Source organism: Diadema antillarum, unplaced genomic scaffold, assembly GCF_040938485.1.
Source record: "Diadema antillarum isolate AM-2024a unplaced genomic scaffold, OU_Dant_1.0 seq00001236_RagTag, whole genome shotgun sequence".
NCBI lineage: Eukaryota > Metazoa > Echinodermata > Echinoidea > Diadematoida > Diadematidae > Diadema > Diadema antillarum.
Window position 1 is genome coordinate 135,538 of NW_027272023.1, and position 126,090 is coordinate 261,627.

The 126,090-nt window shown below is 39.8% G+C and overlaps 3 protein-coding genes across 3 annotated transcripts; 2 read left to right on the top strand and 1 right to left on the bottom strand.

The window, feature by feature from the left end:
- The first annotated feature begins 7,656 nt into the window (after positions 1-7,656).
- On the top strand, positions 7,657-25,505 carry LOC139745149 (tRNA (guanine-N(7)-)-methyltransferase non-catalytic subunit WDR4-like). The gene is made up of 11 exons (XM_071655565.1): positions 7,657-7,753; positions 12,270-12,394; positions 13,963-14,100; positions 15,267-15,401; positions 16,632-16,788; positions 18,216-18,328; positions 19,139-19,196; positions 20,935-21,101; positions 22,066-22,264; positions 23,356-23,416; positions 25,138-25,505. Exons 2-11 carry the CDS (start codon positions 12,321-12,323, stop codon positions 25,503-25,505), a joined length of 1,470 nt encoding a protein of 489 aa, XP_071511666.1. The 5' UTR covers positions 7,657-7,753; positions 12,270-12,320.
- A 7,403-nt stretch (positions 25,506-32,908) lies between these two features.
- LOC139745143 (SAP30-binding protein-like) lies at positions 32,909-39,804 on the bottom strand. Its single transcript, XM_071655560.1, has 6 exons — positions 39,590-39,804; positions 37,796-37,930; positions 36,618-36,697; positions 35,631-35,743; positions 33,925-34,098; positions 32,909-33,238 (listed from the first exon to the last, which is right to left on the bottom strand). The coding sequence occupies exons 1-6, from the start codon at positions 39,632-39,634 to the stop codon at positions 33,033-33,035; spliced, it is 753 nt and encodes a 250-aa protein (XP_071511661.1). The 5' UTR covers positions 39,635-39,804; the 3' UTR covers positions 32,909-33,032.
- Positions 39,805-56,744: 16,940 nt separating this feature from the next.
- Positions 56,745-119,359, top strand: LOC139745150 (uncharacterized). Its single transcript, XM_071655566.1, has 45 exons — positions 56,745-56,809; positions 57,592-57,670; positions 59,492-59,724; positions 60,730-60,846; positions 61,447-61,530; positions 62,234-62,347; positions 63,158-63,292; positions 64,130-64,310; positions 65,303-65,356; positions 66,441-66,516; positions 68,528-68,576; positions 69,497-69,597; positions 70,789-70,855; positions 71,548-71,596; positions 72,627-72,875; positions 74,088-74,383; positions 76,089-76,276; positions 76,815-76,861; positions 77,405-77,523; positions 79,338-79,524; positions 81,087-81,300; positions 83,057-83,182; positions 84,150-84,280; positions 85,375-85,445; positions 90,109-90,295; positions 91,402-91,616; positions 92,606-92,730; positions 93,460-93,636; positions 94,499-94,636; positions 95,633-95,840; positions 96,215-96,456; positions 98,358-98,420; positions 99,332-99,446; positions 102,022-102,183; positions 102,709-102,912; positions 103,680-103,769; positions 104,998-105,164; positions 105,837-106,018; positions 107,302-107,664; positions 108,697-110,450; positions 111,237-111,397; positions 112,037-112,165; positions 115,714-115,945; positions 116,595-116,666; positions 118,280-119,359. Exons 1-45 carry the CDS (start codon positions 56,768-56,770, stop codon positions 119,357-119,359), a joined length of 9,075 nt encoding a protein of 3,024 aa, XP_071511667.1. The 5' UTR covers positions 56,745-56,767.
- Positions 119,360-126,090: the final 6,731 nt, after the last annotated feature.

Genomic DNA, 126,090 nt, shown 5'->3' on the forward strand with positions numbered 1-126,090 from the left:
ATCAATATTATGGTATTTTGAGGTCTTTGACCTCTAAAGGTCATCAGAGGTCAAAGGTAGAAACCTGTCAATGTCCTGTGGAATCAGAAGATTTGTATATAGTACAAATGTATATTTAGTGCAGCGTAACCAAGATCTAAGCCTATCATTCACAAATGCCACCAAACATTAATATTCTGATATTTAAAGTTCATTGACCTGTGGAGGTCATCAGAGGTCAAATCAGACTCACCTCCCGATCTTAAAATGGATCTCATGGTATGTACTAACACTGCATGGTGAAAGTTTCATAATTTAGTCAAATTTTGCACAATTCTCATGATTTTGAGGGCTTAACCGCTCTAATGTATACAATAAAGTTCAAAGTTTCATTTTTACATAAATACTGAAGATATCAATGTGTGGGTTGTAGATATTGTTTTCTTTTTTCTTTGTTTTGTTTTGTTTTTGTTTTTTTGCTGTAATTCCACTGGTATTCAAATTTAAGATGATAATTCATGATCAATGTAAAAACTAAACCAACAGAAGCCAACAAAAACCAACATAACTAGTAAAAGAAAAACAATAAAAAATAACAGAAATTAAAGTCACAGTGGTCTGAGATCTATTGGTTCCAATTAGGGTTCCAATAGAACTGAGTATATGAATATAAGAACGACCCAAGTCCATGGAAGACCATTTCGAGCAAACTTAAAAAAACTTCATATCTTTTTTGTTTGTCCAATAATATTCTATTAAACTGTGATGGGAAGGCAACATTGTATAAACAAATTAGAGCATATTATATTATTATGACAAAACATTTACATTGATTGTGGAGAGGCCATTTGTGTGATGGACTTGGGTCGTTCTTTGAATCATGGACGTGGGTCGTTCTTTGATTCATATACATGATATTTTGCCATAGAGATGAGAGAAGGACGAGAGAGGGCGCTATAAAGTGAACGTAAGAATGACCCAAGTCCTTCATTCTTACATTCATAAAGAAATTAACTCATTTATTTCAGGCACTTCCGGGGGTAATTGGGACTTATCATTTATACACAAGATGAGTCTATGCATAAGCTACAATTTTCCATGTCAAACTGAATTTGGCCAAAAATTGGACTTGGGTCGTTCTTCTATTCAGGTCTTCAATTGATAGGACCTTATGTCTGTTTCTGTTTGACATGTTGGAATCTGCTTGAGGTAATTAAACGTTTGTTCTTTAATGGAACTCTATTTGCTTCTGTCATTGTCTGTTTTTTTTTTTTTTTTCTTCTGTTGGTCCCAGCACTATAACCAATAGAAACCAATACAGGGGCGGATCCAGGAATTTCGTGGGGGGGGGGGGGGATGTACAAAATTAAAGGGGGCACGCCCCCCCCCCCCATTATATTTTTCTTTTAATTTCTGTTGTTAAAACAAAAACAAATAAAGGACACGCCTTGACGATGCGCTCCCCCTGAATCCTCTACTGTAAAATATTCCAAAAAGAAACCAATAGACACCATTAGAAATCAGCAGAAATGCTTTGTTGGTTTTCTTTTGGTTCTATGGTATTTCCGACCTGGGTAGTTAGATCAGAGTAGTGAAAATATAATAGAAGCAATGTTGACAGCGGTGGTCTAATCAGGGAGGTAGTAATTTTGATTCTTCATTGTCCATAATAATTACACATAATATAGAGGCGGCGGAACGTTTTCAAAAGTGTGGGGGCCCACTTCCGGGTTTCATGAGCTAACAAGCCCCCCCCCCCCCCCCCCCCCCCCCCCCCCCCACACACACACACGCACACACACCAAAAAAGAAAGGAAAAAAAAAGGAGGTCTTCAGACCTCAGCTCGTCTCTCCCCCTTTCACTTCCGGGTTTCTTCAGCTCACAAGCAAAAAAAAAAAAAAGAAAAAAAGTCAGCTCATCTCTCCCCTTCCCCTTCCATTTTCGTTTTTTTTTTTTTCAGCTAATAAACACACAAAAAATCTTCACTGGAAAAACATCACCTTACCGCGCTCCGCTCACACTTCAACATCTCTATCTATTTCTATTTAGTGCCACTTACGTACTTCCGGGTTAAAACATGTGTGGGGACCAAAGTGGTGACACCTTATGTTTTCCTTTGAATGATGCACAAAAAGTGTGGGGGCCCGAGCCCCCACAGCCCCCACGGTTCCCCCGGCCATGTACTGTATTGTGACGTGACGAAATACACCTGTTAATCGTAAGTGTTTATTATTATTACTAGTATTATTATTAACATTATCATCTTCTTCTTTTTTTACTCATTACCAGATATTATTTGTAACTCTCCATTGGAAATTCTATAGAAATTGTCCAATTTGGGTTAATGGGCTACAAATTGTTTCCCTGTAGACAAACTCTGCCACACTTGCAATTTATCTACGTGAAGATGGGGTGTGGCAATTCAAGGTTTAAATTCAAGGTATTTATTTTAAAGTAAATCTATCCTCACAGAGTACGAGGATAAAACCTTTTCAGTGATACCTCACTTCATTGTTGCTTTATCAAAGTTATGGTTTTAATTATCAAACAATTCCAATCATTTCCCTGGGTTCTGAACAGAGGGCTTATATAATATAAACATATTCGCAAATATCAAATTAAAAAGAATGGAACTCCATTTCGTCCGATTTCGGTGAAACATCTGCAAAATCAATTCATCTGATTTGACTTCATTTGTATAAGAGCCATCTGTAGAACACGCATTATTTATTTTCATACAGCGAATGTAGGCCTGTTTATTACTGTATTAAAGTCGTTTCTTTCGCGTACAGAAACTTTCGCGGTTTCCATTGGTGCGGACTTTTTCGCGTGTGTTTCATTCGCGGTACCCTTACTGCCAATGAGTCAAATGTGCACAAAATTTCACACACAAACCTATGGAGGGGAAATGTCATGTGGCACGCAGGGGGTTAAACGGATTTTGTAATAATTTGTAATACTATCTAGCTTCTATGACGAAAAAGCACGTAGTGACTTTGAAAAATTCGAGGCTTGCAGGCAAAAAGCGCTATAGACTTATAAATTGGATTATGTCAATCGAGAGAATTTTATTGCGTACCGGTACTTTTCATGAAAATGGAAGTGTAACAGTTGAATAGTTTGTTTGCAAAAACCGATAAGTCCATATTTGCCAAATGAAGATATTTGAATTGAATTGAATAACTGAAACTGCACCGGTCTTACACTCGAGACACAGTAAACAGTTCCAGCATATTTATTTTCATATTTCACATGAGATACATTTCATCGAAATACATTAAAAAGAATACAAACCAAGCAAGATACAAAATATGTTATAAATCGGGTCATGGACAGAAAGTGTGTCAGCGTATATAATGTACATAAGACAATTCTCTATAACTTGTGAAATTATGATGGAACCGCAAAAGCAAAGCTTGTAAACGCAGGTTCCAAGAAAATATACCAGTGTAAATTTTGATATGCATTTAATGGAGATAGGACACAAAGTAATAATGACGAAACTATATAAAAACTAAATTATCAAGGTACAAAGGAAAAAGAAAATAAAAGAGATGAAAAAGAAAAGGACAAAAAAAACAAGAACCTAAGGAATAACAACAGGGTAAAAAAGTTAATATAACATATAGATACACAAGTATATACACACATATATCTAGAATCAAATTCATAACGAGTTCAATAATTATGTTACTACTGGTACGGATGCAGTGTGGGAGCATAAACCAGAAGTAAACAATTATAAACTGCAGGTTGATTCATCATACATTAAATGAGGATACTGCAGATAACATATCAAAGAAAAATTCTATTCAGGCAGGTTATATTCATTAGTATTTTTTAACTTTGATTTCAATTTTTGTTTGAATATAAACATACTAGAGCAATTGATTAAGTCGGTGGGAAGATCATTCCAGAATTTTGGTTCGGTAAAAACAATTGTTTTTTGAGCAAGGAGTGTACGAGTACGTGGAAGGTGAAATGAATCTCTTTGTCTTGTTGGGTAAGCATGGACGGCATAGTTTTTCTGAAACATGTGGGTAAATACGTCAGGCAAGCCGTTGGCTGATGACTGAAACATAAATGTGCCTAAGTTATATAAAAACAAATCAGCAACCTTAACCCTATAGAGCCCAAGCTATTTTGACCCCTTCCAGGCCCAAGGGGGAGGGGGGGGGGGGGGGGCACATTGTGCCCCCCCCCCCCCATTTAACTTCTTTATCATATGATGTATGACCGTCATATTTGGCACATGGATAGAACAAGTCATACTCTACATGACCCAACATTTGAAATTTGTCAAGGTCAAGGTCTCAAGGTCACCCACTGAGGGCGCTATTTACCAAAATATAACAAAATACACAGGAAATATGCTAAAATCATGGTTTTTCTTTGTATTTCTTTATCCCCAGCATATATGTTTTTATTTCATATCAATCATTTTAATATTTACCACAAAGGAAAAGCAAGTCAACCTTCACTATTTGTTAGGGTCAAAATTTCTCAAGGTCAACATATGGAGGCGCTATTCATTACAGTATAAAGAAATCTATGAAATCTATGATGTATTGCTTTGCATGGATACATTATATTTTTATCACATTTCATGTTTCCAAAATACTGAAATTTTGAGTTTCCAGATTGATAATATGATAAACAAATGATATTACAGGTAAAGCTTGTGTGAAGATAACACAAAATAAAAAATAAAAATGCTGTATTTTCAATTATTTCTATTATATCTATTGTTTGATGCCTATGTCATATAGAAATAAAGGAAATAATAAGAAAACCATTTCAGAGTAATTCACAACCATAATTACTTCATTATTTGGTCCTTCAGCAAATTACAGCCAAGAAAACTCCCATTTCATCAATTATTATATTGTTAACTGAAATTGGAACAGAAGAATCATGCAAAATCTGACGAACATGGTTGTCAGTTTACGGTTGCCATGGCAACCAGCAATATGGGACATAGGTAAATTTTACACCAAAATGTTTGCAATAAGATTTTAGGAAAAGTCACCAAATTTGGTTGAAATCGGGTAAAGGGTGTAGGAGTGGCAAACGAAAATATGGGCTTTATAGGGTTAAGGAGTCTGTTCTCTAAGAAAAAATGATTCGTGTCACACTGACAATAAAAATCGGCTAAATTAACTGAACGAATAGCCCGTTTTTGTAGTTTGAACATTTTATCAATGTGTAATTTGGCACAAGTTGCCCCAGGAAAGTATACCGTAACTGAGATAGGGTAAAACAAGCGTTGAATATAAATTTTTAAAAATATACTTGGGAAAAAATGTTTTAACTTATTTAAGATCACAGTATTTCTCGAAAGCATCTTTGACAAATGAGTATATGAATATAAGAACGACCCAAGTCCAATTTTTGACCAAATTCAGTTTGACATGGGAAATTGTAGCTTATGCATGGACTCATCTTGTATGCAAATGATAAATCCTAAGTACCCCCGGAAGTGCCTGAAATGAATGAGTTAAATCTTATATTAATGTAAGAATGAAGGACTTGGGTCATTCTTACATTCATATAATAGCGCCCTCTCTCATCCTTCTCCCATCTCTATAGCAGAATATCATGTATATGAATCAAAGAACGACCCAAGTCCATATGAATCAAAGAACGACCCAAGTCCACCACACAAAATGGCCTCTCCACAATTAATGTAAATGTTAATTGCCATAATAATATATGTTCTAATTTGTATATACAATGTTGCCTTCCCACCACAGTTAAATAGAATATTATTGGACAAATAAAAAAGATATGAAGTTTTTTTTTTAATTTACTCGAAATGATCTTCCATGGACTTGGGTCATTCTTATATTCATATACTCAAATGATATTTCCATGTTAATTCATGGTCAATATAAAGACCTAAAAATTTAGACGATTCAACTTGAGTCAAGCAATCATTATTCATTTTTATATCGCCAGGCAAATGCGTAACAGAGTTACTAAAATTAAATAACATATAAACAGTTTTGTTTACATTAAGAGATAACTTATTTGCTTGAATTCACATTTGAACCCATATTAATTCTCTGTTCACTACTTCTAAAAGAGATGTTGGATCTCGATGTGAAAAGAAAATATTAGAATCATCGGCAAAAAGAAGAAAAGACAAAACATTAGATGAATTTCTAAAGTTATTTATATAAAGAATAAACAAAAGTGGGCCTAAAAGGGATCCTTGAGGAACCCCGCAAGATAGTGTTTTAGACTGGAACTAAAGCCGTTGGTATTTACAAACTGTTTCCTGTTAGTTAAATAGCTCCTGAACCAGTCCAATTAAGGCCTCTCCACGTATCCCATAAAGTGAGAGTTTATATAACAAAATACCATGATCGATAGTGTCAAAGGCCCATTGGACAGGTCCAGGAATATACCAACAGTATGTGATGAGTCGTCTATAGCGTGGGCTACTTTATCTACAAAAGCAAGCACAGCGTGTAGTGTTTTTTCCTAAATCCAAATTGAGACTCACAAAAAAATATTACATTCATTTAAGAACTTACACGAGAATATATCAAATGTTCAAGAATCTTAGAAATCGCCGATTATTTGCGATTAAAGGTCAAGAAAAATAAAGAGAATAATAAGATTTGTTTTGCTTCTTTTGACCATAACTTAAAGAATATACCTGTATAGTAGTGACCAATATGTCGTTTAAAAGGTATTATTTTGTACTTTATGACAGAGATCTTACTTCAAAATCTTAAAAAATGGACTTATCGGTTTTTTGCAAACAAACCCTTCAGTTGTTGAAGGGATGAATATAGGCGGAGATGGATTGGCATTTTATAGAACGCAACACATTGTAAGAGAAATTAAAAGTTTATTGGATAAAAAATCGCTTTTGAAATGGCTGAGATATCAAAAAACAAATTAAAACAAATCGATCCTAACAAAAGGTTGTGGGTCCCATCTTTTATTCAATATCGTTGTGACATCTCAGCCATTGGAAAACCAATTTTCATCAAATTAACGTTGAATTCATTTTGGAATTACAATCTCCCGGAGAAAGATCTGTGAAATTTTCACGAAATGTTTCTCAAAGCTCACCAAAAAAGTTCGAAACCTGCGTGAAGCCAGGTCTCAACACCATACCTTAATTCCACTCGTAAATATGTCGTGTAGGCCTAATATTAATAGCCTTCTTATAGCGATGACGGGGCACAGGAGATTCCCGGTACAGATTTGATCAAAATGGTGAAAGTTCCCAATATTTAAGCGGATTGTCCTCACAAAAAATACGTAGGACCTATACTGTCCAAATTTGTCTGCATCTCATATCGAATCGCATCGATTTGGGTGTAATTCAATTTGGTTCCATAGGTCCGTTAAAAAGTCTTATGAGAAATTTCATGAAATGCATTTGTAGCTGTCATAGCTCCATTCTCTGAAGCCTGAGCGACTTTGGCCATTCTCTGATTTACCAGGCATGTAGCGACTTCTCTATGTGATATGACTTCATCTGAGCTCCTTGCTTTCTTGCTGGTTAAATTATACTCAGTAATCCGAAGTGGTACTATCTGGCGCTTCCAGACCGAGTGGCGTCTGCTGGTACTTCGAATAGGCACAGTGCAGAACACACTGATAATGTGAAACAAGGCGCCCTCTTACGACAAAAGAAGTCTAGCATACTAGTAGCTGGACTGTCTGCGTCTCCATCCACGTTTTACGAACAGTCCACTTTCTCAGGCTATTCTCCAGTAATTGGTCCTTGTATACTTTCTTTGAAAATTGCAGGTAAACGTGTGCATACGTTACTATTTTTTTTTTATTATTATAGATCTCATGAAGTGAAAATTTCGGTTGTGGCCGGTGAGAGAATGAACAGTAGTGAATCCGAATGAATGGTCCCAGGCGTTATTATTCGTGTGGCCCTGTAACCTCTCGCGATCCAGCGCCTACCGCTAGAGACGGTCTAATGCTACTGACACTGACTGTATTAAAACAAGTATACAAGTAACTACACGCAGCGCTGGCGACAGCGCTGCACCTCTTTTCCTTCGCGGACGTTGTTATCGTTCACTGTTTCCTTCATGAATATCTTTATTAATTGTGGAAAACTAAAATATAAGGAATTATCGTAATCTATGACCATCATTCAATAACCGGTATGCGATTTTTTGTTTAATTACGTCTAAAACTTACCGAAATCTATGGCTGAAATCAGGTCTGTAAACGTCCTTACTGCTTCACTCCTCATCTGCGTGTTATATGAATGGCATTCACTCTCGTATACTACAACGTAGGTAGTCGGGGCGGAAGTGATGAGATAGTCGGATGACCCCGACTAAAAAAGTTCAAATCATTGCCGGTGCAGCACGCGCGGATCTACTACAAGCTTTACGTAACACATGAAACGCACGGGCGCACGGGCGTACGTAAAAAGCAACTACTTCTGAATGCGCATGCGTAGTAGTTTGTTGCTTTTGTGAAGCTCTCGAAGGAAAAGATGCCACCGCACGATCTACTCCGAAAAATTCAACAATAAGGTCTGGATACCAACAAAACGCCGAATTCAACTCAACCATCAGGAAAATACGCTGTAGGTAAGTGTTGCAAATTATATTACTCTTAAAATCATACAAAATAAAAGGTATTTTATGTGATTTTGCCGTCAATAGTGACGGTCGTTTACAACGTTGAAACACTAACAGATGTCAGACCCTGTGCGCAGCACAGTGTCTGGTCAGGCTAGTATACAAGTAGCCCGACCAGACGCTGTGCATATGTGGAAGCACAGCTGTCGCTGTTTATACAGCGATGGGCTGTGTATAGTTAGAATACAAGATGCTAACCCTGGCCGTATTAGGCAATTGTGCACTGGTAAATTTATATAGGATGGCCCGCCCGCCTAATCACACAATGGCAATGCTAAAATACGCAATAGAATCTAAGTTTTACTGTGACAATAATACTAGACCTATGTAAATACTAGAAAAGCACTCTGCAAGAGTCTGAGAGCGCAGACCTCTGCCAAGCATGCAGCTTATTTCCACCACTGGTCTTGTTCTTCCATAGAGATATCAGTGATTTCCACTGGTATATGTACTTAGACATCTAGACTCTAGAGTAACTGCGTCGGTAAGCGGCCGTGCAGCCGTTAGCGGCAGGTACATCATACACGGTAATATACCGCTAAACACAGCATTGCACTTTTACATGCACACTACACATATACTAACACACTAGCAATCAACAAAAACCAACCAATAAAATGGGCACGATCTCTGACGAAAGTGAAATTTTCTCACCTGAATGACAACATATCGCATCCAAAATAAAATTTTCGGTACTTCTAAACATAACAATTAAGAAATGCAGGGCTGCCAACTCTCACGCATTGAGCGTGAGACTCGCGCAATTCAACCAATTTTGACTGTCTCACTCTGATAAACGAAATCTCACGCTAAACCCCCTAAATGGACTGTACATGACTACAAAAATAAATATATCTCTAAATTCTCTGATATTCCAAATATCGATATGCCCAAGCCCAAAATGTCGAGATTTTCCAGCGCGGGTGTAAAGCTTAACCAATAATAATCGTTTTCGGTTCGCGCGCAAAGACGAGCTATTGGATTACGATTGGCTTCTACCTATACCACGTGAGCGTAGCGTGTACTTTTGGCAAATTACAGTACATATTGTATGGCTATGACGTGTGCTTTACATCGCTTTACATACACTGACTGTGTACGTAGTACGTACGTACGTACGTACGGCCGCACAGCAGGCCGCCAGGTGCTAGCCAGCGAGGTCGCTCCGCTCCCTCGTAGTGTCTCACGCCAAACTCTCACTCAAGGTTGGCAGCCCTGAAATAATGGTCCAAGAAACTTGATTTTTTGTCGTTTTCCCGATGCTCATGGATTTTGAAAACATATCCTCACATAAAATAGAACTTTCGCGAGCCGATGTGGGCCGCCATTTTGTTCGGAAAGTGGATGTTACCATCGAAAAAATTCAGAAAAACACGAGAAACATCAACAACACCGCCAGAATTGCGATCTTGTTTGCGGCCAATGCATGTGGGCCCGCTATTTTCACGTGCTTTCGCAATGGGAATTGGGGCTTACGCAATGTTCGCGAGACATGTGAAGGCGATCGGCTAAAGATCACGGAGCACGCGCGTATTGCATCTAAAGGGATTGTACATCGTGCCGCAAGCAGAAATACTACGTCGCATATCGCCCTTTATCGGCGAAAATTGTGCTGGGTTTTGCCCTGGTAAATCATGAAAACTGCGTTGGTCAATGGTAAATTTCTTTTATGAAAACAATTGCATTAATAAATAATCTTGTCTATGATACATGAAATGGTTGAAAATAATTTGCCTGATTTGTTTACAAGTTGGAAAAACCCTTAACAATACTTAAACTGCCGCAAACGGGATATTTTACTCTATAGCGTTGTGTGCTGAAAGCGGCCCGATTTCCTAAAATAGAAGCCTTTGTTACGTCATAGACCCTCAGCTGCACAGCGCGCCACGCTCCAGCAGAAATTAGAGCACGCACTTTAGTGCACGGAGGCAAGCCTCAAATAGCGCAGCCTGAACTCCCAAGTTCATGGACCCTACCAGCATATTATTATTATTATTATTATTATTTATTCGGCTTTCATTCACAAATTTCATAAAACATATTTCGAAATCAGAACATACACTGGAGTGGTAAGGGTGCACCAGGTTGGGCAGCCCGGGTCTGGAAAGAGCCAACTAAATGACTTGGGCCCTCAGGCCATCCTCCCCAACCCACCTGGTGCACCTAAAACAGTCAGTTTGGGGGAATTAACATGTATGAAGGATTTTTGCTATTTTGGCAGGTAGGGTCGGTATAATCGTGATATAGTCCCCACCGCTGCATGTCCATACTAAATACAACCCTACCTAACCCTATACCCTAACCCTAGTCCGTGGGTGCAGGCGCACTGCGTTGGGGCCTGTGGTGGGGACTATATCACGATTATACCGACCCTACCTGCCAAAATAGCAAAAATCCTTCATACATGTAAATTCCCCCAAATTCTCGGATCACTACCAAAAGAAAATCGTTTGTTACCTTGGTACTTGTGTCATTCTCAACCTTTCCTGCAAGTTTCATCCCAATCCGTTGACTACTTTTTGAGTTATTTTGCACACGAACAAACTAACTAACAAACTAACTAACTAACGAACGAACGAACGAACAAACAAACCAACGGTAATGAAAACATAACCTCCTTCCTTGGCAGAGGTAAAAAGTAACAATTAGAGCTACAGTAACTTTACAGCACATGTACATCAAGTACATTGAACTACTACATGATATACGGCGCAATTCGCCACTCGCCTGCATGCCACAGTAGATCTACATTTACACTGTAGAAACTATCGTAACTGACGAGAAACCGTATGTTACCATTTGTTGGTATAATTGTAGATCTACTAGCCATAGACTATAAATTAATATTAATTCAAAGTCTACTTAGTAAGTTGAATTAGAAGTATTAAATTTTAACGTGAGAACTCGAGTCGAGTTCACATAGATTTTAATCAAAGCTTGCATTTGCAAGATTATCTGCATTTTTAACTTTGCTGAAGCTGGGAATGTACACACAGTGACCAGCATTTAGGTTGCTGCATTTCTGATCGTGTGTTAAAAGATTTATGGCCTTGGAATGTTTTCCAAAAGCACTCCTGAAGCTGTGTTGCAATCTCTGAATAATATGACAAACTTGACTTTGGGTTTACACCTTGGCGTACAAACCCCTCTGTGAGTTCTAAAGAACCACACTCATAGAGTCATTGTACTAGAATTCTAGTCATATATCTTACTAGACATTCTATCCCAGTAATATTCTTAAAATCTTATTATTAGCATGTTTTTAAATTGATCCCTGTGCAGTTACTACTATTATGGTCTGTCCAGGTTGATACTATTTTGATCATATCACAGGCATGTTGTTGTTTTATGACAATCATATTAATGTTTTGCTTTTGGATTTGACCTCTATCAGGTTTTGAGAGAAGATATGTGAGGTGACAAGCTGAATTCTGAAGAAACATTCCACTCTGATTTTCATCAAAATAACTCTGTGTTATTATGCAGTCTGTTCAGCTTCTAGATGTCTGTGACTTTATCAAGGCAATACTAATCTGTCAAATGATAATGATATTATATCTATATAATTATTCACCAACTCTTTATTGTCCTCGGGATTTAAATCTGAGGCAAGTAAAATTATCTTGAGACTATTTTCATTTTGTCTTGCTCTGTAGACGGCATGCTGATCTGGGCACTGTGACTGCACTTAATGTTGACTGACGGACATGGCAAAGATTTTGTGCAGCAGAGATTACGTCGTCACCATCAGTGGATCAGAAGTTCGGGTCTCTGCTTTGAGGTGACCGTTACCTCTTTCTGTGCTTGGGACTTTGTATGCAGTGTGTAGAGTTTTCTGTGCCAGTCAGCACTCTTAGGGACATGAAGTTAATCGAGGCATTACTAACATCTAAATTCCTCCAACTTTAAAGGACAAGTTCACCTTCATATACATGTGGATTGAGTGAATGCAACAATAATTAGTAGAACACATGAGTGAAAGTTTTGGGAAAATCTGACAATCCGTACCGAAGTTACGAAAATTACTTGAAAGTATCTACACAGTCACTGCTGGATAAGAAGACTACTACAGTGTATGATGTCATATGCATACAACGTTATAAGGAAAAAGAAAAAAGGGAATTTCACAAAACTTTACATTGTAAATAAAGTGCACATTTCTTTGACTTGTTACTGACGTATCATGTGGGTCCCCCTGCCTTCTGAAAGAGAGAAGTTGAGTGTTCTTTTGTTATGCCAGAAAAGTGAAAATATATTGAATTTTCTTTATTCTTTCTTTATATCGTTGTACACATGTGACATCGCAAGCTATAGTAGTCTTCTCATCCAGCCGTGACTGAGCAGAAACTTCAAAAATTCATAACTTTTGAACGGGTTGTCCGATTTTCCTCAAACTCCAACTGATGTCTTCTACTAATATTGCTGCATTCACTCAACCTATATGTCTGTGAAGGTGAACTTGTCGTTTGATAATACTTCCTGAGACTTTTTGGCAAGAAGCTCATACATTATCAAGCAAGTCCCATTTGTTGAGCTTGGCGTTGAGTTTCAATTCTCGGTATCACCAATACCTACTATGTAGGTGTTGTGTGCAGAGCAGTGATTTAAATGTATGATGGGATAGCTCAGGGGATGGACTTGCCCTGTTCTGTAATATGAGATTGAATATGTCAAACACTGTGTAGTGAATGTCGCAGAATACAGTAGTTCTGCTCCCATAGTTTCCACTGAAGAAAAACTCCTTCTTCAACTGAAAATAGTATACCAAAGCCCCCCCTGATGAGGGTGATATTTTGACCTTGTGTGATGCATCTGATACACCAGCATCTCAGTGATTGCTTGCCATAATCTAGATCAGTTTTGCTCAAATAAGACACACTTATGAGAGGCTTCATGAAATGGATTTGACATGCTGTCATACCTATATACTATGAGCAACTTTGGCCATTCAGAGATTTATGTAAATACTTTCAAATGATGACTTCATGAAATAGACCACAGGTCTTTCTGTTGTAAAGAACCTTAGGTGTGGAGATATTGTACCATGGAGTGGGGAGGTTGGTTCGGCTCGGATACATTTGAGAACCCCTGTAACAAATTCTATACAGCTTTATCACTGATCTAGACTGGTGAGGCCATTACCAATGAACGTACACTTCAGTGAACATATTTGTCGATCGGCGCTATTATTGGTTTTTTAATGTACTCTGACGGGCAGAATGAATCAACCCACCTATATGAATTCCCATGCCATCAGGTCTTTCAAATTGACCGCCCTGAATGACTGCATGGACATTCACTCATTCTTTTGTCGTTGTTTTATTTGGTATTTTCTCTTTGGGCCTGCAGAGATCCCGCTACAGTGCACAAGTTTGAACTGCGGGCGAGTACCGTCGAGCCGGAGGGCCAGAATGCGAAGAAAAAGTCGAAGAATGCATCGAAGCAGGAACAGCAGAGGAGATCTGAAGACACAACTCTTGTTGAGATGTAAGTGAAAGCAAGTAGATTTATGAATGGAGTATACTGAGTAGATTATACCGTATTTCCCCAAAAAACTTACAACAGGCCCCTCTGCAATGATGACTGTAAAAATTGTGCATCAATCCAAACACAATTTCAGGGTACGAAACTATAATTCATTGCCCACATATTACAGAAAAGCCCATTCGATTTGCTGCATTAAATGAGGAATTTTGTAGAGCATGTCAGGAATCTCTTCCCTCCAAGTTCTAGCTATTGTGTTCATGCACAGTAGCATCCAAGTGCCAAACTTGGAAGAATCAAACTCACGACATGCTTTTACAACAATCCACATTTCTCTGTGACCGATTAACCAAATTGAATGGAATTTTCTGCAAAATAGAGCTAAGATGTTATATTTTAAGACCCTGAAGTAGCATTTAGACAATTTAGTTGTATTGGGTGTTATCAATGTGAAAATCTGATTGTAATTTTTTTTGGGACGTCTGTAGTGCCCAGATTTATTCTTGGCTTACGTATGAAAGAATGAATAAAAAGTGTGAATGTAAAGGTGGATAAATTCCATTTTCTTTTTTTTCTGAAAGTAATGTTAGTGCCATCAATTAGAAAAAAAGATCTTTCAGTGGTACTGCACCCTTTACTTGACAAATATTTGTGAAGATATTTTTAGAATGATCATACTTATTTTAATGATCTTCTTTATTTTCATATGAGCAGCTTCAATCTCAAACATATGTTGTATCCCAAATGATTAGAATGATTATTATCTAGTTTTGAATTTAACCCATTGAGAATGACATGCATTTGCTGTAACACACATTTCTCATAGACACCTCCCCCAAGTATACTCGGGACTAGTTTTTAACCCTAATCAGGCCGGGCTCTTTTTGGCTTTGCTAAAACCGGAGGGGGGCGGATTCTGCAAATTTTGTCTCAAAAGTTGCATGAGACTTGAAAAAAGAAAGTCAAGAACCTCGTGACGAGGTCTTCTTGCGTTACAGAATTATACTGTGAAACGTCAAAGGGGGGGGGGGGGATGGATCCCCCCTCCCCCGCCCTTTTGCGGTTAATGGTTGAAATTCTTCCTGTACGAATGAAAATTAAACTACACAGAGGTTTCCATAAAATCCATGCAAAGTCATCCAGGGTAATTATTCATTCCACTTTCACAGGGACCCTCATGTCTCGACAGGACGGGTTCTGACCGCGGCATTCTCCAAGAGTGGCTGCCACTTCGCTGCCTGCACGGACCAGAAGGAGCTGTCGCTGTGGGACGTAGAGAACTCTTGGACCAAAATGTGGACAAAGTGAGCATGGCCCAATTTACATCTGAAAATTTATTTGTACTCTGAGCAGAATTGCACGTTGTTACAATGTACATCAATCCTTTCTCTAGGGAACTTTCCATTAGCCATATTCTTGGTCTAGTTTGCATTTATGGAGGTGTTTTCTGTTTAGTTAGCATGGCCCAATTCACACTCATTTTTTTTTTTTTTTTTTTTTTAAGTGCAATCTGAGCAGGTTTGCACCAAGTTACATGAGTCTTTTTTCAAAGGGACGTTCCACACAAATTTTCTTGGTTTAATTTTCATTTATGAAGGTGCTTATTCAAGTGCAGTCTGAGCAGGCTTGCACTGAGGTGCATGAGTCCTTTTTCTAATAAGCTTTCCACATAAATATTCATGGCCTGGGTGACAGCAAATGAATCAACCCCCCTATGTGTGAATCCCCAACCTACCAGGTCTTTCATGATGGCAGCTGTGGATGCCATCATTGCTGGTCATTCATTCTTTTTGTTGTTGTTTTATTTTTTATTCCCTCTTTGGGCCTGGAGAGATCCACCTACAGTGCATATCAATTTTTTTTTTACTCATGGATTAATGATTAATCACCTTCTCATAGCATTTCATGTCCTAAAAGTTTTAAAATACATCAGATGTACTATGTACATATCTTGCACAGTGAGGAAGAAAAGATGCTGTATTGAATAGGAAATAGACAATTCAGGAACTTGTCTTATAGTGCTTAGAACAATCTCATTTTCCAAGTATTCATTACACCTGGTCTGATTTTATGTGAATTGTCTGGGGCTACATAAGTATTATTATTATTATTTTTTTTAGTAGCGTCCCAGTTTTTTTCTTTCGTCTTTTCTTGTTTTTAAAACAACAACACAACACCTGGAAAAACATAGTACTGGGTGATCATTCTAAATGCATAACTTGTTATCAATAACTTTAATAATAATCACTGACTTTTGTTTATTTTTATCCATTCCTGTAGATGAGATAATGAATGTTAAGCAATGTAATTCCCTAACCTGTTGATGACGGATTAACCATGTAATTCCTTAACCCGTTGAAGACGGACTAATCTTGCTACAACAAACATTTCCCAAAGACCTCTGCCCGAGTATACTCGGGACTCGTCCTCAATGGGTTAACGCATTGATCAGTCATTCCTTGAAACCCACAGGTATGACTTATTCTCTGTATTTGTGTTTTATTGTTTTGCCTGTTTCCCCTTTTGTGTTTTAGAGTTGTTGCCAAACGGTGCATGGCATTGACCTTTGACATGCATGAGGCTGCCCTCTTTGTTGCAGACAAGGCAGGCGATGTTTATCGGTTTGACATCAGGGATAAAGCTGGAGATGGAGTTCTGATATTGGGTCATGTCTCCATGCTCCTAGACGTGGTAAGTCCCATGTTTTTGACAAACTTTCTCTTTAGAGAGTGTGTTTTAGACAAAGATACCAAGGTTTGTACTTCTATTACATTTATGGAGCATTTACACCATGTTCCCAGCGGCCATGGCAGCCCCATTTGCACGAAACGTAGTGCACAATAGGTAGACAGGAATTCTCCTGTTTTTCCCCCTTTGTAGTCTAGTTTTCATCTCTCCAGTCCTCGCTCCGATGAACATGTAGCTATCAGACGCCATTCTCTTGGCAGCTGGTCAGGATAGACTACGCGGTATTTTCCATCGCGTCCCACTACAGACCGCCTCCTAGTTTCGTTATGGCCTGTTACGTGCAGTCTCGTTTTGTTGTGTTCACCCTGTTTTATTATGACCTACAGGGTTTCTCATTCGCAATGAGACTACCGTTGCAAAGTTTTTGACAGTTTAAAAGATATGACACGGCATCCACGGCAATCACGGCCTGTCACGTCTGCCCATCCTGTCCCTCTGGGTTGTCTCACGTTCATCCCATTTTGTCCACAGTGGCCTGAAACATGACTGCTGTGGTCGCTGAGAACATGGTGTAAATGCAGCATAAAGGAGACAAAAACCCAAATATAGATTTGGATTGAGTGAAAGCAGCAATGATTATGAAACACACTTGTAAAAGTTTGAGAAAAATCAGACACTAGATTTGTAAATTTTGAATTGTTAAAGGCATTGTATACCATTTGCAGATAAAACAGAAACACAACTTTAGTGCTTCAAAATAGTTTCAAAATTTGAGTTAGTGATAGAAACAACCAATGTTAAAATATTAATCAGTATAATCAATGTTTAAAGTATTTGCAAAATGTGACCAATAGTTATAATGAACTTGTTTCTAGAATAAACCATCTACAGTTATGGTTTATTGACCAAACTAGTGATATGTCCTTATTTTTTAGGCTTCGTTGCAAAATTTTTATATGGTAGGATGTTTTGTGATACGACTGATTTACACACATATGCATCAAATGTGATAACTCAAAACATTTTCGAAATCACTACTCCCTGTGGTAAATAAGACCGTAAAATTTTGGGTGCCATCATCACTGGATGAGATAGAAGACTACTACCCTTTATGACATCGTTATGGACAATAATGTATGAAAACATGAGGAAAATTCAACAATTTTTTTTTTTTTTTTTCATGAAAAGTACCAATGCCATCTGCTTGTTGTGTGCAATCTTGAGAAACTAGAAAATTGTATTCCTTGGGTATGTTTTGGTCTGATTTCAACAGTATGTTCGCTATTCTGTTTGTTTGTTTGTTTGTTAGTACTCCTGTGTATTGGCGTACTCAATGCAACTTGAATTGAAGTTTTACTTAAGAAAGGAATACATCCCCTTGCCCCTCCCATCATTGGAACGAGGTTTCATATCATCTCTTTCCCCTAAAGGTTGTGTCACCAGATAATCAATTCATCATCACCGCCGAGCGTGACGAGAAGATTCGGGTGAGCTGTCTTCCCAACGCCTATAGCATCCACACATTCTGTCTTGGGCACACAGAGTAAGTCTAATACCAATCTATAACAACTCTCTGTAGAGGTCTAACACACAAATTTCCGCGATAAATGTCACGCGCAAACCATATCAGCACACGCCGCTCACACTCCTACATTTTATTGGCAGTGGGGGATGGGGGAACTACAAAATGGAATTGCAGCAAAAATTGTTTGCTGACTTTTATCATCACTTTCACTACCTGTCTGAAGAATGTGATAGAGATGTTTGACTTGAAATCAGTTTCCCTGTCCTACTCATACAACTAGCCCAGTGGTGATATAAGTTGATGGACTGTGTGAATGTGAATTGACAACCAATTTGCAGACACATGTACGCAGCAGTGAGAAGAGGGCATATGTGAGGTCAAAGGTCACTGTACTTTGATTGAAAATATAGTTTTCCACCGATAACTCCAGCTAATAATGTTCAATTGTAATTGAATGTACAGTAATATGAAGATCAGAAATAAATTGTAATGATCCCCGAGTTGCCTATTGCGGCAGGGGTGAAAGGTCAAAGGTGAAAGTCGAAGGCCACCAAAACTGATTGGGCCACGGGGCTTAGGAAGACTTTTGTTAATTTTTTTTAAAGGCATACACCAATGGAATATCAACAGCATTGGTATGATGCCTGTGAAGAGAAAACCAAGGAATGATTATTGTTTATGGGATTTTGTAAGTGTACTAATTTCTTTTTGTGACTCCAATCTGTTTTTACCATTTCTGATATGTTTACATTAAATCTGTGTTGCTTCAAAAATCCTTCAATTTAAGAATAATTTAGAAATATATATTATGTATTTGGTACTTTGCAGGTTTGTCAACAGGCTAGTCATACTGCCCTCCTTTGATCTCTTGGTATCAGCAGCAGGGGTGAGTGTCGACTTGGTTTGAATCGCTTGTTTATTAAAAGATGATTTTCATAATTTCACATCATGTAGTACATAAATCGACAGGTCCATGATAGATTTGTGGAATTTACTGTAGTTGTCCTTGAGCAGAGAAACTAATACTCTGAAAAATCTTAAACAAATTACACTAAACAATGTTGATGGCATAAGAGCCTCATATATTTCAGAAATGTAGCAGTGTAATTCCAATACAATACCGCTTGCTTGACATGTTCACCTGTGTAGAATCTATGCATGCCTCCTTCTTTTGTTCTGCTTCCTTGAGCCCCAATTCATGCATTCTTATGGTGAGGCTGCCATGTCATCATCCTTGTTCATTGCAATTTGCTATAAATTTTGGAAACATTCTTATTCCTCGTCCCAATGACTATAAATTCTGAAACTCTGTACTTGGTATTAAACTAATGTATAGTTGTTCACATGTAAAAACCTTAAAGTCATCCGAAGGTCTCCTTTAATGTGTCTTGGGTAGGAGAAATATTCTCCCTTTTTTTTTTCCCATAGTAATTAAATCTTCATGTTTGTTCCAGTCCTCGCGCCAGTAAATTTTTTTGCTATCAAATGATGTTTTCAAGGCGTCTGGTCAAGCTAGACTACACATATTTCTCGTCGGCTCCTACTACGGACCGCCTTCAAGTTTTGTTGCAGCCTATTACGAGCCATCAAGTTTTGCTGCGTTCGCCCGTTTAATTATGGTTTACTACAATGTAGGTTTATTGGCAGCACTATGACTGCCGTGGCAAAATTTTTGACAGATTAAAAATCTGACACGGCATTCGTGGTAATCATAGCTCGTCACGTTTCCCCATCTCGTCCCCCCGTGTTGTCTCATGTCCATCCCGTTTTGTCCGTGGTGGCCTGAAAAGGAGCAGCCGTGGCCGCCGGGAACATGATTTTAACGTAGCATAAACCAAACCAAACCAACCCAAAGTTTAATTTGCTTGTGGGGCTACAACTCTATTTTCGCAGAGTTAGCAGTTCCAGCTGTTTTGTTTTGAAACTGCATTTCCATGCTTGCAAAGTCAAATAGTGGATACCTAATGCCAAATATATTAAAAAACAGAAACAATTTGGCATTAACACTCTCTGTGTATCACCTGTTATTATATTGTTATTGTGAGGAATCTTACTTCCTGTTTAATGTCCCTTCCTTTCTGACACATTCTGCAAGATGATATTTTAAACATGACCCGACTAGAATTGGTGTTAAGCTTTTTATCTCAATACAAGATATTTACTTCTAGAATTTTTAGCTGTCAACGCCACAGCCTTCATCAGCAGAATGATTTGTCTTCTCCTTGATCACATTAATAAGCGGGTCTTATGGGGTGTTGCAAGAAAGTTGCAATCAATTGCAAATAATTGCTAATTTTGAAACAACCATTCTGATTGGCTCAGGGTCTGCCCTTTGAAGAAGACATGCATGCAACAATGATTTTGATTGGCCAGTGACAATCAGTTGCAAGTTGAAATTGATTGCAACTTTCTTGCAACACCCCATTAGACTTTCAGAAGTTTGAAGCACCCCCCGTCTTTCTTTAACACTTATTTCAGTTGAATTTCCAATACGGGAGAGCTTCTACTGTAATAATGACCTGCATAGATAACTGAGAAAAAAACCCAGAAAGGTCATTTGTACCAGTGTGCACATGAGCTAACTTCACACCGGCTTATTATAAATCACCATTCCATACTGACAGGACTCTAGTCTCAGGCTGTGGGACTACAGAGCAGCGACAGAACTGTGCAGAACTTCCTTCAACTGGGCGAAAGCCGGCGATTCTGATGCGGGAGAAAAGACGGATGCGACAGTCGCCTGCCTGAGTTGCTGCTGCAGGCACAGTCTCGTTGCCATGGCAATACTACAGTGAGCTTCACTCCTATTGCTTTCTTTTTAGAAGTCGTAATGATAAAAATGTATTGGTGACATACAGTATGCATTCAGCCATCACAATATACAATCACCCTCCCCTAATTCAACCTCATACAAGCCCCGAAATTGCCTATAAAGTCAACCCCCCCCCCCCAAAAAAAAAAAGAAAAAAGAAAAAAAAGAAAACACTCTACTTTAGATGGAAATAAATATGTGACAATTTTGTTTCGTAAGTCAAACGGTTTTTTCCTGTCCCTTTGCATTTTACTTTTGTAGGCAAGGTTGACTTGCATACTTTACAGCAAAATTACAGGAAAAAAAGAAGAAGAAGGAAGAGTATACCATACCAAAGTTAACATGCATACAAAATGTATGTTAAACAATTTGAACGCAATATTATGTGAGTGGTAGACAAAGTTTTTTTTTCTTCTTAGAGCCCTTATGAGTAATACGCCATTGGATTACCCCCCCCTTCCCCCCCTTCAGTGCACAGCAAGAGTCTATTAAAGAATACAGTCTTATATATTGCACTTGTGTTGTGTTAAGTGGTTGAGTGAAGGTACCAGGGATTTATCCTGTCAAGGCTTTTACAGGGGGACCTCGATTAAACAAGCTGGATGGGACCAGTGAAATTCCTTGTTTTATCAGGTATCTTGCTACAAAATATGTCGGGGATAAAAACAAATTAATATCATAGAAGAGGGACCTGAAAAAATTACCTCCTTCTGTCAGGTACATGCGACTCTTGTCAAAACGAAGTTCTCAGAATCTGCAGTTTTCTGTCATTTCAAATTTTATTTTCATTCATTTTTTTTTAGCACAACAAATAAAATATGTAAAAATATATAGTAATTTTGGGACTTGATTTTGTCCTTTGTTGTAAATCATAAAGTCCATGTTCATTATAACGAGAGAGGGTTGTATATCCGACCTCATCATTACATGAATACTGCTACAGGCAGCCGTTTGTTCCAGTCTATCGTGTTGGCCAGCAAGACGGTATATGGACGATGGAGGAGATTGTAAGACTGGAGTGTACCCATCCGCCATGGTCCTTGACCTTTGACCCCGACGGCAGGTTATGGATCCTCCTCCCGGACCCGGCCAAACCCATCGTTGTCTACCGGGTGGAGACGTGCGAGGACGGAAAGTTGAAGGTAGTGGAAAGCGGAACAGCACGAACAACAAAATATTAAAAAAAAGAACAAACAAACAAACATGTTGAGAAGGCATGTTTGTGTAGTTCTTGTACAAAGTTTGATATACAGTTAGCTATCCACACAATAGACCGTTTCTGTCATGTAAAATACAGAAAAAAAATATGTTTACAAGGGGTGTCTGTGTAAATCTTGTACAAAATTTGAGGTGCAATGTAGGTATCCACACAATAGACTTATTTTTTTAATGTATTGAAATTCATGGATATTTCTTTTCCCTGCAGCCCAGTAACAAACACTTTTTTCACCTGCCCCCTCAAATTAAGTTCCTTAGGTAGAAATTCTTTTAGTTTTCATCAGTTTTTGACATTTGGGCAGGCCGTGTAGTTGTTAAGGCAATGTTTTGTGAACAAAACGTGCATAGAAGTTGAGTATTTTACAGAAATGGTATGTAAGTGCGACGTGTACTGTTCTTCTACAAGACTGTTAAGTCGACTCTGCACTGCAAAAGGAGTGACTTGCACTTGTTCATGCTACAAGATGTTTGTGCGCTCGTGAGTTGTTACAAGTGTTCACGTACTTTAATAGTACAGTATCAAGTGTTCGCGCACTCAGCAAGCGCTTGCACAACACTGTATAGATGAGACAAAATACTATGTGTTATTGAGCCATTACTAACCAGGGTAGCCTATTGGGAATTACAGCTGTATTACATTGGCCTATGCATTTCATTCAAAATACTGACATGTTGCACAGTGAAAATTGAGCAGACAGGAATATGCGTTTTTAATGTGATGCTAAAACGTCTTATATAGATAATAATTGTTAAAATTACAGGGGAACATGTTTTGTGCCAGGAACTGAAAACCTTGAAAATAACCTTGTTTTATTAGATGTTTCACCATACCAGGGTACAAAAAGGAATGTGAAGAGTTTGGATTGACCTGCAAAGTCACATTGTTGCTAAGGGATTTTTTGTTGTTGTTGTTGTTATGCTCTATCCGTCCTCTCTGTAACAAGATTCCACTGTGTGTGTGTTCCTTGTGTAGTGTGATTCTTATTTGTTTTCCATCTCATCTCTAACTATTCAGTTCCTGGAAGCATCATCAGAGGATAAGCTAGCTTTTTCAGGAGATTGGGACTTCCTGAAATGTAAGTAAAATGCCTTTATTTTGAAAGTGACTCCCTTTCCTGCAATTCGTTGCTGTTAGATATCCAATTCAATTCAATTAGGGTTATTCACAATAAAACAAGAACATGCAGCTCAATAGCTGAAATTGTTCATTTTACAATAAAATACATATACGACATTGTAAAAGAAATACATTTGTTGTAATTAGCTAGTAATATGATTACGAATATGACGAAAACACTGTATAAACAAATAAAACCATAACATTTCGACCCTGCCTTAAATCCTTGACCTTTGATCCCAGACCCAAAAATTCTCAAGAAAGTCATCCACAAACAGTACACGTTATATGTTTTTTTCACTTAACCTTTGACCTTTTAACCCTTGATAATGCATGTATTGAAAATAGCAATCAGTAATTACTTTACAAATACTGGAAAATATGGCACACTTATAAAAACAAATGATTATACATACAAACCATTGGGTAACAAGGATTTGCAACGGGGAGGGGGAGGAGCTACTAGAGTTTAAGGTGTGCAAGTGACAAGATGACCGGCTGTATCAGTCTACCTAGATTGTATTAAAGTAGACCAGGGGTCCGTTTCATAAAGTCATCACATAAAAGTCTTCATATGCAAATCTCAGAATGGCCAGAGTTGCTCATTATGTAGTTATGAGAGACTTTCAAGGAGAAGTATAGATCCATTTTATTTAGTCTCTCATAAGTGTGTCTTATGAGCGAAAAGTCTCTTACAAGACTTAGTGTATGAAACAAACTCCAGCCTAGTTAGGGTTATTAAGAATACCCTATAAAGGACAAGTCAATGGGGGTAAGAACCCTAGGGAAAATCCATGAAAAAGACAAAACAAAAGTAGATAAGGTGATTGATTTTTGTCTAAGTATATGAGATTATTTTATCACGCAATTCTCGGTCGAGAATGTATGTGACCCTGCACCTCAAAACAAACAAAAAGTTGCCAGACATGAATTTTTAGTTAAGACCACATTCTGAAAGAGCAGACTTTAAGCTTTAAAATGATGTATAATTCAAATCAAATGGACCCTCCTAACCTATCTAAATATTGGAAAGAAAGCACAAACTCAGGAAAAGTGTGAACTGAGAAAAGAGGCTCTAAAGTACAGTGTCTATTCAAGCGCTTAATCTTTACCAAACTGTGCAGGCTGTGCGATGAATGGGACAAAAATCAGGAAGTAAACCACCAGAGTAACAGCAATGAAGGGATTATAAGATTAAACTGAAATTAAGCATGCCCCATTAACACATTGTGTCTATAATTAATGCCAACTTTCAAAGCAGTAGCACTATCCTTTCAAAAGTTATTAGAGTTGAAAGTGAAGAGTGTGGACAAGGTTTTTCAGAAATGAAAAAGGGATTCTGAAGACACACCTAATCACACTATTCTACCAAAAATGTTCGAGATAAACTGCTAAAAAAACACTTTTTCCTGCCCGTTTTATGATACCAAATTTTAGCATAATGTAAAAGAAGACCTGCTCTTTCAGAAAATATGAAAAAGTCAAGATCAGCTATGTTGACCCATTTCACTTATTTTCAGTCCTCACGCAAAATCAGCGTGTGCAACTTTATGTTCGTTTTCAGGTGCACGGTCACATATATGAGATCCTGTTTTACGCATGTGCAGTCAATTCGTAGCATTTCAACAACAAGTATTATTGTGTCATTTCTTTACTTCCTCCTTTACAATCCCATGACAGGCTCCTGTAATGTCCCAAGTGAGTTCGCTGGTCTCCACAAGGTACCTTTCGACAACATGCCGGACTACTTGCGGCGGAAGCAGCAAAGGATCCAGGACTTTGCCGCCAAGAAGGGCCACAAGCGGCATCGACTCCAAAAGAAACGGGCGCAGAAGGGGGGACAGGATACCGGAAGCCCCATCGAGGGGGCCAGCGATGGCCAAGAAGAGAGATCCGTGGTAATAGGTGATGGAGATGACAGTGAGGATGGAGAAGAAGATGATGAAGATGTGGAAGGAGAAAGCGTTGCCGTCGGTGACGGAGAAGCGAATGATGGTGAAGTGGAGGAGGAGCGTAATGATGCCAAAAAAAGTAAACTGGATTTATGATAGTCAGGAAGCAAAGACTGATACAGCAAAGACAAAATGGACTGTAGACCTCCAAGATGAGGCTATTTCAACTGGAGCCAAGGTAAATGTTAATGGAAGGGTTGCCATGGCAACTACAATTAGGTGGAAGTCGAAGAGGAATAACTGTAACTCAAAGAAATGTTGGACATTATGGCTGCTGAAAATTATTGCCAGGATGTGAACTAGAGTGATTTTTAGGGTGGGTGCAACTGAGGTTTAGCTGGACAGTTTTAAATTTAAAGCTACAGTTGCTATTATGGTAGAGATCTGTTCGGTTTAGTCGTTGTCTGTTATGGTATAATGTTTATATCAGCCAGAAGTGTGAGGCATCAGTATGGCCATTACAATAGATGATCTGTGCATCAACATAGCCTTACACCTGACTCATTGCTTAACCCAGTGATTCATCTTTTCTACCTTCATAATTTGGAAGCCCACCAGTCATAGCCGACATACTGTATACGCCATATATTTAGCGAGTCCAAATTTTCGCGATATCGGGACTTCCCAACGATTTCGCGAGTGGCTAAATTTGCGATCATGGAGTCCCTGTACTGAATGGAGAAATGTATGTGTGTGCAACACATTCATATTGGGATCAGAATCATTATTTTCGCTTGTCTTAAATTTTGCGAATAACATCTGACTCGCAAAATATTTGGCGTATACAATAAGTTTCAATGTTTTAAAACCGGATAGGTCTATAGCCACAGACACAGTGGTTTTATTCTATGTGGCTTCAGCTCAACTTGTCTCTGTTCCCTGCTTCAGGGCTCGCAAGTCTCACGCAATCAGCGCGAGACTCACACAATTCACCAAATTTTAACTTTCACTCTGATGAAAGAATTCTCATGCTGACCCCAGTAAACATGCGTAAAACAAAAAAATGTCTGCAAAATCCCTAATAATCCACACTTTTAGTGTGCCCAAGCCCAAACTTTCGAGATTTTCTTACAGGCACACTCTGTGTGCAAAAGGTCCTTCGGGAAAGAACATGATATTCACTATTTCGGATAGCGTATCGTTTAAACAATTTTGGATAGGTATTGACAGACGAAGAAAGAAGGAAAATGTGCATAATCGTGAAGGAGAATAAAGAAAAGTACAAATAAAGAGAATGAATTTTATGACACGTCCGAGTATAGAGGCATTGTTCCTTTTGACATGTGTGTGTGTGTATGTGTGTATTGTTTAATTACACCTGTATGTCTGTTTGTGCATCCGTATTTGAATGGGTTCTCTTTAGAAGTTTGTGTGATGTACATTGTAGACCATGGTAGAGGTGAAGTGGAAAATCCAGCACAAAAAGCCCTAGGAAAAGAACCCAGGAAAATATGTTTAATAATCCTTGTGTGTGTCTAAGTGACAACATTTGCTCCTGCAACAATTATTGTTCTGGTCGTATTTTCTAAAGGACTTTTAGAGGGCTAGGGTTAGGGTTGTGATAGGGTGTAGGTGTAGTTTGATGTGAGGATAGGGTATAAGTGAAGGGTTTGTTTGCAAAAACCGATAAGTCCATTTTTAAAGATTTTGAAGTACGATCTCTGTCATAAAGTACAAAATAATACCTTTTAAATGACATATTGGTCACTACATATAAAGGTATATGTGACCCGCTACAACAAAATGGTCCTAAAGTCGCGCACGGTCGAAGCCGTGAAAATCGAGTTTGAAGTTAGAGCATCAAAATTGGTCAAAACTTACGATTTTCTGAATTTGACATATTATTAGAGTCTGACATGTCTTCTATCATCTGTCGAAATTTTGAAGCAAAATGATGAAAGGAAAGACCAAAAAATAGCGTTTTTCTGGGCCATGTTTTTTTTTGGCGTTTCAACGAAGCAAAAACTGGTTCGAACATTTGGATTGAGCGCCACACATAGGCTCCGCCCCTAACAACGACCAGAGTGATCTCATTGGTCAGTTTGCTGCTTGCCGCTAACCAAAGCGTGAAGCCCGCACACTGCCCAGTCGACTGGTGCGTGCGGGCGGGTTGCGCTATGCCTAGCCGCTTCACCTGACATCCTGGTCACTGATTGGTCGGTGAGGAGACCGCCGACGCTGTGATTGAATGAGCATTTCGGGGGTTGCTAGGGCTTAACTTCTATTGTCCGGAGGTGAATACTGATTTGCGTGTCTCTTGATTGTGATTGCGTCGCAAGGAGAACTTTTAGGGCGCTTTTCTCGAAACAGTGATTTCCCAGACGTCTTGACATGCTCTCTTTTAAACATCGATATCTCCGCAGCCGATTATTTTTATGAGACGTGTTATATATCAATTTAAAGCAGAAAGATTAGGAAATTGTATCATGCAATTTTCAAATAATCGACCTCGCCCGACTTTAGGATCACTTTGTTGTAGCGGGTCACATATTTTTGAAGTTATGGTCAAAAGAAGCAAAAAGTTTCTTATTATTCTCTTTATTTTTCTTGACCTTTAATCGCAAATATCTCCATTTGGCCAATATGGACTTATCGGTTTTTGCAAACAAACTCTTCAAGTGTTGTACTTTGGGGTAAGTTTTATGTTTGGCTTTATAGCGTGCAGACATTTCATGGCAGCAAATTATGGCAGGAGCAAATGTCATGGAAATGTTTGTTGTTGTCTTTTTATTATGTTTTTTGCCCCGTGTATATATTGTATGATAGACTGACCAATAAAACTGAGAGAATGTTGCAGATGTTTTAGAAGTTTTGGACCCATTCCCTCAGTTATCAAAGATGATGATATAGTAGTGGTTGAGGTTATGATTTATGATTTTAGTGCTCCTCAGCAGGTCAGTGATGGAGCTGGGTAGCCCAACCGTTCTTGCAATATTAATACAGTACCGTAATGTTGTATAAGGCTTGTTGAATATCATGATAACTTTTAAAAAGATGTTTATGTATGTGTGTATGTGTGTGTGTGTGTGTGTTTCTTATTACAGCTGTACGGTCAACCTCGAACATGTCAAGAATGGGCACTTGGGCAGGGGTTGACTGTAAAGACAAAGGAATGTGACACTACAGTGCATTGTTTCATATGAAAACATTTATTTACAATTTGACTTTTCCTTGGATGAAGAGGATAGTGACAAAGGAAAAGTTCTGAGAGGAATAAATAATGCTCACTTTTATTTCATAGTTACTTTACTGTAAAAGTGGAAATTTTCGCGATGTTGAAATTTTTGCGCATTTTGCGCAACCAGAAACTAGCGTGAAAATAAAAGCATGCGAATGCATTGCTTGCCATATGTTCCTGTTCATGATGTCCTGATTCCGCGGAATTAAAAACACGCGAAACTCTTCTTACCCGGCCAAGCGCGAAAATATCCACTTTTTCAGTACATCCTCGTCAGCATGTTTACATGTACGTGGCCTTGTACAGAAAAGTTCTTTCAATCAGACAGAAAATAATACAATAATGACAAATCATAACTAGAGAAGCACTCTCAGAGCGCAGACCTCCGCCAAGCATGCAATACTGATCTTGTTCTTCCGTAGAGATATCAGTGATTTCCACCCGTACGTACTGCATTGTTCAATGTGTGTGAAAGTTTCCAGATTTTCCAATATAGAAGCCTTTGTTACGTCATAAACCCTCAGCTGCACGGCGCGCCTCACCCCAGCAGAAACTAGAGCACGCACTTTAGTGCGCGCAGGCAAACCTCAAATACGCGCAGCCTGAACTCCCAAGTTCATTGACCCTACCTGCTAAAATACCAAAAATTCTTCATAAATTGCCCCAAAATTCTCAGATCACTACAAAAAGTTAATCGTTTGGTACTTGTGTCATTCTCAACCTTTGCTGCAAGTTTCATCCAAATCCGTTAACTACTTTTTGAGCTATTTTGCGCACGGACAAACTAACAAACCAACGGTAACGAAAACATAACCTCCTCCCTTGGCGGAGGTAATAGCATTGACATGGCCAGCTACACGTAAAATGATTACAAGGAAACCCATAATAGCCTGGAATTTTTTTTCTGGGACTTTCCTGTATCAGAAATTTTAGCAGTAAAGTGGTCACCAACAATTATGTTCACTCGTGTTCTTTGAAACAATTTGGAGTTTTAAATTTCCTAAATTCATGTCTCTCCTTTTTTTTTTCTTTTCAATGCTTATACAAAATGTAGGTGTACCTGGGTAGATTCATAAGATACATGTAATTTGAAGGGTAACAAAGTCGAAAGACTTGGCTAGCTAGAAAGAGGTCTCTGTATTCACACCATTATCATCATGTAAGGGGGGGGGGGGGTAGGCTTCTTTAGGGGAATCTCGGTATAGCAAGGACTGGAAAAAACATTGACAATGTATAAGTGTACCTTGTGCTATCCGGTTCCTCATTTGATAAAACAAAAGACACGTACAGAGAGGGGACCTGTACAGCAAAATCACTTTGTTATATACACATACAGGTCTGCCAACATTCCCACATTAAAATCAGGGAGATTCCACACAGCAATCAGGGAGATATCTGTGTGTTACATGGATTTCAATGGGCGAAGATAATTCCCAAATCAGGGAGATTTTAATATCCTCTTATTCTGACATAAACAGATTTGGACATTTTCAGGGAGACTCCTGCAGAATCAGGGAGACTTGGCAGCTCTGCACATATTGTACGTGTATTAGGGTTTTGTCACAGTGCACTCCCGTTAAAATGAACATGGTTATAACGAAATTCTTGTCATAACAAAAAAAATTCAGGTCCCAAAATTATCATCTATATATCACTATGTCAGGGATAATATTGAGGTTTGTTGAAAGAATTGGAAATCAAAATTTTCAGGCAATTTTGATATATGGAAAAAGCAAAATGTGTACAGACTTGAAAAAAGAAGAAAAAAAAAAAAATCAGATTTAAATCTACAGAATATCATGCCTGATACAATATGCTTATACACTGTACTGTTCGGTTATAACAACGTTTTGATACAATGAAATAAATCTGCCGGTCCTGAGGACTTTGTTATCTGAGGAATTTGTTATAACGGAAGTACACTGTATGCAACCACTCTCAACCAACAAAAAGGAACTTTGGCAACTGGGACTAGAAGGTATACAATGTAGGGGATAGTAAAGGTAACCACAAAAATTGATCAAGCTACAGTGTAGATTTGAACATGTACAGGAAAGAAAAAAAAAATGACTTGCAGATATTACCCTACATAGATGATTTCTAATTCTCATCACCACATGCATGCTATAAGCAAGATCTTGCTGTGCATGAGATCTTACAGTATTAGATAGAGAGCTCATTGTACAGAGGTAGAATCCCACTGAAACAACCCCCCCCCCCCAAAAAAAAAAAAAAAAAAAAAAAAACTCTTTATGTGCCATGGTGGAAACCCCCTGCGTGCCACGTTACTCTGAGACACGAAGGTAGTCATGCTTTGAGAAAGAATTCTGCTTTTCCAATTCGTATAACTTCTACAAATTTCTGTTAAGATGGACATAATAGTAAGCAAAGTTAAAGAGGAATGCCAAACTTTGCTTCAATATAATTTGTATGACAAATCTATTTTCAATTTGTCTTCTGAATGACCAGTTGCTACATTACTGGAAAGGCATGACTTTTGCACATAAAACCGTGACAGAAAGTTACAATGTACACGCAAATCTAGTTGGGAACACTGCATGATAGTCAATCACCACATAGAATGCTAGCTGTATGTAAAATGAACAAAAGCGCGAGAAACGCTTTCATTTTACCGCGGGATTAGCGATTTATCAATCGGTTTTGGTGGCTTTGTGTGTTGAGCAGAATATGCGAAGTTGGCATGCTGTCGACCGAGTCGGACGTGCAAACGTGGCACATAAAGAGTTAAATAACCCCAATATCACAAACTATTGCAACAACAAGGTTATGCTCCTCCACTAAAATGCAAAGTACCTTTGTCCATGTACTTCATTGTTTGTCAAATGCAGACACAAACAATTTCTGTACAACAGCAATTTCACTGCTAACAAGTGTATCATAACAACACATCGCTGTATTAAGTAAAGCTTGGTGTTCACTGAAGGCATACAGCTATGCCCAAATGACTGAATAAAATATATTTACAAACATGTCATAAGTATGTTCTAAGGGGAGCTTAATAAAGACTAACATTTTGTCCCACTGGAAGTTGAGAATAAACTTTTCTTTACACACTCACCATACAAGGTTTGGACGAGGATCTCACACTGTACGGAAAGAGTTTTGGCCATATACATGTACCCACACTAACAATAACACACAGGGTCGCTTACACTCGTACACTGGTTGAAATGCTCATTATACACAGGATCTTGTGTTACAAGCTGATTCTCACAATGTCACTTTCCCTAAGACGATTTTAAAAGACGCCCTGTTAAGACCGCACTGTTGCATCAAATCCTCTTATTAGGATCACGGTAAAGATAAGAAGCATGATTCACGTACATTACTAATAAGCCAGTTTAGAGATAGCTCATGTGCACATGGGTACAAATGACCTTTCATGTTTCTCAGTTGGTTAGTCACTTCACTCGATTCAAAGCGACCTTTTTCTCAAGCTTGGTAAACATAGCAATTTATGGAACTCGTATTCAAACAAAGAATGAACCTGCGTAGATCAAGTGACCATGATGGTTTGTCAGTCATCACTTGAGAAGAATCCATTTCATTGCGCTGTTTTGAACAAATTAACAAAACTATTTCTGTTAACATTGTCAAATACCATGCAGGTTTGCTGTCAGGTGGATATAAATGTTATTCATTATCATTATCATTACTGGCAGGCTCCATTGATAAGGATTACATGAGTAATCATCGCATCAAAGATGCTTATCTCAGTGAATTTAAAAACCAGCATGTCTCTCAGTACAAATGACCTTTTTCGGCTCATGCTCAAACTGGACCCCGAACCGACTAATTATCAAAGTGCAATCCACATAACTCTTTTCACATTGGTCCATCAGTCAAGGGTCATTATAGCTGGTGGGTGTGCCGTGTTGTGCAATACCTTCTGTGTCAAATCCCCGCTCTCAGCTCTGGTCTTACACTTTACACTGTCCTCGTCCATGTATCACAATAATTTCAGAATCTCGCCCGAATTGATTTGCACTCATGGCTTGATTTAGGTATCAGTCTACAGTTGATGCTTCTTCCTGCTTTTTCAAGCCATTCCTACATTTGCACCACACAGTCTTTGTCTGTTAAAGATGTCAAAGTCCTTTACAGCCTGTGGCTGTGTTGTATTTTGCAACACCTTCAGATTTGAAACTGCACTACCAGCTTCGGCAATGCACCAATACATGCACCAACTCTCACCAACATAATTCATCAACCATGGGAATCCTTCCAGAACTGAATTCACAAACTCGAGAATCTTCAAAGGCAGGTGAGGAGAGGTAGATTACGATGCTTGCTGCCACTCTCCCACTGCTCTTTCCAGCCACTGCTACCACACGCTACCACACCAGTCTTTGTCTGGGAGAAGAGTTCAAGTTGGTGCACACAGCATTCTGTAGCTGATACACACATCCGAGTGCCGCTCTTTATCATTTCTCCATCTTTGGCTTCTTGATGGTCCCTATCGACGAGATGACCGTGGTCTTTGACCCTGTCGCCGACGTCGTCGTGGAGACCACGGACTGGGCGGTGATGGTGGTGGTGACGACGGAAATGAGCGGTCGCTGCATGAGCGGGACGGGAGGTGGAAGGGTCTGGATCGGGTTGTCCCATTTACTCTTCCGCTTTTTCTCCTCTGTAAAATTGGGAACGAGAATGGGGGGGGGGGGGGAAGAGGGAAAAAATTAAAACTTTGCAATTTTGGAATTCTTTGTTGTTCTTTAACCAAGTTGTACTGTACATTGCAGGGGAATCTTGTCATAAGAGGACCTAAATCCTACGACAAGTACCCCATTACTATTACTATGGCAGGTTTTTCACTATCCACTTACATGTAGTTATGGCAAACTTAACTTTGTGTGTGTGCTCTACTTGCTCAAGTAACATCTTTTACAGGGCAAACTTGAACTTTTGAAATTTGATGTGAGTCTACACTCCTTGATTTGGCTGCTCCTTGTTTGCTGGTATTCTAGCATGCTAGCCAAGAGGGGTAAGCCTAGAGCCTCGTGTCTCTCTGCACAGTCACAGAGCAATCATTCAGGGCGCATAGCGAGTAACCACTCTAGTATGTGTAATGTAGGTTCCATGATATTAGCGCAAGCAACAGCTGCTCCCATTGAATATCTGTATGCTAAGCCAAAAATGGATTCTAACCACAAACACAACCCTAACCCTAATCCTAATCCTCGCATCAAACTAAACCTTAAACCCTATCACATCCTAACCCTAACCATAAACTTAAGTCTGTGGAGATAATAAGACCTGACCAACTGTCGGAGGAGTGAATGTTGAGTTACTGAAGTACAAGCTCTTTGTTCTTACCATGGACTGGTCCCTGGCTTGCTGCAGAGGTTGAGGGCGCTGTTCCTGTTGTGCTGGTCACAAGAGCTGCCTGGAGCTGGGGCTTCTTCACCATGCCAGTGACAAACTCCACCTTGGTCCGCTCCTTTTTCTCTTTCTCCTTCCTCTTCTGGATCTCTTCCTTCTGAGCCTTCGCTGCAGATTGACAGGGAGCGAGAGTACGAGAGAATACAAGAACATAAGAATCAGAGACTGAGCATTCGCTGCACAGATCTACAGGGAGTAAGAGAACAAGAGGAGACTGCACCTCCACTGCACAGATTGACAAGGAGTGAGAGAACGAGAGAATAGGAGAACATAAGAATCAGAGACTGAGCATTCGCTGATTGACAAGGAGCGAGAGAACGAGAGAATAGGAGAACATAACAAGAGCAGACTGAGCATTTGCTGCACAGGGAGCGAGAGGACAAGATAATGAAAGAATCATTGGGTGAATGACAGAACATGAGGAGCAGATGACCAAAGAACGAGAGATTAGGAGAAAGAAAGAATATGAGGAGACTGTGCCTTCAATGCAGATTGACCATGAGCGAGAGAGCAGAGAATAGGAGAACGTAAGAATACAAGGAGACTGAGCCTTTGCTGCAGATTGATGGGGAGCGAGAGAACGAGAGAATAGTGATAATGATAATAATGATAACAAATTCTTATATATAGCGCATTTCAGACTTGAAAAGAATTTCAATGCACTTTACAAACAAACAAACAAATTATACCATAATACAAAATATAGCAACAAAAATTACAATTTAGCAAACACAATATATTACTCTACAATTACTATTTCTTAAATGTACATAAAAGGTCAGAGTTGCCAGTACTACTGAGAAATGACTTCAAATTTACAGTCATAGACTACTTTGTATAGATAAGTTTTAAGTTTTTGTGTTTTAGTAAAACATAATAAGATGGGACTGAGCCTTTTGCACAGATTGATGGGGAGCGAGAGAATAACAAAATTGAGGAGACTACACTTTCACTGCACAGAGTGATGGGGAGCGAGAGAACGAGAGAATAAGAGGAGACTGCACTTTCACTGCACAGATTGACTGGAGCAAAAGAACAAGAGAATAGGAGAAAGAAAGAATAAGAGGAGACTGTGCCTTTGCTGCAGAATGACTAGGAGTGAGAGAACGAGATACAATGAAAGAACCACTGAGTGAATGACAGAACACAAGGAGCAGAGGACCGAAGAATGGGAGAACAGGTGAATGTAAGAGTTAGAGAGAATGAAATGAGTGAATGAATGACAAAAGAGAATGAAATGAGTGAATGAATGACAAAAAAGAATGAAATGAGTGAATGAATGACAAAAGAGAATGAAATGAGTGAATGAATGACAAATAAAAAGAAAGAAATCATGTGATTCACTCTAAAAGATTGCTGTGACCCGATTTGTCAATTGTCAACAATCAATCATGAAAAATTACGTAACAAGTACGACCAGAGAAGTTCTGAGATTGTGGACTTCTGGCAAACCTCTTTAGCTAATATTTCACATTTTACCAAACTGAAATCTTGTTAGTACATCATTATTCCACACATTCCTTCTGCATGCATGTGGTAAGTACTGCATTTTTGAGCAAAAACCAACAGGTCTGCAGGCATACAAAAACTGTTTTGGCCTCAATTTTCTGAAGATCCCCCGCCCCATCTCTGATACTCACCAAGAGCCTCATAGTATGAGCTCTCCTCCCAGCAATAAGGGTCGTACATGTCCTTTGGGTAGTTGCTGCCAAGTTCGTCGATACCGAGGAAGTCGATCAACTTCTCATAAATGCTGAGTGAAGGAGATACAAGGTTGGGTGTTTGAGTAAAATCACAATGAAATACGTGCCATACCTTTCACTGTTGTTGTTGTTCTAATTGCTATCATTTGTGCACTTTACATAAATCTTGAGTACACTTGCACTTACGGTAAAATACGGAAAACATATAAACTTTGACCTTTCAAGAACAATACACGAATATCAAAGAACATTATATTTATCTATTTTGACATGAAAACATCTATTCAACGTAACTGCAATGAAATAAAGATATTAACTCCTGAAGTTACAGCGTCTTTCGCACATTCAGCAGCCTTTTGAAAACTTGACTCAAAATTGGGAGAAAATAAGAATGTCGCTATGGCAACTGGCACTCATCCTCTGCCTTGTTTGATTCTCCCAATGGGTCTACACACTACATCTTGGCAATGTGAGATGACAGCTTCATAAGGTTGGCAACAAATTACAATCTGGCAAGATATAATCACTAATTTTCATGAATACACTTTTAGCTATCGTCAAAAATAAGATTTTTTATTTATTTTTTTTTTTTAAGCATTTTCACTAACCTTTGATCCTATGGCCCAAATTCTCCATTATGCTATTGTGCAGTATCAAATGCATGTAATATCTTATATATACACAAAGTTCAAATATTAGTCCTGTATACACTGATTTAGAATAATTACAGATGAACCGGTGAAAAGACGGACAGACAACTCAAACAAATACTGCCTGTGGTAACACTTAGTGGCAGAGGCTTTAAAGAAACAAACAAAATTGAACATATATTTGATGTAAATTTACTGCTGAGGTATCTTTCATTTCCATTTTCTATATTTTGAGCAAGGCTTTGGTTGTTGTGCTTGTTATTTTCTCCATTACCTTGGATTTCTGAAATCTTTTCTCCTCTGAATAAGCTGGTTCACATCCTGCTGCTTCCTGTAGTAGCCGTTGATCTTCTCCTGCGGGAAGAAAAAGATGATAGAAGCAGAATGCAAGCCATAGACTGGAATCATGATTGGAACAAGCATTTTGGATTTCTTAAGGACCTCATTCACCATTTGAAGAAACATCATATTTCACTGACATCATCATCTGGCAGTGCATCTCTCATCTTCATCATGGCTGATGACACTAACATTTGCACTACAATCATCATTATCATCATCATCATCGTCATCATCATTGTCATTATCATCATCGTCATCATCGTCATTATCATCATCATCATCATCATCGTCAACATCGTCATCATCATCATCATCATCGTCATCATCATCATCATCATTGTCATCACTGTCATCATCATTGCCATCATTATCATCATCATGACCATCATCATTGTCATTATCATCATCATTGTCATTATCATCATCATCATCATCGTCAACATCATCATAATTGCCATCATTGTCATCACTGTCATCATCATCATCAACATCATTATCATCATTGTCATCACTGTCATCATCATCATCATCACTGTCATCACTGTCATCATCATCATCATCATCATCATCATCATCATTGTCATTACTATCATCATCATCATCATCATCCACATCAGCATCATTATCATCATCATTGTCATCACTGTCATCATCATCATCATCATCAACATCAACATCACTGTCATCATCATCATCATCATCGTTGTCGTCATCATTTTTCTCAAGAGACCTACAAGATTACCCCATCACTGCTGCTACCAAAAATCCTCACAGCTGCTTTCACCATTATCCCTGCCACCAGAAACCATACTGCTACCACCATCAACAGTGACATTATCATCTATCATTACTTTATCCTAATTATTGTCATCATCTCTGCTACCACTGCGAAAACACAATGCTTATCACAGCAGGTACTGTACAACCACCATACCATCACCAACATCACAGCAACCACCACCATCTTCAACATCACTGCTGTTGCCATCATACTACATAATAGTACTTCCATCATCATCACAACTATCACCACCATCACCACCATCAACATCATTCTGATCCATCCTCCTCCATTATCACCATGCTCCAACCTGACTCCCCCAAACATACCTGGAGCTGCCTGGGACACCTGCCGGGTGGTTCGGGGGGCAGAGAGACCTCCTCGGCGCTGAGCCGCCGGATCTTCTGCGAGAGAGCCGACTCTGGTAACGACATGGATGCTGTGAGATAGTCCTTGTCCACAAGCTGCAAGATAGAATGCATGTGAAATTGAGAATATTGTTTTTCATGAAATATTCCATTCTATAGTAAAAATCAAGTATATGTAATGACTACAAATCAATGTACCCATAAAACAAGTTTCTAATTAATTGTTTAACCCTAACTAGGCTGGGGGGGGGGCTCCGAGGCCCCCCCTCGATGTTCAGCGCGATGTATTGCTAACGCGAAAAGCTATCGCCGCAACGTTTCACGACTTTTTTCTTTCAAGTCTCCTGCATCTTTTGACACCAAATTTGCGATGCCCGGGCGCGCGGTTCCGAAGTTGCGCATAAATATGTACGTGCATGTCAGACCAAAAATTGCTCAACAACGTGAATCCGTGTACACTTTCAATGAAAACTGTGCTTACAGGCAAATTTCATAAAAGCATGATTATCTTGGGGTTTTATTGATTAAAATCAATTAATAATATATTTTCTTGCTTGGAACAATGTCGCGGACAAGTTTCATTGAAAAAACAATGAAATTCATACAGTTGAAAAAACAAAGAAATACATAAGAAATAAAAAACAATAAAATACATGAGAATTTTTTTCTGATGGCAGAATTTTTTTGTCTTAAATTTGATCAGGACACTAAAAAGAATATCTACACAAAAAATGTGCCCATTTTGAGCTTTATCAAGTGATTTATGCCAAATTGTCTGATTTCATGCATCATTATGCATAAATTAGCATAATTTAGCATATATGATAAATTTTTTTTAAATTTAACTTCGTAGTACTTTTTAAGATTACATCATAGGCAATGTGTGTGCCAATTTTCGTCGCGATCGCGCAGTCGACAGCCGAGATCTGGGGGGGGGGGGTGTAATTTTGTATGAGAGGACTATTTTACACAGCTGACGTCACCAATTTCAATCGATTCCCATGTTAAACAAATGATTGACTCAGAGTTTCTGTTCCATCGAACGGCTCTGATGTCATCATTTTAAACAAACTTTTGCCAAGAGCTCTCAATAGTTCAACAACAGTTCAACAATTCTGTCACTCATTTACCAGTAAACAACTTTAACTGATTGGTTTCATGTACATACAATACTTACTACCAAGCACTGTAAGTCAGTCTAGTAGTATGGTACTACTACACCGACTGACTGTGCTACTGTACGAGCTGAAATTTTCGCGGTGGTTTTATTTTCGCGAATTTTGCGAATCGCCTTTGAACCGCGAAAATAACAACGCGTGAATAACTAAGTTCAGTTAGACCCTCGCAACCGTGAAGTTAACAACACACGAAAATGTCCCCAAAGTAGCAATTCGCGAAAATATCTGTTCGCGAAAATTTCAGCTCGTACAGTACTTATTTGCCTTTCACAGAAGAACAAGAAGAAAGAAAAAAAAAAACGGCTGCCATTTCTGTATTACATTCAAGAATCAGAGTGGACCACATCTGTTGACGTTCGAGGTGTTGTATAAAACAAATAGTGCATGGTCTTTACTTGTGCAATGGAACAAGATTTCGCATTTGGTGAAAGAAGAGGCGCACTATTCAACTCGGCTTCCAAATGCTAAATACAGCGCCTCTAAAATCACCTCATGCAAAATCATGTACCATAACACTCGAGACCATTCACTATTTGTACAATGATACTCTTTAGACTGTCAAAGATGACTTGCTTACTGTGACTCTCTTCAGCTGAGAAGATTCCTTGTCGGGTTCTGGCATGAGCTTTGACCTTGACCATGACTGCGACGCTGCCTGACCCTTGACCCCATCTTCTTCTTCCTCCTCCTTCCTTCCTTCTTCCTCTTCACCAGTGTAATAGGACACAAGGCCTACAGTTTGTACGCACAAACAAGAGAAGAACAAACTGTTACAACTGTGCTATAGCGTTGTACAACTGTCAGATAAAATATAATAAACAAGACGTTTCATGCTGCAAATATTTCTGGTTTTACAGTACACTGTAATTCAAAGCTCTTTGGTATCTAAAAACATTTTTTTTAGTGGTTTTCTCTATTTAGAAATTTGTACAAATGCAACACAAAAATATTGCATTTCTTTGCAGAATTACAGTGCATGGGTATATATAAGGCCCTACAAATGCCCAGAAAAGAGTGAAGTTGGACCTACAGGCAAAAAAACAAAAAAACAAAAAAACAAAAAAAAAACTGGTCGCATGAAAGCTTACTGCCAATCACTTGATTAGGATCCATCTCAAAGTTTATGAACAAAAATATGGGGCCTTTTGACAAATTGCCCATCAGTCAGACAAGTCAGTGTTCTTTTTGTGAGTGTGTTTTTCATTTTTCTATATCTTATTTACTTTTTTGAATATATTTTATATTTTATAATTTTACATATTTATTTGGGGGTAAAAACCGAAAGTCAGAAAAAAAATCTGCTTCTTACCAAAGTATGGGGAAGAAGATGTGGACATAATATCTAAACACACACAGTACATGTACAGCATGTACTTGTAAATCCCACAATGTCACTCTTGAGTAAAATTTTATTATGCGTACACGTACACCTATGTAATTCTTTCCACATCTATTCTACATGTGCTCATTCTTTTTTTAACACACAGCACATATGTGTGTGATTTATGCATTCTTTTTTTCATTTTATTTCATTTTTTTTTCACTTTTCTACTATGTCGGTCACAAAGGAGCACATGCCCTACCCAATCAGGAATCAGGGGGTATGATATTACCCTTTGGTTACAAGTTGAAGGAGTTTGTGGTTTTCATTAGAAAATCTAATTCTGTGGAATTCTCAAATGTCTTGATTATTATTGACCTCTAGTAATGTCACAATCTGCTATAGTCTTTTCATTCCAACATATGGCACAAAAACATTAATATATGTGACCGGGTGCATCACAAAAGCAACAAAAAGTCGCACCCCTTGATTTTATGTGAGGGTTCAAGAAAGGTGAAATGGGTCAACCGAGTCCTGTTCATATTTTCTGAAAGAGCTTTCCTATTCTTTGGTTTCGGATCATAACATGAATAGGAAAGTGCGTTTTCAGCAGTTTTTCTACTTTACCCTTTCCTGGGGGAAAGTAGAATACAGATCAGGTATGTCTTAGAGGCCACTTTTCATTTCTTGAAATCCTTTGCACACTCTTCGATTTCAAGTCTAATAACTTTTGAAAAGATAACGCCACTGCTTTGAAAGTCGGCATTAATCATGGACTTAATGTGGTAACAAAACATGCTCAATTTCATCTGATAATCCCTTCATTGTTCTTGCTCCAGTGGTTCACATCCTGTGTTTCGTCCCTTTCATCGCACAGCTAGCACAGCTTGGTAAAGATTAAGCGCTTGAATCGACTGTATACAGTGTACTTCAGAGCCTCTTTTCTCAGTTCACACTTTTCCAGAGTGTGTGCTTTCTTTCCCGTATTTAGATACTAGTAGTCCAGGCTAGGCTCCATAGAAAGTGCACCTAACCTTGTTTTTTGATATATACAATGTTTTTTGATGGTTTCTTGTCAATTCGAGGGTGCTGATTCCAAATCCGATTGATGCCACTCGCGTAACCTTGAGCATTTTCGGCAAAACGCAAAAATCCAAAATGGCCGCCAGATATGCTAATTTGGCCATGATAATCCCAGTTATGTCAATTTTATGACAAATTATTCCATCAAAGTTTTTTAAATTTTTGTTCCTTGAGTAATTCTACTTGCACATGCAAGAAATTTTTCATTTGAAGAGATATATTTAGTATTTTAAGCTTATTTTCAGTTCAAAATGGCCGCCACTCCTGTACTCATGTACTATATGAATGGCCACAAATATGCATAGAAATAGAAGACGAATTTTCAGTCACATACCTACGCTTTTATCAAGTTTTGCATGTGCAATGCAAATCTGATGAGTGCCACTAGCAAAGCAAGCAAACAAACAAGCAAACAAACAGAAAGTTTATTGTTTTTAGGCTTATTATATTCTTCTTAATACAAAACTTCAAAATGGATGCCACTCATATACCCCTGCACAATATGAACGGCAGAGCGTGTGAAATAAACACATTTTCTTTTTTTTCTGTCATTCAGGTACACTGTTTACCAATTTGTGTGCTGATTAAAAATCAGAAGGTTGTTACTAACAAAGGCTGTCTTATTTTTTGATGCAAACATCCAAATTTGCTACCTCAATCTGAATTTTTCCGTAGGTATTTGGAAAAATCCACCAAAACTTGAATTGACGCCAACATCAAGATCGTTTATCAGGAATTATTAGATATGAACATTTGATACTTACTTGCCTTGAGATGTTCAACATCAAAATATTCATTCAAATTTACTGAATTAAAAGGCTGAATCCTAGATGACACAAATGAAATTTCCAATTAATAGCTGTCCTGTTCTACATTATCTAAAAGCGATATTATACAAACTTTTCAGTCCCCTCATCCGAGAAAGAACATGAGGCAGGGGAAAGTGCAAAAAGGGACCACCTCACTTCCTGTTGTCAAATCTCTGAAATGAAAACAATGCCCCAAAGTTTTTAATGTTAACCCAGATGAATTATATATGGTAGATGAATTTTACCACCGTTTTTTTTTCGGAGTGAATGTGTTTGAGTATAGGCCTATGATTTCGAGGGAGACTCTGAGATCTGTACAGTGCTGCCTCATTCTGAAAGCAGTGTTATAACAACTTCACACTGCTTGTCTTTAATCTTCAGCATTTGCAGATTCAGGATTGCTCTCGGTAACCAGACCAGCTGTGTTAGGACTCTGAATGATGGCCTCCTTAATGGTGGCTATAAACTAACTCCACTAGAGGTCTTTTTAACATAATATTTGGTGACATTACATTCACTTCACGTAGGAAGTTTGCAGATGATCTTGCCTTTACGTCTCATAGAAAGTCCTTGGATGACAATAAAATGAGCCGAGTACTGACCCATCTCAAGACAATAGTGGAGTACTTCATCTTCTGGATACTTTGCCCCAACCTTTATTAGATTATCATCAGACCCATGCCTTCCATCTTAGTAACCATCTTGCCAACGCTATGTTTAAGGTAGCCCTCTGTGGCAAGCCTTCCAAGCATTGGCTAAGGAAGTCCACCATCCTTCACTGGCACTCGATCACTCTCCCTCGCACTGGAAGGAAAGGATGGCAAGTGTCACCAGTGCCGTCAACGCATACCCTGACCTTCCAAACACGATAGCATTGGGGGGGGGGGGGGGCATTTCATGAAGCGTTTTGTCTGACAAATTTGCTCTCAGCCAATCAGATGCAAGGATTTAATAGCTTATAACAGTTTCTCAAAAAGAAAAGATCTGCCAAAACACTTCATGAAATGCCCCCTTGAACAACCTGCCATCAATGCGCCTGAAATCCCACAAGCCTAGATTTCCCTACTGTAACTTTAAAGCTTTGACCCCAAAACAGGTTGGGACATATGCTGGTCTGATGTCATCTCTGATACCACCCAAGTTACCTACAACACTGTCTCTGGCCTGGCAACAAAGCCACAGGGCTTCAACGGGTGGTGATCAAGCAAGTCTTCATGTCTTCATCCTGTTTCTGTGGCAAATAATCGCCCTCTGACCCCTGAGGAAATGCTGAACATCACCAGATGTGGTTGCAATTAAAACAATTGCAGGACTGATATGCATCTTTAGCCTGAGAATTCTGCAAATTTGGGGCTGATGTCGCCTGCTGCTAAACATAAAATTAAAGGGTTCTTTAAAGACAATAAAAATGACAGTTTTGGTTTTAAGACAAGACTGAATGAGATCATGATGTCAAAGTGTATATTATCAACACCTTGGAACTGTGAGAGAACTGAAAGAGGCACCTCACATTGCTTCTTGGTTGATGTTTAATGAACAGTTTGTACGGTATTGCATTAGCAGGGGCGTATCCAGGGAGGACCGCAACCGGCGCACGCCCCCCCCCCCTTTATTTTTTGTTGAAACACAAGAAATAAAAAGAAAAAATGGGGGAGGGTGCGTGCGCCCTCCCCCTTTAATTTTGTAAACGCGCCCCCTCTTTACGGAATTCCTGGATCCGTCCCTGCATTAGGACAGTTTCATTTATGCCTTCAACAGTTTTTGTTGTTGTTTTAATTCAAGAAGAAAATCAGGTTTGCTCGATACTATCAAGGCGGCACTTCTAAATTAAATCATATCAAAGTAATGGAGGTTATGATCCATTTCGAACTCGCCTCAGGACTCCTCCCTCCTCCCCCCCCCCCCCCCCCCCCCCTCAACTCCTTGCTGGAAAAAAAAAATCTACAATGTAAAGGGTTTTTAGTTGTGTCATTAATGTCCGATGTGTTTTTGTCTGCAACCATGTGTCTCTGCATTTACTGTATAGGATTTTTCTGTACTTTGTTAGTATGGTTTTAGGGGCTATTCCACGGTTACTCACGTTACACTTGGAGAAACCTTCACTCATTCCTGGAGCTGTAACTCCCTTATTATAGATATGAACCAAACAACTTTTTATCACAAGAAAGTATACAGTCTGACTATCCTTTGTATAAAAACAAAACTTGATAAATTTTGATATGCTCCTGGCAAAACTTTAAAATGTGTCGGTTACTCACGTTACACGATTTGGACATGCATAAAATGAAAAGTCGACAAAAGTGAAAAGTGTCCTCATACCAAGCCTTTATGAAAGTTAATTATATCCATTTCAAAGAAGTACAGTAGGGAGACAAACTTTGTATATAGTATGAAAAATAATGAATGCATGGTTTTTTTCTTGGGGTGCAGATAAGGTGGTTACTCACGTTACGGTTACTCACGTTACATTTTGTCCATGTATGGTCCTCAATATAAACGTCACAAAAAAATTAATAATGTGTGTAGCATTCAAGTTTCTTTTTCGAAATAATGTGTGTGGGATATCAGAGACCAGTTTATGTTTAAAGATAACATTCTGAGTACGTTTCCTTTTCTCTTTTACTAAATTGGACAGTATGCTATTTATGTATTTACTATACTGTATGAGATCTGGCATGGGCTTTGCAAATGAAAAAACTCGAAAACAAATGCATTCAATTTAGTTTCTTGCCTCAGCATCAATTAAAAAAGAACAGCAGTAAGTATACAAAAATAGACAAACATACACTGTAATTAGATACTCTTCAGATTGGCTATACAATAGACCCTAGACATAGATTCAAAATCCAAATCAAATGTTCACATTGAGCTCTCCTTTCTTGATACTGTCCATGTCATTTAACCTGCATTTTGACTATACTATCCAGCTGATATGTGTGTGTATTGAAAGTTAAAGTGTCAACAATTATTGTCAATATTGTTAGCTGGTGCATCTACAGTAGTTGTTTTCATTAAACATCTTCTATTTCATGTAAAAGATTACACGGGTTGGGCCATTTCCAATACATCCCAACTTGCTCCATTACAGATACAGTGTACAATATACTTGATATGTAGTTATTCTCTTGGCCAACAGCAATTATATACTCTCCAGGATACATTCTTCTGTCTTACTCCACTGTATACCAGTCTCTAATAGATAGATGGGTTCTCTTGTGCCTCCTCTGACTCTGGTTAAACTTGACCTGCTGCATCCGCAGAAATCAGGAATTTTGAGATCTCCTCAGCTTTTGAAAAAATAGATACGATTTATGCTTGTGATTCCTGGAATGGGCTGTGTGGCTTCATATATGATACCAATATGAAGAAAATTTCTAGCCTTCATCTCAGCTTTTGACAGGACTGCCACTGTTACACCCTACATGCCCTTAACTGAAGCAACAAATGTAGTAGCATCACACATATTAGCTTTTCTGATCCTTACTTTACCCCACATTTGATGTTTCACAAATATACCTATCCTGTCCACTAGTCACTGGCCATGGGATGTGTCTAAAAAGTTCCACTAAATCTGGAGTTTATCTATGCAGTGTGTACAGTGATGCTGCAATGTTTCTGTTTTTTAATTATGATGCTGGGCCATCTGACCAGAGAAATCCTTTTTCACATGATCTGGTAAGCCATCCAGCACAGTTTCCTTTTCTGTGGGCAAGATTGTCTGATATGTTGACGTGGGAGTGCTGAGACCCAGAATGCCACACTGCCACTGTAAAAAAGACTAACCTGCCTTTGATTCCAGTAGGTACTCTGGATCTTATCTTGAGCAACACAGGTGTAATTTTTGCTGAAATGAACCTAAATGAGGGCTTCTTTAGGAAAATTATTGTTGGTTGTCTGGTTGCATGTCTGGTCCTCATATGCCTGGTGAGCTGGTGACGCTTGTTATGTTGGAGGAACTGAGGCACCAAACTACAATATGTTGTAGTCGACTTGGTCATGTGTGGTGCTCTCCTCAACAGCTTTCATTCATCGTTGTCTTCTGTGCAGTTTTCCAAATGTACTGCTGGGTACCAGCACTGTCAGAGTTCATGATTCTTATGAATCTCCACCATCCTTGCACAAATTGCACTCATTCATCCAGCATGCTCACTTACGTGTAGGTTAACTATGTACACATGAATCTCTAGATCTCTGGGAGCTCATGCAGAATGGGACATGGTGATGATACTTTGTGAAGAGCACTAATTTCCATGATGAAGTTCTCATGATATTTACGTATCTTAAAAACGAACACTGTGGGGAAGCTTGTTTGAAAGTTGGACATGATTGAGACAAAGTTCAGTAAATTTTACTTATACTTTCCCACTTTGACATCTGGGAACACCTTGTAGAAAAGAGCATGCGTTTCCAAAATTGACAATGCCATGTACCAAGCTCATATTTATTTATTTATTTGTTTATTTTTGATGAGGAAAGAGTCATATCAGAGAGGGGTACTCTCATTTCACTTTTAATTAACCAAAAATAACTTCAAAGCTTACCACGTGACTTAAAATTTGCCATCCCACAGTAAATGTTACCTAAATTCATAATTTTTGCTGGTTACTCACGTTACAAAATGGTTACTCACGTTACAAGGTTACTCACGTTACAGTTTTTCTTCATCATTTTTATAAAGATTAGTATTTTGTTGTGATTTTGATAGTCATCACCTTGTCAAAGTTTGTTTGAAGGAAGAGAATTTCAAATCCCACCAATCTAATGTGAAGAATTTTTCTCTCAGAAAACAAAGTCAGTTTTTCTGGTTACTCACGTTACATCGCCTCAGTGGGTTACAATATTTATTTTTGAACGAGTTCTACAAATTTACTTGAAAAGCTGTTGTGTATTTTAGGTAATTTGAGTCTTCTAAAATTCAGAAATGAATAAACTGGTATGATGTTGCAACAATGAAATGGTAATATGTCATATTCCATTTTTCACTATTTTTCTTGTATTTTGGTACAGAATGGAAGTCACAACTTTCAACCATTTTTTCACAAAGTAAACATATGAAAATTAACTTTTTATTTTTGGTTCCTAAAAATATCATGTATGAAGGACTAAAAATGAAAATAACACAGAAAAATATTGAATTTGAATTTTTGAGCTCATGTCCACCAACCTGTGGAATAGCCCTTAGGGGAATGCATAATACAAGCTTTGCTTTATAGCTTCCCCTCCATTTTCAACATTATTTGATAAATACCATGTATCTAGGCTCCTTGATATATTGTGTTTAATAGTATTACATTTTTATATTCAACCGGCATGTAAAATATGGTGGTATATTGATTCCTTGCGAGACGTTTAGTGAACTCAGTATATTGTTGAGACTTTTTTGAGACAAAATGAAATATATAAGAAATTGTGTTCAACATCGTAAGGTTTATGAATATTTAATGCTCATATATGGAGAGGCCCCCTATATATTGTAAGTGACACCCAACATATTGCACGTGCAACACTTTATAATAGCGTAGGTACGGGAAATACAGTAAATTTGTTCTATATTTCCATGCGTATGTTTTGCCATTCATACAGTACATAAGCATAAGAATGGCGGCCATTTTGAATAAAAAAAAATGAGCTTTAAATGCTTAATGAACCTATATGAAATGAAAATTCGCTTGCAAATGCAGATGGAGGAACTCTAGGAACAGAAATGTACAAAGTTTGGTGGAATCATTGGTCATATAATGCACATTACTGTGTTTATCACGGCCGAATTAGCATATCTGGCGGCCATTTTGGATTTTTGCATTTTGCCGAAAATGCTCAAGGTTACGCGAGTGGCATCAATCGGATTTGGAATCAGCACCCTCGAATTGACAAGAAACCATTAAAAAACATTGTATATATCAAAAAACAAGGTTGGGTGCCTTCTAGCCTGGACTATAGGGAAGTACATTTGAATTGAGTTATAAATGCATAATTTCAAAGTCTGCTCCTTCAAAATCCATGTCGGGGGGGGGGGGGGGGGACCTTTTGTTGGTTTTGTGATGCAGGGTAACCAATAACTCTTTCAAGAGATGTGTTCTACTAATATTGTTTTTTTCACACAGTCCACATGCAGGTCTATATCTAGCTTTCATTCCCCTTTGAGTTTCTGAGAAAATGGTCTCAAAGCAGGATGGCTGGGATTCTCTGTACTAAAGATCTACGGTTGGACACTGTAATCTGAGCTTAAACTTGAAGGGAGAATAATCAATCAATCTTTTCACATAATTTCTTGGTCAAATTCCTTCTAAGAAACACAAAATTTTTAGACAAGGTCATATTTTGTACTACTTCTTCAGTTTTTTTTTTCCAATACAAAATAAAGAAAAAAGCAGGCCTCAAAAAAAGAAGAGGGAATCTAAACATGTATATCTTAATAAAAGGGATAGTATAGTATTGGTGGAGACGAGGATTGGGCCTTTCTTTTTGTGAGATACCAGGAAACCACTTATGAAATAGTACAGAGTATCGCCATTCCAAGAGGAATTCAAGTTTATTGGAAGAAAACTGCTTTTGGAATGGCTGAGACATCCAAAAACAAATTAAAACAAAGCGATCGCAATAACAGGTACAGTACAAATTTTAGGTCCCACCTTTTATTAGGATGGCACTTTTTTGGATAACTCAGCCATTTCAAAACAAATTTTCACCAAATAAACATGGAATCCCTTTTGGAATTACTTGCTCTTTCAAATTTCATAAGAAGTTTTTCATTATCTCCCCCAAAATGTTAGAAACCTGACATTTGTAGGTCTGAACCGAAACTATGCGATGCCTTTAAAGGGATCGTATAGTTTTGGTTGAGACCTAATTTCAGGTTTCTAACATTTTTTGGTGAGATAATCAGAAACCTCTTATGAAATATGAAAAAGCATGCAATTCTATGACAAATTCAACGTTTATTTGATGAAAATTGGTTTTGAAATGGCTGAGATATCAAGAGCGATTCTACTAAAGTGTGGGACCCACACTTTATCACGATCGCTTTGTTTTACTTTGTTTTTGGATGTTTCAGTCATTCCAAACCCGATTTTTGTCAAATAAACTTTGAATTCCTCTGAAAATGGTATGCTCTGTACTATTAAGTGTTTTCTTGGTATCTCGCAAAAAGTTAAAAGCCCAATTCTCATCTCCACCAATACTGTGTACTATCCCTTTAAAACTTCGCCTTACTTGCTCCATGCTTCAGCTGTGTCTTGGTCTCCTTGGCAGAGATGCCATCACCATCCGGTTTCTCTCCTTCTTCAATCTCCGCTATCTCTCCATCCTCCTCCTCCTCCTCCTCATCCTTCACCTTCTCCTCGTCGGAGTCGGAGGCATAGCTGACGAGGTGGGCCAGGCTCCTTGCCCCCACACTCTCATTGGATTGTAGCGACATATTTGGTAGTTGGCCTTTTTTGCACTGCAAATGCACCTAAACAATATCAAGAGTGAACACAAAAGCTTGTCTCAACTTTACTTCTCAAGTTTTGCTTAAAAAATAATAGACTACAGATCTAACTGATAACAGTTAGGCGCTAATGGCTTAGACAGGATCTTGCTTTACACACAAAATTATTTACAGTACAGCTGTATGATCTTCTAACGTTACTTCTACTTCGGTAAACTACTCGACAGGATCGATCACCGTGATGCCACGGCATTGTGTAATTGTGATCACTCTACGTCGAGGTGACCAGCTGCAGCTGATGATGGTCACCTACCAACATATTTATTTTTTACTTTTTTTTTCGCTAGAACCCCTTCCCTAACGTTACTGCTTGGCCCCTCTTGTCAGTACTGCACCAACCGCCGCTGCTGGGCTATAAACGTGCAGTCCCTCATGCATACAGTTGCAGCACTTTAAAATCTCATTTTGGACAAACGAGATTTAAGGGTATCAATATTGGTCGCAGATTTTATTTCAGCCGGCAGTGTGTTCCAAATTGGGATTGTCCTTGGATGAAGTGAATGATGATAGCAATCTTTGTTGGTCTGAATAGTATTGTAATTCAAGGGTTGATTTGACCTGGTTGCTGGTCCACTTCTGGCATTCCTTTTGAAATGATTTTTGTTTGACGGGATTAAACAATGAGTTTCTTTATAAATCAGTGAAAGCCTGGCAATTGTGACCCGCGACAACGGTTTCAGGCAAAAGTCGCAAGAGCAAATTCCCTCCTAGGCGGGGTACAAAGATTTTGACCATTATTTTTGTCGATTTAGGTTTTTTGCAGAAATCAAATCTTTGATATATGTTTTCTACATCTACACTAAATTTCATAGCATAAGACTAATTTTTTTACTACCGAAAATGGAATTTTAAGCACCCTATGTTGGATCGCACTCGTCAGTTTCGAGCTTCTTTCGAACGCCGCGCCAATATCCCCAGTGTTGCTACGGCGCATGGTCTTGCATGCGATTGGCTGGTGCGTCGCATACATTTACATAATTCGGCTTTCGGAGACACCAGTTGCAGCGTGTGGGGAATGCTTTGTCCACGCGTGCACGATTACATGATGCATTGTTCTTGCTATAGTGGTTTATACGCTTGCTCTGTAGTGCATGCTCTTCGTTTGTCTTTCTGTCCAAACTATTCTACCGCAATGTTCGACAACGGAAGTGAAACAAAAATCGTGTAGCATGACATAATCGTGTGAAAAGAAAACTAAATATTCTCAAATTTGTCTACTTGTACATGTAGTAAAGATTATGACAGCAGACTGACTCAATGGAAGGCAGATAAGAGGAAAGGAGCGGTCACATGTGACCAATTATATTCAAATACCACACGTCAAAATCGCACCAAACTAACGAGTTGTGTTTGTTTTTTGTTTTTTATTTAAGCATGACCCTTGCCAGCACTAGCAGTTCTGCTTTCAAAAGGGTCGCCAATGATAAAGACAAACCAACCACAATGAAAACGCGATTTGTAAATGTGTGGATTCGCCACCGCTCCTGTTACAGTCATGGCGTGTGGATGCCATTGCGTAATACGTGCACCATACACGTCATGTACATGTACACCATACGTGCAATTATCGTATTCGCCATCTTGAAAGACGTACTGGTAAACAAACCCGAGTGAAACGCATTGTTTTTCCGCTCCATACGCTGAGCTCCGAGGAAGGTGCCCGGGAAATTTGACTCTCTCAGTGAGCCAATCAGAAGGCGATGTGGTTGCTAGAGGTGGGGCTTAACATCGATTGGCACCATCGTACAGATGGGTGATTCTCCCCTCGCATCGCCGCTCAGACATTGTCTTTGAGAAAGAGGTGAATTTTCAAAGCCTGTTTTCTTGCAATTTTGTCAGGCTAACAACTTAAAATGTGCATTTTATTTCTCTTTCTATGCCCACTTATGGTGCCGAAGAATACAAGTATTTTATATCAATGCAAAGCTAAGGAAATGGGCAATGTGATTCAGTGAAAAAATTAATTTTCAAAATTCCCGACTTTTGCGTAAAACCGTTGTCGCCGGTCGCAATTGTGTGTCGTCTTTGAAGAGAGTCCCACTTTAGATCTTGGAGCATGTCTGTGACACTGCTGGTTTTCCTGAAGTCGTTGGTGACAAACCTAGCAGATCTTCTTTGAACTTTCTCTAAGTTGGTGATGGGGTGACTTAGTGAGGATCCCAAATAGCACAACAATACTCTAATTTAGGGCGTACAAGGGTTTTATACAATAAGCTATTTCTTTGGTAGATTTGGTGCAGCTCCAGAGGTTACGGTGCAGGAGACCTACACGATCTTGTTTGCGCCAGTGATTGTCTGATTGATGTGTCTTGACCAGGTCCAGGTAAGATTATATGTCAGTTCAATGCCTGGATGATGTTTCACTTCCTGTAGGACAGAGCCATTCACGACATACTTGTGGTGGTGAGGGCTTCTCTTGTGGGTTATTCTCGTAATATGACATTTTGAACTATTCGAACTTCATCTGCCATTGTAACTGCCAATCACACAGTGCTGTGATGTCTTGTTGAAGAATATCACGCACAGTCCTTTGCTGGAGAGAGAATACATGTCTCAAACCAAGTCATCCGCAAATAACGTCACCTAGGCCTACCGTTAAGTCGCCATTAGCGTTGATTCGCCACCTGTTCATGCACCTGTCACTGTTACCCTCTTCCCCTCGTGTACTCTACTTGTGTATGTATATTGATTTTGTATGGAGTGAAAAGTAAAGCATAGGCCTATATCCTTCCGCGAAAGTAAAACGTCTAAGTAGGGGCGGGAAGAATTTGTGTGTACAATCTGTACACATATCGTACCATATTACGCGCACACACTAACTGCACGAACGGTGGTCACGCGACACCAAGCAATGGCATCGTCTACTTTCATGTAGAGGGGAGAAGAGCTTATGACGGTAAGTTGCTAAAACTGTATATCAGATTAAACCTTGGAACTTAGAGCATTGGCCTGAACCATTTGTTAATGGGTGTGTTTGGAAAGAAAAAAGCAAGTGAGAGTGACAGCTCAACGATGCGATGGAACCGTGACTGCTCGATGGCGACTCAACGAGTGTATTAGCGAATAGCGTATTGCGTGTGATGTGTACGTGTATCGTATGGGAGCGCTAGCTGGATTGGGCTGATTGAGAGTACTTACTCAAAATACTATTGTTACAATCCTGAGTGACTGACCGGTCATTTAAACACTCACAAAGTCTAACTAGGCCTACCATAACTCGTCACGTTCTAACGTTTACCATACGTGGACATACGTCCACGGCGCACACACACACACACGACACTCAAGTGAAGAGAAACTCAGTTCAGACGTTCGAAGGAAACTCTACGTATTTAAACAATTATGGACGTGGATATGAAGTTAGCATTCGTAAGACAATGTTAAAATACTAAAACATACTCACAAATCAATGCAGATGAACGGTTTGATTACCCGGTTTGACAACTTTTGACTTAACGTTTATAGAGATCCGTATGCTGTTTTCAATGCATACAGAAAAACGCCGAGTACATTTCCCAACGTACAAAGTGTTGTACGTATTAGTGCACACTAAACGATGCGTACGCGCGTGTTAACGTTATGGAGAGCGCTGCGCTACGCTACCCGCGCTCCGTCTTCCTTGCATGCACTACACAAACACACGTGCGCGCGCACGCACGCACGCACACACACACGGTATCATCGTACAATCTGTACACGCATCTTTCGCCCAATGGTCTGCTACCAAAGATCGTGCACCTTTGTTGAGTGTACGATTTTTGCTGCTACTAATACCCGCTAGCAGGCCGGCGCCCGGCCGGAGCCCGCCGGGCCGCGCCCGAGCCGAGAAGCTGTGACTGCCAGCAGCAAGCAGCAGCAGCCAGGTCCATCCTAGGCCCATCCGCTCAAGATCACTGACTATCGGGCTCGGAGTGTTACTGCCGTGCCGTACGATACGTATCGGACATCGGAGCTCTTTTCTTCGACTGCAAGGAATGACTATAGTGATTTACAACGTTGTATTTTGGTATGTAATGTTAGAGCTGTACCGGTATGTAAATTAGAAACACAACAAGGCTGCGTGGCTTTAGTCCCTTTTCCCGGTTGCCATCATCTTGTCAACAAAGTAGATTTTCTCCACTGTAGCTATTGAGAAAAAGTGACTTACTAAATCCGGTCAGTCCCATGCATTATCGTTGGCGTGTTTATGCATGTGTGCATGAGTGCGTGTGCGCGCGCGTGCGTGGTGCACGATGTATTGTTCATGCAATTGTTTTCATTATTCAGTTGTTTTCATGACATTAGGTTCTAATTTTTTTGTTGTATTTTGGGTTTCTTCAGTTCATCTGTTTTAACGTTACGGTTTCCTTCAATGTTGTGACATACAACCGGGTGTATTATTATGAAGTTAGTTATGTTAGATGCTAACTCAGTCCGGGAAACCTGCTCATGAGGACCGCTCCCGCGTACGAGGACTGCCCCGCCTCATGAGGACCGCCCCCACGCCTCATGAGGACCGCCCCCGGGCCATGCCTCATGAGGCCCGGGGGGAACGCCTCATGAGGCCCCCCATTCACTTCTATTCATCTCACATCTGACGTAGAAATTTTCGCAACTTTGCACGGTGATTTTTTGTTACACACACATGTCCACTATCCATGATGAAAAGAAGAAAAAATCCGATCTGTTTTTTTTTCTTCAAAAATCGAGTTTTAATCAACCGATGCAGAGCGCCCAGTAAAACGTGTGTGTTTTAATGCAATCTTTGGAGACCCTCCCTCATCAGCTTTTTTACCAGGTGCCTAGATTCCTGTTTTATGGCATAAAATTCGATCTTTACTTTTTATGTGTAGCTCTACATGTAGTCTATTAGCAAGTGTAGACTGTAAAAACTTTTACCGTCTGTTTTGTCACGTTAATCCTCAAGATGATGAATTTTAATGTGTGTACAGTGTGTAGATGTTCGTGCAGTGCACAAAAGTCAATCGTTGATCTGAAAGTAGTAATCCCATATGATCACAACAATTTTTTCTATGGTATCTTAAAAAGATGTTTTTTTCCTCTTTTCATCAGCTTGTCCCAAATGAATCTATTATGCCTACAGAGTTGCAGAGACTCCAACTCTCCCGCTTTCGACGGGAGATCTCCCGCCGAAAGCCCTTTTTGCAGAATCTCCCGTTCTCCCGCTTGAGATTTAATTTCTCCCGCTTGAAATGATTTCTTACTTATTTTCATTGTACTGTATGTTGAAAAATAAGCCTTAAATAGCGCGAGAGAGCATCTAGAACACTAGACCGCAAGGGACTTAGCGCTCGTGATGTGCGCTTCGCGCACATCAAGTTGGAGTCTCCCGTTTGCTAGGGGTTTCAAGTGGGAGAATCTCCAGATCAGAAGGTGCTTGGGGTTGGAGTCTCTGGAGTTGTTGAGGCTTGTTGTGTTATGTGAAGTGTATCCCTTTATTTTTCTATCCTTATGTCTTTTCTTCTTTAATTTTCGAGTAGGGCCTGCATGTTTTCTCTTTCCTTTCTATTAGTCTTTCTTTCTTTCCCAACTCTTCTTTATAAATATTTTTTTATTTGTGCTTTGTTACCTTCCGCCTGCCTCTCCCAGCCTTCATCTGCATTTTCATTCTTTTCTCTTCAATATAGCATTTCTTTAATTCTCACATCCTTACATTAATTATCTTTTTTTTTCTTACCTTTTCATGCATTTTAAATCTTTTTCCAAGTCTATTAATCTGTTCTTTCATTAATTTTCAATCCATCTCTCTTCCTTTCATTTTCAATCTATCTCTATTTTTTTTTTCCTACCTCCTTTCCTTTCAATGTTCTCTTCCTCAATTTAATGCTACTTTTTATCATAACATCTGATTACATGGTTATTCTCCTGTACGGTATGTCTTTGTTTTCATGTACTCTGTACTGTATATCTTTGTTTTCATGTATTCTCTTTCTGCCTTTTCCCATCCTTTCTTGTTCATTCTGTTTCACCTGGCTGTCTACCGGTACTCCTCTTAGCTCTCTTCTCTCTCTTTTCACCCCCTCTCTTTTTCTTTGATTTGTAGTCCACGGAAGGCTATAATTAATTATTTTGAGATTGACATAAGTATACATGTATAATCACATTTTTCACATTTATTCTCATTTCATTCCTCCAAACACACACAGACAGACAGGCACACACACACAGACAGGCAGATACACTTAATAACACACGCACAACACAGAACAACACCAGACCTCCTCCTCAGTCAACCACTTGGTATTATCAAAATATAAACCAATACCACAAAACTTGATACAAGCTCAGGGTGAGAGAAAAGACAGAGAGTTGTAAACATGTCTCTGTAAAGATACCATAGAGAAACTTGCTGTGATCGCTGTGGGATTGCTACATTCAGGTGGAACGATCATCTGTAATGCGCACTGCCATGAAAACATGACCCCTTGGAAAATTCACTATTTTGAGACTTTAAAGTGACCACAAATGCAGAGAGAGAAATGAAAAACGTTTTCACTTATCGCTTTGAGCCATAAAGATTGAATTTTATTTCATAATGAACCAGAATTTTGGCATCCAATGCAAAACGGCACTAACGCCATTCTGTCTAATTACCGACATGTAATTATGATAGTCTAGGATCCTCTATGTGTATACATGTGTTGAAACATCATTTAAAAATTTAAACTGAAAAATCAATTCATTTACTTTGGACCAATGTACAATGTGTGTATGTTTTCATGTGTATAATGTGGTAATGTTGCCAGCCCAAAATATGATATCAAACTACCTTGGATTGAATTTTATACTGTAAAACATGATATATTCGGGGCATGAAATTTTCGCGAATTGCTACTGGCATTCAATGCATGTAGTGTAGACAAAAGCTTTCGCGTGCATTTTAATTTCAGGAATTTTGGCGCTGGCGAAATTCGCGAAATTAAAATGCACGCGAAAATTTCTCGTTTTGCAGTAGTTAATTTCAGAATTCAGGCCAGTCAAAGGCTTATTGTAACATATTGTACTTGTCCTTTCAGGTGATTCTCAGTTTGCAGGTCAACTGATGCCCGGACCATGCCGATCATAAGAACACTGAAGGAAAGTGGTCTCAGCTATGTAAGTGTTTTTGATGAGCTTTCCAAGTGCAACATACAACGTAGGGAACGTTTAGATATAGGCTGTCTAATTCCTTGTGGGTAAACACTATGTTTGATTCTCTGTTTCTATTTCCAGTTACTGCAAGAGATGCTTGTGTACAAATGCAGTCGAGTTTTTTGTTTGTTTGTATGTTTGTTTTTCTGAAGGAATAACTTGCTTTGTAAGAACAGGATTGATGCCCCTACAACATATGGTGTAGATTGTTGTCAAAAAGTTTAGAGTGAAGTAATTTCTTTGCAGACCATCTAGCTGATGTTTGCCACACAGAAATTGTAAGCTACGACGTTTGTGACTACAAATAAGGGCTTGTCACAACATGCACTGTACAATAGCGATAGAATTGAGAGTGGTAACATAGAGCGTTGTCTCATGTACAAGCTTACAAACACTCTGTATTTTTTTGTGGGACAGCTTTTAAAGATTTAAATATCAAAATTAGAGAAATCTCATCCAATGTTGTTAACCATTGTTTAATATCTTACATGCACATGCAGCTTGATGAGTAGTATTACTTTTTTTTTGGGGGGGGGGGGATGGGGTCACATCTTAAATGCTGTCACTTTTTCTTTTGCTGTAATTGATTGGAATAGGATTTCACGTCGGAAATTTTATATCAATGAATTTATATATTAGAAACTGTCATTGCTCAATTCAGATAACGTCACGATGGCATTTTGAAGTAAACCTCTTGCTCTTACCAAAGAGTACATACCAGCTGATATTTGTCTTCACCGTTGCAGGAGGCTGCCAAGCGGAAACTCCTCATGGCTACAGCACACTTACAGGAGGGGGAGGGTCTGCCACCACATCAGCTTCAAAGTGAGTGCATTGTGTTATGATGATGTGGTACCTACTTAGATGTTCAATATTTGTTTTATAACTTTTGTGTTTCCCTTTCATTCTTCAGGTATTCACATTGTCTACAGTATTTAAAGGGGACGGCTAGTAACTGATCAGTTGGAATCAGTGGGAATGCTGGAGGATGATTGTTCCAATCTTTGTGGGATTCATTTAAGAGTACATTATATATCTATTGTTGTGTGAAAATTATTTGCTTCAGAATGATCTCATATTCAAGTAATGTACAGTTTAATGTTTCCAGGTTAGCGTGCCTGGTCAGTGACGGGGCATTAATCTGCACATTACTTGAATACGAGACTGTTCTGAAGCAAATAATTTTCACACAACAGTAGATATATAATGTACTCTTAAATGAATCCCACAAGGATTGGAACAATCATCCCCCAGCATTCCCACTGATTCCCATTGATCGGTTACTAGCCATCCCCTTTAACATAGACTTGTCACGTAGTGCTCAAGTCAAGGACTTTCTTCCATGCAGAATCATTCCTCATTATTGAGTTGTTTTTAAGAAATCCCAGCATTGCTCTCTTTCTTTACTTAAGAGATTACCCACCTAGTCAAAGGATATGAGGCTTAGGATTAAGGTACCTTATTCGTATATGTTACATCTTTACAAGTTATGCAGGAATAACTATTGTACCAAGTAGTGAAAAGCAAGCAAGATTTGTGCCATGGGAAATCATTTACACGGAAATGACATAAAATGTATAATGGTCATACCTGTCTAGGGGCCACCCAAGGGAGACCAAAAAAGTGACCGCTATTGACATGTGGCCACTATAGAGAGGATCTTTAAAGGGGAAGGCTAGTAACTGATCAGTGGGAATCAGTGGAAATGCTGGGAGATGATTGTTCCAATCCTTATGGGATTCATTCAAGAGTTCATTGTATATCTATTGTTGTGGGAAAATGATTTGCTTCAGAATGGTCTCATATTCAAGTAATGTGCAGTTTAATGCTTCCAGGTTAGCGTCCCTGGTCAGTGACGGAGCATTAATCTGCACATTACTTGAATATGAGACCGTTCTGAAGCAAATCATTTTCACACAACAATAGATATACAATGAACTCTTGAATGAATCCCATAAGGATTGGAACAATCATCTCCCAGCATTTCCACTGATTCCCACTGATCAGTTACTAGCCTTCCCCTTTAACACGCTTTTTCTCTCGGAGGGAATTGTTTATAGTCAGTGGGTTGTATAAGGGCAAGTGAGCACTGTAGACAGGTGATCGCTAGGGGTGCGTTCGAGCGCTCTCCTAAAGCGAACTGTACCGTACCGTACTCTCGCCAGAGGAGCGCTCGAACGCTCCTACAGTGTACCGTACCGTACTGTACAGAGCCAAAAGTGGACCACTTCCCGATGTGCTCCAAAAGCGTACCAAAAGTTCCCTGAAAAGCATGCGCATATTATGGGCATACGTCACAATGCAAAGACATCGTTCTCTTTGTTCAGGACAGCTGTACATTGTAAGTCGTTCAAGCGCCAGGTGGATGACATTCTTGCTACAAAAATGTGTGACCTTTTCTAAAAATAACTCGTGAGGTACGCTTTCTCGACAGAGCGCTCGAACGCTTCATATCTGGCACAGTTCGGTACGGTACGCTTTGGCTCAGTTCGCTTTGGTTCGCTATAGAGCGCTCGAACGCACCCAAAGACAGGTTTGACTGTACTATGACAGACTATATGTTTTGACTGAGATTATCCAATATGTCAATTGTTGTCACAATGACTTGTATTTGTGGGTGTGTATGTTTCGATGCAGCAACTGAAGACTATGCTGTTCCCAAGAGACGACGACCAGTCATAGAGTCTTCCTCTTCCTCTTCATCATCGTCCAATGACGATAACGGCGATGATGATGGCGATGAAGATGATGATGATGAGGATGATGACGACGATGCTGAGGATGATGGGGACAATGATGATGACGACGCAGCTACCAGGGAGAAAATGGCGAAAATTCACAAAAGCCGGGAGAGGAAACTATTGAAGAGTTTTGAAAAGGTTAGATTTTTTCTCTTATGGGGAAATACAGGAAAACTTTTATTGCCAAATGAGCTAACTCCATTCTTGTTAAGTTGAGATATTTGTGATTAAAGCTGCCTAAAAAAGAAAGAAAATAATAAGAAAATACATGATATTTCTATCATAACTTTAAGAATATTCCTCGTTATGTCACAAGTGAGGTATACTGGAAAGGTGTAATTTTGCTCTATCTGATGATGGACTTTGCCGTGAAATGTTTTAAAAAAGGCGCTAAGACCATTTTGTGATAAAACTCTTCATATGTCTTCATCTTGTTACATCATCCTACCTCGACAGCTGCTCCTCCTCTTTCTCCTCCTTCACTGTGTCTTGATTGTAAGATGTCTCTCACAATTGGCAAAATGATTACTGTAAAAGCTGTTATTTTCGCGTACAGATATTTCGCGAATGAGGAGGGTACAGACAGTTTTGCGAGATATTGTTTTCTCGATTTGACACTGAGGCCATTGCAAATGAACTCACGCCTGTCCGTTCGCAATATCTTCGCGTATTGTTGAATTCACAGCTCAACGGTGATTCACAAAATTCGTGAAAACCAATCCCTCACGAAAATAGCAGTTTTTTTTATAGTTAGTATGCCTGAATATCAATGCACTACCTGTAGAGTTGTGTGATTCGTGTTAGAGGTTAACAAATCTGACTACCAGCTTGGACGACTCAATTATAAAGAGAAATATCACAGCGAATCTGACGTTTCACTTCTGGCTGTTTATTCTGGCATTTTCTGGTGTTCACAATACCTTTCAACAACAGGGGGCGCTAGACCACAATAGTGGTCTACAACACTACACTACCCAGACATGTCTGCACTTCACAGAACTGCTCTAACAAAATGCAAAGCAATAACAAATGATAAGCAATCTATGCCATTTGCTCTCCTTCTTTCTACCTCACTGCCTGGAGCGTAAAGTGAATATTAATTGACACGTAGCGTTTTGTTGGCGGTCTATCTTCTCTCCCAAGAACATCATGAGGAAGCGGAAAGTCGTGTACGTCAGTCGGCCATCGTCCTACCAACGGACTGAAATGCACACGGAGAAGTCGGCCAAACCCAAGACAAAGAAACCGTCATCTTCCATGGTAACTATCCCTAACAAGAAAACCCCCACAACACAACAAAACAAGAGCAAAAATCAAAGCCACAGAAAGCAAAACACAGCACAAAAACAAGCCCAAATATGGGGTTCGGGAGTAATATTGACATCCTGCTTTGTAAATGTCTTTTTTAAAATTTCTGTGTTTCTGCTGAGGGATGCTGGTTTGTTGTTTGTACAAGATAAATTATGCTTGTTCTCTCTATGAATAGAATTAATTGGCTGCCCTAAGACACCATAAAGCTATTAATTGGCTTTTTTTTGTTTGTTTGTCATTGTAATGCTCTATTTTTTCAAGGAGGGTGGGGCTTGAATATGTGTACACCAGATTATATGCAGGGTGATACTAAAACTCTTTCTGGCTCTGAGATGTTCAGAGTTACCTGGAAATGTTTAACACCAGACTTGGAAACCCAGATTTAACAGATTCACAGATTTGAGATTATGTTTTGTTGTGTTCTAGTGGTATATTTTGCTCAGTTTGTTCTTGTCTTTTGTTCGTATTGTTTCTATGATCATCAAGAAAGGTTCAAGCAAAGTATTGTATATAACGACGAGATTCGACACCAATTTGTATTTGTTTCAGGCCATGATTGCTGCGCTAAACGAGAGCAGTGAAGAGGCCGATAGTGATGAAGAGTCTGAGATGGAACTCACCAAAGAGGCGCAGGTCTGTTATTTTTTAATCTCCTTCAAGCCGTTGAATCTCAGAAGCCATAATCTAATGGTTTGATGCCGTATCTTGTCATAATAATTCTGACTTTGCATAGTTGGTATTTCATTATGGAAGAGCAAATATTGTTCTGTTTAATACTTAAGTTTATTGTTGTCCATACATTATTTTTGTTTCAGCTTCATAATTTCAAAAGCCTTGTTATTTACTTCATAATTGATTTATGAATTGGCCGCACATTTTAGAAGATTAAATTCCGCTTTCTTTCTGAATTTGCTAGTTCCTTGTTCTCTTTAAAAATGTTTGTGTTTCCAATCAATTTAGAGAATTATAACGTGGTAACCTCATTATTTCATCTAAATTGTGCATTTGTGGTTGTAAGCAATATTGTCGTGTTGTGAAAACATGCGAGTCCTCAGAAGTTCCTTATATGTTGACTCCTCCAATGTTCAGAGTTTACCACAAGCGTACGCTTAGAACAGAAATATGCCAAATAAATCTCTATTAAAGCAGGACGAACAGTCTATGTTTGTGGACGAAATAAGTGTGCAAACTGTTTATTAATGATAGTCAACAGAAATTTCTTATGTTCGTCAGCAGAATGGTGCATCCCTTTCCCCTTACCCTCACAGCTAATTTATTTGTGCGTCTCGTCATCCATGTATCTCCTCTCATCTTGTGTGTATGTGTGAAACGGTAGGAAGAGGAGGCATTTTCGCTGTACAAGAGGGCGCTAGAGTACCAGAGGAGTGGTCAGGTGGACAAGGCGGGGGAGACGTACCGCGATCTGCTGCAGACGCGATTTCTCGCCAAGGTATGATGCGTGGCTGTCCCACAGTCTCGAACCTTTCTTTGTGTGTGTGCATTTACTTCACTCACATGAAAGACATTAGAAAATTGTGCATCTATACTATGCGATAATCTGGGCCCCGTTTCATGAAAAGTTGATATGATGGCAACTCATGCTGGAATGGCAATTGTCATGGTAACGACAAGAATCCAGCTTCCTGATTGGCTGTTGCCATTGGAAGTTGCCATTCCAGCAAGAGTTGCCATCCGAACATCTTTTATGAAATGGGGCCCTGGTCAAATAAACAGTTCTCGATATCGCCAATACCTAGGTGACATGCGCAGAGTGGCCTTTTAGATACATTATGGGATAGCTCAGGGGACAAACTTACCCCCGTTTTGGCTGCATATTTGCTCTCAGGTCATGTTTTGTCTTTATCCAGGGGTATTTTTTGTCAACGATTTCTTTGCTTTCCATCATGTGACCGGCACATTGAAGCCTTGCAGTAGTGAACCATAACACTAGTGAAAACAAATCAGTAAAATTTTAGAAACTTTCAAAACTCTTTTAAAGCTGAATTATAGCCAAGAGGAAAGAAGTATGATCGGAAAAGCAGACAAATAACTGCATTGAATCATATAGGAACTGCAATGCGCTTGACATAACTGAAAGTGACAATGGCATGGAGAAATCCTGCAGTGCATCTGTGACAGGGCTCTTTAATGTTTGCAGAAGTTTTCTGCGCAGATACTGAGAGTTGCCAAGACTCCACTTATTAGAATGCTGTTCAGCTTGTTTGACCGCTGTCCTTATTTTGCTTTTGTGTGACCAAAGGTCAAGGCACCAGAGGGGGACCGGCGCGGGGTGACCAGCACTGCCATCACGCTCAAGTACTCCACCTACAAGAACGTCGGCAACCTGGCGTCAGACCGGGGCGACCTGAACACAGCCATGGAAAACTACCTGGAGGTAAATCATGGTATAACCAAGACTTGATATTAGCAGTGGCCCCGGACTGCTAAAAATTCATGTCGGGCCACCAAATTTTCAAGGAAGTTTTCGTGTAATGGACCAACCAGGCAACTATATTGTAAATTTGAAATTGATTATTATAGTTCTTTTTTTTTTTTTTTAGTTTTGGCCACCAAAATTTCAAATTTAAAGATTTTAATGGCCCTAATGGGCAACCAAAGAAAAAAATAAGTTAGTGTGGAGCACCGATAAAATCTGTTTATTCCAGAGCTGGAAATTGTCTAGTTGAGAATCTGCCTGTTTTCTTTGTCATGGTTATGGAGTGCCCCTTCAAATAGAGGAATTACTCAAACTTTCACATTTCATTTATCTTTGTGAGCTACAATGTGCATGTGTACAAATGCACATATACAGTTGTAGAGTAGGAAAGTTTTACTATATTATGCAATGTCATGGTTAGATATCAGCTCTTTTTGTACATGTAGTTGAATGTTCACAGTTTTTCAAGTGGTTGAGCATGAAATAGCTTGAATGCTGACCAAGTACATTGTATTACCAATTGCATGATTCTGTGCTAAATGTTTTCAGTGGGACTGGTGCGTTTTACTACAGGTTCATGAATAATGACAACATTTGCAGAGCTCAAAAATGACCTTGAATTGAGCTGAAGACCTCAAATTAAGCTTCCTTTGTTCATGATTTGCCAGTGCCAACAGCGTCTTGGGGTCTTTGAACTAGACTAGGCTTCCACTAGCTGGGTACCAGAGATTGCATGCTAAAACCGTTGTTGTGGTCTGTTTTTGTGGTTCCCCCATTCCTTTATCACGGCTCCAGGCGGTGACCCTGGACGGCACCGACGTGACACTGTGGTACAAGATAGGCAGCGCCGCGGTGAAGCTGTACCAGCTGGCACTAGCCCGGGTGGCCTTTGAGCAGGGTCTCCGGTGCTCCAAGCACCACTGGCCCTGCCTGGACTTACTCTGTACCGTCCTCTACGCCATCAATGACTACGTCAGTAAGTTTTCTCCAAGGCATTCTTTTCCTATTACACATTCGGTTCATTTCCTGCTCAGGTTTTCAGGAATTCATTTATAATCTTCTTGACGTTTAGTACCGCTAATAGTAAATCAAACCCATCCCCCACCATATTGAATAGTCAAATACAGTGTGTAGTAATGATTATGACAGCAGTGATGCACGCTGGCACTGGTCCGACGGCCCCTGACCAGTAAAAATCACCGTCAGACCAGTAACTTTTTCAGGAATGGACCAGTATTCAAGAATGTAAGAGTGGGTACCTACTGACAGACAGGTTGGACCATTAGAAAAAAAAATGGGATAGTGTGCAGCCCTGGTTATGATAAATGATCAATGTTTGAATGTTAATATTTGTGTTATGAGGATAAAGATCTATGCAAAACATCAATGTACAAAAACTATGTTAATCCTAATTATACTCACCAAGTAACATACAATTCTATACAATAGATTTTCCAAACAAATCAGACAAATTGCTGTAAAGCGAATGAAAGTATTAAATGTGGGGATACTGCCACGTGGGTTCGTGAAACTTTTAGTCAGCCAAAAGTTTAGGCGGAGTGAATTTGAATTCCAATGAAATGGCCACATAATAAACCCTTGTATAAAACTGTATATGGTTTAGTCCAGAAACACCTTTATTGTAACTATTCATATTTTGTATATTTAGCAATACGTAACATCAATTTTACTGATTGAAATTTTCACAGTAGTTGTGTCTATCCTGAACTCATATGTCAGAACTATTTTAAAGCACTAATGCTGGGTTTTTGTTTCATCTGCAAATGGTAAACTATGCCTTTAAAAATATCTCTATCTATTGACAATTAGTCTCCAGGCACCTTTGCCAACCAGAGAGAAAGGACTCCTGTGTGCCATGTAAATTGGTGATGAAGGACAGTAAAGGGTTAACTTGTCTTAACTCCCTTTCCTTACTTCTTTTATTTTAACCTTCTCACTACCATTCAGCCTGCCTGTATTATATCGCCCAGGCTCTTGAGAGAGACAGGTACTACATGAAAGGTGAGCACACCCAAATGCAACAGCATATTCCAACACAAACTGCAGGGGGCAGCAGACTGCTTAAGCTAATTGCTTGCTCTGTTGCACCCTTAATAACAAATCAGCACAGAAACCAAGTTGAAAATAAGTGTCATAAGGATTGCATTTTTGGTGTCTGTTGGTCTTGACTACAAGTATTTTCGTTTGTGGTGGTGAATTTAAATTTCCCTGTCTCAGTATCAAAGCTAGTTCACAGTTACTGTAAATGTGGATATTTTTGCGCGACTAATTTTTCGTGCTTGGCCAGGTAAGAGGAGTTTTGCATGTCTTTAATTCCGCGGAATCAAGACATCATGCACAGGAACTTATGGCAAGCGAAAATATTCGCGTGCTTCTATTTTCGTGCTAGTTTCTGGTTGCGCAAAATGCGCGAAAATTTCAACACCGCGAAAATTTCCACTTTTACAGTATCGCATATATGCACATTGGTACAAATGACCTTTCTTTTATTTTCTCAGTTGGTTTGTTTGTAGGCTCTTCACTTGTTTTTAAAACAACATAATGCATAAGCTTGCCTATGTAACAACTTATGGGACTCGTATTCAAACGAAGAGTAAACAAGTGGCTTGCATATAGATCAGGTGACCAGAATGGTGCGTCAATGGACACTTTGGCAGGCATCCATTTCATTTTCTTTGTAGGGAATGCATTAACAACCTCGTCTATTTTTATGTTGCCAGTTACCAGGCTTGCTGCTGTCGAGAAGATGTGCTAGCAAATATCATTAATATGAATGCCATGAATAATCATCACATCACGGATGCTTATCCCAGTGGATTTAAAAACCAACAAGCCTGATTGTACAAATGACCTTCTTATGTTCTTGTGCAAAGTGGAACTGTGAACTGGCTTTATCACTGAAACTTGTTGACAGTAATATTGCAAACAGTTCCAAATTTTACTGATTACATTTTGGCAACTTGTTAGATGTATCCATAAGGTCTATTTTGTCATGTAAAGCTCTGTTTAAAACTGCAAAATGCCAAAATACCTCATCTAATAGGCTTTGTCATTGTGATATTTCCTGAATTTTGTGTCTACAAAGGTTTAGCACTTCGGGACCAGATTTATTCTGAGCAGCCATGTCTTAGACGAGATTGCCTGGACCTTTTCAAACACTGGTAAGAATGACAGATGCATGTATGTAGTGCTTTATGGTTTTTGTGTTGTTGAAAGATTTTGAATATAGTTTTGACTGCAGAATCTGTATGTTGAAGGTTAAAGTGTCATGTACCAATAAGGCATGTTAGCTACAACTTACAACCCTATAGGGGTTAGGGTATTACTGTATACGGCAAATATTTTGCAATGTTTTTATTTTCGTAAATTTTCCGTGTCAGGTACTACATGTGACCGTGCACCTCAAAACGAACATAAAGTCGCACACACTGATTTTGCGTGAGGACTGAAAATAAGTGAAATGGGTCAACCTATTCAAACTTGATTTTTTCATATTTTCTGAAAGAATGGGTCTTCTTTTACATTATGCTAAAATTTGGTATCATAAAACGGGCTGGAAAGTGTGTTTTTTTAAGCAGTTTATCTCGAACATTTTTGGTAGAATAGTGTGATTAGGTGTGTCTTCAGAATCCCTTTTTCATATCTGAAAAACCTTGTCCACACTCTTCACTTTCAACTCTAATAACTTTTTAAAGGACAGTCTTACTGCTTTGAAAGTTGGCATTAATTATGGACAGAATGTGTTAATGAGGCATGTTTAATTTTAGTTTAATCTGATAATCCCTTCATTGTTGTTACTCTGGTGGTTTACTTCCTGTTTTTTTGTCCCATTCATCGTACAGCCAGCACGGTTTGGTAAAGTTAAGCGCTTGAATAGACACTGTACTTCAGAACCTCTTTTCTCAGTTCACACTTTTCCTGAGTTTGTGCTTTCTTTCCAATATTTAGATAGGTTAGGAGAGTCCATTTGATTTGAGTTATACATCATTTTAAAGCTTAAAGTCTGCTATTTCAGAATATGGTCTTAACTAAAAATTCATGTCTGGCGACTTTTTGTTTGTTTTGAGGTGCAGGGTCACATATGTAAATTTAAAGACGTGTGAAATTATTCATCCTGATCCTGAGGTGAGTGTGACGTGCACACTGTATACATTTCTCCATTCAGTACACTGTAGTCAGCAACTACGAATGCAACTACTCTCAGAATCATTGGGAAGTCCTGATTCCTGAAAAATTAGACTTGCTTTTAAAAGATATGGCGTGTCCCCTCCGTCTCTACTCAGTGACAGATAGTTTCCAGACATCCGTACCAATTACCAAAGAAGGCACTCCAGGGCCCCATTTCATAAAAAAGTTGATATGATAACAACTCTTACTGGAATGGCAATTGTCATACTAACGACAAGAATCCAGCTTCCTGACTGGCTGTTACTTTGGGAAGTTGCCATTCCAGCAAGAGTTGCTGTCCTATTGAAACATCTTTTATGAAATGCGGCCCAGATTGCGTGCCAGTGGGCAATCAAAGCACAATGAAGGTTGAGCTATAAAGTTTACTGTGAGTGGCAATTGTTGCAGATACTTACATGGCAGTCATCAAATGTTTTGCACAGAACTTCAAATTCATTGAACATGATCACTGCCAAATTATTAGTCTTTTTATTAAAATTCACTGAACTACAATAAGGGAAAAACATATGTTATGATCTGTGCCTCACTCACAAGATCTTGAGGGTGTTTCATGAAACTTTTTGTCAGTGATTTACACCGACAACTGTTAAAAGCTACTGAAATCCTTGCGTCTGATTGGCTGATAGCAAATTTGTCAGTGAAAACCTCCGACAAACTCATTGATGAAACGCCCCCCTGGTCACCATGATGGAATTTTGTAAAATATGATTTATATTGTATTGATTGGGATTTATAATCTATCTCTCCTTCCACTTCTCCCTCTCTATCTCTCTCTTGATTAACTCTCCCTCTCTGACACCATACCTCTCTCTCTCTCTCGATTAACTCTCCCTCTCTGACACCATACCTCTCTCTCTCTCTCGATTAACTCTCCCTCTCTGACACCATACCTCTCTCTCTCTCTCGATTAACTCTCCCTCTCTGACACCATACCTCTCTCTCTCTCTCTCTTCTCTCTCCCTCTCTCTCTCTCTCTCTCATCAGTGATGATGCTGTGTTTTACTCAGAAGCTCCCAGGGAGAAGTCAGAGAAGGTGATGTTTCACAAATATATGAAATATGTTATAAAACATAGATGTATGAAGTTTATGAAAACATGAAATATGTGAAATCTTGAAATATATGAAGCAAATGAAATATCTTAGTATATGAAATGTATGAAGTATTTGATATATGAAATATAAGAAGTATTGAATCATATGGAGCATATGACATATATCTGAAGTATAATATGAAATGTATGAAGTGTATGTGGTAGAATTACATGTAATATTCCACATATTGTATCTTTGTGTGAGCATGCTTTGTATGTAGAATCGAATGAAAGGTTAGGTTAAAAAGGTCAGGTTAAAAAGTAATCTCTTGAAGTAATGTATGTTATGTTTGAATTATGTATTCTTGTAATGCGCAGTAGAATATATTATAATAGTAACTGCGCAATATAAATATCCTTTATTATTATTATTATAAAAGACCATATTCAACACCAATCTCTATTTCAACTTGACATACATGTATATGTATTATGAAAATATTGCGTATGGTAGATCTTTTGTCCATTTTTTGTCTTCAGAAATCCTTATCAAGTAATCATTTGGAGACCAATGAAGAAGTGAATTTCTCACTCATTTATTCTTTTAGAGTTTTTGTGGTTTTGTTCCTCTACTTATTCACTCGTATGCATGGATCCTTCTGTTATTCATTTATATATCTAAATGTTTGTATGGATCTATCAATCAGTCTATGAATATTATTTATTCAGTTTTATTTATATCAAATTGTTTGTAATGATTGTTTTTTTTTTTCTTAGTTGGGGAGGCAGGATTTCTCGTATTTCTAGTCCTCATTTATTGTTTAGGTAAACAGTTCTCTTGTAGTATAAATGAAATTTTAGAGAGATAAAACACTGGTGAAGATGGAATTCATTTCAACTGATTAAACTCCAACCCTGCAGGTTGTAGAGGAGGCACTGTCATTGAGGAGAGAGAGACAGCGACTGGCGAAAGACCCGCCGCTCCCGAAGATCAAGTTCCTGCAGAAACTCACCGAGTACAAGTAAGTTTTGTTCTCGTCACTTCCAGAGAATCCAACCCCCAGCATCTCTTTTACGTAAAGGGATGGTATATGGTATTGGTGGATATTAGGATTAGGCTTTTAACTTTTTACAAGATATGAAGAAACCACTTATGAAATAGTAGAGCGCATGCCATTCTAGGAGGAATTCAAAGTGTGTTTGATGAAAATTGGTTTTGGAATGGCTGAGACATCCAAATTGTCACACCTTTAGGATTGCTTTTTTGTTGTTGATATATCGGCCATTTCAAAACCGATTTTCATCAAACAAACATCAAATTCCTCTTTGAATGTGCTCTTTCATACTTTACAAAAAGTTCCTCTTTATTTCACCCAAAAATATTAGAAACCTGCAGGTTGATATCAACCAAAAGTAGGGTATCACAGTCCCTTTAAACATGAGAGTCTCCCGCCTGGACCCCTGTGCAAACCTGATACTCTGAATGTGCAAACAATATTAAAGAAATGGTATAATTCTGGTTGAGATGGGAATTCAGGTTTTAACTTTTAGGGAGATAATTAGAAACCACTTTTAATACACATGAAATGTTTCAGAGCAATACAATTCTAAGAGAAAATAAAAGTTAAACCGATTAAAATGGGGTTAGAAATGTGTGAGATATACACAAATAAGGCACAACAAAGTGATTCTGATAAAAGGTGGGACCTGTAATTTCTCTTTGAATTGTATGCTACTCATAGTGTTAACTCCCTGTGTGCCCCATAATTCTGAGACCGCAATACATGGCCGCTTTTGGAAAACATTCTGTTTTTCAAAGCTCCATGTATGTAACTTTTTTATATAATATGCATTGATGCCAGAAATGCAGTTCAGGAAAACTGTAGAGAACACAGAAAGCTACACTGTGATTTAGATCTTATGACAAAGCTGTGGCTGTTTTTCATGGCAAATTGAAATAGTCAGTATTCGAAATAAAATCTGTTTGTGCATGGACTGTGCATGGATGTGAAGTTGAGCAAAATATGCCAAGTTGGCAAGCCATCGACTGAGCGGCGCGTGTGAATGTGGCACACAAAAAGTTAGTCCTGCCGTTACCACTGGTAGTGCTACTGCATGATAAATCATCAGCGGGTATTGATAAGGATTGCTTCTGTATGAAAGGGTCTACCAGTGATGAGTACTCTTACTTTATTCTCATGATCTTTCTGCAGATGGAAACCGCTTGGAGAAAGGCTAGTCGCCCTCTATGATCACATGACTTCCAAAGACCCTCCCATGGTGAGAAACAGGAAAGAAAATGAAACTATGCAAAACAAAAACATAGAATACACAAGCAAGCATGCAAAGTGTCTTGATACCAGTAACTCCTAGAAGTGAGAGAGTTTTGAAGAAGGGCAAATTTTGCTCCTCAGTTTGTCAGTCAGTTACTTTTTTTCATTGTTTATCACAAGTTTACATAATAATTCAGATAATCACTCAAAGCAGTTACTGGTAAAATATGAACTGATATATTTGTGGTTATGTTTACTTTAACCCATTGAGGATGGACTGATTTTGCTATAACATGCATTTCCCATAAACACCTGCCCGAGTATTCTTGGGACTCTTCTTCACATGGTTAAAATGCAACAATGTATAAAGAGATGCTAAATTTGTGAATACATTATAGGGCTGGCAGTGCCCAATAATTCTATTGATGTTAGCAGTGTTGCTCCAAATGTACATTTCGATGGGCATGAAAAAGAGTACAGTGTTAGACTTAAAACTGTGCGAAAAGGTCACGGAAAAAATTATTGGGGGTAGGACTCATAGTCGAATGTAGTGAATATTATTGATGAATTTACCTGCAGTGTCGTACATTGAAATGATTGTATAAATTTGATTTTGTGCTTTGTCTTTCTCCCTCCTCTCTCTCTCTCTCTCTTTCTCTCTCTCTCCCTCTTACTTTCCTCTTTCCCCGACCACTGCAGAGCCTCGTCACTATTCTGGATTTGGACGAGTACCAAGGCAAGACCCATGGTGAGCGACACATTATTGTGTAAACTGAAAAACTTGTTGTGATTACTAAGGTTGATTTAGTGATGTCACTTTGAAGAGGACTGCACATACTGTATCACTTGAAGTCGCCCAGGACACTGTAGACTTTTTTCCACACAATGTGCAAAGTCGGCCGTTAACCCACCATTGAGGGTGGACTGATTTTGCTACAACACACATTTCCCATAGACACCTTCGCGAGTATACTCGGGACTCATCCTCAACAGGTCAACAATAAGCATAATATGCTTCGATGCATGTATTAAATGATCGTCGCTATTCCTGGTTTTTGAATGTATCCTGAATGCACAATGAATGAAACGGGCCACCTATGAATCTGTGCACACACTACACATTCTTTTAGCACATTAATATTTTATGTTGCACAATTCAATCCATAGGAATGATGATGGTGATGATGATGATGATGATAGTGATGATGATGATGATGATGGTGATGATGATGATGATGATGATGAAACATCATTTATATAGCGCCATTTATCTGTAGAAACATTCAAAGGAATTCCACAAACCTTTAACAATTCACATAGGATAAAGCACACACATTAGACGGGTATTCACTGACAGTAAGTTGATTGCATTTCTTATCAATGAGAAAAAACTACTAGTAATAGGTTATGTGAAATGACAAAGAAGAAAAAAAAATGGACAGCCCTGTTCATTGATATAAGAGCAAATATAAGGCAGTATGTGAGTTTCATGCATTATTTTTTTTCTTCAATTTTACAAGTTAGCTTACAACTTGTTTTATTTACATGTTCAATGTACATGTCTGTGTTATTGTTTTCTTTTCTAGTACAAAAAAGAGGGTCAATTACCTTGAAGCTAAGTTTATGACTGAATTTAGGGGAAATTTCCAAATTGTGTAACATGAAATGTTTGAGGTATCCAAAGAAAAGGTAAACTAAAACAAAGATGAAATGATCAAAGTGCTTAGTAAGAGGACTCTCCAATCCAAAGGTTTCATTTCCTTTGCTTCTTCCCGTAGAGGACGACACACGGGTTTCATCGGCCCAGCCAGAGGTAGTGGACCGCCCTCTGGAGGCCATGGACCTACAGCCACCTGCTGGCAAACCCTCGGAGAAGGACAGGGAGAAGGATGTGGCAATGGAGCCAAGCGGTTCGGCGGACAGAGACGAGACGGAGAGAGACAGAACGGACAGAGAGGAGACGGAGAGAGACAAGGCGAGGGATAAGGATAACCGGGTTGGAGAACAAGCACAACGGCCCCCAGCAGGTGATTAGATGGCCCATTGGGCCAGGGCTTGACATCAGTGATGGCCCGTTGGCCCGGGACCACCGAACATTGATGATGGGCCAGCAAATTTCCCAAAAGGTTTAATATCTTTCAGTGGCCAGATTGAGCAATTAGGATTTGAAATGGATTGATATGGTCCCTTCTTTACAGTAAATCAGGCCACCAAAATTTGAAATTGAATGATATTAGTGGCTCGAATGGGCCCCCAGAGAGAGAGAGAGAGAAAAAAAGTTAGTGTCAAGCCCTGCATTCGCAAATGAAGCTGGACGAAAACCAAGCACGTTGACACCAGGCTCATTTGAGATATGTAAAATGTGATCAGTATTCACAGGTTGGAGGGTAAAAGCTTGAAGTGCTACAGCTGGATGCTAGATATGTCGAGTCACTTTGACCAGTGAAATAAATATATTTTTAATCAGTGGCAGTCGGTGCGAAATGTATAAATGCATTTGGAGAAATTTCTTTGAGCGAAGCTCTGGCGGTAAGCCAATTTTTGCTGAATGGCTCCTTAAAATTAGCAGCAGGATTGATAATGAAAAAGATGTAGGTTAAGACTACTGAAGAGATATCTTAGGAATAAGTCTCTCAATTCCCCAATCTCTGTTATGACGCAGATGCTGATAAAGATTGTGGCCTACGTTAGTTCTTCCGTTGTTGGTGTGCTTGTTCTTCTTTTTCTTCTCCCTATTTTATTATTGTTATTAATACTCGCATTATTATTGTTAATATTATAATAAGTAATAGTTGTAGTAGCAGTAGTAGTAGTAGTAGTAGTAGTAGTAGCAGTAGTAGCAGTAGTAATAGTAGTAGTAGAAGTAGTAGTAGCAGTAGTAGCAGTACGGTAGTTGTAGTACACTGTAGTAGTAGTAGTAGTAGTAGTTAGTAGTAGTAGTAGAAGAAGTAGTAGTAGTAGTAGTAGATAATTGTAGTAGTAGTTGTAGTAGTAGTAGTAGTAGAAGTAGTAGTAGTAGTAGTAGTAGAGTAGTAGTAGTGTTGGTGTTGTTTTTGTTATTATAGTCATCATCTTTAGTGAAAGAAAAAAAGAAAAACTTAGAATCAGAAGCGTTAATCATTGAAGGTTCCCTCAAAGATTAATTACTGGCAAATCATGGCTAACATGAAATGCATACATTTGAAACATGGGATCTTGAGAGTTTCAAAATCATTATCTATTGGTATCCATGGTTACAGAAGTGATGCCAGCCTCCAACCCGCCCGCACTAGGAGGAGACGGGCCCACAGCTGAAGGGGAGAAGGAAGACGGGATGGAGATGGCAAAGGAGAAGGAGAAAGAGGCGGAGGAGGAGGAGGAGTTGAAGATGGAAGTTGAGGAAGAGTCGACCCTAGGTTCATCGGCCAAGACGCTGAAGCAGCTAGCTGCGGCGTTCCTGAAGGATCAGAACGCTGAAGCAACAGCCGCCATGGGTGGCACAGTGCTGCAAGCACTAGGCAGTGTTGGTGGACAAGGGGACAGCATGCCATTGAAGGTTTGTGTACTTGGTTGGAAAACTTAATTATCTGAAATTCTGTCAAGGAGGATATATAAATGGTTATTAAGTAAAGCAAGAGAATACTAATGAGTGAAGACTGAAAAAAAAAGGTCTTCTTTTGTTTGGTGATGTTTTTAACCCATCAAATCTCACAGATTTATTGCTATGATGCTACAGTACGTGTTCGTTCTTCATCCATTTGTAATAATGATTAGGCGGATAAGGTATCAATTTTCTCTTCATAAACATTAAATTCCTAGATATCTGTGCTAATCAGCAAAGAAAGCACTTTAGCTTGCATAGAAATCCGAGCGCAAGCCACATGCTGGTGGTTTATTGTTTTGGCTCGGTCAGCAGCATGTCTGCCTCCAGATCCAAAGGACCCGGGTTTGATTCCCAAGTGTAACCGAGCAATGTTGTGCGTAATTATAACTATCCCCTTGTAAGAGGCAAAACACTTTGTCCCTCGCATAAGACATAAAATGAAGGTTCCCATGTGTGAGAGAGTCACAGCTCATGCACATAAAAGATCCTGCTTCATTTATTCATCGCAAAGAGCAGGGTGTTGAACCCAGTGGAGTAGTCTAGCCTCGTGACATCCAACTGGACCCCATGGAAGACCAGCTATTACAGCTGAATATGGGCTATCCAGCCATCTTCTCAGATGGAGAATGAAACAAACAAAACGAGCAAACACTATCTAGGCTTGAAGAATATTATACAGATAATACACAGGTGAGAGTGCGTTAGTGGAGATGCAGTGCACTCGAGGGTATTTACAATTGTGAAACATGCACTACATTGTAAATACCCGAGAGTGAGCTACATCTCCACTAACATCACGAACTTAAACCTGGAGTGTGTATTATTTGATTTATAAAATGGGTCGAAAATGAACAGCATTTTTCATGTACCTTTGTGGGTCAATACCAGTCAGCTACATGTAGCACTCGCTCAAAAGTCAAGATGTCCGAAGATGTTCGTCCCAAACATTTACGCACGTCGCACTCAGAAATCCCGCACATATAAGTACGTATAGGTACGCCACATGTTATGCACAAGAAAGGCCGGCTGGCAGCCCGAACTAGAAGTTGTTTACAGGATTGACAGCGTGTATAGTAGCGCGCGACGCACTTGTAACAACTGATTGAGTGTGCACTGCTGCTGCTGACAGCTAGTGTAAACATTGTGACGTCAGTGACTGAGCAGTTTACGCTTTCTCTGCAATGTCCCATAGGATAACACGCCGTGCTGTTATGACTTTTCGTTGCACACTTTTTGCACAGTCGTGCATGTTAGTAAGAAAATCATGAGCACACACGTGACTCATTTCAGCGCTTCCAATTGGCTACATTCTTGAACCCATTTTATAAAGAGATATAATCATCACTGGGGCAACACGACCACGTATCTACAAAATGTCAAATGTTCAGGAGAGCAAAAGAAAAAAACAACAACATGGCAGCCAAAGCACTGCATCAAATAGGAAAGCCTTTCCTTTGACATGCCGTGGTAGCTTTACTTTTGGGGTAAGACAGCTAGGATTTGGACAGGACAAAACTGACTATCTGACCATTAATCCAAAAAAGTTGTTTTCACCAAAATTGCAGATGTGAGGTCTTGTCGCCTCAGCGATGATATGTATGTATAATGCACTGCACTGAAAGCAGGTTTTTTTTTGGCATGTTTTTACCTCCTAAAGCTTGAAGACCAGCCGACTACCAGACAACCTGACAGCACCGTAGACTGTCCGTCAGTGACCCAAGAGTATCCCTTAGTGACCCAGGACTCCAGTCTGGCCGCTTCGGAGGCTCAGCCGCACTTTGGCCAACTGGACAGCAGTACGGCGGGGAGCAGCCAGGACAGCATTCAGCAGCCTGGTAAAGAGGCTAACTTGACCCTTGACCCCACTCCCGTCTCCACGCCCACCACCACCATCGCCAAGAGGAAGCCAGGCCGCCCTAGACAGTCAGAAGGTCAGTGACCTCTGACCGTAGCTCGCTATCAAAGTCATACATTGTATCATAATGTAAAATGTCATTCATACACTATATGTATTAATATTATAATACTGAAAAAGGTTTACACTTATATTAGACTATTATATAGTAATGATTGTTGTGTACACTTAAATAATGACATTTGTCAAATAACTTAATGAGTCACAGTGAACTTTGCTTGTGGGTTCTATTCGGTCCAACATGGCGATCGGTCGTCTCAATATTTTACATAAAGGTGTCTGCGCCCTTAACGTTACAAACGTAGTTTTCAAACACTTGTTACAATGATGATGATGATGATGATAATGATAATTTTAATAATAGAAACAACATCAATCACAATAACACAACAAAAATAATACAGAAATGACATCCATTCCACAGCATGTGGCAATAAAAGGTTTTGGCCTGCATTTGAGGGGCATGCAAACAATTTGCGAAGGATGCAAATCTCGAAGAACTGGCAGAGTCCAACGTGTATTTTAGGCCGCTAAAGATTTGTCAAATTTGCATGGGGGTTTGGAAGCATCATCAAGTATTAGGGGATGTCAATTTTCGTTCCAGGGATTTTAGAAAATGATCATGATAGTGTTGAAGGTGAAGATGTTGACTGTAATGATGACTGTAATGATGACTATGCTGATGATGATGATGATGATGATGATGATGATGATGATGATGTCGTGTTGATGATGATTGTGATACTGCTGCTGATGATACATATAGTGATGATGTTGATGGGGATGATTGTGATGATGATGATATTGACAGCGATGTTTGTGATGATGATGATAATGATGATGTTAATGCTGAGAGTGATGATAGTGATGTTGATAATGTAGATGAGGATGCTGTTGATTTGTGATGATGATAATGCTGATGATGTTGATTTTGGTGATGATGATGATGTTGCTTCTATGAAGTAATCATCCTTTAGGAGCAGGACATTTTTTTTGTACTAGAAAGTTGTTCTCTCAAAACACAAAATCACTCAATTTCCCATTGTATCCATACTCAGCTTTAGATCTGGTTGCCATGGAGACGGAGGATGGACAGTCGGAAAAGAGCAGGCGAGGCCCAAAGAGAAAGAGGCTGCATCGGGAGGAGCCCGTTCCGGGCAAGCGGAGATCGGCACGAGTAAGCATGAGATGAAACCAAATGTGGCCGAGCATCACAAAACCAACAAAAAGTTGCACCCCTTGATTATACGCGAGGACTCAAAAAAGGTGAAACGGGTCAACCAAATCAATCTGGAGTGTTCCATGTTTTCCAAAAGAGCTATACATTTTCTACATTATTTGTGAGTTTGGGATTATGAAATGGATAGGAAAGGGTGTTTTCAGCAGTTTTTCTACAACCCCTTGTTTGTAGAGTAGCGTGATCAGGTGTGTCTTTAACCCTAACTTACCTGGGCAATTTAGCGAGCTTGAATTCCTGGGGGGGGGGGGGGGGGGGCCATTATGGCCCCCCCTTCAGATCGCCGCAAAATTTTGCATGAACATAAAGCCGGATGTAGTCTACAAGACTGTTCAGTTAAATTTTCAAAAAATTTGCATTTTCTATTTTAAATTAATTAATTATGCAAATATATGCAAAAAACCTAATTTTCGTCTGTAATTGGCTTATAAAAGCTTATTGAATGCTGATTTTGGTGTAGATATTCCTAGTGACATTCCAAACATTTGTGCGTAAAAAAAAAATCAGTATCAAACTTAATTTCTTATGTTTTTTATTGTTTTATCAATTTGTTATGTATTTCCTTGTTTTTTCGAACTTTTGTTTTTGTTGTTTTTTTCAGCAGAATTTGTCATACACATTTTTTGAAGCATAATTATACTAAAATAAATTGATTTCAGCCATCAAAATTAAAAATATGAATCTTTATATGAATCAATTGAAAAAACAAAATTTGTATTGACTTTGTACACAAAATCACGTTTTTGAGCAATTTTGGGGTTGACGAAAATTTTTTGAAGGGGCGTGGCTTCGGAACGGTATGCCCGGGCGCAACAAATTTGGTCTCAAAAGTTGCGCGAGACTTGAAAGTAAAAAGTCAGCGAGCGGCGCGGTCAAAAAATTTTGCGCGCCGGAATGGTCGCGGAATTCGTCGAGGGGGGGGGGGGGCCATTATGGCCCCCCCCCCCCCCCCCCCCCCCAGGTAAGTTAGGGTTAAGAGGCCCCTTTTCATATCCTTTGCACACTCTTCACTTTCAACTCTAATGACTTTTGAAAGCAAAATGCTACTGCTTTGAAAGTTGGCATCAATCATGGACAGAATGTGTTAATAGAGCATTCTCAATTTCAGCTTAATCTGATAATCTTTACTGTTGCTGCTCCAGTGGTTTAGATCCTCTTTTTTTGTCCAAATTAATCGCACAGCTTGCACGGCTTGATAAAGATTAAGCGCTTGAATAGACACTGTACTTCAGAGCCTCTTTTCTCTGTTCACACTTTTCCAGAGTGTGTGCATTCTTTCTATTATTTAGATAGGATAGGACAGTCCATTTGAATTGAGTGTTTTATTATTTCAAAGCTTAAGAGTCTGCTCTTTCAGAATCTGCCCTTATCTAAAAATCCATGTCTGGTGACTTTTTGTTGGTTTTGTGATGCAGTCATAAATCATACATGTTTGTACGTTCTATGTAGATTTTCTTGTCCTGCTGTTAATCTGTTGCAATAAGAACAGCAGAGTTTTGTCCAAATCAGACAAAACTACTGTAAGACCAGAAACATTCTTGCCGTGAAACTTTCATGAATTGGAGATGACTGCCTCCTCGTAGCATGAAACTTTTATGAATTGCCACGGGCATTCAATGCCCTGTGTAGACAAACAGTTTTGCGTGTGTTTTTCTTCCACGCATGTTGGCTCATGAAATTTGCCAATAAAATTTCGTACACACAAAAAGTTCTGTCTTTATAGTATCGTGTATCACGGCTTTCCTTTTTTCAAGGTCCGGAACACGACGGTGAAGAAGAAGGAAGAAGAGGAGATCATTAACTACTCCGAGGTGCTGCGCCAGTTTCTTCCGATCTCCCTCCAAGTCGGTGATGAGGAGGATGAAAGCGTCATCGATCTCAGAAGGGCAAGCGACGCGTCTGTGACAAAAGCCGATGGCCAGAAGAAGGCGGGTAAGTCGTGTGGCTTAGCCTGGTTTGTCTCATAAACCTGAAGTTACATACTGATACAGTACATGTGACCCTGCACCACAAAACAAACAAAAAGTCGCCAGACATGAATTTTTAGTTAAGACCACATTTTGAAAGAGTAGATGTTAAGCTTTGAATTGATGTAAACTCAAATTAAATGGACTGTCCTAACCTTTCTAAATATTGGAAAGAAAGCAAAAACTCAGGAAAAGTGTGAACTGAGAAAAGAGGCTCTGAAGTACAGTCTGTGTCTAATCAAGCACTCAATCTGTACCAAGTCGTACTGGCTGTGCGATGAATGGGACAAAAAACCAGGACGTAAACCACCAGAATTACAACAATGAGGAGATTATCAGATTAAACTGAAATTGTACATGCCTCATTACCACAGTCTGTCAATAATTCATGCCAACTTTCGAAGCAGTAGCATTATCCGTTGAAAGTGAAGAGTGTGTACGAGGTTTTTCAGAAATGGAAAGGGGACTCTAAAGACACACCTAATCATACTATTCAACCAAAAATGGTCAAGATAAATTGCTAAAAAAGCAAACTTTTCTGCTCGCTTTATGATCCCAAATTTTAGGGTAAGGTAAAAGAAGACTTGCTCTTTTAGAAAATATGAAAAAGTCAAGATTGGCTAGGTTGACCCATTTCACTTATTTTCAGTCCTCACGCAAACTTAGTGTGTGCGACTTTCTGTTCATTTTGTTATACACGGTCACTTATGTGTCCACCCAGCTCCAAACACGCAAAAACTCACAGAATAAGATTATCTGTAATGGACCAAAATGTGTCATTTCGATTTGTTAGTTGACTCAAATTTTAAAACTTTGTCTTTATACCTGGGAAAGCGTTAAAAACTTCATTTCTGTACGTCCTCAATCAAAGATGTTGCATGTCTTTCGAAGAAGCAAATGTACATGTGTGCTATACTGGTCTCTCCTATTCAAAATTTTGTTTGTATCTTGTTTATACATTGTACAATATTTGTCTTCAATACAAACACTTTTTGTAATATTTGTGCTCCCTGTAAAAAACAACAACAACAACAAACAGAATCGTATCTTATCATTGGAAACGTGTGTTTTCGAAAGTGTTATGCATGCTACAAAGTCAATATCTCTGCACATTTGCTTTTAATGTAATCGATGCTTATGTTCTTCACTGTACAGATCACTATGTTATCATTGCATTGATATTACATAATATGTGACCCGCTACAACAAAAGGATCCTAAAGTCGCTGACCGGTGAGCCGAGCATGGCCCGGAAAAATGCTATTTTCACGCCTCTCCTTTGATCATTAAGCTTCAAAATTTTGGCAGATGATAGAAGATACATTAGACTACCAAATTATGTTAAAAACAGAAATCCGAACGTTTTGACAGACTTTGGTGAGCCGACTTCAAACTCGATTTTCTCGGCTCACCCGTCAGCGACTTTAGGATCCTTTTGTTGTAGCGGGTCACATATGATTTGTGCATGGGGGGGATGAATAATATGTTATGGATCCTATTCTTATTTGCCACTATTTCTAAGATGGATCCTTGGGAGGCGGAGATGATGTGTTCGTTTCTACGGAAACGGACGACGTCTTGTCCTTCCTCGCAGAGTGTCGCCTCAATAGCGGCGTCGTTGACGTGATGAGCCGGTTTCTGGAGAGACTGGTGGCCAGACACGATCTCAGGTGGCCCAGCGGCCTGGCTGGTGTGTTTCTGGATGTGTACAAGAGGCTGAGAAAGCACACCAGTCTACCGGAATTATTTTGGTGAGAAATCAGCCCTGTTAGATGACAATGTCACAAGGGCATTCGCAGTTTCTCAAATACAAAGCTAATGGTAATGACAAGCATGCTACTAGATGCAACGTAGAATTACAACACTGAGATTCAAGTGTAATTTGAATTTTCTTTGTCTCATATATTTTGGATGTGTCTTGTTCTTGTTCGTAGCCTCATTTGTTCTCTTTTCATTTACTGGTATTTCTGAATCAAGTACATGTACTCTGGTAGTTTATATTCTTTAGACTCATAGCTGCCCACTGGTGTATTATCTCATTTTATTTTGAAAAGAATGTGGCAAGGACCCTGTACTGAGATGCTTGCAAAAATATCTACAACAGTCGCGTGCTTATATTTCAGACTGTAGGAATTATGCTGAAAATAATCATTTTTTTTTTAATCAAGCTGCAAATAATCCCCAAATAACACTACATTACATTGTTCTTGAACTCATAGGCATGAATTTGTCAAGATGGTATAGTAATTTGAGACAAAAGTGAATCTCTTCTTGGAAAAAAAAAATTGTGGATTCCATCCTATCTGTACCATTTCAGCCTCGCTTGACATGTGATTTCCAATCAAGAGATTGCTTTATTCACGTATTTCAACCATGTCTTTGGTTTTATTTGGGGTTAATTAATGATATATCCAAAGATCTGTTCATTGGTTTATGTGTGTGTTTTAGAATCTTATTATGCCTCCGCAACGAAGTGGCCGGAGGCATTATGTTTTCGGGTCGTCCGTCCGTCCGTCCGTCCGTCGTAGCGTCCGGCCGTCCGTACGTCCGTCCGTACGTCCGTACGTCCCGTTTTGTTTTTGTCGATATCTCAAGAACCGTGTGGTGGTTTTACATCAAACTTGGTATGAGGGTATATCCTTGGGGGATAATACTTTGTGTGGATTTTAGGGTCACAGGGTCAAAGGTCACAGGTTATTTTGTGAAAAAAAAATTGAAATTTCATGTTTTTCTCCATATCTCGCAAATGGTTCAAGGTGTCTTCATGGAACTTAGTATATATGCTTGTACCGATGGGCAGTGATTATCTAGGGAAGTTGGGGGTCATGGGTCAAATGCCAGGGGGGTCAAAGGTCAAGGTCAACTCCTCAAAATATCACTACTTTCCTTATATTTGTGCAATGAATGAAGGTTTTTTTTTTTAACTTGATGTATACATGTATTACCCAATATATATTCTGTGGGAAGTTTCTTGCCAAAAGGTCAAATGTCAAAAGGTCAAAGGTCAAGTGAAAGTGCTGAATTGCACTTTTTCCTCCATATCTCAAAAGTAACTCAAGGTATCATCATGAAACTTACATATTTATGCATGTTCAACCTAACAGTGATTCTCTTTGGAACTGTGAGGTCAAAGGTCAAAGGCCAGGTTTAGATAATGCTATTTTCCCATTTGATACTGAAATTATACTTTTTCTCAATACCTTGAAAAATTACTCAATGCATAAACTTATAAAAGGGTCAAAAGTCAAGTAAAAATCATCAGTTCCCCAAATACCTGCACTCTGACATTTTAATCATTCATCCAATTGAACCTAGTTCTAGGAAAGTGAACATTCAGCACATTTGTGTCAAACCTGTCATTTTAATATTTTGCCAATTGTTTGAAACTGTCATCACACATTGTCAAGACATTGTACTATAGACCTATTAGGAGAACCGTGCATTATGGCGGAGGCATATCAGTCGCCGTAGCGATATATCTAGTTTTTATTATCAAATTCTGTTCAGCTGTGACGAAGATGAGTCCGTCGTCCGGGAAACCAGCCTGATGTGTCTCTTAGCTACGGAGTTCAACCTAGACGAATGCCTCTCCTCCCGAACCAATGGGAACGCAATAGGCACCTCGCCATCCATGTGAGTTTTGCCAGTAGAGGGCGCTATACCAACCACTGGTTTTACTATTAACCCGTTGAGGACGGACTGATTTTGCTGCAACACGTATTTCCGTGTTAAGAGGGAAAATTAATCAACAGGATTAAGAATTGTCTTCATTGAAATAAGAGAGAATCAAAGCAAGAAATCAGCACAAGTTTGAGCTAATTTGTGCTAGTGTCTAAGGAAGTGCCAAGGGTTTTGATATCAGCAACAAAACCTATCCTATCTTTTATGGCATCCAGTAGTGTTACATTTGTTGTTACTATTATCATAATCATTATTAGCATTATTGTTATCCTATATTATTATCACCATTCTATTCTGCATTTGAAGAAAAAGTAAGATGAACTGGTACGAAACGGTGAAGGGTAATTAACATAAAAGAATAATGAAAAACATTTTGTAGAAAGGAAGCAGTAAGGTTGGCATGCAGAGAATAAATACTGTATACGCCATATATTTCGCGAATCGGGAATTCACGACCATTTGCGAGTGGTAAAATTCGTGATCGTAGAGTCCTGTACTGAATGGAGTGTGTACACGCGTACGTCACATTCACATCGAGATCAATATTTTTGCGCGTCTTTAAGTACGCGAATAGCACCTGACTCGCGAAATTTGCGAAAATAAAAACCTCACGAAATATTTGGCGTATACAGTAATTCAAAATGTTTACCCGTTGAAGACAAGTCCACAGTATGCTCGGGCAGGTGTGTATGGGAAATGCATGTTGTAGCAAAATCAGCCCGTCCTCAGTGGGCTAAGGAATATCAGATGTCTTGAAGTCAAATTATAGTACTTAGCACTTTAATTTTTCAATAATTGTTTAATTGTGTACTTGAAAGAAATCTTTATAAACACAAAGAGGATGAGGAAAAGAAAAGAAAATAGTTGTGTTGTGCATTAAACCTTTGTTCCCCTTCTATTTCACCGTGTTTCCGTAAAGGATTGGGACCACTGCCCCTGTCTGCTCTCACAAATGGGGTGAGCACCACGATGAGGACATGGGGTACCTTCAGGAACTCACTCTAATGGAATACATGCTACCGGACATGTGGCCAATGGTACCAGCTAGAGGTAAAGATCTACCTTTGGTACCATAGAACAGGGTGTGGGAACCACCAATGGTACACTGAGGTTACTGAAGAGTAATCTCTGACTGTACGGGCCATTCATTTCCCACACGTGATATTTTTGAACTTAGGACTTGTAATACAAAGTTTGTGAGTAGTGCTATTTTTACCCTAAAAAACAACACAGCAACAACAACAACTAACATAAACAACAATAAATACACATAATAAATACACAAAAATAATTACACAAAATCATGTAGAGGTGAGTGTAATACAATTTCAGAGTGCTAATTATGTGTGGGAAAATGCAATGCCCATTTAAATAGCGTTCAAACATTTTGAATAATGCTTTGGCATGTTCAAATAAAGACCTTGAAATTGAAATCATAAAGAAAGATATGATGTGTGCAGAACATGCCAAAATTTTAGACAGTGGTTCTGCAGCTTGCTGTGTTACACCTGCCAGTGAACCAGCTACTGTTGTGGTATGATATTCTAAGTACCATACGCAGATAGCCACCTGCAGGGTGATTGCACCTCGATATGCCAAGTGCACCATAGGGTCACTCTTTTAGCTAGTGGTACCAACAAGAGGTAAGTTTGCAGTGCACAGTCGATTCCGTCGACGAAATGTTTATTTCATTACAAAATGACTGATTTCGTAATGTGATACTTGGCGCCCCATAAAAAACTACAGTCTTTGTCCATGGTTTAAACCATGGTTTCATTTGTACCACCTTCGTGAATTTGGGCCATGAAGAGTACTGTATATGCCATTAATTTTAGCAAATCGGGACTTCCCGACAATTCTCTGAGTGGATAAATCTGGGATCGTGGATAGATTTGGGAATCGTGGAGTACAGTAGTGATAGGAGACATGTACCCATGTTTGTTACTTTCGTGTCAAGGTCAAAGTTAATAATTTTGAGTGCTATTAAATTCGTGAGTAGTAGATGACTCCTGAAATTCGTAAGAAATGAGAACCTTATATTATATACAGCATATCCATTAGTTGTCTACACGATCCAAAAATAAAATGTATCTGTGCATGATTGCAGGTGTACGTTGATCAGGAAGTTTATGTTTGTTTGACAGTGTTTTGGCTGCGAGCTCGCTACTTTCTGCAGTTTGGTCAGATGGAGCAAGCTGAGGATGCCTTCCTGAGGGTAAGACGAGAGAGATGGAATTCCACAAAAAGTGTTCAAAGTGGGAGTCCCAAGTCTTGGCCGTTATTCTTTAGACATTTGCTAAGTGCGTATGTGCACTCTGTGATGATTGCAGTGCCGCCATGCAAGGTACTATGCAGCCTATAATCTAGGAAGAGGATGTAGCCGTGGTCTTTACTGTCACGCTAAACATCTGATGCGATGAGACTATTGTCTTTGCTAAGCGATACGTCTGATATGGCAAGACTACAAACAGTGGATACACACGAGGCATCCACCGCCTACACTGTATATCCATTTTTCTTGCTTTTGTAATAGTTGTTTTCTTTTTATTGACTGTGAATCGGTGGCAGTTATTTGTACGTAAACTGCCACTGATTCAAAGTCAATAATAGGAAAACAACGACTAAAGCAAGACCAGTGGATGTAGGCGGTGAATGCTTCCACTGTTCATACAGGAGTGTAGTTTTACTGCATCAGACATATCGTTTAGCAAAGACAGTAGTCTCGCTGCATCAGACATTCAGTGCAATGGCAATGTCAATAGCTGTGTCCTCTGCCTAGATTATAGGCTAGGTACTATCAAGTATATGTACTGTATCTTCAGGTGTTAGCGTTCCGTCAGTTAGTTTGATCAGTCAGTCACGCCGTCTGTTAGCAACATCTTGCAAAGTGAATATATTGAGCAGTTTTACTGCTCTTATAAACTTGAGTAATCTCAGGTGTATTTTACATGATTCTTTCATGCATTAATACAGTGTCACCATGGCAACCACAAATTGATGGAGTCAGCTTAACCCTAACCATGCGCGAGACTTGAAAGTAAAACGTCAGCGAATGGCGCAATCAAAAAATTTCGCGTTGCAGAGAAGTCACGAAAAAATGTCCAGGGGGGGTTGATTCAACCCCCCCCCCCCCCCCCCCCGGCCTTTTTAGGGTTAATCCTGTTTCACAGCAGTATGACTAGGGTTTTAACTGTCGTTCATGATAATATTTCTTGCTTCCCTCAGGTAATAGAAAAATATGCGGTTTTGTTTCCCTACACTCTACAGTGGAATCTTGTTATAAAGAGGTCTGATGTAGCAAAACCATCTTATGACACGATAATTTTGCAGATCTCTACTCTTTACACATTATTGTTTTTATGCCTCCGCCATGAAGGGGTGCCGGAGGCATTATGTTTTCGGGTTGTCCGTCTGTCCATCCGTCCTTCCGTCCTTCCGTCCGTCCGTAATGAATTTTGTGGACAGCGTATAAAACTGAAAAACCTTTTGAGGTACCCTAATGAAACTTGGCATGTATGTGTATTAGGGGGTGAAGTTGTGCCTATCAACTTTTGGGTGCACATGCTCAAGGTCAAAGGTCAAAAGGTCAAGGTCAAATATGTAACATTTCACTATTTCCACCATATCTATGCATTGCCTGAAGATATTTTCTTGAAACTTAGTGTATACATGTATTCCTAATACCCAATTAAGATTCTATGGTGAAAGTTTGGGTTTGTGAGGTCAAAGGTCAGAGGTCAAAAGGTCAAGTAAAAATATGAATATTTCACTTTTTTCTCTGTACCTTGGAAATTGTTCAAGGTATCTTCATGGAACATAGTATATATACATGTACTGACTGGCAGTGATTATCTAGAGAATATAGGGTTCATGGGGTCAAAGGTCAGGGGTCAAAGGTCAAGGCAACATTTCAAAATTTTACTCTTTCCCTCATATTTGTGCAATGCCAGCAGGATTATTATTTTTTTCTTGGTGTATGCATGTATAACCCAATAGAGATTCACTTGGAAGTTTCTTTTTTTTTTCTTTTTTTTTTTGCCTCAAAGGTCAAAAGGTCAGAGATCGAGTGAAACTTTTTCCTCCATATCTCGAAAGTGACTCAAATTATCTTGAAACTTATTTATGCATGTTCTGCCTGACAGTGATTATCTTATGAATTTTAGGGTCAAAGGCCAGATGAAAATGGTAACAATTTACTATTCAATACAGAAATTGAACTACTTCTCCATACCTTGAAAATTACTCAATGCATAAACTCATGAATGGGTCAAAGTCAAGTTAAAGTCCTTAAATCCTCAAATACATGCTCTCCTATTCATCCAATTAAACCTAGGTCAAGGAAGGTGAACATTCAACACATACAAAATGTATGTGACAATTTTTTCATTTTAATATTTTGCCAATTTTGTGAAAATGTAATCACACATTGTCCACATGTACTATAGACCTATTAGGAGAATCATGCATTATGGCGGAGGCATACCAGTTGCCATAGCGACATTTCTAGTTTTTAGCTCACCTGAGCCAAAGGCTCAAGTGAGCTATTGCGATCGCCCTTCGTCCGGCGTCCGTCGTGCGTCGTGCGTCGTCCGTCGTCCGTCGTCCGTCGTCCGTCGTCCGTCGTGCGTCGTCCGTCGTGCGTCGTGCGTAAACTTTTTACATTTTCATCTTCTTCTTGAAAACCCCAAGACCGATTTTCATCAAACTTGGCAGGTAGCATCCCTAGGGGGTTAGGAACTCAATTTGTTAAAATGGGCACCATGCCCCACCCAGGGGGCCCCAAGGGGGGCCCAAACCCCCCAAAATTAAGGAATCTGTAAAAATCTTCTTCTCTAGAACCAGAAGTGATAGAGCTAAGTTAATACTATGAGTTAGTACATTGATGACTGTAGTTTAAAGTTTGTTCATGGCAGAATCAGGGGTGCCCCCCTTGGGACCCAGGGGAGGGGGGGGGGGGTGGGGAAGGGTTCTAATGGGGCCTAAATTGTACATTTTCATCTTCTTCTTGAGAACTCCATGACCCATTTTCACCAAACTTGGCAGGTAGCATCCCTAGGGGGTTAGGAACTCAATTTGTTAAAATGGGCACCATGACCCACCCAGGGGGCCCCCAGGGGGCCCAAACCCCCCCAAAATTAAGGAATCCGCAAAAATCTTCTTCTCTAGAACCAGAAGTGATAGAGCTAGGTTAATACTATGAGTTAGCACATTGATGACTGTAGTTTCAAGTTTGTTCATGGCAGAATCAGGGGTGCCCCCCCTTGGGACCCGGGGGGGGGGGGGGGGGGGGGGGGGGGGGGGGGGGGGGTGAGGAGGGGTCCTAATGGGGCCTAAATTGTACATTTTTATCTTCTTCTTGAGAACCCCATGACCCATTTTCACCAAACTTGGCAGGTAGCATCCCTAGGGGGTTAGGATCTCAATTTGTTAAAATGGGCACCATGCCCCACCCAGGGGGCCCCCAGGGGGGCCCAAACCCCCCAAAATTAAGGAATCTGTAAAAATCTTCTTCTCTAGAACCAGAAGTGATAGAGCTAAGTTAATACTATGAGTTAGTACATTGATGACTGTAGTTTCAAGTTTGTTCATGGCAGAATCAGGGGTGCCCCCCCTTGGGACCCAGGGGAGGGGGGGTGGGGAAGGGTTCTAATGGGGCCTAAATTGTACATTTTCATCTTCTTCTTGAGAACTCCATGACCCATTTTCACCAAACTTGGCAGGTAGCATCCCTAGGGGGTTAGGAACTCAATTTGTTAAAATGGGCACCATGACCCACCCAGGGGGCCCCCAGGGGGCCCAAACCCCCCCAAAATTAAGGAATCCGCAAAAATCTTCTTCTCTAGAACCAGAAGTGATAGAGCTAGGTTAATACTATGAGTTAGCACATTGATGACTGTAGTTTCAAGTTTGTTCATGGCAGAATCAGGGGTGCCCCCCTTGGGACCCAGGGGGGGGGGGGGGGGGGGTGAGGAGGGGTCCTAATGGGGCCTAAATTGTACATTTTTATCTTCTTCTTGAGAACCCCATGACCCATTTTCACCAAACTTGGCAGGTAGCATCCCTAGGGGGTTAGGATCTCAATTTGTTAAAATGGGCACCATGCCCCGCCCAGGGGGCCCCCAGGGGGCCCAAACCCCCCAAATGAAGGAATCTTTAAAAATCTTCTCTAGAATCAGAAGTTATAGAGCTGAGATAATACTATGAGTGAGTACATTAATGACTGTAGTTTCAAGTTTGTTCATAGGAGATCCAGGGGTGCCCCTCTTGGGGGTAGGGGGGGGGGGGGGTGGTTGGAAGGGTCCAAATGGGGGCCTGAATTGTACATTTTCATCTTCTTCCTGAAAACCTCATGATGGATTTTTGTCAAACTTGGCAGGTAGCATCCCTAGGTGATCAGGATCTCAATTTATCAAACTGGGCACCATGCCCCACCCAGAGGGCCCCAGGGGGCCCCAATTCCCCCAAATTAAGGAATCTTGAAAAAAATTGGGCCCTTATTGTACATTTTCATCTTCCACTTGAGAATGCCTCGTCAAAGTTTGGTGGAGCTGTGAATAATTTAGATTAGTGACTGCGTGAAAGGTGAACTTGCGATACTCAGGTGAGCGCTAGACCCGCGGGTCTCTTGTTTATTTATTTATTTATTTTTTTTTTTGGGGGGGGGGGGGGACATGCTGTACAGTACTGGTTGAGGAGAGGATTCAGGTTTGTAACAGTCATTAGTGAGATAAGGTCAGAGTTAATATTTGCGTATGTTTTTAAATTCGCGAATACCACCTGACTCGTAAAATTCTCAAAAATAAAAGCCTTCCGAAATATTTGACCCATAAAGTACTCTCTCTCAAACTTGTCTTGGTCCTCTCCTTATGGTGGAACAGTGCAGAGACGTCCTGAGGAGAGAGGCTGAGAAGGAGGAAAAGCGACGCCCGGAGACGGGGCAGATGGAAGACGAGGAGGAGGAGGAGCAGATGGAGATGGAGACGGGTGGTGGAGATGGTGCACATAAGACGGTGGAGGTGGAGGTTCTGGTGCCGAATGTCCGACATGGAAGACTTATTTCCATCGGTAAGTTTCAATTTCTGGTGGTAAAAAGGATTGTAGATGTGTTGTTTCACCTGTCGCACTGTTTTGGAACAAATAAGTGAAGGGTCTTGTACAATGCTAAATATACAATATCCTCTCTTTTGTCTTAGTAACACAATTTAACCCATTGAGAACGGACTGATTTTGCTATAACATGCATTTCCCATAGACACCTGCCCGAGTATTCTCGGGACTCGTCTTCAGCGGGTTAAAGTGGGTTACTCTCTCTTTGAATTTTCTGAGAATTGCTTTGAATAAACAGCAAGAAGAAGATTTTGAAACTTTTGCATTTTTATAATATATGTATATTGAAAAAAAATTGTAAAAGTTAAATTGGGAAAGCAGGGGAAGTTCCCACAGCCTGACATGTTAACACATTGGAGCTGGGTTGATTTTGCTACAACACACATTTCCCATAGACACCTGCTCGAGTGTACTCTGGACTGGTCTTCAATGGGTTAAGAAGTCATACTCTGTGGGCCCTGGGGATCCCAGAGCTTCCAAATGGAAGTATCTATAAGAAAGAAAGATAGGAATGCACCGAGTAAATACATTTGGTGTTTGCACTTCCAAATTTGTTTGACAGATCTAGGGGTGACCCCGTTGTATGGGACAAAATTTGGGACCGCTTTACAATTCCAGGGTCAAATTTTCTATGAACTTGGCGAGTATTTTCCCAAGTTTGATATAATTTTCAAACGGACACCATGCCCCCTGGAACCCCCCCCCCCCCCCAACACACACACACAAGTTTGCTATGGTTTTTCTAAGGAAATAATCTACAAGTATGTTTCAAAGATAAACTTTGATATTGTAAAAGCTGTTATTTTTGCGAGAATGAAATCTTCACAAATTTAGGGAATCACTTTTGGGCAGTGATGTAACACCAAGGGAAAATATTGCGAACAGCCAGGCATAAGTGCACTTCCACAGACTAGGTGTCAACTCACAAAAACAACGTCTCATGAAAATGTATGTGACCTACTGATTTGTGAAAATATCCATATGCATTTACAGTACTGGGGCGATCAGGAGGGCAAGACTCATTTGGTCTCTTGTTTGTCTATTTTCTTTTTACCTCTTTTCAGCAAGTGTTAACTCCGAGATGGAATCCCTACAGCGATGCCAGTCCCTGGACCAACTCCAGCGCCTCCAGGCGGCTGGTAGCCACTCCAAGGTGGTGGAGCTGCTCCGCCCGTCCCTCCGGTCCGTGCCCCGCCCGGTCCGGCCCGAGGGCACGCCGGAGCGCTGCTCCCAGCTCCTCCTCCTGGCCCAGTCACTGGCAGCTCTCAAGGATTGGAAGGTGGGAGCATCAAATTCTATTGTCTGCTTACAGTACTTCTTCATTCATTGATTCAGCTTTATTGTCCACCTGCCTGTGGCAACCACATAATAGTCCCATTCAAAGGAAAAGGTGTCAGTTAACTCTGTGTGCTACCATGTAAACCCCTGTGTGCAACTCATTCATTGATTCAGCTTTATTGTCCACGTGCCTGTGGCAACCACATAGTAGTCCCATTCAGAGGAAAAAGTGTCAGTTAACTCTGTGTGTTACTGTGTAAAACCCCTGTGTGCAAAATTATTCTGAGACCGCAACACATTGAGTGCCTTTGCATAGCATTCTGTTTTTCAAAGCCATGTAACTCTCTATCAAAACATTTGTGCTAGACATGCCATGAACAATTTAAAGTTTTTAGAGAAAATTCCAGGCTAAACTGCGATGTAAGTTTTATGACACCACTGTCATGATAATTTAAGTATTCCAAATAGCCAGTAATTACATTATGTATGGTCCATTCCTCTGAGACACAACTTTTGTAGACATGACCGCAACGAAAAAGTAGCATTTACTTGAAAACCCCAATGGAACACTGCTATTCAATTACCAGGCATCACACAAGCTACATGTGCGGGGAATACAATCACGAGTGAAGCATTCATTGTAATGTGACATTTGATGATATATCAAATGGTTTGGGCAGAGTTGTGCGTTTGATCAAAAAAGTGCAAGCTTTGTAAGCTGTCGACGGAGTGGGGCGTGCGAATGTGGCACATAAAGAGTCAAGGACTACTAAATGTAAACTGTGCATAGCCACCACCTGCCTTTAGGCATCCAGCAAACACAGCTTTGCTCTCCATTACTGGTCGACCACCAAAACTTGAGCCCAGACCGGAATCAAATTAAAAAGAATGACATCGTTGGTACAGGATCACTTCTAGTGATGTGAAAACTTACCCTCAAGTTTGTGGTGTTTGTTACCCCACCCCCTCCCCCTTCCCCCTTTTACCCAGGAGGCCATCCTGACTGGTATTCTGAGTGTTGTTGAGGCGTGGCAAGGACGGAAGAGCAGAGGGCAACCAAGCTGCCACGCCCTTTGGCTGGAGACCCTCAACAAACTCCTTGGTCACCTGGAAAAGTTAGTTTGGGCTTTTGACTTTGTCTCTTTCAAGTTGACCTACATTTGTTTTGTTATTTTTGAAGCATGTTTTGTGAAATAGTAATAGTAGTGTTGATTATATTCGTGACAATACTGTAATGATGGAACTAAATAAACTATTGAATTGAATTGAATTGAAAGCAAGATATTCTCACGCATGAAATTTGTGCACATTTTAGCCAGTGCTCTTTATAATGGTGTGAAATTTTCGCAAATTGCCAGTGACATTCAATTATGATTAGCTTGTAGTATACAATCGTCTAAATTTCAATTGTATAAAAACAGGACTATATTTCGAGATCAGTGAAGACGATAAGATAAATGATGATTAATTTATTCCTTCCGTAGTGCCTAGCCCACACTCTCACACACACACACACACACACACACACACACACACACACACACACACAAAAGGTGCTATACAGTTGTAATGTGATTCATATAAATGAGCGAAGAATGCAGGGAATTTAGCCTAAATAGTTTCCTTGGTAAATGCAATAATTGCAAATTTTAGAACTTCTTGTCAACCATCCTAAGATGAATGGCTCTCCTACAGAAAACCATTGAACTGACACGTGTGTAAAGTAAATTGTCCGCAGACTTTTGATAATATGTCAGTCTTAGTCAATTTTTAGCATTTTCAGTTTTTGTCTGAATCATTTTTCCCTACCTGATAAAAGAGTCTTTTCTATCTATCTATTTCAGGGCGTTCCTTTCTTGCGAGGTCGGTTGCCTCGGCTGTGAGGGCGCCGTTGCCTTGAGGAAAGCTGTCAACGTTCTCATCAAGATCATCGAGTGGTCCATGGCCCTCGCAGAGGTCAACGAACTCAGCAATGCAACCTCCGTGATGGCTTGGATCGTGCTGTACTACATCATCCGATAGTAAGCACTAAAGGGTGAAATATAGAGGGCTGTGTAGCTACGTAGTCCATCGGCTGAGTGGTCTGGCGACATAAAACCGATTCTCGTCTGCATGAAGTACTGTTTACGCCATATATTTAGCAAGTCTAAATTTTCGCGAATCGGAACTTTCCGACGATTTCGTGAGTGGTTAAATTCGCAATCTTGGAGTCCTGTACCGAACGGAGAAATGTATACACGTATGTCACATTCATAGCGTGATCAGAGCCAATATATTCGTGTGTCTTTAATTTTGCTAACAGCACCTGATTTGCAAGATTTGCGAAAATAAAAACCTCCCGAAATATTCGGCATATACAGTATTCTGACTCCGGGTACTGCTAATATACAAAGCATCATTGTAGGGTCGTGTCACAGATGCGGTGTGGGATAGCTTAACTTCCCAAGATGTGTCATTAGTTGAACATCTTGACGGTCCTACCGTACATTGCATGAATGGACACACACACTTTCAAATTTTTTGCCATCCGTTGCTGACAGTACTCCACGATGTCGAATGTAAACAGCTGTAAAATTGTGAAGATGTCTGGAATCATGAAAAAGTTAGTTTGTTGAATTTAACATGACATAATCATTAATGTGTATTAAAGCTATTTGCTTCAACTACAACTGCCAACAGGTTCATTCATTTTGGAGATGACAAATGTTGAGGTAAATTATTTGCTTACATAATCATCTAAGTCACCAGTTCAAAATATCACATTTTTTTTTCTAATATTTTCTCTCAGAGTACTTTTAGCTCACAAGCCACCTTCATATTCATATGCTAATATTTTTTCCCCACTTCCTTCCCTCCCCCTCCTTCCTCCCTTCACCCATTCAGCGAAGAGGATCGCATTGCAGCTAAAAGTACGCCCTCTGGAGGCGGCGAGCGGACAGAAAGGAGCCGGTCTCCGAGCCCCGTCCCCATGCTGCCTCGCTCCCTCATGCTACTGGAGAACGCCCACGACTACTTGGGAAGGTGGGATGGTGACAGGATTGTTGTCATGACGACAACACGATGATGATGATGCATGATGATGATGATGACGATGATGATTTGTGCAGGAATTAATTAAAAAATGCCTGTGTTGACAGTGATATTGATGATGATATTACTTCACTCCCTTTCTAACAAATGCCATGCTTACAATATGTCCGTAGCAATTTTGTTACAACCAAGTCATTTGGCTGCAACAAAATTTTGATATACACTGTGACGAAAGGAAAGTGCCAATCCCAAGGACTTTGTTATGACTGGAGTATGACAGGAGTCAAAAAGTGCTGAAGATGCCTCTGATTGAAAGTATAGGGATGATGGTGTCTACGAGTAAGAGTGTAATGAAATGACATCAGTGGTAATCACAGCAACAATGATTATAAAAGTGATGATACTGATATAATGAGAATGATGATTTTGATGAGATTAGTTAAAACAGAGATGATTAATGAATAAAATGACCATGAAGTATTGAGGATGATTTTTTCCAATCATGATCTTTGTATTGATGTTAATTATGATTGCAGAGACTTCAAATATGATTTGTATATATATCACCACATAATTCATTAGTTTGAAGAATGCAGAATTAACGGTAATGATAACGATGATAATGACAATAATAGTGATAATGACTTGAAGTCGGTGAATCTGTGCATAATTGTAAATTGTGAGCAATACTGTTAGCAATATATCATATGACATGTACAATATCATTTGTACATGTAGCTTGAAAATGATAATAGCAGTCAAATTGATAAAAATCAAGATAAGCAAATGTAAGTCAGTGAATCTGTGCTTAATTGTAAATTGTTAGCAATACTGACGCGTATCATATGACATGTACATGTAGCTTGAAAATGATAATAGCAGTCAAATTGTTTAAAATCAAGATAGGCAAATGTAACATCTCCAACCTTAAGAAGCGACACTCACCTCTCTGTGATTTGATATCCCCTGCAATGATGCACCCCATAGGCGGACGTGGTGCTGCAACCACGAGGGCGGCCTCCTCAAGCTCTACATCCGTGTGCTGTGGGAGGAGCTGACCCGGTGCCCCGAGGGGGAGAGGCATCCGTTCTCCAGCGACCTCCGGCACACCCTGGAGCAGTGCTTCTTCTGTCTCTATGGTCACCCCACCAAGCGAGCCAAGACCAAACATCTCCAGGACCATGGAGTCATGGAGGTGAGGTGGCTGTGGCGCCCTCTAGAGTTCAGTTTTAACCATTTCTCTATTTCTACCTCCAGCGAGGGAGGAGGTTATGTTTTCGTCGGCGTTAGTTTGTCAGTTTGTCTGTGTGCAAAAGAACGGATTTGGATGAAACTTACAGGAAAGTTTGAGAATGACACAAGTAACAGATTATTAAATTTTAGTAGTAATCCAGGAAAATAAAAACATGCAAAACCCATCTTACCTGGCAAAGCACAAAAAATGTACTCACACAAAAATATCAACTTGTACAGTACCCAGATGTCTGACCATGAGAGTTCTGTCCTGTTATTTTTGCAGATATTTAAATCCATGTCTCTTTTCATGCGCTGCGTTTTGTCTTTCATCAGGTACCTCTGGAATGGTCAAACTGCTGTTACATCTTCGACTACTTCAAGCCGAAGGTCTTTCCCGAGTTTGATAGCTACAAGACCAGCTCAATGTCCAGCGAGCTGGAGGGACTCCTCCTCAAGATCAGCCGTGTCATCCCGGCAGACGCCAAGCCGACCAGCGCCCTCGAGTGTCTGCAGGCCTACATTGACGGCAGCAGCGACAAGACCCCAGCCCTCCCCGACGACTATACAGTCCCAAAGTGAGTGTAGACCAAAGAGCTTAACCCGTTCCTTCCGCAATTTTTGAGTGCCTTAAATGCCCCCAAAAGAGATTCTTTTTTTGCCCGTCGACAGAGAACGGACAGGTTGGTAATCCACCTGTGCGAAAGCATTCAAGCGGTACATGTATACCCCATTCCACGGTCAAGTACTTGTAGCATCGAACAAAGGAAATATCAATCGGGCTCAAGGTATGAAGAGACAGTGCACTGATGGGCTCGCGAACTCTTGTGTTCTATACAAAACTAGGCACCTGGGATTGGGATGACTGGGGTCAGCGAACGCAGAAATCTACTGTGCTCAGCTTTGATCACTATGTACATGTTCATATGAGTTTTATAGCAGAACACGCATAAACTAAATCAGATAAAAGTGAAATTATACTGTAATATACATATTTTTCCAACAGAAAGAAAACTTATGGTGATAGAATAAACTCTTATCTTTTTATCAAACCCATTTTTCTCGGCATTAAACCACACACACACAAAAAAAAAAAACATGAAAGTGAGTAAAGCACTCTTGTCTTCATCTTGGGAACCTAGTATACCAGATTTCTGTATATCAGTTGCTCCCAAGGGAACCTGGTATACCAGTTTCCCGTAAGGAACGGGTTAATATGCAAAGAGTAGGTACTATAGTTCTTGCTAGCTATGCGCCCTGTATTATTGCTGTGTGATTGCGCAGAGGGACGCAGTGCAGAAGGTTTACCCTTCATTGCCAGCATGCTTGCATACGAGCAACCGAGGAGCAGCCAAATCAAGGAGTTTTTGTACTCGCTTAAAAGTTCAAAAGCTCAAATACTCCCTGCAAAAATATTACTTGAGTGCGTAGTCCTCGTACTACACATATGTGGGTAACATGTGGCTCCTTGTAATCTTGTATACTCTGTAGTTTGCCCTCTATATTATAAACATTTAGGTTGTGAGAGAAATCTCGGTGGTGTGTGAGATCAAGTTGCTTCCACGTCCTTGACCGCCACACAGAGAGATCTGACCTTTCATTTTTTATCCGTATTGAAATCCGGAAGAGTCATCAGCTAGAATTTGGGCAACTTGCCTAGTTTGTTATACTTCAGTAAGTAGTCATTCCTTTAAAGGGTGTGTACAGTTCTGGTCGAGGTGAGGATTTAGCTTTTAACGTTTTGCGAGATATTCAGAAACCACTCTATGAGATGTCAAAGAGCATGCAGTTCTAAGGGGTATCAAAAGTTTATTCAATGAAAATCGGTTTTGAAGTGGCTGAGATATCCAAAAACAACGTGAAACAAAGAGATCCTACTAAAGTTGTGGCATGTCGCCTTTTATTATTAGCATTTTTTTTTGATATCTCAGCCATTTGAAAACCAATTTTCATCAAATAAATGTTGAATCCTTCTTAAAATTACATGCTCTTTCATATTTCATAAGAGGCTTTTCACTATCTCACTTAGGAATGTTCAAAAAATGAATCCCCACCTCAACCAGTACTGTACAGTCCCTTTAATATGAGGAGTCTGCAAAATGCAAGCTCTGCTTTTTAGCAGCCTCCCCCATTTCCAGGAATTCTGATTCTTATTACAAATTACAAAAGTCTCCACATTTGTTGTACTTAGGTGTGCAGTATTCTCCCTCATTACAATACATGTATTGATTTTATGTAATTATTTGTATCTTTATGTCTTACTGCATTTGATCATTGTATTTTTGTTTGTTTAAAATAAAATATAGATAAAATGAAATGAATTCTGAATTCTGTTGGGAAACATAGCAGAAACCATTCTGCTTCTTTTAAACTTCGCTCAATTGAAAGAAAAAAAACAACAACTTTAACACAGTGTGACATTAATCTTCAAGTGCCTTTAATGGTGAAATCTGAATTTGATGTGTTTCTCATTCTACAGCACTGTAATCCAAGAGATCTACTACCTTCTGGCAGATTACTACTTTAAGAACAAGGAGTTCGGGTGAGTTCATACTTCACGCTGATATTTTCTTATTACCTCTGAATTTGTAGACGTTAGTAAGCTCTGCAGTGCAAACTTTCATGTTAGTATAATGGTACAGAAACTTCCGTAGCTCAGTGGTGTAGTAAATTTACCTTAAAGGACAAGTTCACCTTCATAGACATATGGGTTGAGTGAATGCAGCAATATTAGTAGAACACATTAGTGAGAGTTTGAGGAAAATCGGACAATCCATTCAAAAGTTATGAATTTTTAAAGTTTCTGCTCAGTCATGGCTGGATGAGAAGACTACTATAGCTTGTGATGTCACATGTGTACAAAGATGTAAAGAAAGTATAAAGAAAATTCAACATATTTTCAATTTTCTTGCATTACAAATGGTCACTCCACTTCTCTCTTATAGAAGGCAGAGGGAATAATATTACCCTTGACATATATCAGTAACAAGTTGAAGAAATATGCACTTTATTCAGAAAGTAAAGTTTGTGAATTTCTCTTTTTATTTTCCTTATATCGTTGTACCCATCTGACATCATACACTGTAGTAGTCTTCTCATCCAGCTGTGATTGCGCAGACACTTTAAAAATTCATAACTTCTGAACAGATTGTCGGATTTTCCCCAAACTTTCACTGATGTGTTCTACTAATATTGCTGCATTCACTCAACCCTCATGTCTGTGAAAGTGAACTTGTCCTTTAATAAACCCTATCACAATCATAACCCTAAACTCTATTAAAGTCCTGGGAGAGAACGTGACCAGAGCAATTGTCGCAGGAGCAAATGTTGTGTCATTGTTCGCGGTAGAGATAATTGTCATGTTGAAGTTTGCATGTTTGTATACAAACTATTATGGAGATCTTTGCAGGCGTTTTGCATGAATTTGCTGACTTGTCTGTTTTCTGGTTGCAGGAAGGCAATCAAGTTCTACCTCCACGACCTGTGTGTCTCCCCCAACCGCCTGGACAGCTGGGCAGGACTGGCTCTGGCTAGAGTCGGCCGCTTGGACCTCAAGCTGAACAACTCAGTGAGTAGCCGACAGTAAAAACTATGAGTGGGACCAATTTGTGGCTGGTCTTATCACACTGTCTTATAATCCTGACTGATGGTATAGTTTTATTATTTTGAAAAAAAAAAAACTGCCTAAACTTGAATTTCCATAATCTTGGTTGTTATGATTAAACCCATGGGTGTATGCAAGGGGAGGTCGGGAGGGTCATACGACCCCCCCAAATTTTCAAAAGGTCCACTTTTTGTATTAAAAAGACATTGTTGTTTTTCGAGGGCTTTTTACCCTATATACAACAGGAACAAGAAGTGACCAGGTGGTGTACCAGCAAATTGTCAAAAACCTCGTAAATTTTGTAACTTAGTTTTAATATGCCATACTGGTACTTTATTTCTAAGCTGCACTGCCATGCCAAAAAAGTCACTTCTGTATGCACCAAATGGCCCCATTTTAAGATAGAAAATTCAAAAACTCCATACCGTGGGAGGGGGGACACCCCCCTCCCACATCCTCCCCCCGCTCGGTCGCTCCGCTCCCTCGCAAAGGTGCAAAGGTCCAAAAATTTTGATTACGACCCCCCTAGAAAAATTCCTGGATACACCCCTGAAACCCTCGTAAAATAACTGTCTAACAGTATATTACTTGTGTGATCATCTCATCTGGGATATGGAAAAGAGAGAGAGAGACAGACAGACAGACAGACAGACAGACACACACAACACACACACACACACACACACAGATAGAGGCAAGAGAAAAAAAACCCTTCCAGGTTGGATTCTCTGTGCCAGTCAGCAAACTCAAAAAACAAAGACACATAAGATGTTAATAATGATAAAACATGCAGATCACCGCTGGGGTGACAAGACCTTGTATCTCAAATTTTGGTGAAAATGCCTTTTTTGGGTTTATGGTCAAATAGTCAGTTAACCCTATTCTAACTGGTCTATTTGAGACCAAGTTTTTACTGAGGGGGGGTCAATTTGACCCCCCCTTCAGATCTCGGCCGCTGATGGTGCGATTGCCGCAAAATTTTGCCTGAAGATAGAGCCGGATGTCAATTACAAGATTACACAGTCATACAATCCAAAAATATTGATTTTCTATTTTTAGTAAATTAATTATGCAAATTTATGCATGAAATCATATTCTCCCCTGTAACTCCATTAAAAAGACTGAAGGATTTCTAAATGTTTGTGTCAGAATTCCTCCAGACACATTAAACAATTTTCTTGTAAAAAAATAGCACAATGAAAATCAATTTCTTTTGTTTTTTATTGTTTTGTTAATTTCTTATGTACACTGTATTTCATTGTTTTTTCAACCTTTTGGTTTTCTATTGTTCTTTTCCCAAAATTTATTGCAGGCACTCTTTCAAGCTTACCTACATTAGAATTAATCAATTTCTGTGATTTAAAGTTGAAATAATCTAATTTATGTCAATTTAACAAAAAAACACAATTTGCATTGGATTTGCACGCAACATCATGAATTAGAGCCGTTTTCGGGTTGACATGCATATGCAAAACATTACGTAACATCAGAACGAAGTACCCGGACGTCGCAAATTTGGTCTCAAAATATGCGGGAGACTTCAATGAAAAACGTCATGAAACGACGCGGCAAAATCTTTGCACGTTGCGGAATCGTGGTGCGAAACGTCGAGGGGGGGGGTCAATTTGACCCCCACCCCCAGTTAGAATAGGGTTAAGTGATGTCCTGTCCAAATCCTAACTGTCTTATATCCCCCCAAATGAAGCCACCCAGACATGTCAAAGGAAACACTATTCCATTCGCCACAGTGCTTTGGCCGCCATGTTTTTTGACTCTCCCGAACATTTGACATTTTGTAGATAGAAGGTCTTGTCGCCCAAGCGACGAAATGCAAGTATCAAGTAACTATCATGTCAATATAGTGACTTGACAATGGCTGGTTCATATCCACAACACAAGATCCGAGAAAGCATCATGCTGGAGAATATCGCATTTATCCAGCTGTATCGCTCATCTGAATGGCCACCTTCCCAACAGGGCTGAATGGCTGATGTCAATGTGCCACGGTTTATTATTCTGAGACACCAATATATTCATGCTTTGGGAAACAGTATATTTTTCAAATCTATGTAACTTTCATAGATTTCTTTTACTATGGACGTGTAATGGGTGAAGTTGTAGAGAAACCGCCAAACTTTGCTTAGATATGTTATTGTGTGACAAATCAATGATTGTGTTTCTTTTGTGTGATGGGTAGCTATGTTATTGCAGAGCCATGACTTTTGCACCCAAAACAGTGATAGAAACTTAGAATTTAGAGCAAATCCATTGGGGAATACTACTTGATAGACAAGTATCACATAAAGTGCAAACTACATGTGACAGGATTGGAATCGTGAGAAACAATTTCAATGAAATGTGGTCTTTGGTGATTTATCAATCGGTTTGGGCGGGTTTGTGCGGTTGAGAAGTATATGTGAACTTGGCACGCCATCGCCTGCGTCCAGCGTGTCAACGTGGCATATGGAAAGTTACTATTAATCTTGTCGTTATGAATTCACTTCAATCACTATTATGATGACAACTCCCTTACCTCAAGACTGATTCCAAAACTGAGGGGGCCATTCTGAAGCCGGGGGCCCAGGCGCTGCGCTGCTTCAAACGGGCCCTAGAGCTGGAGCCCACAAACTTCTCTCTCTGGATCGAGTATGGCTCAGGGGCGTACATCCTTCACTCCCACGCCTCCAGACAGATAAAACAGGTATTGATCATTTTCTTTCATCCATCGTCACATCGTCACCATGACAACTGAAAAGATATGTTCTTTACATGAATTTCGATAGATAGGTACATGTAGATAAATAGGTAGGTAGAAAGATAAATGGATAGGTACAAACTGAACATAAATTGCCAGATATATGAAAAGATTAATAGGTAGATAGATGGATTGATATTGCTATAAAAGGTAACCTCATTGTAATTTTGCTTTCAGTGAGGAACATATGCTCTTAATGGGATGAATTCAGCAGTCCTCTCATTACTGTACTTAACTGGACTCTTTTTTTTTAATACTACATTTTCATGAAGGTACCAGTTACAAAGTGGTAAACTCAGCAGTCCAGCCAACCTTATTATAGCAGGGTTTTTGCAGCAGATGCTACTTAGTTGAAAAAGGAAGGAGTACTGTAAAGTCAGATTTAGATTTTTGAAGTGTAACCCAGGGTTTCACTCAAGAGAGATACACACTCGAACTTTTCCTCCATCCATTGCCACCCTTGCCTACCAGCGGGAACAGCTAGGCATCAGCGCCGACGATGCGGTTGCCCTCGGCGACAAGCAGAAGGAGATGTTGGCGGTGGCAGAGCAGTGCTTCCAGCAGGCCCTGGTGTGTGAGGGGGAGGGTGATGAAGAGTGGCTGGTCCACTACATGCTGGGCAAGGTGGCCGAGAAGAGGTCCTTACTGGAGGAATCCCTCAAGCACTACCTCCAGGTGAGTCTTGGTCTCCTAACCCCACCGGTTCCTTTCCCACCCTTCCTTAACCTCTCCAAACATTATCCCCACCCATTCTTCTTAAACCTCTCCAAACCCCACCCCTTCCATCCCTTCCCCCTTCCATCCCTTCCTAAACCTCACCAAATCCCACCCTTTCACACTCTTTCTTAACCTCTCCAAACCCCACCCCTTCCTTCCCTTCCTAAACCTCACCAGATCCCACCCTTTCACACTCTTTCTTAACCTCTCCAAACCCCATCCCCTCCCACTCTTCTTAAACCTCTCCAAACCCCGCCCCTTCCCACTATTCCTAAACCTCTCCAAACCCCACCCCTTCCTAAATCGTTTCTAACCCCGTTCCTTCCCTCCCTTCCTAAACTTCTCCAAACCCCGTCCCTTCCCACTCTTCCTAAACTTTTCCAAACCCCACCCCCCCTTCTCACCCTTCCTAAACCTCTTGTGGCCCAACCCTTCCCTCCCTTCTAAAACCCTTCCTATCCTCACCCCCTTCTTTAATCCCCTGCACTCCTTCCCACCCTTCCTAGGCCCCTCCTAACTCCATCCCTCCCATTTCTTCTGATCATGTGTGCCGTATTTCCTAATATTAACCTGTTGAGGACGGGCTGATTTCGATACAACACATATTTCCCATAGACATTTGCCCGAGTATACTCGGGACTCGTCCTCAACGGGTTAATGTCGACAAATCTCCCAGAGCAGTATTTCCACCTTAACTCTCTACCACCAACTTCACCCCGCTCCAGGCCAGTCACCATCTCCACGAAAACGAGGCGAGGTACCCCAAGAAGATCCCCTACCACAACCCGCCAGACTTATCCCTGGAGGCCCTCGAGGTAGGTTAAGGTTCATGACCTTATCCCTGCTTCATGTACAAACTGCATAATTTCGAAACATGCTCCTTTATAAAATGAAGTGTGTTGCCAAATCAGGGTTGATGAGTTCAGTCAAAGACAGGAACAAAGAGAACGTGTCACTGTTATTTGTTATGGATCATTGAAGCCATGGTCCCTTCATCTATGTGAGTACTGTATAAGCTATTATTTTTGCGTTCAGATATTTTTTCGAATGAGGAGGTCAGAGACATTTCCGCGAGATGATGTTTTCGCGAACTGACACCAACGGTATCGGAAATGCACAATTACCTGAGTGCAATGTGACATTTTCGCGTGCTGTTAAATTCGCGATCCAACTATGATTCGCAAAATTCGTGAAAATTAGACCCTCGCGAAAATAACAGCTTATACAGTGCAACCCTTGTGTTGACAGCACCAGATATCTGGCACACTCGCTCACTTTCAAAGATGGATGGGGGTTCATGAAGAATATAAGTTGATCTTAAAAATTAATATAGACTTGAATGAAATTATGGTGTACCGCTGGTTTCCATGTTCACTTTCATCAGGCTTTCAAAATCCACTTCAAATTGTTAGCGAAATTTACAGAAAAATTCTTTGTCATTTGTGTTTTCTTGTATATCAGTGGGTGCATGCGAAAGTTTCACAAATTTTCATTTTCATTTGCAAGTTAAAACATTGAAGACATGCAGAACATACCTCGGGATGCGTTTGAGCGCTCTCCTAAAGCGATCTGTACCGTACTGTACCCGTGCCAGAGGAGCGCTCAAACGCTCCTAAAGTGTATCGTACCATTCTGTACCGAGCCAAAAGTGGACCACTTCCCGATGTGCTCCAAAAGTGTACCAAGAGCGTACCAAAAGTTCGCAGGTGAGAATGCGCGTATCATGCGCATACGTCCCAATGCAAAGACATCATTCTCTTTGTTCAGGACAGCTGTAAGTAGTTCAAGCGCCAGATGGATAACAATCTTGCTACAAAATGCATGACCTTTTCTAAAAATAACTCGTGAGGTACGCTTTCTCGACAGAGCGCTCGAACGCTTCTGGCACAGTTCGGTACGGTACGCTTTGGTTCAGTTTGCTTTGGTTTGCTTTAGAGCGCTCGAATGCACCTTACAATGTAAAATCCAATGGTATCCTCACCTTGGTTGGGAATTCTCATCAGTTTGCACACACTGACCATTCATTCCTGATGTCCACTTCAGATGTACTTCAGAATCCATGCAGCCGTGCTGAAGCTCATCCAGTGTTCAGAGCTGGGGTCAAGGGTCAAGGGTCATAGTTACACCTCTCTGGAGGGCATGATCCAGGAAGCAGCCCTGCTGCCGTTTGTCCGTGCCGAGGAGAAGAAGCGGGACCCGAGCAGCGAACAGTGAGTGTGCGCTGATCCTCTATAAAAAAAACGAAAACTTTACTAGCGCCCTGCCAAGTCGGTTAGATAATAATGATAATGATGAATACTGTTTATATAATGTTTCATATCGATGTTTTAAAGTGCATTTATACAGAACAGGAGAGTGTAAATCAAATTGCAGAATGTCATTGCACACATTGTGATATTTGTATAGCAAAAACGACAAAACAGTACCATTAATTGAGTGAGTTTGAGCATTGATTTCAATCTACACTGTGACCATATTATTCAATGTGAAAAGGGATGTTTGTTCCAGAGAGAAATTGGGCAATGACAGCAAGAATTTCATGAATTTGTATAATAAAGCAGTACCCGCTGCATGCTATAAGGATTAGAATCAACACTTGCTGTCGGGCGAAGGCTCGGTGGTCAAGTGGAGATGACGTCTGTCCGGTGATCAGGAGGTCATAGGTTCGAATCCTGCTCGAGTAAGTACGCCCATGATTCTTTTATCATGGCTACTACTAAAACCCTGATCAATTCAGTGCTTATTTACGTCGATGTCCGAGGGCAATTTGTCAATCAATTGCAATGAAAACATCTCGAAGGAAGAATTTCATTAAATTGTAAAAATAACTGAAGAAAACAAAATAGACTTTTATGTTTGTGTTGTCTGCATCCCATTCCCAGCTCTACTGACACGGAACAGGAAGCACGCACTGGTCCTTTCAGGCCGGACCCAGCTACACTGGTCATCGTCAAGACTTCGGGCAGCCCTGTCTATGTGGCCACTCCCCAGGACCATGATTATCTCCGTGATAAGCACAGACGCCAGAGGTCAAGGGTCAGCAGTCAGGAAGACATGACCACAGGTACAAAATTCTCTCTCTCTTCTTTCTTTTTCTCTATCTTTTAAGAACTTAGGATAAAGATATCATTTACCATTGGGAGCAGTGATTTGTAAAATGAAGGGGTCAGTGCAATATAGTGCTACATGTGTAACCCACACAATAGTCATTTTGAGATAATCGCTGTTGAATGTTTGGAAAGTCTATACATTGTACATTAATAAAACATGAATGCATGCAATTTTTGCCATCTTATTGGTTGAATTCAAATATGATATTGTCACGGAGGTTTGAGTGAAGGATAAGGATTATGAAAATGCATGTAACTCAATTTTGACAAATGTGTGGGTTAGCACTATATTGCACCGACCCCTTCAAATATTCAAGATATCACATTTGATGCATATGTGTAAGTCAGTTGTATCACAAAACATCCTACCATATAAAGATTTTGCAGTAAAACCTGAAATGTAAAGGAGATATCACTATTCTTCTCAATTAACCATAAATGTAGATGATTCAGTCTAGAAATGAATTTGTTGATTGGTTTACATTTTGTATATTTTACAAAATATTGTTTATATTGATCAATAATTTTATATTGGTTGTTTCTATCCTAACTCACATCTTAGAACTATTTTCAAGCACTAAATATGGATTTTTCGTTTCATCTGCAAATAGTAAATAGTGCCTTAAAAATTGTAAAGTAGAAATTATAATTAGGCTCAGTGCATTTTCCAGTGCTGAAACATCAATGTTTTTCAACAAAGAGTTGTTCTTCTGCACCATACTGTATATCAATGAGTTGATGGTAAATACATTTACAAATTAAGATAGATACAAGTATGTAGTACAATGCACTCCCATTGTAATGGACACAGTTTTAACAAAATTTTGGTTACAACGAAGTCAAAATTCAGGCTGCAACATTATCCACTCTTTGTATCTTTATTCTTTATTTATTCGGTTATAACGAAATTTCGATATAACAAAAGAAAATTGCCGGTCCCGAGGACTTTGTCATAATGGGAGTCCACTGTGCAGGTTACAACACAAAAGCAAAATAAAAAACAAACAAAAAGAAGTTTTTGAACCCCAAGGAAACAAGCATCGTTTCCAGGGGACCGTTTCATGAAACTTTTTGTCGGTGATTTACACTGACAACTGTTAAAAGCTACTGAAATCCTTGTGTCTGATTGGCTGATAGCAAATTTGTTGGTGAAAACCTCCGATGAACTCGTTGATGAAACGCCCCCCTGATTGATGTCATGTGATCACTAATCTACCTTTCTGTCGTTCTTCCGCAGACACGGCATCCGAAAGCGACATTTTCTCTGGCGACGAGAGCATGTCCTCCTTCCCCGTTCCCTCTCGCAGCTCTCTCACTCTCCGCCCTGTCCCAGTCCGCCGGCCTGTAGCGTCGGCCGTCGAAGCTGCTACTGGTGCAGTGCCCTCTAGTGCTGGCATGAGGAGAGGCTCGATCACCCGGCCCGACACGTCGTCTTCGCAGACTCCGAGCACCCCGGATGCTGCGGCCTCCTCTGCTTTGGTCTCTGCAGTGCAGAGTCAAACGAGCGACGGGAAAGAACAGTTTGGAAAGGCTCAGGAAAATGATGAGACAAAAATACAAACAGACTCAGAAACAGACAAACGGCGAGAGATAACCAAAGGTACGGATACATACTGATTCATCAGGTGATTTGATGGATTAAAGGGATTGTACAGTACTGGTTGAGGTGAGGATTCAGGTGTATAATATTTTTTGTGAGATGATGAGAAACATCTAATGAAATATGAAAGAGCATGTAATTTTAAGAAGGATTCAACATTTATTTGATAGAAATTGGCCTTGAAATGGCTGAGATATCCAAAAAAGCCATCCTGATTAAATTGACAGGCCATGACTTTTATTGGATCTCTTTGTTTTTCATTGTTTTTAGATATCTCAGTCATTCAAAACCGATTTTGATCAAATAAACGTTTGATTCCCCTAAGAATTGTACGCTCTTTAGCATTTCATAGAGTGGTATCTAAATATCTCGCAAAACGTTACAAGCTGAATCCTCACCTCAACCGGGACTATACAGTCCCTTGTTAGATCAGTTTGGTTCATTCATTTCTGACCAATTTTTAATCAGACACAATGAGTAAACAAATGTGGAAGTTGGAGGGAAGATTTTGATAGATTGAATGATTACTCAATTTCACAAATTTATTAATTTAGTTACTTCTAAAACAAATTCCTAATGTGATGCATTCTATAAGATGCAGGTGTTTGCTGATATTGATGAATTCATTGTATAAAGGAATTTGACAAATATCTCTGAAAATGCACTAGTGGAGTTCACTTGGCCAGATTTGGTTTGGAGTTTTGAAAAAAGACAATAAAAAAAAAGTTTGCCTTCAGACAAAAAAGGTATCACTTTAATAATGAAAGAAAAAATAGTATCAAAAAGTTCTTCAATTTACAGCAGTTTTGTCAACCTATTCTATCTTCTTTCATCCACCAACCTATTTTTTCTTGTTCTGAGTTTTTTTTTGTTTTTTTGTCTTTTTACTCTGTCCCTCTCTCATCATACATGGATCAGTGATGGCATTTTGTCCTTTTGGCCTTTTGTCTGTCTGCTAATGTGTATCATACCAGCTCACATGCTCATCGTTGTGCGTGATTAAAATGCTCGTTTTGTTAAAACCCACTGCAGACATTCCTGCCATCGTCGTATCTGAGCCTAGCCCCGAGCAGGTGAATTCAGATTCGGCAGAGTCGCAGGCCGCGACCCCTGACCCAGAAGTACGGCAGTCGAGTCAAGATCAGGAAAGAGGGAACGAAGGGCAGGAGGCAAGCGATAGAAAAGACACGGGCGGTGAGGATGGTTTGCATACCAATGTAACATCTGAAGTGACAGAGGAGATGACGGATGAAGCAGTGAATGCCAGCGTCACCATGGAAACGGATGTGGATGCCAATCTAAGGGAAGATGGAGAAAAAGCAGGTGAAGTCATTAAGGAAACCGCACACTCCTCGGAACTGGATACGAGGCAGTGCGTGTCACCTGACCGCACCAACTCGGAGGAATTAAATGAAGCGGGAAGGAAAGAGGCTGATGGAGATGGCATGGAGCAGGATCGGGTGAAGGATGGAAGCAAAACAGAGGAGGAAGAGGAGGAGATGGAACTCGAGCAGGCAAAGAGTGGTGAAGAGGAGAACGAAGATGAAGAGAAGACATTTGCTGAGACAGAAAAGGATGCAAAGAAGGAAGATGAGGATAGCACCAAGCTAAACATTCCAAAGGAGAGGAAGGAAGGAGAACCAAAGGAGGAGGAAGAGGAGGTTCGTGAGGAGAAACCAGTGGAGGCTGAGGATGATGCAAGGATGGATGTGGTCCCCACTGCTTCTAGCGATGAGCAAGGAGCATCCACACCCTTCCAAGTCAGAAAGGATGATGCTAGGATGGATGTGGTCCCCACTCCTTCCAGCGATGAGCCAGGAGCATCCACACCTCTCCAAGTCAGAGAGGATGATAAGGAAGACAAAATGGATCTAGGGGATGTACCCCATGCTGATGGAACTGGAGTTACCATGGCAACAGGAGTTGGTGAGAGTGAGGAAGATGTTCAGATGGAGGTTGAGGAAGAACAGGGTGAAAATGAGACAGTGTCCTCCCGTCTGGTTTTAAGCGAAGACAAAGCAGAGACAGCAAAAGCAGCAGACTCTAGCACTGCACCTAGTAAAGAGCTGGTAGCTATCGAATCCACAGGATCATCCGTTACGGAAGAGAGTAAAAGTGTGACCCTTCAAAAGACAGCTGAGACTACGGATGATCAAGATGAAGCTTTGCCCCCATCAGAAGAGAGGCAAGATACTGTCGCTAAGCAACAAGAAGTGGATGATGCGGCTTGCGAAGACAGAGAATCTGCCAGTGACCAAAACCTGGAAAGTGAGCCAAGTGAGCTGGCAGAAGGACTGAAGACAGAAGAGTCAAAGGATGCGGATGATAAAATGGAAAAGAATGAGATGAGGATCGGAGACCAGGAGGAAATGATGGATGTTGAGAAGAGGCGGGAGGATGGAGAGATAGACAAGGCAGAAAAAGTAGAAATGGGAGATGCCAAAGTTGAAAGTAGTCATCGAGAGGAAAGTGCAGAGATAGAGCAAAGCAGTGGAAAGGAGAAGGATCCTCAAGGCCATCCAGCCGGGGAGGCGATGGAGAAATCTGGTGCGCCATCTGATCAGAGAAGCAGTGAGGCAGGGGAAAGAGATGATGGGCAGAGGGAAGAGGAGAATGATAAGGAAGAGGAGGATGAGGAGGAGGTAGAGGAGGGGACGAAAGAGAGGCACATCAAACTGATTGATGCTTGTGTCGCTGCCATGAAGCTTTGTCTCCAGCGCTTTCCACAGCATTACAAGTCTGCCTATCGGCTCGCCTTCATCTACGCCCACACTCCCTCTCACAAGGTTTGTTTAATATAAGACTTTGTTTTGTCCTTCCAGTCTTTTTATCTGAAATTGTACTGCACACAAAAACTAACAAAAGGAGTGCAAATGAAGAGTTTGTTCGCAAAAACCGATAAGTCCATTTTTGAAGATTTTGAAGTACGGTCTCTGTCATAAAGTACAAAATAATACCTTTTAAATGATATATTGGTCACTACATATAAAGGTACATTTTTGAAGTTATGGTCAAAAGAAGCAAAAATTTTCTTATTATTCTCTTTATTTTTCTCGACCTTTAATCGCAAAATCTCCATTTGGCAAATATGGACTTATCGCTTTTTGCAAACAAACTCTTCAAATGTTCTTGCTCAGTGAACTCATGATATTATTTTAGAGATGAGAGGCAAAGAAGGGAATGTACCAAGAGATTTATTCTTACGGCTTGCTTTGACATCGTAGGAGGTTAATATAACCTCATCACAATATTAAGTAAACATAGTCTTTACACAAGAGCGATTGAGAACAACAGACTCCAGTTCAGTGATCCCACAACTAAAGCACAAGGAGTTCAATGAGTTTGTTGAAAATGTGGCAGGGGTGAGTGGGATCACTTTCATTATGACAGGTTTGCAGTTATCTCCTTGTAGTAAGGGGAAGCTAGTGCATTTATAACAGAGGGATGTCAAGGAAAGAAGAGAAAGGGAAGGGAGCAGTTAGTGTCAAAGCCAACAAAATGAAACTTTTTGTTATATTTTGACTTCCATCCACTCTTATTCATCCCGCTCATTGTCCTCCGTGTGGTTGCAGAATCTCGCGTGGAGTCGCGACATCCTGATAGCGGGTGGCGCGTCGACCCCGACGAAGCCGCCTCCGAGCCACATGGTGGCGCCGGGACTCTTCTACGAGCAGCACAAGAACAGGAACCTCTTCCAGGGCATCTGGAGGATACCCATCCAGGACATAGACAGGTAGGTGGGGGCGAGGTAGAGGGCGTTGTTCAAGGTTTCCTGAGGGAACAGGAAGGGCGGGGGGGGGGGGGGGGGGGGGGGGGGGGGGGGGGGGGGGGAGGAGAGGGAAGGAGATAACAGGAACCTCTCCAATGCGGCAACTGGAGAATACTCGTACAAGACAGACACAGGAGAAGCTACAGATAAACTGTGTGAAAAGCGAGATATTTCCACAGGATGAATTTTCGCAAATTGGAGCTAACGGCCTTTTTTGCAGCATGACATTTTTGCAGACTGCCACTTGCATTCAGTGCATATAGTGTAGACAAGAACATTCACGTTCATTCTAATTTCGCAAATCTGGTTTCTCGTGAAATTGGAGTAGGTCTGTAGAAATTGTGTACATGCAGCATCTCTGTATCATCCAAAACCATTCGGCTATGCCTGGTGCTTTCAAATAATTAAGTGGCGCTTTGTGTATGCAATTACTTCTGACCCACTCCATTCGGTGAGTCTTTTGTGTTATTTGAATGTATTATTCAATATCGTACAGGTCTGGCAGTTCAGCCGTGATTGTTAGAATATTCAATCCATTTTATAAAACAGATAACTCCCAGGTGTGAGTCATTAGTACTGATTTTTTTTTTTTCCACCAAACAGGTCTGGTAGTTTCCCCTGGCACATGTATCGCTCTGTGTCCCTTCTGGTCTTCATCCTGACACAGCTGGCTGATTACCGACTTCTCCTCCAGGTTGCTGTCAAGCTCTACAGGACGCCTGACCAGGGAAAGTAAGTAGAGGGCGCTGTGCCAAGGTGATCTATCACTTGGTTTACTCCCACTTCATCTAATAACCATATAGTCTCAACCCACATGTTGTAGTCCTGTTTCGACTACAACCAGTTCGTCTAGTATTAAAACCATTTATTCCAATTGCCATTTAGCCTCATTTACCAGTTGGTCTACTTCCGGATGGGCTATGCCCACTTCGTCTAATACCCACAGTTTATTAGACAAAATGGGAAAAAGTCCACAGAGACAAAACTGCAATTAGACCATCTCGTCATTAGATGAAATGATAAGTAGCCAAAATGGGCATTAAACCAAGCAGTGAGAAGAAGACAGAACAGGCATTAGATGAAATTGATGTGAAGTGAGTTTAGCCGTAGTGGTGTTAGACAAACTTGTGGACCATCTGATAGTAGGCCAAGTGGCAATAAACCCTTTGCCAACAGCCCTTTTGATTGAGCTTTCCATTATAGTGAATGTGGTTGGAAATGCGAAAAATGAATCTTATTGTAATAGGGTGGAATACTTTCCATGTAGTGAATATTATGGTTTAAATTGCGAAAATACATGTGACTGTTATATGGTGGACAGCAAGTAGAGGGCGTTCTAATGACAGCACCTTTGAATGGGCAATCCATATCATGAATGTCGTATGAATTGCACAAATACCATCTGATGGAAATACCCAGAGCAAATTGTTTTCATCATCGTCAAGGAGGTAATGTTTTGCAAGCATTTGTTGTTTTGTTTGCATGTATTTTTCAGAATAGTTTCGCTGTGATAAAAGAAGCTGCTGATATGTGTTTTGCGTGCTGGATTAGGATCTGGATCCATTTGTTGTCCCCGCCGAACGAGTTCGAGCAGGGGACTATGAAACGGGCTCCGTACGTGTGTATATCTGTGCGTCCGTGCGTCCGTCCGTCCGTCCGTCCGTGCGTGCGTCCGTGTGTGATCAAAATGTTCAATTTGCTACTTCTCTGTCATTTATGAGCCAATTTTGATTCTGTTTGCTTTATATGATAGCACTACATGGGAGCTTTAAAACTTCTACACAGAATTTCAGTTGTGACCTTTGACCTTGACCTTTGACCTATATTGTACATTTTGCTACAAAATGCTACTCCTTCGTCATTTCTAACCCGATTTCGATTCCGTTTGCTTTATGTGATGGCACTAGGTGAGGGCTTCAAAACTTCTGCACAGAATTTTGACCTTTGACTTCTTTGACCTTTAACCTTGATTTTTGACCTATATTGTACATTTTGCTACAAAATGCTACTCCTTCGCCATTTCTAACCCGATTTCGATTCCGTTTGCTTTATATGATGGCACTAGTTGAGGGCTTCAAAACTTCTGCACAGAATTTTGACCTTTGACTTCTTTGACCTTTGACCTTGATTTTTGACCTATATTGCACATTTTGCTACAAAATGCTACTCCTTTGCCATTTCTAACCCGATTTCGATTCCGTTTGCTTTATGTGATTGCACTAGGTGAGGGCTTCAAAACTTCTACACAGAATTTTGACCTTTGTCTTCTTTGACCTTTGACCTTGATTTTTGACCTATATTGTACATTGGCTACAAAATGCTACTCCTTCGCCATTTCTAACCCGATTTCGATTCCATTTGCTTTATGTGATGGCACTAGGTGAGGGCTTCAAAACTTCTACACAGAATTTTGACCTTTGACTTCTTTGACCTTTGACCTTGATTTTTTACCTACATTGCACATTTTGTTACAAAATGCTACTTCCGGCGGGGACATATATTACGCACCGTGTAATTTCTACTTTTCCTTGTTTTGTTTTGTTTTTGTTTTTATGCCTCCACCACGAAGTGGTGCCGGAGGCATTGTGTTTTCGGGTTGTCAGTCCGTCCTTCCGTCCGTCCTTCCGTCCGTCCGTAATGAATTTTGTGGACAGCGTAACTAAAAAACCTTTTGAGGTATCCTAATGAACCTTGGCATGTATGTGTATTAGGGGGTGAAGTTATGCCTATCAACTTTTGGGTGCACATGCTCAAGGTCAAAGGTCAAAAGGTCAAGGTCAAATACATAAAATTTCACTATTTCCACCATATTTATGCAATGCCTAAAGATATTTTCTTGAAACTTAGTGTATACATGTATTAACCAATTAAGATTCTCTGGTGAAAGTTTGGGGGTCATGAGGTCAAAGGTCAAAAGGTCAAGTGAAAATATTAAAACTTCACTTTTTTCTCTGTATCTTGGAAATTGTTCAAGGTATCTTCATTGAACATAGTATATATACATGTACTGACTGGCAGGGATTATCTAGAGAAGTTAGGGTTCATGGGGTCAAAGGTCAGGGGTCAAAGGCCAAGGGCAACACTTCTAAATTTTACTATTTCCCTCATATTTATGCAATGCCAGCAGGATTATTTTTTTTTACACTTGGTGTATGCATGTATAACCTAATAGAGATTCTCTGGAAACTTTCTCCTTTTTTTTCTTTTTTTTTTGGCCTCAAAGGTCAAAAGGTCAAAGATCAAGGGAAAGTGCTGAACTAACTTTTTCCTCCATATCTCGGAAGTGGCTCAAGTTATCTTGAAACTTACTACAGGTGTACATATTTATGCGTGTTCTGCCTGACAGTGATTATCCTAGATGAATTTTAGGGTCAAAGGCCAGATGAAAATGGTAACAATGTACTTTTCAATACAGAAATTGCACTTTTTCTCCATACCTTGAAAATTACTCAATGCATAAACTTATGAATGGGTCAAAGTCAAGTTAAAGTCCTTAAATCCCCAAATACATGCTCTCCTATTCATCCAATTAAACCTATGCCAAGGAAGGTGAACATTCAACACATTTGTGACAAACTTGTCATTTTAATATTTTGCCAATTTAGTGAAAATGTAATCACACATTGTCCACATGTACTATAGACCATGACCTATTAGGAGAATCATGCATTATGGCGGGGGCATACCAGTCTCCTTAGCGACATTTGTAGTTTAAGGATGCATTTTACAGTTCTATGACATTAGTGATGCAGTGGCTGTGGAAGTTTAAGTTCTTCTTGTTCTTTTCTGAAAAAAAGATACTACTAATAATAGTTATAATAAGGTCTTATTTACCCAGGGTAGCCTCTTCAGGGTTTGCCACTGCCCTACCAGAGGGCCCGCCATTATTACCCTAACATTGCCAGGTACAGGTTTGTACCAATTTATACACCTGGGTCGAGAGTGGCATGGTGGGTAAAAACATCTTGTCCAAGGACGTAAGCACTAGGCGGGATTCAAATTCGGCACCTCCGATCGGAAGTCAAGAGTGTTATTCACAATGCCACAGCTACATGTAGATACAAGAGAACAAGATCGGAGAGAACATTCTTAAAAGATTTATTGTGAGCACTGGTACATTATGACTGTTTTATCTGTCCTTAAAAAATAGAAAAAGATGTATGAAAGAGTGAAACCAATCTGTTTGAATATTCATCTTTGACTACCAAATTAACCTTCCACCACAGTCTGTGATGGTCCTCAAACAGCAATAACAAACTCTTGTTATCCCCTCCCTCCAGAAAGTACCTGCGTGACTCGGACCGGCTGTACCTGGCACAAGAGGCGTTCAATGCATACGTCTCCACCGTCCGCGGGCAGATTGGGGCGCCCTCTCTGTCGGAGGGTGACCGCCTTTCGCTGGTTCTCTCCACCTACCACTGTCTGCGAAATAGCCAGGACAAGATGCCGCGGAACACGGACATCTCTGCCGAACTCCTCGTTCACTCCTACACAGCATATCGAGGAAAAGCAGTAAGCTGCTGATCAGTCCATAACATCTGTCTTTATCGCACCCCCGCTCTAATAGCCTGGTAGATCACAGATGCATGTCCAGCAAATTTAGGATGTTGGGAACAAGATTTATATATATTTTTGTTTTGTTCCATTCGTGGCACAACTATAGCAGCTTGGTAAAGAATATGCTTGAATAGACCCTTTACTTCAGAGCCTCTTTTCTCAGTTCACACTTTGTTAGAGTGTGTACTGTCTCTACAATATTTAGATATATTTTAGGCTAGAAGAGTCCATTTGAATTGAGTTATAAATCATGTTAAAGCTTTAAGAGTCTGCCCTTAAGCTTAGAATCTGCCCTTAACTAAAATCCTTGTCTGGCAACATTTTGTTGATTTTGTGATGCAGGGTCACAAAATAATATAACCACTTTAACGGTGAAACTTCTATGGCTGTATCTTGTTTGTATCTCTGCATAATGACGCAATTTTGTGTGTGTGTATGTGTGTGTGTGTGTGCAAGATTATCTTTATGTCTAATGTTCTTTATAAGGCATGCACTGATGCAATTTTGTTGGTGTGGGACTAATGTGAAGCTGAGCTGAATGGTGTGTAACATGCACGAGTGTGTATTATAGTGATTCAAATCTTTATATCATTTTTTTTGCCAGATTGGGCCTGCAGTGTATGATGAGGCTGTAAGATTCTGTAATCACCATCTGATGCTGCTGAAACCACCACATGTAAGTCTGTCTTTAATATTTAAATTAATCATATTTGTTTTTATACAACACCTAAAAAGAATGTAGCCATCTGATTGGTTGACACTGCCCATCATGTGACATTTAGTTAATAGTTCCATCGCACGCTGTGGCTGCCAGCTGTGCAATTTTGTTTGAGCAGAAATGGATAGCACATGGCTGACGTCACCCATTTCCATTGACTCCCGTGTTAAACTCACGATTGACTCGAAGTTTGTGTTCCATCGCCCGACTCTGATGTCACAACCAACAAACATTTGCTGCGCGCACTCAACAATACAAGCGTGCTTACAAGGGCATACTTTTGTCACTCATTTTTGTAAACAACTGCAATCGATCGGCTTCGCGTACACTACATAATGTACACGGTGACTGTGACTGCGGCTACTCATTCGTCTTTCATGATTGCCGTATTTGTGCTAAATTCAAGAATTCTGTGTGGACCACATTTGTCAATGTTCGAGGTGTTGTATAAAACAAATTTTGAATGATCTTTACTCGTGCAATGGAACAAGATTTTGCACTCGGGAGAAAGATGAGGCGCCCTGTTCAACTCGGCTTCGCCTCGTTGAATAGAGCGCCCCTATATTTCACCTCGAGCAAAATCTTGTACCATCGCACCCGTGACCATTCACTATTTGTATGATATATCACGATTACAGTATTTGTTTAGTGTTTGCCAGCAAAAAGAGATATTTTCAATTTTGCCCCCGTGCCAAGTGAAGTTTGAGAATGACATTCCATAGCATGTTATCTTTGCAATTTCCAGAACTTTCCCCAAGCTTATAATACATTGATTTTTTAATTTTTTTTTCTTCCTTTTCTTTTTCTCTTTATTTCTCCCTCCAAATTACCCATGATGGAAAAGTATCATTTCATTAAAGACAAGTCCAATATCATTCAGATAGGTTTCTCTTTTTCTATTTCTAATGTGATCAGATGTAGGCCCTACATACATGAAGAGATTGATTGCAAAACGAATTGACTACATGTAGACTTTTTTTCATTTCAATTCATTTCATTCATTCATTTCATTTCATTTCATTTATTTCCACTTTCATAAAATTTGAATTAAAAAACAAAAAGACAAACAAACAAACAAACAAAAATGCATCGTGTCAAATATGATAATGGCGGAATCATGAGAAGAACAAAGTAGACTTATTGAAAATGACCCCTTGACAAATATCATGATGTAAATATGTGTAATCATTTATGATCATTTGTAATTGGATTGAAACAAACATGAATACAAAACGTAATGAGATTCACAACTTGAAATCAATAAAAAAACAACATGTACATGTACATTATGAAAGGAAAAAAAAAGGAAAAAATGATTTGTAATTAGAGCTGCTCAAAAGAGAAATTAAGAACATACTAAATATATATATATATATATATTTTTCTAGCCATAATTACAAGAATATGCCCCTTCTGCAAGTGAAGCATGATGGGAAATGTTCTGTTTTGCTTTATCTGATAGTGGGCTTACTTTCAAATGTTTAGAAATGACACTTAAGTCATTTTGCAACCAAACTCTTCATACCCGTATTTCAGTGTCTGAATGCGTCCATGTTTTTCCATGACTGCAGACACCGACATGGATGGATCCCTCCACCCCTAGGAGCTTCCTCAAGGACGTTGCTGCAGCCCTGGTGACCGGAGCTGGGCAGAGTTCAGAAACTAGGAGAGCTCTGGGGCAGAGCCTGCCGCCGGAACCAGTTAGATATGGGCGCCCCTTGGATGAGGGCAAGGAAGCCAGGATCGGAAGGACGAAAGCAGAGGAGGGGGTTGAAGGTCGCCAGGGCGACGTGGGTCGTCGGGATGCTGAAGCGACGGGTGTGTCAGTAGTACAGAAGGAAGCAGGGTTTGCAACCAAGGCAGCAGAAGCAGTTGCCCAGGCTGAGGATGCGGCCACGCATATCATTAGCAGCACATCAAGTGCCCCGCAGCAAGAGATGGTCAAGGCAGGTGTCCAGGGAGAAATCGCCCAGAGGGAGGGTGACCGGACAGGCAGTAAAGACTGGAAAGAGGCCTCGGACTCTGGGCAGGTGCCGAAGCCAGAAGACACTGCCTCAAGCACGACCGAAGAGATTCCCGCCGGCGGTGCCAAACGCAAGTTTTCCCAGATGGCCAGCACGGAGGAGAATGTTGCGTTGATTGTCCGGCAGGTGGCCAGACAGTACGAACTGTCCCTGGCCCAGGAGAGGGCAGCAGCGTCCAGGGACCAACTTGGAGATGAGCGGCCCAGGAAGAGGCCAACGCAAGGTGGTGTGGAGGAAGACCCGAAGGAGCTCACTTCTCAGACGACGTCAGCAGTAGATGGCCAGAACCTTGCCAACCCTGGAACCCCTGGCAGCCTGGGGTTAGTTTCGTCTCCTTCAGGCGCAGCCATTGAGACTGCATTCCAGATGGCTGCTGCTTCCGGGAAATCACCCACCAGTAACGCCGCGGCTGTCAGCACCTTTGCCAGCGCCTTCCAGAAGTTTGTGTCCTCCCACCAGGAACCCTCTGTTGACTCTCCTTGGAGCGAAGTCTCAGAAGACAACTCCCAAGCCGAGAGCTCGGATCCTGCTGAGGGACTGAAGGAGAGCAACCAGGCCGGATCGTCCGACCCCCAGAGAAGTGTGTCGCTGACACCCTCATCTAGAAACCCTACCTCATCGATTTAGGCAAGGGCAAATCTGGAGTGATGGAACTTCTCTACCACAGCTTGTGAATGAAGAATGAACAGTAATTTGTGGCTGACAAGTCCAGAATTCAGAAAGTTTGTCATGTACGAGCAATGCAGAGAGAACTAGAGCTATAAGTGAAAATCATGTTCACAAGAATTTTATGATACTGTAAAAGCAAAAAATATTAGCAGCATGAAACTTTACCGAATTATGGGTGGCCTTTTTCATGGCAGGAAACTTTTGCCAATGGATGCTGGCATTCGATACATTGTCAAGACAGACTTTTTTGCATGCATTTTACTTTAGCAAGTCTTGGCTCCTCCTGAAATCGGAGAAAGTTGCATGCATGTAAAAGTTTCTGGATTTACAGTTTTCAACTCTCATCTGGTGATAAGCACAATCAGGGTATGCAATCATGACTTTCTCACTTTAAAAAATTGTAACTTCTGAAAGAATGCACCAACTGACTTAAAAATTCACATGCAGCATGCTAAGACATCAGTAATCACACGTGGTAAGACAATAGCTAATTTCTTCTCATTTACTGTTAATTATTCAAGGTTAATTACCAAAAAGTCCCCCCAAACCCACGTAATGCATCAAAAAAAGCGTTTTACAACTTACGTAAAATCAAGATTTGAGGTCCATATTTTAAGTCTACCCCTATGTGTTTGGTATCAAATTAATGGATTTTTTCCTGGCATTGCTTGCATGCAATAAAAAACAGTGGTTCTTTCAGCTGGAGAAAGTTATAAGGTCTGAAGTCCCATCCTGGTAGGAGTGTAATGCTAGCTTATTTTTGTGACATTGTGACCTTTTAACCCATGCTGTACAGCTATACATGGAGAAACAGCTTATTTTTCTGCTTTTCCTGAAAGTACTGAAGACACACTACAATATGGTGCGCTGTTTGCCAATAAATGTTCAGCCAGTTTTGAGTATTGAACCATTTTCAAATGCTGAGTAAAATAAGTGCAGCCGATTTTCAGTATTTTCAGTGAGGTATATCCTAATTTGACCACTTTAAAGACTCTTTTCCCCTTATTGAATATCCTTGTCTTTTTAACCATGAATTGTACATATGTAGAAATCTATTGTGTGAAAATTTTAGCAAATTTGAGCAATAGGAACTTATTTTTTTATATTTTTACAAATTGCTGAGCATAAATAAGTGCGATACACGCCCATGTTATACTGCATGAAGGTCATATGTGACTGTGCACCTCAAAACGAACATAAAGTCGCACACACTGATTTTGCGTGAGGACTGAAAATAAGTGAAATGGGTCAACCTAGCCGAACTTGACTTTTTCATATTTTCTGAAAGAGCGGGTCTTCTTTTACGTAATGCTAAAATTTGGTATCATAAAACGGGCAGGAAAGTGTGTTTTTTTAGCAGTTTATCTCGAGCATTTTTGGTAGAATAGTGTGATTAGGTGTTTCTTTAGAATCCCTTTTTCATTTCTCAAACCTTGTCCGCACTCTTCACTTTCAACTCTAATAACTTTTGAAAGGATAGTGCTACTGCTTTGAAAGTTGGCATTAATTATGGACAGAATGTGTTAATGAGGCATGTTAAATTTCAGTTCAATCTGATAATCCCTTCATTGTTGTCACTCTGGTGGTTTACTTCCTGTTTTTTGTCCCATTCATCCCACAGCCAGCACGGTTTGGTAAAGATTAAGCACTTGAATAGACACTGTACTTCAGAGCCTCTTTTCTCAGTTCATACTTTTCCTGAGTTTGTGCTTTCTTTCCAATATTTAGATAGGTTAGGAGAGCCCATTTGATTTGAGTTATATATCATTTTAAAGCTTAAAGTCTGCTCTTTCAGAATATGGTCTTAACTAAAAATTCATGTCTGGCGACTTTTTGTTTGTTTTGAGGTGCAGTGTCACATATGATAAGTGTTCAGTGTTCATATTTCAATGCTTGTTCAATTTCTAAAGATATCATAAGCAAAAACATATTATTTTGGCTTAATATGTCATTGTTTGACTGTCACAGCTTGGATATCAACTCAAGTCATCATAAATCTCACATTCATTCTTCTATCTGTGTTTACAAATATGAGAATTGATCCAAACACTGTGCGCACATTCAAGGTCAAACTGTACAGATAATTTCTTGATGAAAAATATAATATCTTCCAAAGTACCAGCCCTAATTTCATAAAAATCAGTAATAATGGCCACTATATGTCTGTTACCTATTCCTGAAAGTTTCGCCTCTTCACTCTTTGGCAAAAGTGAAATATGATAAAATATGTAAAAGTGGTTTTATTTGAATTCAAAATAATGCCTACAAAATTGATCATCCATTTCGAGAAGTGAAAATATGAAATTCATTCATATTTTGTGATATGTCTAGGCTATGTGCTGGTGGTGAATGAAAGAGATATTTATCAGGAATATCTAACAGCATTATCAGATGAAAAAAACATTCTCCTTTTTTTTAATGAATTTTTCCAATATATTAGTCATTTCAATGTAATTCGACACCCCTAATTTGAATGCTAATTTATGCGCAGTTTAATGCAAAATTTTGACTCATTCTTTACATGAAATGAAAATTTGAACACTCAGCTACAACGAACAACAAAAAAAGCATCTTCACCAAGTTTTTTCATTTTTGCCCTGTTACACAATTGCATACCCTGATTGTGCTATTGACCACCTGCTTTCTTTTCCTTTTAGCCTCAAATTAGCTGTATAGTGAGGTGCCCGTACCTCGCCAGGGGCCCGAATACTGTCACCCTGTTTGAAATTGTTACAAGCACACTGAACAAGAATTTATGCCTGGGACTGCGTTCAGTACACTTGAAACTTGGCAGGGCTACCACAACCAAGCAAATTGTGGTGAAAACTGAAGAGTTTTTCGCAAAAATGTGAAATTTATATTAGGAATATGTGTTATAAATATCATTACGGTCACCCGCACGCATCTTTTACGTGTATGTCTGTGGGAGCATCACAGTCACCCGCACACGTCTTTTACGTGCTTTGTCTGTTGGAGCGCGGGTGACGAGTTACGGGACCCTTCCTTAGCGCACAAGTATTCCGCATCGTTCGCATTTGATGACGATAGCTGCAAATTTCCGGTATTGATCGGTGAACTTGTGATTTTATTGGAATCTTCAGCATTTTTCCTGTATGTGAGTGGGATTTAATAGAATTTCAGTGACAAAATGTGATTCAAATATGCTTGAACATCAACTATGACGAGGTGCGCATCACCCAAGTATACACTGTATACAGCCTGTAAGAAAGTTGGTACATGCCTGAAAGCAGAAGAATTGCTATATTATAACTTCACTCTAATGGACTGTGCAGGGATAAAGAGCAATGACTGAGGGCACTGTAACCTTTACTACCAGTGCACTTAGACCAGGAAATCCCCTCCCTCCCCCCCCCCCCCCCCCCCTCCAAAAAAAAAGAAATTAAACAAAAATTAAACAAAGATAAATAAAAGGTTAAATACAAAATAGAAAAATACATTATAAATGGAAACTGTTGTTTACATCATTGAGCCAGAGATCAGGTACGTAATATGTATCTTGAATTCCCAAGGGTGCTTTCTTTCCTGATTGGTGCAGGTTACCAAAAACTGATTGCTAATAAATAGAGATTCTGTAACCCCCATTCCTGTTTTCTCACCATAGCCTTCCTGTTATTGAAAGGCCTTTGAAATAGTACCTGATATGAAGGAAATATGGATAGTGACCATAAGCTGCAAGCAAAGAAGTAAACAGACACACTATACAGTTGAACCTCTCTTATCCAGCCTCCCTTTATCCGGATCTCTCTATTATACGGACGCAATCTCGCCGTGATTTCTTTTTAATAATTACGGGAGAAAAGGGGGATTCCCAACTCCTTGAGAACTCCTACATAAACACACATGAATTACATATACTTGATACATTTGTTAATAATTATTTAGGTAAATCATCCCAAGAATTTATAAAAGAAAATGATTTCATTCTTGCAAACACGAACCTCTATTTTGGGGTCTGTTACTGAGTGTAACAATGAAAAGGTTGCAGTATACACATTAACTACATGTGGTACTACAATGGGCTACATCAGTACATGTGTATGTATTATGTACATTTTTAAAGCATTGAGTCTCCCGTATCCGGCCAAATCCCTTATCCGGATGAGCCCCAGTCCCGACTTGTCCGGATACGAGAGGTTCAACTGTATTTTAATTATCCTGTTTTGGTTGGAAACCATACGGGAATAAAGTAACTCTACACTGTAATCCCGTTTGTGGACAGAAGTGCCATGATATGACAACCTATTGATTGTGGGCAAAGACAAGCCTTTTCTATCAGGCCAATCCACACTTTTCTACAGAAATTGTCTTTACTTCCTTATAGCGGACTGGGAATCAATATGCCCCAAATATCGATGCCAGTGGACTCAAACCAGGGAACCACACACAAAAAAAAAAGAAAAAGAAAAAGAAACTGTTGTTTTAAGCAGAAAGCCAGTTGGCAGGTATGTTGAGCTGGGTTGCTTTCTGTACTGATGGCACAGGTGTCTGAAAACAGATTACTAATAGATTAAATCCCCCTCCCCCTTACCCCCTTTTTTTTTTTGTCGAGCTAGGGAGGTGAGAGGAAACACCTCTCTGGTCGAGCCCAGTGGAGGTGCGGGGAGCCGGGGAGACTACGGGATCGCCTGCGGCGTCTGTCCGTCCTTAACGCTACAAAAACTTGAATAACTCTCTACTGAGGACTTCAATTTCAATCAAACTTGGAGGGAAGAGTGGCTATATAATGTTACGCATTTTACTTCACACGAAGGTCACCTCAAGGTCAAAAGGTCACAGGCAGGGGTCAATGAACTTTAGGGCCCAATGTTAAGTTTTTATGGCGTGTTTTGATTATGGCTCATAACTTTTGATCCATATGTCCGTTTGAGACCACACGGGTCTCTCTTTGATCGCTCTGTAGAATATCACTCTAATACGTCAAACCCGGTGGCCCTGCTCTCAATATATATATTGGTTATATATATTTTTTCCACAAAAAAAAGGAAGAAGAAGAAAAAAAGAGGCCTTCAGTGCAACTTCTGCTGCCACTTCCATTTTTCTTCAGCTGACAAGCAAAAAACAAAAACAAAAACAAAACAGGCCTTTGCTTAACAAAAGCACTGGTACAACTTGCAGTTTGCAAAAGCTTAAACACATTCTGTTTTGCGGTGTCTGGAGTAAAAAAGAAAAAAAAAAATGGGTGGTGGCCCAAAGTGGTGACTCCCTATGTATTCATATTTATTGTGAAAAAAAAAATGGGGGCTATAGGACTTTGCATTGCTTACTTTGTTTCCTAATCATTTCAGGCGCCAACTTCCTTGTAAAACATTAAATTACAGTCGACCTTGCTTATACACTGTATCAACCTTGCATACACATAATTCAAATACAGCACTGTAGTCACATGTTGACTGCATTTTCTTTCCCCCTTTGTTGAACTAGGGCTTTCTATCGCTCAGTCGGTAGAGCACCGGGCTAGCAATTCGGAGGTCTCGGGTTCGAATCCTGATGGAATCCCTTTTCTTTGCTCATTTTTCCACTAATAATGTCATAAATTGTCAATTTTCTCTCCTGAAATGTTTAGGAGAAAGTAGGAAGTATAAACCCAGTATTCTTTGCTGTATTATTGCTGCATTTTGTAATGTATTGTACATAGTATCAACAATGCTGTAAATACTTTGCATTAAATGTGACACGTTTGTGAAGAAAAAGTCAAGTTTTTGTGTGTTAATTGTTGAAACAGACAATGGCAGACTGACTGTTCACCTTTACAGCGCTTTCATGAGATAGGACAAACCAATCTGTGGACATGAGAAAAGTTTTAATCATCTGGCTTATAAAGGTGATAGTGTGTGTGTATGTGTGTGTGAGTGTATGTGTGTATATATGATTTATAATATGTATTATATATATATATATATATACATGTATTATATGAAGAGTTTGTTCGCAAAAAACCGATAAGTCCATATTTGCCAAATGGAGATATTTGCGATTAAAGGTCAAGAAAAATAAAGAGAATAATAAGAAAATTTTTGCTTCTTTTGACCGTAACTTCGAAAATGTACCTTTTTTGTTAACACACACACGTACACACTAACACTGGTTTGATTACCCTAAACTTTAAAATTATGTAGTATAGAAGACCTGCTGTTTCAGAAACTGTGTATGAAAAAAAAGACTTGTTATTTTTGTTATGCACAGTCACATAATTCAATTCCAGCCCAATTTCATCAGATTTGCATTCGAATTAATGACAAGGCCTTCAAATAAGACAGAGCTACCAAATCTCACGCATTCTGCGTGAGACTCAAGCATTTAGGGGCCATCTCACGATCTCACGCATGGCACCCATTTTTCTAACGCATCGGGCAAAGTCTGCAACTTGGGCCTATAATAGTGAGCATAGCTCAAAAGATTAAAGTGATAGTTGCAATTGAAGGTATATTTCCCCTTTGTCTTTCAAAATAAGTAAAAAATAGTCACTTAAGTATGCGCCTGATCGCACCATTAAGAGCTAAAAATTGATAAAGCTCCCTACCGTGGGAGGCCAGGGGGGGGGGGGGGGGGGGGGACCCCTCCCACACCCTCGCTCGCGCGCACATTCGCATGCCGAGATGCCGAGTCATGAAATTTTGAAAATCTCACTCATAATTTTTTTTTGAACTTGGCATCCCTGATAAGAGGGA

Bases quoted from the DNA above. Each gene is read 5' to 3' on its own strand.
- LOC139745149 (XM_071655565.1), top strand. From the start codon at position 12,321: ATGGCAAAGATTTTGTGCAGCAGAGATTACGTCGTCACCATCAGTGGA. The intron at 14,101-15,266 runs GTAAGTGAAAGC...CCACTTTCACAG, and splicing joins GACACAACTCTTGTTGAGAT to GGACCCTCATGTCTCGACAG. The intron at 19,197-20,934 runs GTGAGTGTCGAC...CCATACTGACAG, and splicing joins TCTTGGTATCAGCAGCAGGG to GACTCTAGTCTCAGGCTGTG.
- LOC139745143 (XM_071655560.1), bottom strand. From the start codon at position 39,634: ATGCCAGAACCCGACAAGGAATCTTCTCAGCTGAAGAGAGTCACA. The intron at 37,931-39,589 runs GTAAGCAAGTCA...TCTATCTTGCAG, and splicing joins CTCAGCTGAAGAGAGTCACA to CTTGTGGACAAGGACTATCT. The intron at 36,698-37,795 runs GTATGTTTGGGG...TTCTTCCCGCAG, and splicing joins GGTGTCCCAGGCAGCTCCAG to GAGAAGATCAACGGCTACTA.
- LOC139745150 (XM_071655566.1), top strand. From the start codon at position 56,768: ATGCCGATCATAAGAACACTGAAGGAAAGTGGTCTCAGCTAT. The intron at 56,810-57,591 runs GTAAGTGTTTTT...TCACCGTTGCAG, and splicing joins AGGAAAGTGGTCTCAGCTAT to GAGGCTGCCAAGCGGAAACT. The intron at 72,876-74,087 runs GTGATTAGATGG...CCATGGTTACAG, and splicing joins AGCACAACGGCCCCCAGCAG to AAGTGATGCCAGCCTCCAAC.